The 144,179-nt window shown below is 38.6% G+C and overlaps 3 protein-coding genes across 6 annotated transcripts; 2 read left to right on the plus strand and 1 right to left on the minus strand.

Moving 5' to 3' along the window:
* Positions 1 to 1,591: 1,591 nt before the first annotated feature.
* Positions 1,592 to 5,123, minus strand: LOC108111895. The gene is made up of 2 exons (XM_017221530.2): positions 5,005 to 5,123; positions 1,592 to 3,439 (listed from the first exon to the last, which is right to left on the minus strand). The coding sequence occupies exons 1-2, from the start codon at positions 5,014 to 5,016 to the stop codon at positions 3,134 to 3,136; spliced, it is 318 nt and encodes a 105-aa protein (XP_017077019.1). The 5' UTR covers positions 5,017 to 5,123; the 3' UTR covers positions 1,592 to 3,133.
* An 18,301-nt stretch (positions 5,124 to 23,424) lies between these two features.
* On the plus strand, positions 23,425 to 118,047 carry LOC108111611. 4 transcript variants are annotated; one of them, XM_041819347.1, is made up of 12 exons: positions 23,425 to 23,585; positions 23,754 to 23,944; positions 27,574 to 28,013; positions 38,944 to 39,072; positions 39,143 to 39,414; positions 41,027 to 41,243; positions 112,812 to 112,961; positions 116,124 to 116,267; positions 116,380 to 116,676; positions 116,830 to 117,089; positions 117,144 to 117,399; positions 117,457 to 118,047. In XM_041819347.1, exons 3-12 carry the CDS (start codon positions 27,884 to 27,886, stop codon positions 117,768 to 117,770), a joined length of 2,169 nt encoding a protein of 722 aa, XP_041675281.1. In that variant the 5' UTR covers positions 23,425 to 23,585; positions 23,754 to 23,944; positions 27,574 to 27,883; the 3' UTR covers positions 117,771 to 118,047. The 4 variants fall into 4 exon arrangements, with proteins under 4 accessions (XP_041675281.1, XP_041675280.1, XP_041675279.1 ...); XM_041819346.1 differs by having other exon boundaries at positions 23,425 to 24,857; XM_041819345.1 differs by having other exon boundaries at positions 23,425 to 23,944.
* Positions 118,048 to 143,418: 25,371 nt separating this feature from the next.
* LOC121530368 lies at positions 143,419 to 144,168 on the plus strand. The gene is made up of 3 exons (XM_041819352.1): positions 143,419 to 143,577; positions 143,657 to 143,756; positions 143,870 to 144,168. Exons 1-3 carry the CDS (start codon positions 143,419 to 143,421, stop codon positions 144,166 to 144,168), a joined length of 558 nt encoding a protein of 185 aa, XP_041675286.1.
* The last annotated feature ends 11 nt before the right edge of the window (positions 144,169 to 144,179 follow it).

Below are 144,179 nucleotides of genomic sequence, written 5' to 3' on the forward strand. Positions count from 1 at the left end.
CTGGCATTTTCCACTTTTTGGAAAAACTCGTTTGTAAATAATTGAACGGCGGAAAAGTACGCTTTCGCTCAAATCTATTACGTATTTTAAGTTAAAACTTCAAGTTAAAAACCTAAAACAAGACTTCACATCAATAAGCACCCCGCTAAAACCACGGGAAGTGCGATCTGTTCTATAAATATAAGAAGTGATTGGAAAACCTGTACAGGAATATGGTTTAAGCTAAGTCTCGGCTAAAATGTCATGACCAAATTCAGCAATATAGAATGTGTATAATTTTGATTTGTATATTTCTGCGTATTCGGAAATTACTTTTTAAAATACATACTGCACATATATTTTCGGAAATTAACTGTCGAATTTATCTCGTTGAGAACAATTCAGCTAAAGGAACACACACACAAATGTCATGATCGCACAAGTGGTTTAAGGCACCCCTTCCGAAGACATCGACGCAAGCATAGATCCTGCAACCTTTATTCTTAGTTTTCGTAAACCGATTCAAATAATTCGACCGCCAAAGCATCCAAAAAATGTTGCGTCTTAAAGAATTAGACAAATTCACCCACGTATTCCCCGCGTATACCAGCGCCGATGCCGTCAAGCCGCCAGCAAGACCCACCATATACTGGCCCATTCAAAGTGGTACATCGCTACAATAACCAAGTATTTACTTGTCAATAGCAAAGAAGTGGAAGTGTCTGTGGACATATCGAAATCCGGGCTTATACTTAGAAGTGGCGTTCAACTCGACTCCCTACTTGGAAGCTGTAACAAATCATAAGACTTAGAGGAGCAACGAAATCAATACATTTAATCGAAACGACTTCACTAGGGAGGGAGGCTAATGTAGCCACACAGCGGATTTGATCGGAATTACTAATTTTTAGTAAAGCGCATATCCGCTGTGGCCTAACTAGGAAATTATTTTAAATAATAAAAAATGTAAAATAGCGGCAGAAAGGTGTTACGAAATTTACGGAAGAGCAGATATACAAAAGATTATAGTCTACTCAATGGGTTTCGTCGTGATAGGTGACTACTCTAATAGTCTTTTACCATCAGGCCTACGGCACAACAACCGTGGAAGCTTTTCCTGAAACAACTAGAGTCTCCATTTAGATAAATATTTGTAATTTTGCTTTCAGAAATTTAAATTTAAAATTTACTACATTTACTAAATAGAGCAAGTTTATAAATAACGGTTTCGTCAGTCATTTCGACCCTTAATAAATGGCATTGACTATAAGTATAACAATCTTACATCTATCTTGGCATCCTTTTTAAGGCATTTAATTAATGGATAAGCTACTTGCGAGAAATCCTTTATGAACTTTCTATAATACCCCGTCATCCTAGAAATTGCTTAATATTTCTCGGAATTTTAATCCGAAGAATGCTGTTAACTTTTTATGGGTTAGGCTTAACTCCTTCGGGGGTTAAAACATGACCTAAAAACTGGGTTTCTTTTGAAAAGAATTTGCATTTGTTGATTTGAATCTTAAGATTTGCTTCAGAGAGTTTTTTTAAAATTGTATGAACGTGGCCAACATGTTCTGAAAAACTAGAAGAAATAAGAACGTCGTCAAGATAGACGATAGAATACAACTTCTATTTATTTCTTCTTTTAAGACTGTGTTTATAAGGCGTTGAAATGTGGCAGAAGCTTTTTTAGAGCCCCGGGCATCCCCCGGGCATCCGATTAAATTCGTAATGCCCGTAAGGAGTAGAAAACGCTGTCTTTCCCCTATCTTGTTCCTGAACAAGAATTTGGTGAAAGTCTTTCGTGAGATCTATAGTAGAAAAATATTGCGCTCTTCCTAACTTATCCAATATACCTTTTATATTTGGTACAGGAAACTTATCATCTACTGTGTTTTCATTCAATTTGCGATAATCAATAACTATACGCCACTTTTTTGTTCCACTGTTATCAGTTTTTTTTTTGTACAACACATAGAGGGGCATTATATGGAGAATTGCTATTGCTAAGACACTGACCTTCAAGAAATATTAATGTTTTAGGTTTTCTTAAAATTTTAGTAAGAGCATTGTTTTCCTCTTGATTTAAATCATTGAAAAGAATATTTTGTATTTTATCATCTATTTCAATTGGTTCAATTTGATTTACCTCATCAGAGTATGGTGAACTATTTTGAAATTGGATAATATTATTATTAATTGTAATTGTATTATAATAAAAATCAATAACAGCGTTTATAGCTTGATAATATTTTGACCTATTATAGCATCGTACGATTTGTTATTAAATGTTGTCAATTTCCAACTCATTGTGGCATCTTCTTTAAATTCAAGAGAAAAATCGGTTATTATTTCTTGCGTTATTAGCGATTTTGAACTTAGAGATGAAAATTATATTGGATGACGCAAAGTTCTTCGAGGATATTGTAACAATTTATTTCTATCTAACATGGAAGTTGTTGAACCAGTATCAATCAAGGCTGTGATTATTTCATTGTTTATAGTTAAGTTAATTAAGGGAAGTGATTTTTCGAGGCAACTATTTGAAAATTTGCATGGCAAGAACCGTTCATTGGCTCTGACATTTATTCAGAAGTGAAGCTTTGATCTGGATTATCATATTTACATTGGTTACAATTAGTTTTATCTACCTCGACATGATCGATTACCATTTTTGAAATATGGCTTTGTTGATTTGTACAGTTCTGATTTGAATTTAAATTTTGTGTTCCTGATCGAAAGTTACCTGAATAAAAATTTTGGAAATTGTTATTGCGGTTTGCATTCTTATCTTGATTATTATAATTTAGTTTTTTTTTTGATTTTCCGTTTTGTTCGTTTTTTCTATACTTTGAGGAAATTTTGTTTTAACATTTTGAGTTCTAACAAGACCTTCGGTTTCCAATAAATCAAAAGCTTCTCTTAAATTTTTTACATTTATATTAATTATGACTGAAGGTAAATTTACATCAATATTTTTCAAGAATGTTCTTAGCATAGCTTCTTCAACATTTTTGGGACTGAACTCAGAATGCTTTACGTTATCATATTCATATTTTTCATTAATTTTATACATTATACTTCTTAAAGACTTAAAATATTCTGTAATGTTGTTGTTGTTACTTAGCATAAACGCTCTTGGTAAAGTTGTTTATAGGACTTCTTTCCTCCTCTTGATGTCATCCCATGACGGCTCGGAATTCTCGATGGCTCTCACAACATGTAGAGCCCCGCCTTGGATTTTGTTGAGTATGACACGGCTAAACACGAAAGCTTCTGCAGTAGATGTGGGAGGTAATAGTGAAAATATCATCTGCACTTCACGAATGAATGATGATAGAGCTCTTGAATGGTCTCCTCTGTACTCGTGAATGTGGTGGGCATCCTTATGAATATCTCCAAACGATAAAGTGAAATCGTCAACCATGCCTTCCTTGCCGCCCACATAATAGAACTGCTGTATTTATAAAATTCATATTAATTACACTCTTCATTTTTTTTTATCCACAATTGTAAGAAAATTTATATAATTTAATATTTTTGCATATTATAAAACAGCTTAATTAACGAAAACTTAAAAATAAGTACATAAACTTGTATTAATATAAACGTTCTTCTCCTAAATCAAAATCAAAATATAGTATACTTTTAATCTTGTCTTCAACACTATATACTTGGACTGCATCTTCCGGTTTTGGAGAAACTAAAAGTGCAATAACTTCACTTGGCAACGAGTGTGTTTTTGAACTCTTTTTTGAGCGATGCTTGATAAGTAAGGATCAGAAGAATCCAAAGCTCGCTAAAATACGTCGGTTAAATTGTTCACTCTGCTATTTTTCCTGGCATGAAAAATCCTATCGCGCTTGTAATATTTGTTGCGAGCCTCAGATGCGTTTTCGCCTAAGCAAGCAACAGGAAGTACAGATGATTTAATTATTTCTGGACCATGAACTAAAATGTTGTGGACCGTAGCGGTCATTGGATACCACGGATATTTAATTAAATGCAAACGCAGCGTTTCTTTACAAAATTTCTTAAACTTACTTAAACAAACGTCATATTCGCATGATAAAACTATTAAAATGATATGTAGTTTGTTTAAAAGCTCCTCATCCAGTTGAAATATTGAGGCAAATAATTTAACATCCGAAAATGCTCTTCGTGCCGTATTGCCATCGTTCGAATTTCCAGAACCATTCTGACTTGGTTTGTTAATATGTAACCCCATTTCAGACCAAAGCTTTCGCTCAATGTCCTTCTTGCGTACCATTATTATTTCTTTCTCAGAGTCCGTACTAATTCGCCACTTTTGAATACTAACACGATATGAGATGTTGAGAACGAATTCCAAAAACCTAATCCATGCGTGGAGGGGACTAACTCCGTACTGATATTAATTTGGTATAGGCTTGAACTTTTGACTGTTAACCTCACTTTTCCTTAGCTTCCCACACCTTTCACCTTTCGATACTCTTTAAGCGTATGTTAATATATTGCTGCTTGGAAAACGAGTTTTCTATAATAAATGCTAAGGCCTCAGCTAAGGCTCAGCTAGCATGTTCTTCTTTGAAACGACGAATATTTCGGTATGCTTTGGTCAGCAGTCTCTTAACTTGAACAATAAAGGTTTTTATTTTGTTTTTAATCGCCTCCAAATCGTTTCCCGGAAATTTTGGAATTACTTCGACGCAAGCCCAGTCAAAAGTAGCGTTGACACTGCGATTTTTATCCAGCCAAACTTCTAGCAAGTCACCTCGACGAATAGCAAGCTTGCTTGCATCTATTAAAATATTTAACCCCCCCGAAAATTCCCGCAAATTAATTAAATGCTAACTGAATATACATATAATAACTCATACATAAGTTGTTATTTGAATCCTGTTGTATCTTGCTAGATATGCTCCACGAAACACAAATATTTTAAGGTTAGAATCAACAAAATACTGTTTACGTATTACATTAAAAACATGACAACACAAAAGCACATATAATTAAACACTTATACAAATATTTTCTACATACCATGCGAAACATTTTCCATTTTAAGGTATTTTAATTAGTCAAACTGTTTAAAATACGAGAACGCCAAAATGTAGGAATTTCACTAATCACTAAGCTTGCACGCACCACGTGGCACGAACAGCTGACTTTAAACAGCTGGTGCAAGACGAGGGCTGCGCAATAAAATTCAAATTAAATATTTTCGATGTCTAGGGACATTTCTAAGCTTGAAATAATTGTAACATTATTGATATATTACCGTGTACTTTTTAGGTTTTGGCCAAAATTAAGGCATTTCATCCCAATGTGCATTGTTCGTAGTCACAAATAAATAGCCGTTAAGTTCTTTAGAACTTGCAATATTCCAACAGAATTGGTTTCGTTAGTTCTCGTCGCTTATCGATACCAAACGTTCTTATGAACTTGTCATCGAACCACTTACGAACGGAATAAGTTCGCTCTGAGATTCTGGTGTGTGTAATTGCTGATTTATACACACATTAACACATACATAAAAAATATAAAAAATATGCACTAGATATTTCTAGTTTAAACACAAAGCCGTATGGGATGCAGTAAATATCCAATGCACAAAAACACTCTGTTGGTTTTTGTTTTTTGTTATACACGCTTTTGCGAGTCTTTGAAGCCGATATGTTCTGACAAAACGTGCCTTTTCAGGTTATGCTCAAGGTAAGTATCAGAGAACGTCAAGGGTGTCTTTTTTCGGCACCCGAATCACACTCATACATTTCGAGTGTGTGTCGCACTCATGAACAGCAAGAAAAGAGCACACACCCGGAGTGCACAGATCGCTTTGTGCGTTTTGGGTGTTTGCGTTTTTGACACCCGCTCAATTCTAGGCACATGATCCTAATGCACAGACACACGACACACTCATAGCAAATGAAGCGAGTGTCTGAGACACCCATAATTTGGGAAAAGTGAGTCGGGTGTCTTGAAAATGAGTCGAGTGTCTTGAAATGATTCGAGTGTCTTGAAATGAGTCGGGTGTTTCGGGTGTCTTCAGCTGTATTGCATGAGCAGGTCATTGAGGGTTGACCGAATAATTTTACATGAAAGGAAGGAAGGAAATCCCAATAATTTGATCTTAGAAAAGTATATTTCTAATAATACAAATTATTGCCGTCTTCAGTAACTAATATTAAAAAATAAGAGTTTATAATCATTACAAGTATTCAATGACAAAGTCTTAAAAAACCCAAAAAAAACGTACATTGCATCAATATTTTAGGATTTTCCGTGTTGTTATCAAACCATCTACCTGCAAATGTATTCCCGTTTTTTGCAGATGCGTATAAGAATACAGATCATAAGTCAATTGCACTGCGAATAGCAGGTAGATGGACTGACATGGAAAATCCTAAAATATTTGGTCTTTTTTAAGGGGCCATTATTGGGATTTCCTTCCTTCCTTTCATGTAAAATTATTCGGTCAACCCTCAATGACCTGCTCATGCAATACAGCTGAAGACACCCGAAACACTCAGATCAGTCGAAGACACCCGAAACACCCGACTCATTTCAAGACACTCGAATCATTTCAAGACACCCGACTCATTTCAAGACACTCGACTCATTTTCAAGACACCCGACTCACTTTTCCCAAAAACATGGGTGTCTCAGACACTCGCTTCATTTGCTATGAGTGTGTCGGGTGTCTGTTGAAAAGAGTACTGGGTGCGCAAGTGCACATTCGAAATGAGCTTGTGCAAGGCACACACCCTTATTTTAGGGTGCCGATCACACTCTGAATGCCGAAAAGGCACACATGATTCGAGTGCACTCATTGTCTGGGTGTACCCTTGCCGTTCTCTGGTAAGTATGTATGTATGACACCAATTCACTCAACGCTGCACTTAAGAGTGTATTTTAATGTTTTCGGCTCCTCCGTCGACTGCGCCAGTTTTGTTAACATAGTTCTGTTTTTATTTAACTAAATAACATTTTTTTTTTATTTTTGTAACTTAAGTTTATTTTCTTCACGTTGTGCTATTGTTCGCGTCTGCTCACCAAGTCAGCTCAAAAGCTTTTTGTGTCTTCTTTGTAGTCGAGAGAGCTTGTGATCTCTCTCTCTCTCTTGGTAACTGTAAACGAAGAGAATAAAAGCTTCGACTACATAACTTGCGCGATTTGGCTGCAGTAAGGGGCAGTAAACGGCTACCTTCGCGAAGTAAGCTTTTGAGCGCCTACGGGGCGCCTACGGCATTCTAAATTATCATATGAGCGCCGACATCCGATAATACTCCCAAGCTCTCATCATTTCACTCAGCTGGTAATATGGCACTCGCATGTTTTGACTCTGCACGGAGGTGCGTAGCTGACGTTAGCGCATACACGCCAGCGGTTCTGGGTAGTGACAGGAAGACAGACAGTTCGAAGAGTTTAACGGAAATGTGTCCAGTATATCCGAGCACAGTCCTCCGCCTCGACCCAGCTCATGGGAGACTTGTTTTCATTTGCCTTGCAACAAAGGCAGTGCACTTGTATGCGCTGACAGGGCTCACCACGGAACATTTTTTACTGGCGCTGGACAGATTTACCGGGAGGAGAGGGATGGTGCAGCACCACTACAGTGACAACGTGAATAACTTTGTCGGGGCGGACAATCTAATGCAGAAGTTCTTCGGTAAGCTTCGAGAAGATTTCGATAAGCTTATATCCCCCAAGCTCGCGTCACAACGGACAACGTGGCTCTTCAGTCCTCCTCAGTCGCCCAATTTTGGCGCCGGCTCATTTCTTGATTGGGGACTCGATGCATGCTCGTCCGGAGATTCGCCAACAGTCTAAGCGAAGGTTTCTCATGATAGGCCTAGCTTTGGCGGGCGCATGTTAAGTTTGCTGCTTGTCCCAATGTGCTGGAAGCTGGAAGCAGGGAGCGATCAGCTGATCGCTCTCGCACTTTGGGTCGATGCGTGGGATCGCGATCGCTATCTAACGCGGTACGCTATTTACATATGTGCACTATATATATATATAAGAAAAAACGTGAATTTGTGAATTTATCGGTTAGTGTTTGCATTACCTGGGAACCCCTTCTTTCAATGACCCTTTATTAGCCAAATACAAGGGACACAACTGTACACCGTTCTTAGCTGAAGCTGATATTGGCAATCGATCTATACAAGTAATTCGAGTCGTCGGCCTTCTAGCAAACGCCCGAATCCCTGTCGATGCGAGATTCCCATTGCTTCTTCCTAGCGATCACTTGTTCATCTATAAGTACGTTGAACATCTTCACAATGTTAGTAAGCATTTAGGCCCCAAAGCGCTAATTGGATTACTAAGACTTCACTCGAATCATGTGTGCCTTTTGTGCACTCAGAGTGTGATCGGCACCCTAAAATAAGGGTGAGTGCCTTGCACAAGCTCAATTCCAATGTGCACTTGCGCACCCAGTACTCTTTTGCACAGACACCCGACACACTCATAGAAAATGAAGTGAGTGTCTGAGACACCCATGTTTTTGGGAAAAGTAAGTCGGGTGTCTTGAAAGTGAGTCGGGTGTCTTGAAATGAGACGGGTGTCTTGAAAATGAGTCGGGTGTCTTGAAATGAGTCGGGTGTCTTAAAATGATTCGAGTGCTTCGGGTGTCTTCAACTAATCTGATTGTTTCGGGTGTCTTCAGCTGTATTGTATGAGCAAGTCATTGAGGGTTGACCGAATAATTTTACATGAAAGGAAGGAAGGAAATCCGCATTTTTTGTTAGGTTCGTCTCTAAAGGCGCTTCCGGAACCATGTCTGGAGGATCGAAATCCCAACAGTCGGACTCGCTGGCAGAGCGTCTGGCGACGGGACTTCAAAGCAAATAGTTGACTCCGCAAGCCTCTCGGTCGAATCTTAAGCACTTGTTCTGGAGATGACGGAAAAGTCAAAGTTGTCGACATAAGGTCTCAGTTTAAGCAATCTGTTGAGTCCTTCCAACGGGGGGAGGATGTTAGAGAACGTCATATAATTTATATTGTTAAAGAATACTAAATTCATAAACCGAATTGTATATGTAAATAAGATCCATTTAACTGTAACTTAAACGAGCTTGCACGCTCATCACTTATATGAAACTTTGTACTCAGCAGCGAATTCAGTTCAATACAGATCTTTGTTAAACTCAGAAAAACATTCTGTTTCATTGCACTTTTTTGGACTCTAGTCTGCACACGGGCAGACACACATCAACGGATACTCACACTCGCATAATTAGCGAATTTCGGACCTCCACAAGGGCAGGTTGCTTCCACTATCGGGTTGCACAGGTGCAAGACCATACAGTCAACCTTTGTTCGTCGCTGGCTGAGTGCATATCATCTTTGGGTTGCAAATTTGTGCCTGAGTGTAGCGTTCTGTTGTACTCTACCGTGTCTCTCATGACGGGTCCATTAGGGTGTTGTGAAATCGTTCCACTTGCCCATTGGAGTTACTATGCAAAAGAGGTGCGTTAACGATTTCTATGCCATACTTTTTTTTCAACAATGAATTTATGGTCTTCGAGTTGAGTGATGCCTTATAGTCGCAGTTGCTCTTGGTTTTAGGAAAAAGTTCAGTTCATAATGGTTCAGTTGTATGATGGGTCCACGCATGTCTACTATGGCCCTAGAAGGTAATGGTTGCAGTACAGCGAACTTTAAACATTTGTCAAGACAGGTTAGAAATGACTTTTTATCTGTGGAGTAAATGTCGATATGCAGCATTTTTTGGGGTGTCTGTTGTATTTCACCATGGTGCATGTTTTGCAAATAATGACGACCTCATTAGCGAACTTAGTCATTTTTGGTAAATAGTAATCCTGAGAGGCTTATTTCATATTTTCCTGAGCAGTCCTGTAGGAGCGGTTGTGTTCATAAGTTATAATTTCAGTCTGGTTATTTGCATCTGTGATATCACTCACATATGTCTTGCAATGTCAGAATTTAGTCGCCGGGAATTCCAGCAACAAGGCATCCTCGATAATAGCTAATATATGGAGGTCACAGTGAATGGCGTTCACAATTTGCTTTTAAAATGTATTATGAGGTGGGTCTTGCTTCCGAAAATAGTGCACGGTGCAACGTCGGATTGTTGCTCATTTTGTATTTGGTTAATGTTTTGTCGGGACAAGACATCAGGAACAAAATTTTACTCTCCTGACTCACAGAACACTTTTGGGTTGTGTTATTCGATTATTGCCTTCCATCGTTTAATTTTGGCATTAGTATTTCGCACAGAAACAGCGAAAGTGAGAGGTTTATGGTCTGTGAAAACTCGAATTTCTTTGGAGCCATACAGATAATTACATACAATTATAAAATTATGTATATAATACAGATAATTTTGTAATTTCCCTATAGCCCAAACAATTGCCAACGATTCCCTTTCGTTTGTAGCATAGTTGAGCTCGCAGTATTTTAATGTACGAGATATCATCGTGATAGGCCATTTATTTTGTGATAAAATGGCACCGATCTACTTGCTAAAGATCGGTAGTCAAGTCGAAAGGCTGAAAATCTAGATACCTTAATATAACCTCTATTGATCATAAAATGTTCCGCAGATGCTCAAGCGCGCTGCGTCGGCTTTCATCAAATTCGACCGCAACCTTTTTTAACATATGGTTGCTCACCGAGCCATTCTGTCCCTTGAGTATGGACTTAAGTGGTCCTGCTATAGGAGCGAAGTCTTTGACAAAGCTCCGGTAATAACTGGCCAATCCTATGGAAGATCTAAGGCTGGTTGTATGGTGTATTGGTGTATTCCATTATGGTTTTAAGCTTTTCAGGGTCTGTTTTGGCTCCGTCTGCTGTAAATATAAAGCCTTAAAATTCCAAACTCTCTTAAAGAATTTGGTTTTTTCTTGTGCCACTTCCATGTTGGCTTCACACAGGCATTTAAGAACTCTGTCGATGTGGTTACATGGTCAACAGAATTTTCCGAAAATATTACCACGTCGTCTACATAAACATAACAGATTTTCCCTCGCCTTTTGGAGAATGCTTCCTTTATTTTTTAGGGTAAAGGGCACAACTCATATTTTCCTCCGTTAACGCAGAAAGAGGTTTTTCCTCGGTCACGTTGTTGCCGTCGGCAGCGGAGTCTTTTTTGTCAACAACCCATGTTGAGCTGTTGAATGGCGATCTAGAAGGGCGAATAATACCGTCCTTAAGAAGCTGTTTGATTTCTTTATTAACAAATTCACCAGCTCCCATGGAATACGGGTATAGTTTAGAATAAACGGGCTCGTTACTATCTGTACGAGTCCTAGCAATGACCGAGGTGTTAAACGGAAGCGCCTCGTTAGAGTTCGAAACCACTTTACTTAAGGATTATTTTCTTAAATTCTGCTTCCACTGAGTGTTCGGCCAAACAGCCAACGACAAAGACGGATGAGCAGCGGCGGGCTTATCAGCAATTTCTGTTCGTAAGTGCGACAAACACCCGAAATGTATAAGTGTGATTCGGGTGCCGAAAAAAGACATCCATGACGTTCTCTGGTGTTGATATAGTTTTAAGTGTCTGAATGGTTTATTGGGAGGTATAAAACAGGAAATTATAGTGAATTTGATTTTTGATTGTACGGTTACGGCGATTGTGTCAAAGCTTAAATTCCGGATTTTGTTTTTTTTTGTTGTAAGGAGTTGTGAAGTAGAAGAGCTACTCCGCCGTAATATTGGTAGAAAGAGGTGTGTATTTTGAATGGCTATTATTATAGGGTGGTGCTTTTTTATGAGTACGTGGTTATAATTATTAAGGTATACATTTACGTTTAATTGTAATATTTTCAGCATATTAAGAATAGGAATATAGGTTAAAGCTAACTGAACTAAAATAATTTTTATTAATATATTTTGTATAATTTTGTATTTTATTTTCTTGTTTGTTTTTGCTAGGTGGTACCTAGCTATTCGATTTAGCTGATTTAGCTTCGTCGGAAATGTGTGGAGTACAATGATGTTGACGTGTTGGTGTCCATGTTTCTTTAGAGGAGTCTTCGGTAATATGTCTTTCCATAAGATTTGGTGATGATGAAATTGTTTATAATATTGTATTCATTTTTATTTCTATAGCTAGTGCTTTGTATGTTGGAATTCTTGCTTTTTGGGCGTAGGGAAATGGTGTATGGCGTGGCTGCGGGCTGTCTTTTAGCCTCTTTTTTGGTTGTTTTGATAGCATTCCGTTCTTTTTGTTTGATAAAGGCGGGGCACGATTTGTCCATTACGTTGTGGTGCTTAATTTCGTCATCTTCGTATTTAAAGTTAATACAGGTTTCAGTATTGGTGCATGGTTCATTATTTGCTGTCTGCAGTTTTCGGAGTATTTGGCGCATATTTTAGGACTTTTAGCGAAGGTGTAGGGGTGTCCAAATCTTAGACGCATGAAGCAACTCATTGGGGTTGGAATGTATGGTCGTATATTAGCTACTTCATAACCTATCCACAATTTGTCGGGAAGGGTAATGGTTGAAAAGGTTAATACGATTAGGCCTGTTTCTGTCGTTTTATTTATATCGTTGTCTATTTTACGTCAATAACATTTTCAGGTTTTCGTTCCTCCAAGATTTCTTGTAGGTCGATATTCCGTTGATCGTGGATAATACCTTTGGAGGAGTTCAGAGTATTGTGCTTTTTAGGGCGGACCGGGAAGTTGTAAAAATGCTGCATTTTGAGTAGTTCTTATGCCTGTATATAGTTTTTTGTTAACCAAGTGCCAGGTCTGGTGCCAAATCTGGTTTTCTTACAAGTTTCGACTGCTCCATTACAGGCGAAGTGTAAAAGTAAAAGTTTGATATTTGTCAAACGTTGCATTATCGGCTCTAGTGATAACAATATATTTGGTTCACTTATTAAGATTAAGCTGATAAACTTTCGCTTTGAGCGTAAGATAGTCGAACGTTTTTATTTTTTGAAGCTCGGAGTGAAACTGGCATTTTCCACTTTTTGGAAAAACTCGTTTGTAGATAATTGAACGGTGGAAAAGTACGCTTTCGCTCAAATCTATTACGTATTTTAAGTTAAAAGTTTAAGTTAAAAACATAAAACAAGACTTCACATCAATAAGCACCCCACCAAAACCACGGGAAGTGCGATCTGTTCTATAAATATAAGAAGTGATTGGAAAACCTGTACAGGAATCTGGTTTAAGCTAAGTCTCGGCTAAAATGTCAATGACCAAATTTAGCAATATAGAATGTTTATAGTTTTGATTTGTATATTTCTGCCTATTCAGAAATTACTTTTTAAAATACATACTGTACATATATTTTCGGAAATTAACTGTCGTATTTATCGAATTTATCTCGATGTTGAGAACAATTCAGCTAAAGGGACACACACACAAATGTCATGATCGCACAAGTGGTTTAAGGCACCCCTTCCGAAGACATCGACGCAAGCATAGATCCTGCAACCTTTATTCTTAGTTTTCGTAAACCGATTCAAATAATTCGACCGCCAAAGCATCCAAAAAATGTTGCGTCTTAAAGAATTAGACAAATTCACCCACGTATTCCCCGCGTATACCAGCGCCGATGCCGTCAAGCCACCAGCAAGACCCACCATATACTGGCCCATTCAAAGTGGTACATCGCTACAATGACCAATTATTTACTTGTCAATAGCAAAGAAGTGGAAGTGTCTGTGGACATATCGAAATCCGGGCTTATACTTAGAAGTGGCGTTTAACTCGACTCCCTACTTGAAAGCTGTAACAAATCATAAGACTTAGAGGAGCAACGAAATCAATACATTTAATCGAAACGACTTCACTAGGGAGGGAGGCTAATGTAGCCACACAGCGGATTTGATCGGAATTTCTAATTTTTAGTAAAGCGCATATCCGCTGTGGCCTAACTAGGAAATTATTTTAAATAATAAAAAAATGTATACGATAAAATAGCGGCAGAAAGGTGTTACGAAATTTACGGAAGAGCAGATATACAAAAGATTATAGTCTACTCAATGGGTTTCGTCGTGATAGGTGACTACTCTAATAGTCTTTTGCCATCAGTTAATTTTAGTATGAGAATGTTAAGTTGACAGAGTTGCAGGGAAGGAAAACAGCTAATTGAAGCGTAAAATAATTTCCGTCCTATGGCACAACAACCGTGGAAGCTTTTCCTGAAACAACTAGAGTCTCCATTTAGATAAATATCTGTAATTTTGCTTTCAGAAATTTAAATTTAAAATTTACTACATTTTCTAAATAGAGCAAGTTTATAAATAACGGTTTCGTCAGTCATTTCGACCCTGAATAAATGGCATTGACTATAAGTATAACTACTGTCCCAAAAATTACGCAATAACTGCTCAGCTTCCACAAAAAATCGCATGGCCTCAGGCACGCTCGCTGTATAAGATAATAACGCACTATTCATATTGAACCGCTTAAATTAAAATCCCCTGTCCAAAAGATAAGATTTCCATTACTTATGGAGGACACTTTTTTTAATATTATATATTTTTTTTCCCCTATTAATTTCTTTAAAATATTTTTTGTCTACTACGTAAATTTTGTGTTTTCTTCACTGCGCTTAATGTTTTTCGTTTTACTTTTTTTAACTACTTCGTATAGAAAAATTTATTTATTTAATTGTTTTTTTATTTTTCTATGCATTATAGTAAGAAGCCCCAACATACATAAATACGGATGTAATCTATGTTAACAAGAAGAAACGCTATAGTCGAGTGCCGCGACTATAAGATACACGTAACTGTTTTACACAATTTTAAAATATTCATTTTGCTAGTGGAAATTTACAAAGCGCCACCTATTGTAAGAGAAACCATGTTGAGTAACTGAAAGTGACGTTATTGCCCAAGTGAGGCTGTTGAGCAACTAAGAGTTTTTAGTTGCTTTAGAATAAATACATCGGGCCATTTCAATTTCCAAATGTTTACTACGAGTTCAAACAAATCAAACCAAACTAAGTTCGCAACAAAACCGCGCCAAACGCGAAGAGATACAGCTTAACAGCAACAGCTTCGAGCTGCAGCAGTTCTACAAAGCTCCTGGAAGCGCATGCGCTACAGAGTAGGAATAAAGCGCATGCGAAACTGGATAATCAAAACAAACTAGAAACTGCTGATAAACCCGTCGCTGCTCATCCGTCTTTGCTTTGGCTGCTTGGCCCAACAGAGGCCTTATAACCTATGTAAATTACTTGTAAATAGCGAAAAACTGTTCCAATTCAAAAAATCTTTGGTAAGTCGATAGATATTGACATAAATATGTTATACAAGGTAAAACGAAGGCATTCATTTTAATTTTATGGGCGTTAGAGTGGGCGAAGCCGGATACAAAATTTGCGACAAGTTGCTGTGGTATCTCTTAAATACGCATTTTGAAGCCTAACTTTCTAGCTCATATAGGTCCCAAGATTTTGGTATTTTTGGTTTTCCGGGTTTTGTGGGAGTAAGGGTGGTCATGGCTAGATGAGAAAAAACAATTCGCATTTGGGGTATTATAAAAACCTACATACTTAAACCGATTTTCTGTCACTTATACATATTGCATATGTATTCTACAAAACGCGAAATCTGTCTTTTGAGCTTGGTGGGCGTAAGAGTGGGTGTGGCCGGATAATGGTAATAAGATGCGCTGGCATCCCAAGATTATACATACTAAATGTCAACTTTCTAGCTCTAATAGTTCCTGAGATTTCAACGATTTTGGTTTTTCGCGATTTGTGGGCGTTAGAATGGGCGTGGCAGTGGAATTGGTTAGGAAAAGACCACAAACTGATGTAATTCACAATACAATCTAATAGGAAATTGTTTGTTGTTCGCGTGACACAGTGAATCCCAGGTACTCTACTCTCTTATTTCATATTTGCTAATAGGAAACCCATTTTTCTTAATCCTTTTTAGTTTAAGCGAAGAATTTTCCTTTATATATTCTGTCATCATCACTCATTTTACTTACCCGCCAAATTCGAAATATACTCTAATTTGAAAACAGAAGGTATAAGGAATGAATTCCAGTGCAAGTGTCCGAAGATGTTCCAGGAAGAAACAAGAACAAAATATGTTGCGTTTGGTGACGGAATGAGGCGGAAAGAGGAAAACGAAAAATTGTTAGTGTAATATTGCCGCGAGCGCTCAAAGCTTATGGGAGAGGAAGTCCCTATGCTCCGAGCATTTACAAAAATATATAAGCACTCAGAGAATAGGCGTTGAGCATCCCTTGCTTATAATATTAAAATTTATGTTTTCTATGTATAACATTTTTTAGTTAATATTTATTGGCTTGACAAAAATTTTTCGTAGGTTATGAGACCTTACACGGGCAGTAAAGTCGCCGCTGATAAAATTATTCACTGCCTTAATTCCTGCTATCGAAATTATTATTTTAAAATTAAACAAGACAGTTACAGGTATCCTTAGATAACTTTTCTTTATTTCGTATTTATTGAAAAGTACATTTATATGATTTCCGTTACAAATGTAACTTTGTTTTCTAAGGCAAGGGTTCAGTTTTTTCAAAAATTAAAAATAGCAAGGGCCCTTCCGTAGAGCTTTTGTCCAGAAGGCAGCGCCTTGCAGCAATTCCGCAGGATTGGTTGTTGTGAAATACATTTCTTTTAAGCCGTCCTTTAAGTTTAGTTGTGGGTAATATTCACATAAATTTTAATTGGGTTCATTCTTTTATTTTTATACCTATTCTTCTTGAATTGCAAGGAATTAATATTATAAATAATTTAAATAATTTTTGGTATTAAAAAGGTCATAGAATACATTAATCGATGAAGCAAATTACAAATTTAAATTTATTAATATAATAATAGTTTGACTTACATGGGCGACATTTGTAAGCGATTTCGACTAATTTCCTGCGTTTGTAGCATGGGTCACTGTTCATTGCGCTGGTGCTAGTAGTACTGCTATGATAGCTGCTGGTTCCAGACGAGTCTCCAACACCGCTGGCTCCCTGTCCGTAGAACTGCAAGGATCCGTGAAACTTGCAGTGTTTCTTCTTTTGACAGGCGTGAACAACAGTTTGCAGTAAAGAATACTGAGAATATAAAGACAAAATTGTATTATTAGACATAAGCTCAACGTTTTTTTAGGTTCGAAAGTCTTGCGGTATTTTCGCTAGTTGGTGCTGAAAGCGCGTAGTTCTTGTTTTATTCGTCGCATCAGCTCATACTATACCTTTTTGGAAAGCTCATTTCACGCGCTAACACATGTTTGATCGATTTTCTTTTCTTTTAAGTCGTTCGTGAGTTATAGCGTCGCAATCATGGAGCAATGGATAAAGAGTAAATACGGCATATTTTACAATACTACTACGATAAATGCAAAAATGCATCTCAAGCCACCGCACAACGATGGTATCAAGGCCTGTCGTCGAAAATTGCGATAAAATCGCTGAATTGGTCGGAAGAGACCAGCATATTAGCAGCCGTAGCATCGGGCAAGAGCTGGGCATGAGTCATCAAACCGTTATAAACCATTTGAAGAAGCTTGGAGTCACTAAGAAGCTCGAGTATGGGTGCCACACGAATTGATGAAAAAAAACATCTTTGACCGTATCGACGCATGCAAATCGTGTTTCGAGTTTTGAAGAGTATGGTGACTGGCGATGAAAAGTGGGTCACTTACGATAACGTAAGGCGCAAACCAGGCCAAGCCTGAATTCACGGCCAGGAAGGTTCTTCTGTGTGTTTGGTGGGATTGGCAGGGAATAATCCACTATGAGCTGCTCCCCTATGGCCAAAGGCTCAATTCGGACCTGTACTGCCAACAACTGGACAGCTTGAAGACAGCACTCATGCAGAAGAGGCCATCTTTGATCAACAGTGGCCGAATTGTCTTCCACCAGGACAACGCCAGGCCACACACATCTTAAGTGACGCGTCAGAAGCTCCGGGAGCTCGGATGGGAGGTTCTTTTGCATCCACCGAATAGTCCGGATCTCGCACGAAGTGATTACCACCTGTTTCTGTCCATGGCGAACGCGCTTGGTAGTCTGAAGTTGGCCACAAGAGAGTCCTGTGAAAATTGGCTCTCCGAGTTTTTTGCCAATAGGGAAACGAGCTTCTATGAGACTGGCATTATGAAGTTGGCATCTCGTTGGCAACGCGTCATCGAACAGAACGGCGCATATTTGACTTGAATCGCATAATTGTAACCAATTTTATGAACAATTGAAAATTCAAATAAATAAAGCAAGACTTTTTTGACAATCTAATAAAATAAAAAAGGGCAAGTAAGAGTTTAAATTTGAAAACGTGGTTTCTCGCTCCAATTTTAATGCTCTTGAAAATAATTGCCATAGACTCTATTTCGATCGGTGCAGCAATAAAGGAGATTTATAATTTTGTTAATACCTTAAGATAGTTCTCATTTGTAAATCTAAATTCGACTGAGAAATTTACCGAGTCCGAACTTGCTGATGTGTTTGTTATGTTATTTTAAACTACCTATAGTATGACCTTCTAATGCAAACACAAGTAACCCTTACCAATTAAATAGTTTAAACTGTATGTCTTCACCGTTAATTACGGAACATTCCGTCACAAATAATCAGAAACCACTTAACTTTTGTGTCTCAACCATTTGTGACCCAATCATTAATCTGTTTAATCTGCCAATTTGTAAATCCGACTTTTCTACCTTGAGGACCCTACACAGCGCAAGTTTATTTGAACATATTGCCACGCCCACTCTAACGGCCGCCCACCAAACACGGAAAACCAAAAATGAAAGAATCTCGGGACTTATATGAGCTAGAAAGTTAGGCTTAAAAATGCGTATATAGAGATGCCACTGCAGCTTGCCACGATTTTTTATCAGTCCACGCACACTCTAACGCCCACAAACCGCGGAAAACTGTGTAACACGAATGCCTTCATTTGACCTTGTATAACCTATTTCTGTCAATATCTATCGATTTACCAAAGGTTGGTTTAATCGGAACATTATTTGGCTGTTTATGAAGAAATTTATGTTATAAGGCCTCACATGGCCAATAACGACACTATCAGTTACACTACATGGTAACTTTGACAACAGGTGGCGCTTTATAAATTAAGGTAAATTATGTAAGGGGTATCTTATAGTCGCGGCACTCGACTATGGCGTTTCTTCTTATTAATTTCGTCAGTTGATTGAATTGAAAGCGAATACCAGATTACATACGTATTTATGTTTGTTGGGGCTTCTTATTTTAATGCAGAGAAAAAAAATAATAAATAAATTATTCTATACGAAGTAGTTAAAAAGTAAAACGAAAAACTTTAAGCGCAGTCAAGAAAAGAGAAAATTTAAGATAGTAGACAAAAAATATTTTAAAGAAAGGGAAAAAGGGAAAAAATATATATATTAAAAACAATGCCCCCAAAAGTAATGGAAATCCTATCTTTTGCACAGGGGATTTTATTTTAAGCGGTTCAATATGAATACTGCGTCATTATCTTGTACAGCGAGCGTGCCTAATGCCATGCGATTTTTTGTGGAATCTGAGCAGTTATTGCGTAATTTTTGGGACAGTAGTTATACTTAGAGTCAATACCATTTATTAAGGGTCAAACTGACTGACGAAACCGTTATTTATATACTTGCTCTACTTAGTATATGTAGTAAATTTTAAATTTAAATTTCTGAAAGCAAACTTACAGATATTTATCTAAATGGAGACTCTAGTTGTTTCTGGAAAAGCTTCCACGGTTGTTGTGCCAGAGGCCGGAAATGATTTTACGCTTCAATTAGCTGTTTTCCTTCCCTGCAACTCTTTCAACTTTACATTTTCATACTAAAATTAGATGATTCCGTACAAGTAACGAAATCTCAACTTGTAATGATGGCAAAAGACTATTAGAGTAATCACCTATCACGACGAAACCCATTACTCCGCTAGGTGGTGCTATACCATAAAAAAATGTAGTAACCATAATGGGTTTTATTGTATAAATTTTATTTATTATGAGCGGAACTAAAAATTAGTAATTCCGATCAAATCCGCTGTGTGGCTTCATTGGCATTTTGTGGTTGCTGTGGCGGTCGAATTGTTTGCATCTGCTTACGAAAAAATAAAGGTTGCAGTATCTAAGCTTGCATCGATGTCTTCCAAAGGGCTACCATAAATCACTTGTGCAATCATGACATGTGTGTGATACATAGACATAGGGATGTGGTTCCGTGCAGTAAATTCAAAAAAGCTCGGATTCCGCTAACTGTGCTTCCTAAATTTCCTGTAGAGTGCTGACACTGGCATAGTAATTGCAAAGCCCAAGGAAAGCGTTTTCGGTAGTAAACTGTAAAATGCCTTCCCTTATACAAGTTTTTATTTTTATTTATTTATGTTCTCCTACCTATGTCTTAGTTTCTCTCAGAGCCGCTGTGGGGCGTCTTAGGCTGGACCCCCATAAAAATATTCTTCTATATACGAGTATTTTTATCCGTTATCGTATAAAAACTGCTTCTAAACTAGGGACTGAAAGGCATCCTCCTAATTTTTATATACTTTTCAACGAGTTCAATATAACGCTTTATTCTACGAGTAACAGGTATAACATGAAGAAAAATTGCTGTTTTAACCAATTTTAAAATCATAATCATAATCACTGCTCACTGAAGGCCTTATGGAAAATGACCTCAGGAGTCTTAGGTTTTTTGTCGTTGTAGAGAACGTGCTGAGACACACTTCCTTAATCCCAACTTTCTATGTCTTGCAGTTTCTGAGATCTAATGGTTCATACGGGCACCGAGCGTGTCTAATGCCATGCGATTTTTTGTTGAAGCTGAGCAGTTATAGCGCCATCTTTGGGACAGTAGAGTTACTTAGAGTCAATGCCATTTATTAAGGGTCAAACTGACTGACGAAACCGTTATTTATATACTTGCTCTATTTAGTAAATCTAGTAAATTTTAAATTTAAATTTCTGAAAGCAAACTTACAGATATTTATCTAAATCGAGACTCTAGTTGTTTCTGGAAAAGCTTCCACGGTTGTTGTGCCAGAGGCCGGAAATGATTTTACGCTTCAATTAGCTGTTTCCTTCCCTGCAACTCTTTCAACTTTACATTTTCATACTAAAATTAGATGATTCCGTACAAGTAACGAAATCTCAACTTGTAATGATGGCAAAAGACTATTAGAGTAGTCACCTATCACGACGAAACCCATTACTCCCGCTAGGTGGTGCTATACCATAAAAAAATGTAGTAACCATAATGGTTTTTATTGTATAAATTTTATTTATTATGAGCGGAACTAAAAATTAGTAATTCCGATCAAATCCGCTGTGTGGCTTCATTGGCATTTTGTGGTTGCTGTGGCGGTCGAATTGTTTGCATCTGCTTACGAAAAAATAAAGGTTGCAGTATCTAAGCTTGCATCGATGTCTTCCAAAGGGCTACCATAAATCACTTGTGCAATCATGACATGTGTGTGATACATAGACATAGGGATGTGGTTCCGTGCAGTAAATTCAAAAAAGCTTGGATTCCGCTAACTGTGCTTCCTAAATTTCCTGTAGAGTGCTGACACTGGCATAGTAATTGCAAAGCCCAAGGAAAGCGTTTTCGGTAGTAAACTGTAAAATGCCTTCCCTTATGCAAGTTTTTATTTTTATTTATTTATGTTCTCCTACCTATGTCTTAGTTTCTCTCAGAGCCGCTGTGGGGCGTCTTAGGCTGGACCCCCATAAAAATATTCTTCTATATACGAGTATTTATATCCGTTATCGTATAAAAACTGCTTCTAAACTTGGGACATCTACATAATCAAGAAGGGACTGAAGGGCATCCTCCTAATTTTTATATACTTTTCAACGAGTTCAATATAACGCTTTATTCTACGAGTAACAGGTATAACATGAAGAAAAATTGCTGTTTTGACCAATTTTAAAATCATAATCATAATCACTGCTCACTGGAGACCTTATGGAAAAAGACCTTAGGAGTCTTAGGTTTTTTGTCGTTGTAGAGAACGTGCTGAGACACACTTCCTTAATCCTGCAGTTTCTGAGATCTAATGGTTCATACGGGCACACAGAGCGACAGAGGGGCATGGCAAAATCTATCCCCTATGGACCACATTTTTATGCGGTTACTCATAGAGTAAATGGGTATATTAGGTTTGTTAATAAGTATGTAACAGTTAGAAGTAAGTCGATAAAGCCATGTCCGTCTGTTCGTCCGTCCGTCCGGCTGTCCGTATGAACGCTTAGGTCTCAGGATATAAGAGATACGCAGTTGAGGCTTTTGACAGATTCTGGAGGTCCATACGCAGCTCAAGTTTATTTCAGCATCCTGCCACGCCCACTACAACGCACAGAAAGTGCGAAAAACTGTGTCTTCCATAATATTATAGTGTAGGTCTTTGTTTGACCTTGTGTAACATATTTCTGTCAATATCTATTGATTTACCAAAGATTTTTTAAATCGGAAAATTATTTCGCTCTTTATGAAGAAATGTACGTAATAAGGCCTCACATTGGCAGTGACGTTACTATCAGTTACTCAACATGATTTCTCTGAGAGTAAATGGCGCATTATGAATTTTCAGTGGCAAAATTAATATTTTAAAATTGTGTAAAACAGAATCGGGTATCTTATAGTTGCGGCACTCAACTATAGCGTTTCTTCTAGCCCAAATTCTAGGCCAAAAGTTGTTTATAACCACCCTTAACTTTGAAATAAAAAGTTTTAATTTTCTTTTTTCAAAATTCAGATAAAGCTAATAATTAATATTTTTTCAAAATTTATATTCATTTTTACAAAAAATATTTCCGTAAAAACCTTTTAATTATTTGTTTTCTTAATAAAAAGCCCAGCCAGTCTTTTAGTTTTTTTTTGTCACCTCCATTTGTTCTACCCATCTTTTAAAGTAAAATTTGTTAAACAGTTAAATAGTTTTGAGGGCTACACTTTGTTCTGGCTATCTGCACTAAAATTCATTTTTAGCATTGATTTTAACAAATATTTTATTTCCGATTTTTTGCCATGGCATTCGCAACCATCGTTTGGGTGCAATCCGGGTCTATCTCGTAATATACTATACATATTCCTAGCAATTTTGTGCAAAACTATGCCATTATTTAAAATGTCGTAAAAAGAACGTTATCCAAATTGAGGTGATCAACAAAATACTAAAAATTTTTGAATTAACAGACATCGATTTAATGCGGCGACATAAGCGCACGTGCCTTTTTAAAAACATCTTAAACATTTGATGAATTACAAAATTTTTAATCGGAGCATCGGCTCTAACAAATGATTGAGGGTAATTTTAAAAGACAACACAATAAATAATTTCGTAAAGGCTTTTTTGGCAAAGAGCTTTTACAGTCAGACTGGCCTTAAAAGCGCAGTTCTGCTCTTTCAGTCGGACATGGAATAAGGAAAGTTAGAAGAGTCACACTCTAAACACTAAAATATGTGGTTCTCTTAAAAGCTCCAGCATCTCTTCATGGCTTTAAAAGCTACATCGACGACGTGTGTCCGGATCCAACGCATCCTACGAAAATGTTAGTCTTTCCAGCATCTTACGACCTAGCGGCCAGATCACCGGTGTGTAAGGCGCACAAATATTAATCAGTTAATATACGCTGTCAAACTGGCCGTTTTAAATAATCAGAGTAATTCTACGATTGAAGTGGATTTCGGCGGTAAAACATATATTAGTTAAATCGCATCTGGGATCATTGATATTTTTTTAGCCTATAAAATCGATATAAAATTAAAAAATATGTTTAAAACGATAACAAAAACATTGATACTAAATATAACATATTGAATATTTTAATTAAAAAAAACTAATAATTTAGTATATTCAGCATAACCGATAAACAAACAAATGTTTATAGTATTTAAAAAATAATAGTTATTTGTGCAAAACAAAAAAAAAACAAAAATATATCTATAATATTTGACCAGAAAGAATTAATTATCCATTCTACAATAAAGACATATATGAGGATAGACAAGGCTGCCAATGACCATTAGGAATATAAATCAATCCATAAAGGTATTTATTATACTTCCAATAATTCAAATTTCGTGAATCAAAGCAACAGAAAAAAGCTTAGGAAATAAGAAATAAATACAACAATTTTTTGTCACCTAACTATAAAAAAATATTTTTCAAGGTAAATAAAATGCAGAATGATGTTAAAATATTTTTTTTATTTTAAAAAAAACTTGGTCTATAAGGTATTTATTATACGTCCAATAAATTTCGCCAATAAAACCAACAGTAGTTTTACAAAAGTTTTTTCGTCACGTAAAATCCAGAATGATGAAAAATACTATTTTTATTTAAAAAAAATTGATCTGTCATATTGTGTTTTTACGCTGATCGACAAATTTTATTTAATTTTTAGAAATCGCTAGTGTGGAAAAGAAAATAACTTACTTTACATAATATTAGACCATTTTTTTTATCAATTATCATTTTTTTCTGAAAACTTACAATATTACACATTATTAATAATCGCAATATCTTAATAATATAAGGTAAAAAATATTTTCGATAAAGTACCTTTAGCTTACAGAAGCCATTCGATGGTTTGCCCACAAGATAGAAGGGAACCTATAACTTTATAAAAATAAAAACAAAGAAATGTTTTTAAATTATGAAAATACAAAATAAATTGGGGACGAGTCTTAGCATTTAGTAGTGTAAAAAATAGATTGTGGTCCTCAAACATAATCAATACGCACATCACATTAAAAAAAATTATGGTGTTAAAAGAGAAATTTATACGACCGTATAAGCTAATAAATAAAATTGAAAACTTTTACGGCATTCTTGTGAATATTTGCATACACACTGTTCCACTTTTTCATATCTTATAGTTCCCAAAATCCCAGCCTTCATACGGAACACATAATAAAGAACGAATGTAAAAAGCTCCTACTATGAATGGGCAAAAATAGTCGTAAGTCAACAAAAATCTTGCGTGGTATAAACATTAATAACACACTAACCAATAAAAGACTAACTAACTAAATTATACGTTTTCTATCAATTTCTATCACCTTTTGTCCGAAAAAACATGTTTTCTTGGGGAAAATTTTTTTTACCTTATAGAGTCGTATAGGTATTTTAGGTCTAACAATACATACATGATACTCTTTCAACACACAACTCTTAAAGTGCCATGGCCCTAAGTTAATCCTCAATCCTCAAGAAAAATCCTGCAGAGTAAACACTTTAACCTGCGTTGATTTTCTTGCTTGTGTTGCTTATATATCGTTCGTTAAGGTTACGGGTAACTTATATCTAATACGAACAGAAAGATATAGTAAATGGGATACCGAATACTTCCGTACGATAGGGAAAAAAATTCAAAATTATATGATATAAAATGTTATAGTAATAGTAGATAGCAGATTTATTTACATCTAGGCCAAGTTAAATGGCCGCAAATTAAGTGAAGGCCTAAAAAGTACATACACTAGCCGACCTAATTATTTTGACGAAAAACAAATGCAAGGGAAAATTTGTATATGATATTTTAAAGGTTTATATAGCAATGAAATTTTTTTGTTTTACCAAAAGTCCAAGGGGAACTTATTAAGAACTATTTTGACAAGTACCTTTTAATATGAATAACAAAGTTTAAACTTAAAAAAAGTAAAGGAAAAAAGAAATTTAGTAAAATATATAATTTTCTTTGGTTTCAAGAGGGTTCTGCAAGAGTCACGGTACTAAAACAAATTTTTTTTTTTGGATGACGTCTAGAGATATCCCTTTCCAAAGGGAAGTGATCTTAGAAATTGTCTTCTCTTTGGTTTTATTCATCGATACTGTCCTTTGCGTTGATAACAGAAATTTACTAAATTATACTCAAATCATCAACATTTTTTCAAAAATCTTCTTGGCTTTGTGGCATGTTGCGTTTTCCTATTGCAGGGTAAAGTATTATCCAGACAAATATTGGCGTTGGTTCATCGATCCAGTGAATGGTACGAAGATAGCCAGTCCATTATACGCTACGCATCCCCACAACAACACCATGGCTTATTTTTTGGCAAACGGGCCGCCTTCTACCATTGTACAATGGGCTATCTTACAAACTAATAATTTTTTTTAGGAATTATACTTCAAAACTCCCTTAACTTATGGAGATGTTCCTTTGTCCTTGGCTTATGAAGTCTTTAAATCAAATTCCTTTAATCGTCGATTGTCTGTGCACTCACTAATTGGGATCTTAGCTGTCAAATTAAATTGATCTGCTGCAGATTGAGGCTTCAGAAAAACCATTTTTTTAAATTCCCGACCAATAACTCAGTCTTCGCTGATATCTGTACTGCTCTTAGCACCTAATCTTCTTAAATTACCCATGTTATTATGCTTTTTAAACTTTTTAATTTGGTAGTGCACAGTTTGACGCGGCACAATAAACTTATTGGCAATGGCTTTAACTGCTATTCCAGCGTTACATTTTGCTACCATTGAACTTAGCTCAGCCGATTTACTCATGTTGTTTAATTATTTTTAATAAATTTATATTTTAATAACAATTTGTAATATTGATCAAAGCTAAACACAGAAATGGTTTAATTCTCTCGTGGCTAAAAGTGTGAAAATATTTTTAAAAAGGTGCTGTCATAATATTTTTAGCCACGCAAAAAACCGTTGTATGCATGCATTCCTATCAGCAAAAAAAACTTACATGTAAATTTAGGTGTATCCCTAAAAACAGTTACGTACCTTTTGCCTCTTTGCTGAAACTTGAATGTAAATCTTTATCAGATAAGCATACATACATAAGTAACATGAGTACATAGGTACTTGAGAATATCTGAGAGGTGGGACGAAGAGATCAGCGATTAGTTTCTGCGTTGCCAGCACCTGATAAACTAATTAACTAAAGTTGTCGACCATAAATATTCTCATTAAAAAAAACAACATTTAATACTAATCTATTACTATTACAGAATAGACTCACAGATTTTCGCGACTAGTGGGCGTAGACAGTTGCTAGATGCTGTCTAGGCATCTGCAGAATATGCTTGCAGAAAAAACCACTTCCTATCTATTATATATCCTGAGATCTAAGCGTATGACAGAGAGTAGGACGAGCGAAAAAACGTTCGGGCGGTCGGCAACAAATATAAGATCATATTGCCTTTCGGAGAGTTATAGACAGGTAAACAAAATTTAAAAAGACCATCAGCAAAGACACGATCAGATAAAGGTGTGGAGACAATAAAATCAATTGGACAGGATTAGCTTTGCAAAGAATTTTTAATTTTTCCATTAAAATCCAAATCAATATCCGGTGTGGTTATAAATTTAAATCAAGCAAGAAATAGGTCTTTCTTTTATCGAACCACGAAATATTTCTAGCAATTTTTGTTAGACTGGCGGTCTCAAAGGGTACTCTAGACTGAGCAGTCTCATAAGGGATAAATGACTTAGGTGACCTTTGGTTAATGATGATAAAAAAATTGAATTGATTTTGTTTTTTATTGAGAAAAATACCTCATTTGTTTCTGATTTTTTAAGTGTCCCCGATTTTTTACCAATTTGCGTAAACAACTAGAAGAGTGAGAAATGTGTCGTTACTCTTAAACTGAAGTTTTAAATCATGCTAAATTTGCTTCCCCAAATTTGTGTTAAAAAACTTAATTACTTCTATTTTACAGATTTCTTCATCAGACCGTTTTAAAACCACTTGAATGGATTCTTCAAAAATCACACACTTTTCAAAAGTTTGAAGGTCACTTAACACTTTGAAAGGTCTTCGATAAATAATTCTAACCAATGTAATTTGCTTAAATGTTGGTTTTTAGCCCTTCAGACAACCATAATTGCAGAAAAAAAATTAAATAAAATTTGAAGATAAAATTTTAGTACAAAAAAAATCGTAAATCGTAGTTTTAGAAAAATTGGTCGAAAACCAGTGAATTCACTTCCCCCTTGATCACAACTGAGCCCTTAAGCTGCGACTTTGTGATGGAGTGGCGCCTGGATTGGAATAGAAAACCGTTTTATCCTAGACAATTTCAGCTTCATGTCGTACTTCTTGGCTGGGTCTTAATATGGGCGCAGTTCCTAAGCTGCGTTTTCTGTGGTGAAAAATTAGGTAAGGAGTAAATAACTTTTGAATTTAATTCAGTTTTATTACCATTATTTAAAATGTTTGTGTGTATGTAATTGTTGTTGTATTGTTTAAATTAATGACCAGTTTATAAAAACGTCCCCAGAGAATCATAAGAATACCCAACTAATTTATTCGCAGACAAATTCTGCATCGTGTGTTTAAAAAAATGAGCAAGTCTCCGAGTATCACTAGTAAAATTTTTATTCACTAGCTAATCGGAGATTTAAATGACCAATTCAATACAAAAGATTCATTAATAATAAATTTAATTGCAGTAAAATTAAAAAATCATATAAACTCACTTTTGCAGAGTAGAAAAATGAATACAAATACATATTATGGACGCCACAGTTTTGTGGGCGTTACAGTAGCCGTGGCTTGATCGGAAAAACAATTCGCATAAGGGGTATCTTAAAAACCTTCATGCTTAATCCAAACTTTATATCAGTTATAGTTACCGAGATGTCAGCTTTTCTAGAAAATATGAAAACCGTCTCGATTTACAGTTCGAGTAACGGGTATAAATACTCGATCTCTCACAAGCCAAAACTTCACAACTTACCCTCAATTCGATAAAAAAAAACGAATTCATCAGCCAAAACCTAAAATAGCTTTAAGGATTAGTCGCTGGTCTCTACAGCTGACATTCACATCGTTAATTCCCAGAGTAACCCTTTAATTTTGTTTGGCTACTCGTACCACAAATCATTCATTCATTTAAATAAATATGGGAAAAGTTACGACTTTTGACAGAGAAGATAACTCTATGTTCGTAAGGGTCTACAATGGTGGCATTTCGAGACCGCAGGGGTTGATGTAAGCTTGGAACGCCAAAAGTGACTATTTTAATGTTCGGTTGACACGAGTTTTAAAAGAAGAAGTATAAGATTGTAGCACTTCAGCTTGTCGTGTTGTGTATACGACATTAATTTTCGCCGTTAAAAATTCATTATAATTAATTTAAAATTTTAAAGGAATAGAGTTGATCAAATAAAATGTTCAGCTTGAGTTCATTTATTGATTCTAAATTCTTCATTCTTGATTGCCAACCCCAATCACCAATAACAACTAAACGCGATAACGCAAGTAACTTCAGTAATGGGCAATTACATGACAATCCGGAAAGATTCCTGATGCAACGTTCTAGAAGTGGAGTATCCAGGAATCTGATAATATGAATATTGTTAAAATTATTAAATAAAAGGGATACCATAATAAAAATAAGTATATTTAATTTTGAATACAAACAACATTAAATCGCTTTAGTGTTGTGCCGCGACTTTAAGATACCCGTTACTATCTTGTCCAATTTAAAAAAAAACAAGAGGAAACGCTATAGTCGAGTGCCGCGACTATAAGATACCCGTTACTGTTTTACACAATTTTAAAATATTAATTTTGCTAGTGGAAATTCACAAGGCGCCGCCTATTGTCAGAGGAAGTATGTTGAGTATGCTTTTAGTGACGTCACTGCCCATGTGAGGCCTTATAACTTTAATTTCTCTATAAATAGCGAAATAATGTTCCGATTTTAAAAATCTTTGGTAAATCGATAGGTATTAACAGAAATAAGTTATACAAGGTCAAACGAAGGCATTCATAATAATATTATAGACGCCACAGTTTTCCGCGGTTTGTGGGCGTTAGAGTGGGCGTGGCCGGATGCAACTTCGTAGCAAGTTGTAGAGGCATCTCTTGAATACGTGTTTCTAAGCAAAATTTTGTAGCTCTTATAGCTTTTGAGATTTTTGCATTTTTGGTTTTTCGGGTTTTGTGATCGTTAGGGTGGGCGTGGCTTCATCGGAAAAAAACCAATTCGCATTGCAAAGCATTATTAAAACCTGCATGCTTGATCCGAACTTTCTATCTCTTATAGTTACCGAGATATCAGCTTTTCTAGAAAATCTGAAAACCGTCTCTTGAGCCTTGTGGGCGTATAGTAGTACCACTATAAGATGCGCTGGCATCTAAAGATTATACTTTCTGAATTTCAACTTTCTAACTCCAATAGTTCCTGAGATTTCAGCAATTTTAGTTTTTTGCGATTTGTGGGCGTTAGAGTGGGCGTGGCAGGATGCTGTAATAAACTTGCGCTGTCCCGGGACCTCAAGAATCTTCATGATTAATCTCAACGTTGTATCTGTTGTAGTTCCTGAGATCTCAGCGTTCATACTGACGGACGGACGGACGGACGGACGGACAGACGGACGGACAGACGGACATGGCTCAATCGACTTCGCTATTGATCCTGATCAAGAATATATATACTTTATAGGGTCGCAAACGCTTCTTTCTATCTGTTACATACTTTTTAACGAATCTAGTATACCCTTTGACTGTATGAGTAACAGGTATAAAAACAGAAAAAGCTGTTTAATGATACTTGTGGTGTCGTCAATGCCCATTTGAGGCCTTATAGCCTAAACGTCCTAAAAATATATGTAAATAAATAATGTTCCGATTTGAACGGTTTTTGGTATAACGATAGATGTTTACAAAAAAATGTTATACAAGGTCAAAGGAAAACATGAATCTTAATAGCGTGACCAGTTCCACCATGCCAGGCTATGCCATTTCAAGAATATATATGTTTAATCCTTTTTAGCTCTTTTAGTTTATGAGATCTTATCGATTTTATTTTGATTTGTGATTTGCGGGGGTTATAGTGGCCTTGGCAGGATTCATCAATAAACTTGTGCTGCGTAGGCATCTCAACAAACTGCAATCCTTACTTTATATCTGATATAGTTCCTGAGATCTTATTCGGACAGCAGGACGGTCGGGCAGATAGACGGACATTTTAATTGCAAAGAGGTACAATAATTCAGTAATTTTGATTAGTTTTTAATCTACATGAATAAAATTGATTTTACTCAAGCATAATATAAATTTAATAGAAAACAGGTTAATTAAAAAATAGCTATCTAAAGGGTTTAGTAACTCAGTTCAACATTTTTAAAGTATTCGGTTGAAGTCCGTGCTTTAGCAAAGTTTCATCTTAAAATCTTTTGCTGTTACCCAAAACAATCAAAATCTTGTTATACACAAAACAACAGTCCATTTTAACCAACTTTATTTGTGGAGACCACTCGGAAAATAATTTCTAAACAATTACAACGTTTTTACAAATCATTCCGAAATAGAACATAAGGTTCTGATTTGAAAATTTGTTGTGCAAAAGGTAGTAAAAAGATAAGTTAGTTCTAAGTAAAAAGATCAATCATATTTTAATTGACAGCCATTGTTTTTTTAAAAACTAATAACTCCAAAAGAAATGACCCATTTACAAAAATTTGTATATCTATGAGTTTAAATAATATGAGAATTTTTAAAACTAAATCAAAATTGGAACATCAATATGAATAATTTTATAGGTCGTCCCCGATTGGCACAAAAAACATATTTTAAATTAACTCAAGTTGTTATACCCGTTACTCGTAGAGTAAAAGGGTATACTAGATTCGTTGAAACAGATAGAAGGAAGCGTTTCCGACCATATAAGATGTATATATATTCTTGATCAGGATCAATAGCGAAGTCAATTGAGCCATGTCCGTCTGTCCGTCTGTATGAACGCTGAGATATCAGAAACTATAAAAGATAAAAAGTTGAGATTTTTGTCAGATTCTTGAGGTCCATACGTAGCACAATTTTTATCTTGAGATGACAGCGCATCTTATGTTGGTACCATTGTCCGGCCACACCCACTCTTACGCCCAACCAGCTAGAAAGACGATTTTTTTTGTAGAAGAGCTGATATCTCGGTAACTATAGGTGATAGAAAGTTTGGATTAAGCATGTAGGCTTGATACCCCATTGCCAACGCTTTTTTCCCATCTAGCCACTCCTACTTTAACGGTCACAAAACCAGGAAAACCGAAAATGCGAAAATCTCGGGAACTATCAGAGCTTGAAAGTTGTACTTATGAATAACTATTTTAGAGATGCCACTGCAACTCGATATCCGGACACGCCCACAAACCGCGGAAAACTGTGGCGTCCATAATATTATAATGATTCGTTTGACCTTGTATAACATATTTTATCCATATCAATTAAATTACCAAAGATTGTTTCGCCTCACATGGGCAGTAACGTCACTATCATTTACTCAACATGCTTTCTTTGATAATAGTTGGCGCTTTGTGAATTTCCACTATCGAAATGAATATTTTAAGATTGTGTAAAACAGTAACGGGTATCTTATATTTGCGGTACTCGACTTTAACGTTTCTTCTTGCTTACATTAATATTGGTGCTATAATCAACTTTAAAGCTCTTATAATTATCAAAATCTCAACGCTCATATGGGCATGACTAAATCGAGCGATTATTGAACCTGACAATTATTATTACAATAATAATTTTGTTAATTTAATTTACATGAATAAAATTAATTTCACTCAAAAATAAGATAAATTTGATAATAATTGAATTAAATTTTAGTTTTAGTTTAGTTAGTTATTCGTGTTACATATGCTTCATCGTAACTTTCTAGCTCTTATAGTTTCCGAGATCTTAGCGTTTTTCATTTTTTGCGTTTTATGAAGCGCGGCCAGATGTGAAAATGTATGTATGCGCTCTCGTGGCAGTATTGGAAATTACATGCTTAATTTAAACTTTCTTATAGTTACCGATGGGCGTAAGATTCCATGCAATTGCACAACATTTTATAGGGTCATATCACTCACCTTAAGCGCTAATAACGTTAGTTAAGATGAGCCAAAAAATATCCGAAACGCAGATCGATACAAAAATTTTTTGGAGAAGGTATTTTCTCATTAATGTTTGGAGAGCACGTCATCAAGAAGGAAAAGAAATCATTTGAAAAGACAGCCAACAATAGCTTTAAATTTTTATTGATTGAATGAGAGCTTATTTCCTAGTTTTCAATCTTTTGACAAATGCGGAGTGGTACAATTTTAGGTTATCAGCCCGACCATTACACGCTTATTTTAAAAACATTAATTTATTTAAAAAATTTTCTAAAATTTGTTTTAATTAACCATTAACCATACTATTGGAACAATCAAAAAATAATACATCCTTTAAAAATGGAGTAAAAGGGTAAATAACTTATTCATTTCAACGAATTGAATAGAGTGGAATTATTCAAATCATATATCAATCAGTTTGTAGTTTAAAGCTTTAGTTTAAATTGATCAGTCTATTTTTATATGGGCACAATGGTTGACAATGGTTTTTCAATTAACGAGTATGAACGTTAGAACTATAACTGCAAAAAGGACCGTCGTTCACACTGACCTAATTTCACAGTTCGTCATCCGTAGGAAATGCTGGTTGGTGGTGGGTTTCTAATCGTCCAGCCTGGCGCTCTAGCATTCTTAGCCAAGAGAGGCATGAACTCTCAGAGAGGCTTCACGGCCCACAGCTCTCATCGAGAGAATTTCCCCATTGAAAGCTAAGGCCCCATTGCACAGTGCCGTTTAAAAGCGTCATGGCCGGTGCTGTAGCAGTAATACGGAGATTTCACAGGGTCGCGGACGTGCCTAGCTTTGATTTAAAATATTAAAAGCAGTTGAGAATTCACCATTGCATCAAAGGAGCTGTACTTATCGAAATGATTCAGGAGTTCAAGTTCCTTCTTTAAGTGCGTGCCTCCACATTTCGGAAAAAAAACTAAACTTTTAAACTAAAATTTTTGTATTTACCCAAATTTAAAATTATATCCATATGCGTTAAAAACTAAACCTTGTAGTTCACTGCTCTACCTTCAGTCCCTTAGTTTTCATTTTGCCGTCGGTTTGCTGGCAGAAACGAAGAAATAAATCCAGAAAGTGCCGGTCTCTTATAATATGACATACATATATAAAAACAGTTACTACCCAGACACTCATGCGAAGTTTGGTAATCGTCATTCAATGATAGTGGAAGGAAAGAACTTCCAGCGACCAAAAAAGCCTTTGGCACATCGTTCAACATAAATAACCTAGTACTTGGTTGTCAAACTCAGTATCATTGCAATCCAGATATGCTAAATGAAATTGAACTTTGAATGTATTAGATTTCCAATATAACAATAACCAGCAATGATAAGCTTCCATTGGACTTCCTCTTTTATAAGGTATTCGATTTGTTTCGTATTTTCGGCGTGATGATTTATTTAAATTCCACTTCATTCCATTTTTAAGTCCCAACTTCAGCGGATTTGGTGATTTAAATATCTACAAAGCTAGTGAGAAGCCTCCCAGGAGGAGACAGTCATTTGCTAATGCAAGCAAGGGAGAAAATTATCTCTTTTCATTTTTGTTTGTTTGTTTTAATGATCCCCTTGCAACAATTTTTTATTTGAGATCCGAAATTTGCGTCCCATATGAGAGAGATTTACTAGAATAAATTCCTTTGGCCTTTCCGTATTAAACATCTGGCGGTTCCGTTAAAATAAAAAATAAATAAATAAATTATGACAGATTCTATTTGACCTAAGGGACCAAATTATTTGAAACCTAAAGAAACGTTGTTATCGTTGTTTGCTACAAAAGTGTTGCGGCTGCTGTAGAATGGATTTCTCGAATTTCATAAGTATAGTGCTGTCCTTTCTGTGCATATCTGGCGCGGAAAATGCAAATGGGGAAATTATTCTTCGAATCGATCCGCTAGGTAAGCTAAATCACAGATAACTTACCATACTGTTAAACATCGTTGTTACTGAAAAAACACTTTTGCTTATATAACAATCTAGAAATTTTAATGTATATTTGAGGAGGGCACTGAACTGTTTTCTATTTTGGAAAGGGCTTAGACGAAATTAAAAGTTTTCGAGAAAAATCTGTAACTGTAAAAATTGTATAAAAATGTCTTATAGAAAATAAAAAAGTGTTTCAGTGATTTTTAAAATATATTCTTATTATTCGCTTGGGCAACATACTCCCCTTAGATGCAAGTATCCTTAAGCAAGAGCTTAAACAGCAATTCCTAAGGAAAGTTGAAAAGTATGTAACAGGTAGAAGAAAGCGTTTCCGACCTTATAAAGTATATATAATCTTGAACAGGATCAATAGCGAAATCGATTGAGCTATGTCCGCCCGTTTTTCCGACAGTATGAATGCTGAAATCTCAGGAACTATAAGAAATGCAAGGTTGAGATTAAGCATGAAGATTCATAGGTAGCATGAGGTCCATACGCAGCGCAAGTTTAATTCAGCATCCTGCCACACCCACTCTAAAGGCCACTAATCACGAAAAACTAAAATCTTTGAAATCAAGAACTATTAGAGCTAGAAAGTTGTGCTTAAGAAGACGTATTTAAGAAATTCCACTGCAACTCTACGCGGTTTTCATTTTTTCTAACGCCCAAAAATCGCGAAAAATTAAAATCGTTGAAATCTCAGGAACTATTAGAGTTAGAAAGTTGAAATTCAGTATGTATAATCCTGGGATGCCAGCGCATCTTAAGGTAATACCATTATCCGGCCAAACCCATTACGCCCACCAAGCTCGAAAGACGGTTGCATTTAATTATAACTATAATTGATATAATTAAGCATGTAGGTTTTTATGATGCCCCAAATGCGAGTTGTTTTTTTCCCATCTAGCCACGCCCACCCTAACTCCCACAAAACCGGGAAAACCTAAGAGCTAGAAAAATAGGCTTAAGAATACATATTTTCCACTAGCAAAATGAATATTTTAAAATTGTGTAAAACAGTAACGGGTTTCTTATAGTCGTGGTACTCGACTATAGCGTTTCTTCTTATTTATTATTATTATTATTATTATTATTATTATTATTATTATTATTATTATTATTAAAATAATTATTATTATTATTAAAATAATTATTATTCTTCTTCTTATCATTATTATTATTATTATTATTATTATTTATATTATTATTATTATTATTATCATAAATATAATTATTCTTCTTCTTCTAGTGCGCCCGATCTCTTCATGAGGGCACTATACCAAAATTCCAATACTAAATACTAATCTATCGATAATCGACCCGCGACATCCCCACCTCCGTGAAGAACCTCTTCGAGGGCTCGTCTGATCTCACCATCCATTCTAGCAAAGGTCCCCTCCACGACCCCCTTCCGCCAGTCTAGACGCGGCACGGCTGGACCGCAAACGAAGAAGACCCACTTCTTCCAGAAACGGTTCCTTAACATTCTTGCTATACGGCACTGCTTCCGCGAAGCTCCTTCCTTAAGAAGGTCTCAATCCACGCCGGGGATATCCGGCGGGCAAGCTGCTCCCTAGAGCAGATCATTTGGCATAAGAGAGGCTTCCTGGTTCACACTCACTGGCAAAAGGGTGAGCGGACGCGAATAAACAATATTCTCCGCCTCTATTAGGAAACGCTCTAAGACGTGCTCCTTCGGCGCCACCTCCTTCACTGCGTAATGAAGCACCTTTTCTACGCACTGCACCATTCGCTCCCAGACTCCGCGCTCTGACGGGTTCGGTGGGCAATTAAAAATCAGTTCAATGCCCTTACTTGACAGTTCCGACTGGAACGTCTCGGGTTCGAAGGATTACTGGCCTCTTGGCGCTGTACGGTATACATATCGCCGCATCAATCCTGCCGTACACTCGCAGGACTAAATTGCCATCTAGGTATGGCGCCAGTCCACATATGTCGCTTCCTTTAGCAACCATCCGTTCTCTGCGGCCTGCATCTCGTCGGGGAACGCCTCCCGTTGTGCTTTGAGGATCAACAAATTCTCAGCTGCCTCACACTCACCTACAGTGGGGCCATAGTTCTCAAGCTCATCTCGTTGTCCACGGCTTCGACAAGTGAACCTTAGGACCCAGGCCGTAAGCCTCAACAATCGCCTGTAGCTTGAGAATCTCTGTAACGATATAAACGTGCCACTTGCCCCAACGAGCACAAACTCACTCGGCATCTCCTCTTCATCTTCTCCATCCGCATCGTCGGCAGGTGCAGCTCCTGTCCAGCTGCCCGCTGATCTCCTCAGTGGCATTCTTGAGGCATTCCTCTCAACCAGCGCGACTCCTCACATAGTCTCATCATCCATCACGTTGTCGGCGGATGGCAGCCATCTCCATTGGGACACCTTCGTCGACTCCAGAATCTCGGCTACTCTTTTCCCTACGAACTGCTTGTAGCGCCTGTGCGTGCAACGCAGCACTGACTTCAAGTTTGTCCATAGCACAATCTGTGCAATGGGCAGGTCCATAATAAAGGGCTGAATAGCTGTAGCATACCTGGCCCACTCCACTAGTTCACTTGTCGGGAACTTGGGCACAAGGTCTTCCATGACTGTAGGATTACCCAGATGCTGCTCTGCGGTCGCCGACTGCAAGAAGACTTTGGGGTTACACACATGCGTGGCGAATGCAACGAGCTTTACCAAATTGTGTTCCATAACTGCGGGCACATCTCGGATACTGTTGAGCTGACTGCGTATTAGTTGCTCCGGTCGGCCATATCTAAAACGCAGCTGCTAATTCGCTGAATTCACATGGCTGAGGTGAATCAACAACAACTTCACCGTCTCACGATCGTCATTCTATAACGCCTTCAGTAACCTCTGGTTGTTCTCCAAGTCCGTACAACCATACGCTTGCGTCGTTTCCGTAAACACGCAAGAAAAGATGGGCCAATCCTCTGGCTTTCCTCCGAACGTAGGCAGCTTAATAAGCTTCTGTAAGTGCGTACGAGAAGACGGGCTTCCCTCCGAACGTATTAAGTTCAGAAAGCTTTCGTGGCGCCCAGCTTGTAGTTCCTCCAATAGTCCTCGCCCAAGCACAGTCTCCAGGAGACGGCGCTTGTACAGATGTACCGCCGGCCACTTTATTATGTAGCCCGAAACCATGCTCTGGAACCCTAGTGACGGTGGAGCAAAATGGCGATGCGTTACTGTTCCTCGTGGTACAGCTCTGCGAAACTTTGCACGGTACCGTTTGAGATCCACTCAAAAATGGCGGTCTCCCAGACGCCGCATGACAAACACTTGTTGGGTTAGGTACGGTCAAGCCGGTTGATTAAATTCCGCCTTCAATACACAAGCAACTAGTGTATATTCCACTCAAAACGCATAAATGTATGAGCGTGCGTATGTATGTTTTATTCTCGTGGGGAATACAAGTTCAAAGAAGTAATCCTAATACAAAAGATCGCTTACCGTTGTATAACCTCCCACACGCCATGGCTTTTGATGACAAGCTCACCACGAGCGCGAGACATTTATCTATCTAGTGTGTCCGATCTCTTCATGAGATCAATACTAATTTCAATACTAAATACTAAACTATCGTTAATCGACCCGCAACAGTTATAATTATAATATATAATATATATATATAATATTATTATTATTTGTATTATTATTATTATTATTATTATTATTATTATTATTATTATTATTATTATTATTATTATTATTATTATTATTATTATTATTATTATTATTATTATTATTATTATTATTATTATTATTATTATTATTATTATTATTATTATTATTGTTGGGTTAGGTACGGTCAAGCCGGTTGATTAAATTCCGCCTTCAATACACAAGCAACTAGTGTATATTCCACTCAAAACGCATAAATGTATGAGCGTGCGTATGTATGTTTTATTCTCGTGGGGAATACAAGTTCAAAGAAGTAATCCTAATACAAAAGATCGCTTACCGTTGTATAACCTCCCACACGCCATGGCTTTTGATGACAAGCTCACCACGAGCGCGAGACATTTATTATTATTATTATTATTATTATTATTATTATTATTATTATTATTATTATTATTATTATTATTATAATTATTATTATTATTATTTTGCATTATTGAAGCCTTACTCATCATTCCTGTATTACGTGGATTAGAGCAAAATTAAAATAAAATAAAACCGAAAAACCAGATCTTCTTTAAGACCATATAATTTTGCTTTCTATTTTTATTTCTTTTTCAACTTAGCTTTGTTGTCGGCTACTTTACGTACATATCAGAAAGCAGCTTGTGATTCGGATCAGGTTACAATAGCCTGTCCCCGTGGTACCAGCATTTCGATTGAGTTTGCCCAATACAACAAATTCGTTGCAAAAGGTTAGTGCACACCCGCATTTTTCAGCTGTCTTTTTGCATTTTTCTCAAAGCTTCCACTTATTCTTTACAGATGGATACAGTATCGAAGATTTATGTCATGTAACTGGAGAAGCAAGACCGGAAATCCAGGGTAGGTCGCAGCACTTGCTCCGTGGTTCCATCTTTGGATTACCTTCGCTGAATGGCAAATATATGAAGGACGTATATGGCCATGCAGAGTCTTTAGAATCCGTCAGTGAACCTACTAGCTCCAGTACAACTGGGTTTGTTGATGAAGAGCTCAATATCGATTACAACAGTGAAAATGCTCCTGAGAACTGTATGTGGCCAAATGCATTACAGGTAATAAACAAAAAATACCTTTTATAATAATGAAAACAAGAAAAAATACTATAGCTTTGACTGTGAGATACCCGTTGCTGTCTTATCCAATTTTAAAATAAATATCTTGTTAGCAGAAAAGGCATGTATAATAACTAACGGTGACGTCACTGCCAATATGATGCATTATAACTTACATTTCTTAATAAATCGCAAAATACTGTTCCGATTTTAAAAGTTTTTCGTAACTTGATAGAAAGTGTCAATAAAATGTTATATAAACTTAAATAAAATAACTTATTTGAATATTATGGGCACCACAGTTTTCCGCGGGCTTGTGGGCGTTAATGTAATACGATTCGGTGGAATCATTTAAAACTGAATGAATACAATATAATTTTTACTTTGTCTGCCTGGCTGTCTACCAGTCTGTCTACGGCAGCTCATGGCGATCTAGCTCTCACAAACTGCGAAAAAATGTAGTGACCATAATATTAAGATGTATACTTTGGCTACACATCTAAATTTTTTTGTCAGTACTTATGCACTTACAAACAAATTTTTGAATTGGAAAATTTTTTCACGATATAAAAAAATGTTGGCGTTACACGGGCAGTGTCACCTTACGGTTTCAGTAATAGGTAACGGTAGTAATTGTCAATTTCGCGGCACTGTATAGTAGTTTTTTTTTTTAAATGTTTCCTAGGTTTGTTAAAAAAGTCTTGCGGTATTTTTATTGAATTTTTCAATTGTTCATAAAATTGGTTACAATAATGCGATTCAAGTAAAATATGCGCCGTTTTGTTCGATGACGCGTTCCCAACGAGATGCCAACTTCATAATGCCCCTCTCATAGAAGCTCACTTCCCTATTGGCAAAAAACTCGGATAGCCAATTTTCACAGGACTCTTTTGTGGCCAACTTCAGACTACCAAGCGCGTTTGCCATGGACAGAAACAGGTGGTAATCACTTGGTGCGAAATCCGGACTATGCGGTGGATGCAAAAGAACCTCCCATCCGAGCTCCCGGAGCTTCTGACGCGTGACTAAAGTGTGTGGCAATTAGGCCTCTGTTGATCAAAGAGTGCTGTCTTTAAGCTGTCCAGTTGTTGGCAGTACAGGTCCGAATTAAGCGTTTGGCCCTAGGGGAGTAGCTCATAGTGGATTATTCCCTGACAAACCCACCAAACACAAAGAAGAACCTTCCTGGCCGTCAATCCAGGCTTGGCCACCGTCTGGGCCGCTTCACCACTTTTCGACCACGACCGTTTGTGCCTTACGTTATCGTAAAGATGTTTTTTTGCATCAATTCGTGTGGCACCCATACATCGAGCTTCTTAGTGGCTCCAAGCTTTTTCAAATAGTTTATAACGGTTTGATGACTCAAGCCCAGCTCTTTACCGATGCTACGGCTGTTACTATGCCGGTCTCTTTCGACCAATTCAGCGATTTTATCGCAATTGAGCTGATGCGACCAATAAAACCAGAACTACGCGCTTTCAGCACCAACTGGCTAAAATACCGCAAGACTTTTTTGACAACCTAATATAATATTTACGTCGGAGAGTTTAAGTATTCGAACCTAAAAAAACGTTGAGCTACTAATGATACAATTTTGTCTTTATATTCTCAGTATTCTTTACTGCAAACTGTTGTTGACGCCTGTCAAAAGAAGAAACACTGCAAGTTTCACGGATCATTGCAGTTCTATGGACAGGGAGCCAGCGGTGTTGGTGACTCGTCTGGAACCAGCAGCTATCATAGCAGTACTGCTAGCACCAGCGCAATGAACAGTGACCCATGCTACAAACGCAGGAAATTAGTCGAAATCGCTTACAAATGTCGCCCATGTAAGTCAAACTATTATTATATTAATAAATTTAAATTTGTAATTTGCTTCATCGATTAATGTATTCTATGACATTTTTAATACCAAAAATTATTTAAATTATTTATAATATTAATTCCTTGCACTTAAAGAAGAATAGGTATAGAAATAAAAGAATGAACCCAATTAAAATTTATGTGAATATTACCTACAACTAAACTTAAAGGACTGTTTAAAAGAAATGTATGTCACAACAACCAATCCTGCGGAATTGCTGCAAGGCGCTGCCTTCTGGACAAAAGCTCTACGAAAGGGCCCTTGCTATTTTTAATTTTTGAGAAAACTGAACTGAACAAAGTTACATTTGTAACGGTAATCAAATAAATGTACTTTTCAATAAATTCGAAACAAAGAAAAGTTATATCTAAGTAACTGTCTTGTTTAATTTTAAAATAATGATTTTGATAGCAGGAGTTAAGGCAGTGAATAATTTTATCAGCGGCGACTTTACTGCCCGTGTAAGGTCTCATAACCTACGAAAAATTTTTGTCAAGCCAATAAATATTAACTAAAAAATGTTATACACAGAAAACATAAATTTTAATATTATAAGCAAGGGATGCTCAACGCCTATGCTCTGAGTGCTTATATATTTTTGTAAATGCTCGGAGCATAGGGACTTCCTCGCCCATAAGCTTTGAGCGCTCGCGGCAATATTACACTAACAATTTTTCGTTTTCCTCTTTCCGCCTCATTTCGTCACCAAACGCAATATATTTTTTTCTTGTTTCTTACTGGAACATCTTCGGACACTTGCACTGGAATTCATTCCTTATACCTTCTGTTTTCAATTTAGAGTATATTTCGAATTTGGCGGGTAAGTAAAATGAGTGATGATGACAGAATATATAAAGGAAAATTCTTCGCTTAAACTAAAAAGGATTAAGAAAAATGGGTTTCCTATTAGCAAATATGAAATAAGAGAGTAGAGTACCTGGGATTCACTGTGTCACGCGAACAACAAACAATTTCCTATTAGATTGTATTGTTAATTACATCAGTTTGTGGTCTTTTGCTAACCAATTCCATTGCGAAATAAACTTAAAAACTCAATACTGAAAATTGCAAGCCGAAGTTACATATAAAGAAAGAATTTCTGAGACGAGTTCGAGGATGTTCCAAGAAAAACCAAGAACATATACTTCATGTAACGACGGAATGACGTGGAAAGGAGAAAACGAAAAATTGTTAGTAGAAAATTGCGGCGAGCTCCCAAATCTTATGGGATAGCGAGCTTTTACAAAAACAAAGGGACACTTAGGCGTTGAGCACCCCTAGCTACCTACAAAAAGTCAAATCTCGTTTGTGTTCGAATATGATCAAATTCTTGCAGCAAAGTCGTCGCGTTGTTGTGTGTAAAACCAGGGTTTATACTAGGGTGGTCTGAAAAGTTATTCGTTATTTCTGGCGTTATTCGTCAATGAGAGCTAGTGAATGTAGTTGTGCTTCAACAGTTACTCACCAACGTTTCGGCCATTTTGGACGCGCATGTTTTGTATTTGACTGATATGCCAAAGGTTCCGAATAATGAACGAGAACTAATTAATGAATAGTAAAAGGAATTTTCTTATTATAATAAGAGAAAACTCAGTTGAAGTTATTTAATTTTTCAACTGAAAAACAAGAGGAAACGCTGTAGTCGAGTGCCGCGAGTATAAGATACCCGTTACTGTTTTACACAATTTTAAAATATTCATTTTGCTAGTGGAAATTACCCAAGCGCCACCTATTGTCGGAGAAAGCATGTCGAGGAACTGATAGTGACGACACTGCCCATGTGAGGCAAACCAAAATCTCTTCATAAGTAGCGAAATAATGTTCCGATTTGAAGAATCTTTGGTAAATGGATAGATATTAACAGAACTAAGTAATACAAGGTCAAACAAAGGCATTTATAATAATATTATAGACTCTTCAGTTTTCCGCGGTTGGTGGGCGTGGCCATATGAAATCTCGTGACAAGTTGCAGCGTCGTCTTTTTAATATGTGTTTTTAAGCCTAATTTTTTAGCTCTTATAGGTCCCAAGATTTTTTCATTTTTGGTTTTCCGGGTTTTGTGGGCGTTAGGGTGGGCGTGGCTAGATGGAAAAAAACAATTCGCATTTGGGGCACCATAAAAATCCACATGCTTAATCCGAACTTTCTATCACTTATAGTTTTCTTATGGTTTTCTTGAAAATGCGAGCTCTTTTGAGCTTGGTGGGCGTATGAGTGGGTGCGCTGGCATCCAAAGTTTATACATACTGAATTTCAACTTTCTAGCTCTAATAGTTCCCGAGATTTCAGCGATTTTAGTTTTTCGCGATTTGTGCGCGTGGCAGGATGGTGAAATAAACTTGCTCTGTCCCTGGACCTCAAGAATTCATGCTTAATCTGAACTTTGTATCTGCTATAGTTCCTGAGATCTTAGCGTTCATACGGACGGTCGGACGGACGGACGGACGGACGGACAGACGGACATGGCTCAATCGATTTCGGTATTGATCCTGTTCAAGAATATATATACTTTATAGGGTCGAAAACGCTTATTTCTATCTGTTACATACTTTTCAACGAATCTAGTATAATGATTTAAGTATCAATTTCTTAGTATGTTTATAGCTGTCCGTCTTTCCGCATGAACGCTGATATCTTGGGAACTATAAAATATAAGCATGGGATAAAAAATGCCGATTATTAAGATGACTATGCAGCGCAAGTTTATTCCACGCCACCAAACCACCAGTTTAAAAAAAATTTTGTTTATTTATAAATTATGAGGCCCCACATGGACAGTGACATCAAAAGCTTTTTTCTGACAAAAGAAGGCTGTGGTGAAATTATTCATTGCCGTTTAATCTTGTTTTTAAGTTTGGTTAATTTGAGATTTATTCGCTAAATGCCAATGTATAGAATTAGGTTGGGGATAGGAGAGAGTGATCATAAAGTTAGAGTCTTGATGCTCATATTATTAAAATTGCTTCTCACTTCTTTTCAATCAGTTTGATTCGATATTGTCGTTGTTAAATAAATCAATGTCTTTTGCCCTTGGCTCTGAGTTCATGTTCATTATTTAAAGGATATCGTCGGGAGCAGTCATCTAGCTAATACCAGAATTATGGTTTACAATTTGTTCAGCACCACTGTATGCTGAATTATCTCTTTTATGTATAAGAAAAGCCGAGATAAGCGCTCGCGAGTCGCCGATTGCTCGGCTGGCGATGCTTAAAAAAATCATAGAAAATATATCTCTTGCAAAACACATATAGAAACTGGTGGCATAAATTAATGCCCTTCTCAAAACAGATATAGTGTTTGAATAAAAGTGATTCTGGTCAATAATGTATTATAGTTGTTTTGGGGAAGACAACGAATTTGTAACCATAATTAACAAAATTGATCTTAACACATGATAGGTTTAATTGCTAAAATTATGTCGTTTATGCTTATATAACCAGAACTTCACTGCCTTGACCAAAAAAGGGCAAGCAAAAACCGACGGGATTTCGATCGCTCTGCTTACAAGAACTCGTCGAATATAAGAGATAAGAAAGAGAGAGGTGATCGTATGAGTGGGTGCGCTGGGATCCAAAATTTATACATACTGAATTTCAACTTTCTAGCTCTAATAGTTTCTGAGATTTCAGCGATTTTAGATTTTCGCGATTTGTGGCCGTTCGAGTGGTCGTGGCAGGATGCTGTAATAAACTTCCGCTGCGTAGGGACATCAAGAATCTTCATGGTTAATCTCAACTTTTCATCTCGTATAGTTCCTGAGATCTCAGCGTTCATACGGACAGACGGACAGAAGGACAGACGGGCAGACAGACGGACATCAATCGTCTTCGCTATTCATCCTGATCAAGAATATATATACTTTATAGGGTCGGAAACGCTTCCTTCTACCTGTTACATACTTTTCAACGAATCTAGTATACCCTTTTACTCTACGAGTTATGGGTATAAACATACCACACACGATTATGAATGCACTGTTAAGCGCTACTAGCGGAAAGTTTAACCAGACTTTGACAAAAGTTGATTTTGAGAACAAATGATTCAAAAATAGCTTTAATACATTGCATAAAAAAAATGTAATGTGAAAGTCAATGATAACAGACGTGTTTTTATATCGCTTTTCCGTGTAAGACACACCAAAAAAGTCGAATTCCATTTTTAGTTCATGTGCATGGGAAATGTCCAATATAAAGTGTTCTAATTTCTTATATAAGCGATAATACAGCTTGTTATAAATCTCTCTCTCGAAAACCATAATTAGCAAGTCTCGGGAGCAATAATAAGACGAACGTCGGCTCTCGTCAATCAGAAATACCGCTTACTTCTCCATAACAGCGGTAGAATTAATAGAACCAACAACAACTGCAACACTGCAAGCGAATACAGAGAGAGTACGCTCGATCTCTTCCGGCTTATTATGTACAAGCGGCACATCACAAAAACAGCAGTGGAGTGCTCAATGCCCGTCCCCTGCTTATTACAACAACAACCAGCACAATGCCCTCGCTTAAAACGGTGAATTCGACACTAACGACGACAACAACCACCACAACAAGTACATCAACATCAACAAGCTAGCCCCTACGCAACCTTGAAATACAAAAAATAACGGACCATTAATACAAACAGGAATCGATCGGTATGTGCAAATAAAAAGAAAATAAGGCTCACAATCAGCTCAAAAAAACAAATGCATCAAAAGTTAACATGCATCGAAAGTTACAACTACCAACTTAAAAGTTGTGGTGGAAATCACACTGCAAATTGCAGAGGTTGTCCTATCTATAAAGAGTCGACTAGGCCAACATATAATTGTAGATCGAAATCATGGATTTCAGGAACAATTATTCACACATACCGTCGACCACGACCCCGGGAGTTTCTTTTGCACAGGCGTTAAGATATAACAACGAACCTACGCCTCAGCATCTAAGCTGACAGGTCAGCAAACCACTGCTGAATCAGTGCAGCCATCAACATTGAACTAGATTCCAGAAACTACTGGCCATCATATAATTACAAACACACAATTGCCTAACGGTTTAGAAGCAATGCTAGTAACTACAACCATCACTTATGCGCTCCCAAAATCTCATTTTGGAGCCATTAATCAAGCAAAAATCTGCTTAGATATGTGAAATATATTTCTGGAAAGCGAATGGCATCTCACAGCACAAACACGAGCTCTCGCAATTCCTAGATCAACATGACATTGACGCCATGCTTATTTTCGAGACTCACCTAACAAACCAGATGCGGTATCTTAAACCTTTCAGCTGTATAGTGCCCACCACGCTTCTCCATTTCCGAAGATGAATTTGTACAGTTCTTTGACCTATTAGGTGACCGATTTCTAGCGGCTGGTGATTACATTGCAAAATACACCCACTGCGGCTCTCGTCACACCAACCGCAAAATATGGGGTCTACGCCAACAGATCCTAATAAGAAACCTGACTTGATTGATTTTGCCGTCAGAAGAAGTATGGCTGTAGAGCATGTCCACGTGGAACACTTAACAGATCTGTCATCGGATCACTCGCCTATTTCACTTCATCTCTACGACCATATACTGCTGTCAGAATGCATACATGCTCTAACCTCCCGTAAAACAGATTGGCTTAAATACAGAAAGTATGTATTGATGGCTTCCCAAACATGTACCAAAAAGAAGAGATTGACAGCTCAGTTGATGAACTAGTGTCTGTTATGTCACTAGCTCCACAACACTCCACCCCTATTATACCGGCTTGTAATCCTGATAACAACTGGCGGGCTTCTGCGCATATTAACGAACTGCAACGCAATAAGAGAAGACTTCGGAGGGAGTGGCAAGCGCATAGATCGCCTGCTGCAAAGGAAAGGCTTAAAACAGCAATCTATCTTCTACGCAAAGGCTAGGAAGATTAACATAATCGATCTCAATTATCCTATTTGCAGAATCTCTTCCCAGACAGGAAACGATATCATCTGTAGAAAGCTAAATCATGTCCACCAACCGAAAGTGAGTAGCCACTACACACACAAACAGGAGAATGGGCTCCCAGCAACGAAGAGAGGGCAAATGTATTCGCCGCACATCTAGAAAACGTTTTCAAACCACTCCCATCAATAAATAGCTTTGTGCTCCCAACAAACATTTTTTTAGATGCTACCGTGCCTATCATATTCCAATCGAGAGAAGTGATAAGGGCTCAAGAAAGAAATAAAGCACCAGAAAACGATTTAATCTCCCTAAAATGATTATAGAATTGCTGAACTGTGCAGTAAATCTTCTCACCACGATATTCAACAGCATGATGAAAGTGAGCTATTATCCGCAACAATGGAAAAAGTCTGTCATCACTATGATTCACAAAGCTGAAAAGGACAAGTCTCATATAGGCTAATCAATCTCCTGCCGTGCCTGTCAAAGATATTTGAAAAGCTGCTCCTGAGTCGTATAAAGCAACACCTACAGTCCCATAAAGCAATTTCAAGCCACTAATTTGGTTTTCGCGAGAAACACGGAACCATTTTAAAATTGAATAGAATAACCCCCGAGATACGAAGTACATTTGAAAGTCGAGAGTATTGTTCCGCACACTTTCTGGATGCCGCCCAGGCCTTCGACCTCGTTTGGCTGGACGGCTTAATTTATAAAATTAAAACACCCATATAATACTGGAGTCATATATTGTGCATAGAAGCTTCGCAGTACGATGTAAAGACTTCCTCTCAGAATACCATCCAATTGAAGCAAGAGTAGCTCAAGGTAGTGTGCTTGGATATATCATTTACGCACCAGACCTTCCGAAAACCAGTCTCACAACAACGTCATCATTTTCTGATGATATTGCCATTCTAAGTCGATCAAAGTGCCCCATAAGAGCAATGCAACAGTTATCAGAGAATCAGCAAAAGAGCAAACACGTCACCTTTACCCTTAACAGACCAACTTGCCCCCCACTATCACTGAACCATATTCATATACCACAAACAACTTAAGTAACATATCTTGGAGTCCACCTTGACAGACGGCTTACTTTGCGAAAGCATATCGAAGCAAAGAGAATACAACTTAAATTAAAAGCAAGAAGGCTTCATTGGTTAATAAATGTCCGTTCACCGCTAAAATTGGATATATATATATATATATCATACAACGCAGTTCTCAAGCCAATTTGGAAATATGACCCCGAGCTATAGGGAAACACATGCGTTATTAACCTAGAAGTAATACAGCGATCTCAATCAAAGATACTAAGAACTATAACTGGTGCACCGTGGTATATACACATGTGGGAAAACTTATGTTTTTGTTTTTTATCCCCTGCCCTTTTAAATGTGGGATCTGTTTAAGACAAAATCGAAAATGTAAAAGCAAAATATACGATCAAGCTACAAGCTCATCCAAATAGGCTTGCGCAGTCTCTAACATGGACCACTAGCCACTCACGACTCCGGCGAAGAGATTTGCATACAATACAATACAATACCAGAATTATGGTTTACAATTTGTTCAGCACCACTGTATGCTGAATTATCTCTTTTATGTATAAGAAAAGCCGAGATAAGCGCTCGCGAGTCGCCGATCGCTCGGCTGGCGATGCTTAAAAAAATCATAGAAAATATATCTCTTGCAAAACACATATAGAAACTGGTGGCATAAATTAATGCCCTTCTCAAAACAGATATAGTGTTTGAATAAATGTGATTCTGGTCAATAATGTATTATAGTTGTTTTGGGGAAGACAACGAACCATAATTAACAAAATTGATCTTAATACATGATAAGCTTAATTGCTAAAATTATGTCGTTTATGCTTAGATAACCAGAACTTCACTGCCTTGACCAAAAAAGGGCAAGCAAAAACCGACGGGATTTCGATCGCTCTGCTTTCAAGAACTCGTCGAATATAAGAGATAAGAAAGAGAGAGCAGATCGAAAACTCCGGCAGGTAAAGCATCAAATCTCGGTGGTCAACTTTTTTGGTATCTTTGTTTAAAAAAATTGGTCAATGCAAATAATAGCCGATAGCATTTATAATTTAAGATTTTGGTTATTGCTACTCCGAACTGTAGTATTTAAGAAATACAATTCACAAAACCTTTTAACGAATATAAAAATGTGTAGTAATTCTGCACAGTTATGATCTAATGCTTATATTCCAATGCCAACTTAAATTAACATCAATTTAACAATAATATCCAGACATATGGCAACTATACTGATTTTAGTAGTTTTCTTTAACTCTTTGAAACCTCTTCGTGAATTTGAATTCAATTTGTTTCTTCATAAGTGTTCCCGGGTTCCCCCCTATAAACATGGGAAACAACATATAATGAATTTAGAATGAATACAACTAAGCCGGTCTAAATTTTACTTAGCATGTCTGACCTAGTATAGAGAACAAATGGTCTTAGATCAAAAGTATATAAGTTAACCCGACAACGGTCATCAACCTGGAGCCAACATCGGATGCAAGCGTTAGCGGGAATCCGACCGGCGAAATCCAATCCGGCCCATGCAAGCGCTGAGTGGTCACGAGGCGCACCGTCAACAAAGTAGCCGAACGATAGAGTGGTGAGCCGCAGTTTAACTTTAAATTGTTTCTAAACAGAGCTTAAGTTGACCTATCGGGCTACCAAAAAATAATTTTAAAATAAAGAAAAAACCTTTGTAATACCTTTTCCCTAACGGGCTACCAATAAATAAATTTAAATATAACGAAATAACATTTGTTGTAATTGGCGCCCAAACCGTATAAATTTTTGCGACCCCGAATTCAAAAAAAGAATTCATGAAATATAACCCGTTAAAAGTCGTTTAAAAGTATTATAAACGCGATCGTCTTGAAAAAGATTGGCAAAATATTAATTCAATAAAAACGGAATAAAAGTTCTTAAAAAAGAAAGGAAACAACAAATAAGAACTCCCAAATAAAAGTGAAAGACACTAATAAATACATGAAATTATTAAGTGCAAAAATTATAAACGGAGTTTCTAGTGCCCTGTAACATGAGGATAAACTATCTGCTAGTAACCTGCAATAACACTTATCACAACGATTCACCCCCTCAGGAAGGCAATACAAAATTTTTTCTACAAAAAATATTATATTGTGTTCCGCTCGACAAAATGTAAGTAGGGTGATTGTTTATTATCTCTGTAATAGTAGAAAAATGCAAAAAACAAGAAAAAACTTCCCAGTTCAGAGGCTACTTGTAATTAATTAAATGAGCTATAGAGCACGGAAAGGCACAGACAGTAGCAACGAGGAACTCCTAGAAAGTTATAGGAACCTCCAAATACAGAAATCACAGATTAACGAAGCCTGAAGGTATATTGGGAAGAATAACAGTATGTCGAATACCAATATTTCTGAAATTCCACGCAGTTCACGCAGCGTTGAACACACAGGCTCAGGCCCTTGAACAGAAAAGATTATGAAGATACCTCCATGAGAATTTAGGAACTGAACTTAAGCCTCAGCGAGACTTCGGACCTAAAATATTGTAATTTTTAGGGAGAAGTTCCTCCTTCCATACAGAACTCGTATTATGGTAGGGCGTACCATAAGGCTCTTGATAGATACCGGTGCCTCAAAAAACTATATTCAGGCCCTAACAGAGCTAAAACATATATTACCGGTTGAATAGGCCTTTAAAGTAAATTCCATTCACGGTGGAACATATGCAAAACAAAAATGTTTTATTCATCTTTTTAATAAAAAACAAGAGGAAACGAAATAGTCGAGTGCCGCGACTATAAGATACCCTTTACTGTTTTACACAATTTTAAAAAATTAATTTTGCCAGTGGAAATTCACAAGGCGCCACCTATTGTCAGAGAAAGCATGGTGAAGCCTTATAACCTTAATTTTTTTATAAATAGCAAAATATGTTCCGATTTAAAAAATCTTTGGCAAATCGATAGATATTGAAAGAAATAAGTTATTCAAGGTCAAAAAATATTATAGACGCCACAGTTTTCCGCGGTTTGTGGGCGTTAGAGTGGGCATGGCTGAATAAAAACTTGTGACAAGTTGCAGTGGCATGACTTCAATTCGTGTGGGCCCTTGTGGGCGTATGGGTTGGTGTGGCCAGATGGTATTACTACTATAAGATGCGCTGGCATCTAAAGGTTATACATTTTGAATTTTAATTTTCTATGGGTATAAACATACCATACACCATTATGAATGCACTGTTAAGCGCTACTAGCGGAAAGCTTAACCAGACTTTGACAAAAGTTGATTTTGAGAACAAATGATTCAAAAATAGCTTTAATACTTTGCATAAAAAAAATTTAATGTGAAAGTCAATGATAACAGACGTGTTTTTATATCGCTTTTCCGTGTAAGACACACCAAAAAAGTCGAATTCCATTTTTAGTTCATGTGCATGGGAAATGTCCAATATAAAGTGTTCTAATTTCTTATATAAGCGATAATACAGCTTGTTATAAATCTCTCTCTCGAAAACCATAATTAGCAAGTCTCGGGAGCAACAATAAGACGAACGTCGGCTCTCGTCAATCAGAAATACAGCTTACTTCTCCATAAGAGCGGTAGAATTAATAGAACCAACAACAACTGCAACACTGCAAGCGAATACAGAGAGAGTACGCTCGATCTCTTCCGGCTTATTATGTACAAGCGGCACATCACAAAAACAGCAGTGGAGTGCTCAATGCCCGTCCCCTGTTTATTACAACAACAACCAGCACAATGCCCTCGCTTAAAACGGTGAATTCGACACTAACGACAACAACAACCACCACAACAAGTACATCAACATCAACAAGCTAGCCCCTACGCAACCTTGAAATACAAAAAATAACGGACCATTAATACAAACAGGAATCGAACGGTATGTGCAAATAAAAAGAAAATAAGGCTCACAATCAGCTCAAAAAAACAAATCCATCAAAAGTTAACATGCATCGAAAGTTACACCTACCAGCTTAAAAGTTGTGGTGGAAACCACACTGCAAATTGCAGAGGTTGTCCTATCTATAAAGAGTCGACTAGGCCAACATATAATTGTAGATCGAAATCATGGATTTCAGGAACAATTATTCACACATACCGTCGACCACGACCGTGCACCGTGGTATATACACATGTGGGAAAACTTATGTTTTTGTTTTTTATCCCCTGCCCTTTTAAATGTGGGATCTGTTTAAGACAAAATCGAAAATGTAAAAGCAAAATATACGATCAAGCTACAAGCTCATCCAAATAGGCTTGCGCAGTCTCTAACATGGACCACTAGCCACTCACGACTCCGGCGAAGAGATTTGCATACAATACAATACAATAACAAATTTGAAGGAAAAGATTACATAAGCTACTTTAAAATTTAAAATGTTTTCGCTTCCGCTTTCTGTAGTGCATTAGTATTATTCGGTAGCTTTAAATATTTTGTAAGGTTGTGTGTCCTTGTATACAGACTAGCAAAGGGTCATTGTAGGAGGGGTTCCCAGGCAAAGCAAACACACAGATAAATTCACAAAAGTATAATTATTAGCTCGGCTTAAGATGCAATGTGTAAATAGCGCCCGCGTTAGATTCGCGACGTGCGTTCTGTTTCGTTTACCGAAGCCGACTGCCTCTGCCTTCTTCTCCGCTCGAGCTCCCGTGATCCCACGCATCGTCCCAAAATACGAGAGCGAGAGAGCGTCAGCTCCCAGCACACTGAGTCAAGCAGTAAACTTAACATATTTATCTTTCATATTTTACTTTGCTTATGCTATTAGTAACGGAACCACCGGCTTGTAGCTCTCGAAATTACACTCTCTCTCTCTTCCTCTCTGTACTTCGCTTATACTGTTTTAATTCAACTCATACTCTCTTATACCATCTTCTAGTTCTCGCTAACACTCTCTCTCTCACTCTTACTGTTACTCTCAAACTTTCCTTGCTCTCCCCAGCAATCTTTTTTTTGGCACAGTGGCTTATATATAAATAAATAATTGGCTAAATGGTTGAGTGGATTTCATTGCGCACTACAAGTGTGCAGGGTTTAAGTCAGCCACCATACCGGAAGCTTTGGGTCGTTCCGACTCTACTACTATTGTTGTGATAGATATCGTGAGGCCCTCAGTGATGCGCAGACTAAAAATGGGTTGCGTATTAGTAGCTTTTCGTAAAGCTAACGACCTGCTTTCTGATTTCCGGATTACTGCCACCCAATGGTAGGGCAAGCCAAAGCCCTTGATTGGGATTCCACCAGAGAAACACACTTTTGTTTCCCAGCTTGCCCCTGATACGTTCGAATCGGACATCTTAGCTTACATTGAAGTTAGATACAAAGGCGATATTAAGGTGGACAATATAACTAAATACAAATATTCTTACGACAGGAACGTGATATCTTTAAAGTTTCGCGTGCCTCCGATGACTTTTGATGATATCTCTTCGACTAATTTCTGGCCGCAACATATATAAGTTCAAGAATATCAGACTAGGAATAGAAAGAAGAAAAAGCTTCCCGTTGGGAGTAAAGCTTCGACAAGTAAAAGTCTCTTCTGAGAGTCTTTCTTTTGCATTTACTTAAACATATCTAGTAGTTTCGGAAATTCTTACTTTTAAATTTTTCTGAGCAGGTATATAACATTTAGGGTGCATCGATCACTCGGATCCGGGCGTGGAGTTTTAAATTCTTTAGACCCTAAACTCATATCCGAGGAGATTAATCTTCAATTCGGTGATATCAAATTTATTTGCGTTAGACTTTCACTTCCTGGCTGATTTTTATTTTTTACGTGTTCTGACATCCATCCTAAGTAGCGGCCATACAGTCCGTTTTTACGCTATTATCAGATATGGATCAGCTTGTAGTTTTTGATGATTTAAACACACCACACCGCAAACCAACTAGTTCACAAACGAAAATAGTTTAGCTTTAACATCCTCTTTACATCACGATTTTATTGCAGACTTGTTAGACCTGACCCTGGAACGAATTAACGATGTCAAAAACACTTTCGATCTACGCTTTATCTCAGATTCGGAAGCTTTTTTATTAATATCTCCATATCAGCATGTTTTTTTTTTGGAATTAATATACGTAAACACTGGTTTCCGGAAAAGTTTTCAGTCATTTTGGTCCTCTGCAAATTTATTAAATCTTAACGGCTCTTAGTGTAAAGTAATGGCCTTCAGTAGCTCTAAACTCATAATAACCACATACATACTTTCACATTTTTTCAATAGTTAATAAATTATATTCCCTTATCGCTGTTCGAACTTTGCCCTTCATGAACCATTTAGGGTACGATGTGCGAGTTACTATGCCCTCTACCACATTACAACTAACACTTCTCCTACTAACTTACTACTATCCCCCGTTAGCCGTGTTAGACGGCTGCACCCCTCGGTCGGTTGGGCGGGTGGTGGATTGCACGTCAAGCAACAAGAGTCGCGCGAATAAAAAAATTAAAAACACCAATAACCATCGTCAAAAAGAAATAAACTCCTTTTTTTCAAGCCACAATCCGTTGATATCCCAAAGATAATACATGATAAATTACTTCATGAACGTACAACGAATTCAAAACCGGGCGTTGTGCATGATTGAAAATGCGCCTTGGTCTTTACCACATTCCCTCTAATAGGGAACAGATAAACAGGCTATTGAGTCTGTACAACGATCGTCTCAACCTCAATCTCAGTTCACATCAACCATTTAGCTTCTTACCTGGCTTCTTCTTCAGATTTAGTAATATTGATCGCCAGTTACCTAATTATATACATTTGTTAATTTCTTTGTTCCTTCCTGTTATACATTTATGGTTTTTGTTCAATATTATAATAAGCATATTATAGCAATTAAGTTGGCTGATTGACGTATAATAAATGTATTTATTTGTTATACCAAAAAAAAAGCTTAAAATAAACAAAACTGGCGACACAGGAAGAAAGGGAGGATGCACACCAAGTCACGTTAAAAAATGGATGCAGAGGAGTGTTCCACTTCTGGCTGACACAGATACTAAGCGGCCCTGGCTGCCTTAGAAGTGGAAGACGACGAAAGGAAATTTGACGAGGAGTTTCGGGATAAGCACAACGTCGATTTTTTTCTATTTTTTTATATATTTGCTTAGTTTATGTTTTCATTGTTTCTAAATTAAGTGATCAAACATGCAATTTTAATTGTGATTGCAAATCACCAAAACTAGCAAATTAATCTTTGTACAACTGTGTGTATTTTAGCTTACTATCTCGTATACCGGGTAAACGATCAACCATAAAAATGCCACTCAAGTGCTTAAAATGATTTTACTAATAATAATTTAACCAATATCAGTAAGTGGTTGTTTGGGTAACATATCTAATGGTTTTTTCAATTTTGCTTTTATATAGACCGTATTATTTCGTATAAGATTTCAAGAAAAGTACTTTTCTCATAGCAATAAATACCGTTATATGTATGGTTATGTCTCGTCGCTTCACAAAATTGGTACCAACGATAAAAATCCACAAATTTTTTTATTGGTATCACTTTCGGAATGATTGATGTTTTACTCACTCACTTTAATCACTTGCTAGGATTGATTGTTGTGATTTCTGAATTGATTCGCCTATATTTACTGAATTTCTTTGGATCCGAATTTGTCTGGTTCGACTCCCAAGGTTTGAAAAATTATTGTTTTATTATTAATTAATTGACGATGGGAATGACTAAAACGACTTCTATCAGTTCTTTACTGTTAATTCGATTAACCATCGAACGTTTTTGCACCACGGTTACTCTTATTGATAACTTGCATCCCCAGAGACGCGGTACGGTGCTTACAGAAGAAGCTATTGCTGCTAGAGCGTAGCAACGAGGAGTCCATCCGCCATCGACCACAGGAATTGAATCTGAGTCCATCCACTTTATAGAAGATTTTGCGGAAGTATATTGGATTGCGTACTTAGAAAATCATTCCTGAATTAAACAGCCATGATTTCCAGGAGATGCATTTCCAACAAGACGGCTCAACATGTCACACAGCTCGTGCCACAATCGATTTATTAAAAGACACGTTTGGTGACCGTCTAATTTCACGTTTTGGACCCTGTGAATTGGCCTTCAAGATCTTGTGATTTAATAAATTGCACATAAATATTGGAAAATCGAAAATTGGTCGTCCAGATTGGACTTCATCCGAGCCAGCCGGAGCGGTCATACGCTAGAAATCGTATTTAAAATGCAATGCCACAAGATTCTCTTTCGAATAAAAAACAATTAATGTCAATCGAATAATCCATCGTTGTTTAATTGAAATTAAAAGCTCTATAGCTGTAAAAAGAACACCTTTTATTAATAATCAGGATTAATACCGAAGTCGATTGTGCTTCCGTATGTACTCTGAACGCCGGAATTCACATACACTGCCAGAAAACCTTCTGCAGGTCCATACTAATATTTCACATTAATATCGTAATTAACTAACACTCATTAATTAACAGCTTGGTAAAAATATATTACATTATAAATTAATAAAAACACCGTCCCATTGCATCGTTCCCGCACACCCCTCACCATGTCACTGCTTGACAAGGCAACAGCTCCTTTCGACACGAGCTCTCATCGACCGTTGCTGAAGCGGCGACTCAGCCCCCGCGACCACCTCGCTAGCTCAATCGCCTCCATGGATATCCAGCTTAAGTATGCATTAATTCTTTAGGGCGGTTTTATAGTCAAAACTCCACATAAACGATCCCTTCCGACAGTATAGAAATTAAAAACGATTCTCCAGCGACTTTGAGTCATGCCCACGTCTACAAACATGGCATTTAGCATAGAACAAATGACGGCCTCTATACAGGAGCCTGTTAACCATGCCGATCAAAAAGCAACCCTTGAAAATCAGAACTGTGTTTAGCTATACAGCAGCTGTCGTCCTAAGTCAAAAATAGCTCCCGCCCAAACAGAAGATCCTCAGGTTAAAGTCTATGAGCATATAGAAATCAAAGCCAATGTCAAATGCGACGAGCCTCTGTTGCTGAATTTCGATGCGATCATAAATTGACTCGATTTCACGTACATTGACAAGCGTCAGATGTCATCGAGCAGGAGATGGTCACCCTCAGGCAGGAGAGCCTCACACTTTTGCAATACTATGACGAAGTTGAGAAAAAGCTCACCTTGCTCACTAATAATATCACTATGTCGTACGAAGCGTCGGCAGTGAAGGTTTTATGTGACAAATTTTAGTATTCATCTCAGGACTTATGCGCAGCCTCACAGACTTCCTATTCTCGGCAAAGCCGAAAGACATGCCGTCAGCGCTCGCTTTGGCACAAGAGGTGGAATATAACCACGAGAGGTTCACCTTTTGTGAGGAGCTAAGAGGATAGAGAGAGCAAGCAATTCCCAAAAACGCAGGAACGGCAACAGGTCCAACCACAAACAAATTCTCAAATAGGTCCGGGAAGAACCTATGGACGTAGATCCGTCACTGTCTAAAATGTTACAGCCATCCCGTGCACAGCTTACCAGAACATGAAGACGGCTGCGTCTGGACGCTCGGGCCCTCAGAAGAGGCAAATACATAATCACATTGTTCAGGGCGCAGATACTTCTGACAAGACATAGACGATGTCGCCATCTGCGAGCACGACTCGAAAGCGATTAATTTTTTAGGGGAAAATCCCTGCTACCATTCATCAGACGAAGAGTAGCGGGGATCGACATAAGACTTCTCATCGATAGGAACTTCATTTCATTCATAGCGTCACCGCTTTCACAAAGAAATGCTTCGTGTCAATTTTTAATTTAATGGCCACAATCTTCATTTTACCTGACTTGTCTTCTTTGATGCGTCCTCCTTAAAACATGCGGTGGCGAGTAGTAAAATGCGGGTTCTGAGTGACATTAATGGTTTTTATCAATTAACTGTGACTTTAATGACTTCAATTAAATTTTCCCCACCCCAAAACCCATTATCTGTCTGTCGGTCCCTTCCATCAGAATAGATTCTGATGGAAGTTGTTTATCCTAAAAAAAGGTTACTTCAAACTCATGCATCTGATTTGTAAACATCTTTTAGGAGCATGTTACGGCATCCGTTGCGCACGCGCCATGGATTAAACATTTTGTTTATTCCTGACTGTGGGAATGTCTTAGGAGGATTGGGAACGTCTTGAGGAAAGTTTTTTTCAAGACAAAGGGACACAGACAAAATAAGAACCGCTATGAGTCCTTCTCCGCAATCCTGCGGCGACTCACGAACCTTTAAAAAGGTAATAAAAAAGCATCAGTGGTGAGGTCAGACACACAACGACGAGGGATGGGATTTAATCCAATGCAGAGTGATCTCGGAGTCAGCCCATAGGTAAACTGTACTGATTGGGCAATTAATTAGTGGTCCTAGACGATTAAGAAGATTTGCTAAAAGGTGAGCTGCACACAGCTCAAGTCGAGGCAAAGTTTTCATCTTGAGGGGAGCTACTTTTGATTTGGCTGTCAATAACTTTTAAACCTTCAGCAGTTTCAGTGCAAACGTAGATGCACGTAGATATCATAGCATGGAAGCGTCAGCGAAACCGGGTATCTCAATCGGAACCTGGGGATCTGTGTGAACGAATCGGGGTACCATAAGCTTGGGCAGTTGAAGAAAAGTTGCCTTAATGGCTTTCCAGGACGATAGTAACTGCATTGGTAGCGACTCGTCCCAATCTATGTTTCGAAGGCACAGCTCCTTTAAAAGCATCTTTGCCTTTGTGACCAAGGAACACAACAGGCCCAATGGATCGAAAAGCCGCACAGTCACCGAGATAATGTTCCGCTATACCGCACGAAGATCCAGGAAAGAATCATCCAACCGAAATTGAAAGTAATCTTTGCCAGGTAACCAAACCACTCCAAGCGTTTTGGTTACGTCTGAGTCCGCCAATAAGGGCATAACAGCTCTCTCAGATGCGGAGATATCTGGGCCGTTTGAAAACCACTTTGCCAATTCAAACCCTGCCTTTTGCGAAACCAAAGAAACTTCATTACGAAGGCTTTGCAGGTTCTCAACGCTTCCGGCGCCTATCAACATATCGTCAACATAAAAATCGTTCTGAATGACCTGCGCAGCATTTGGATACTTAGCTTGCGCCATCCCTCTAAGCTGCTTTAAACACCGGATCGCCATAAACGGAGCTGGCGAAGTTCCATATGTTACGGTATTCAACTTGTAGATCTTCAGAGACTCAGAAGGATCTCGTCTCCACACTATGAGCTGGAAGTTTCGGTCAGATCCGTCGACCATCACATGGGGGTACATCTTTTTAATGTCCGCTGCAAGGGCAAACTTGTGCAATCTGAACCGAAGCAACCTGCGTCGATGTGCGGCTTGAGGCATCGACTACCACTCCCAACTTGGTTGAGGTGCTTCGAAGCCGCAGCACGCATTGAAATGAAATAGTGTGTGAATGAAATAGTGTGGGCCATCTGGAATTTTGTCATTAGTAGAGGACATGTTGCCCAGTGCAACATATTTCTCCATAGAAATCTACGTTTCGCAACTTCATATGACGAACCATGAGTCAGATTTGAACGGCAGACGAACCGAAAATCTCCCAAAGTTGCTGCTCAGGAAAATGGACTTTAGCCTTAGGCGGCAAGTCCTCCACAGACCAAATTTTCTACAGGGTGGTGTCGATTGACTCCAACGCTTCTTCCTGACAGCTGACATGTACCGCCTTTATTTTGTTTTCCGAGGCACATCGCACTTACACTATCCAGCCGAGAACAATTTTTTGTAAAATGGAAAGTTCAGGCCCCTGCTTTATCTGGCCAACTGACAGAATTTCAAAGAATGAATCTGCGCCGATAAGCATGTCAATTTTTTGGGGCTTGAAGAAGAATGCATCTGCGAATTGAATATTATCAGGTACCCTCCACCCGCTGGTGTTCACCCCTTGATCCGAATGATAACCAGAAATATTTTTTAAACATAAAAATCGGACGACAACTGACTGCTTCCTATTCGCGACTTCACTATTGCGTGTATTTTTTTGTTGCTTGAGCACTAGTTCCACCAATACCCCGCAAACTCATACCCACGTCCTCTCTTTTAATTTGTAGTCTCTGAGCGAGCTCATCGGTCACAAATTTACTTGTGAACCAGAATCACAATTTCGCCACCTTTCGTTAACACGCTCACGATAGCTGTGACACGAATAACTCTATCCGATACAGTCGCAGGCAAGACATGCGAAGTTGATGGAGACTCTTGGAGGAGGCGGCGACGCGAGATTTGTATTAGCAGAGTATCTGTGCAACAATGTGTGGTGAGAAGATTTGCACACACTGCACCTGTTCGACTTGCATTTTTTAACAGTGTGACCCTTGCTAAGGCAGGAAATGCATATGGCCACTTTTTTCGCAAAATCGAATCTCTGCTCTGAAGCGAAAGAAGTGCAATTTCCTAGGTCATTCTCTACCGAGGTGCAAAAAACACATAAGTCAGGGTCGACCCAGCGACCAACGAAAAACTTTTATTTCTTCCTCTTCTTCGGGAACTTATTGCTAGGCTGAACATTTTTGGGCTTGGAAGCCTCTTCGGCGACCATATGCTGGTATCGCTTATTCAGAGCCGCATCACATTCGCTCCAAAGGGGAAGCGAAGTATAATCCAACTGTTCTTCCCACTTTCTCTTTGTTCCTGCATCGACTTTCCGCATTATTAAATGGATGAGGATGGCATTCGTTATCCGTTTGTCATCCCCAATAGACAGCAGAGAAACATAAAGAGTTCGGACAGCCATACACGATATCAAATGATTACATTTTTCAATATCGTGCAGAGTGTCATCTTTGTCGACAAATGTTTCGAAAAGGCTTATAAAATTTTTAAATTCGGAGTGCTTTCCGCAGAAGGTTGGAAGAGCAATGCTCTGTAAACGGCATTTGGAAGTGCGCTTCACCGGCGGAGCAGCATCATCGGCGCTCATACGCCTGCCTTTGCTTATTAGCGAAATATGTAATGATTTTGCCATAAAAGCAGTCTCTTTCAGTTCGTCGCGGAACAAATCCTTTGCGTCTTTTGCTTCGTTTTGATTCTGAATCAAAAAAGCATTTTCGATGTGCGAATTCAAAATTTCTAATCGACATTCTAAATCGACTGGATTTAGAGAGAGTTGACCCTCTTGTTACTACTGATATGTTCGGGATATACTAAGCATTATTCCATCTCGTTTATTTTTAAGCTCTTCGATATCTTTGCTCGCCATGTTATTAAATGAATATTTTATATGTTCATTTCTTCTGCACTAATACGCCGCACTCAGAAAATTTAAAGGGTAGCACAAGCTCAGCCAGAATACCGAAAATTCTGTGAAAAACAACAACAACGCTTGCACTTGTCCAACGACCGAAACGAAAATGCAAAGAGAGAGAGAGCCGAAAGAACTGGCAGCGATATCAGTGCGAGAGTGTGTATGTGTGGTATTCGGCCGGTGGCTCTCTCCTTTATAATATTTGTAACGACACTAAGCGGAAAATGATGCACTGGCCGATAAATAAAAGAGAACGAATATACTCGTATAAGCGGGATGGAAGTCCCAAAAAAATAGCGTTGAGGGTTGGAAAATGGCGGACACGCGGAAATTTAGGACTGAAAATGCGCGCGAAAATGTCTCGCAATTTTCTTCGCAACAAGTTACAGTAAGAAAAGAAAAGACATTGAACCCTAAATTGGTGCTCACTACGAGATGCTGGGGAAATAAATTACAATTTAATAGCGATTCACTTGTTTATCTTAATTTATTTTGCAGGTATAATAAATATAAAAGTGCATGCGAATTTTTATTTGTGTTAAATTTTGTGTTAAGTTGTCACTATCTACCGATTTTACACGAATGCAAAAAGTTGAAAGATGGGCCGAAATTATTTTGAAAAAATGGCACAGATTAACTTTCAACTTTAAACATTCTATACCTGTATATCCGATTCGGTCCGCTCAGCAACTTCCCTCTTTGGCTCCATGTATCGTCTTTCCTAGTGGAAAGTGCATCTGGCTGCTGCGTAAGTTAGAACGACGTTTATATTGAACACTTGTTTATTGTTTTTTAAAATAAATACCGAAAACAAACGCCTTAAATCACGTCGGGGTCACCATGAAAGTTAATAATAGTTTTTATTAACGTTTATTTTGTGATGTGCAGGGTTTACTTTAATTACGATTTTGAAACTTACTTTGCGAGAACGAGAAGGCACGGCGTGTGCGTCCGAAAAGAATTTTCGATTTGAACTAATTTATTTGACTAACATTATTTTATGCTATGGACAGAAGACACAACGAGAGAGGGAGATTGGAGAGCGGCGGCCGAATTCGCCTGAGCGAAAAAGCTTTAATGGGCCTCGCTCCCCGTCTTTCCACTGAACGAAGGGAATGACCAAACATGACTCTTGACGGATGTCGAAATCCATGACCAAGACTCCGATGTGGTGGTCATTGAAGACTCGGAGCCAAACTGTATAATGGCTCTAGACGAAGAAGACACCATAGTCAGGAATCTGAAGGAAGCATTCGCACCCTCCTCAACATCTGCTCAAACGATTCCACAAGAGTTTTTTTATTTATTTATTTATCTAAGGCTAACAATTAGTTAAAACTAAGAGCTAACAAATGGCTAGGAGCAATAGCAGCTAGGGCCTTCAGCTCGGCTTAAGTTAGAATATGGCTGGTGAATTTTTGGCTTATGAGTATATACATGCTATGGATTACTATTTACATTTTATTTACAAAAACTTTGATTTAGTTAGATTTGGGAGGTGATATGGGAGTAGTTTAGGAATTTGAGGATGTTTAAAGAGTTTGTATCTGTGGGGTTAGCTATGGTGCTGATTGGATCTGGATTATTAAGGAATAAGGATCTGTGCGTGGAGAGGGAGGGGCAGGAGCAAATAATATGGTGGATGTCAATCTGGGAGATGTTGCATAATGGGCACACGTTGTTCCTAGTTCTGTCGAGGTAGTGGGCGTTTGTTAAGAATGAGTGTCCTAGTCTGAGGCTAGGAGGATGATGAGGATGATGATTTGTTCTTTTCTGTTTAGGAGGGAGTTTTTGAGGGGCTGGGTACACGTTGATAACTTGAGTATTTCTTGATACCAGACGGAGGTACGCAGTTGTGTTTGTTTTGCATGTAGGAGAGATTTTAAGAAATGGGATGTGTCACTGGGGCTTAGGTTAGGGGTGTAGGTTAAGGGGAATTTGGCAGCGTGTTTTGCTGCAAAGTCAGCTTTTTCGTTACCTGCAATGCCCATGTGACTGGGGATCCAGATTAGTTTGATTTTTGGGAAGTGTTGGGTGATCATATTGCGAGCTAGGGTTGGATAGTGAGAATGGTTATCGTGGTTAAGAATCGCGGTAACTGAGGAAAGGGGAGTCTGTACAGATGGCATGCTTGCCTGGCAGCTTGGCGCAGATGACTAAGGCTTCCTGGATGGCTATAATCTCGCTCGATAGTACTGAGGGAGAAGATAGGTAGGAGGCCTGTTTTTATGGTTTCGTGCTCGGTTGTAATGCTGTAGGTGGTTATACCATTGGCTTTGGAGCCATCTGTGTAGATGAAGTTGTGATTAGGATAGGATGATTTGAGGGAGTGGAAGAGTTGTTGGAAAACGATTGGGGGAGTACTGTTTTTATTATATTTGGAGAGGGAGGTGTCTGTGGCTTTGATGATGTTGAGCATGTTGAATTTTTTGGAGGGTAACTTTTTTATTGGGAGGGTTGGGTTAGAATGGGAGTTACAGATTTTTAGGATAAGGTCTATGGTACTGGGATATCTATAGTTTCGTTTTTGGGGTTTTGTGGAAGTTTTTAGGGGGGTATCCTTAGACAGGGAGAGGGTTTTGGAGAGCTTGCCGGTAAGGAAGTCTCTTTTGTGTTCGATGGAACTGATGCCCGACTCAGCCAGTAAGTTGTTAGATGGCGTAGAGCGGAATGCACCCAGTGCTGATCTAATTGCGGAGTTAAGGGAGGATTTTAGGCGATTAAGCTGGGATTTGGGCGCGCGGCCATAAATGGGGAGGCAGAAGTCAATTTTGGTCACTATCAGAGATTTGACTATTTGGACAAGGGTTGCTGTATTAGTGTTGTACTTGAGGGAGGAAAGGTGCTTGACAATGCCAAGTGGTTTTGTGAGGTCAGATTTCAGCTTGCTGATGTGCGAGGTCCAATTGTATCTCTGGTTAATAGTGAGGCCTAATATTTTGAGGGTGTTGGTGCTCGGAATAATGGTGCCGCCTGAGATTATCTTGGCCTTGCAGTTATGTTTGCGGCAGATGTGGATGAGTTGACATTTTTCTACAGAGAGAATGGGGCCCGATTGGAGGCACCATTCGTCAATGCGATTAAAAGGGATGAGAGGTTGGATGTAGGATTTTTACGCTTGTTGTGTTGAATAAGGAGGTGGAAGTCGTCAGCGTATGCGCAGAACTTAATTTGTTTAGGGATAGATAGGATGTTGGAGAGGGAATTGTAGGCAATTAGGAATAGGATTACGGAGATGGGTGAGCCTTGTGGGATGCCATTGTCAAGTGGGAGTTCGGACAGCCATACACGATATCAAATGATTACATTTTTCAATATCGTGCAGAGTGTCATCTTTGTCGACAAATGTTTCGAAAAGGCTTATAAAATTTTTAAATTCGGAGTGCTTTCCGCAGAAGGTTGGAAGAGCAATGCTCTGTAAACGGCATTTGGAAGTGCGCTTCACCGGCGGAGCAGCATCATCGGCGCTCATACGCCTGCCTTTGCTTATTAGCGAAATATGTAATGATTTTGCCATAAAAGCAGTCTCTTTCAGTTCGTCGCGGAACAAATCCTTTGCGTCTTTTGCTTCGTTTTGATTCTGAATCAAAAAAGCATTTTCGATGTGCGAATTCAAAATTTCTAATCGACATTCTAAATCGACTGGATTTAGAGAGAGTTGACCCTCTTGTAACTACTGATATGTTCGGGATATACTAAGCATTATTCCATCTCGTTTATTTTTAAGCTCTTCGATATCTTTGCTCGCCATGTTATTAAATGAATATTTTATATGTTCATTTCTTCTGCACTAATACGCCGCACTCAGAAAATTTAAAGGGTAGCACAAGCTCAGCCAGAATACCGAAAATGCTGTGAAAAACAACAACAACGCTTGCACTTGTCCAACGACCGAAACGAAAATGCAAAGAGAGAGAGAGAGCCGAAAGAACTGGCAGCGATATCAGTGCGAGAGTGTGTATGTGTGGTATTCGGCCGGTGGCTCTCTCCTTTATAATATTTGTAACGACACTAAGCGGAAAATGATGCACTGGCCGATAAATAAAAGAGAACGAATATATAAGCGGGATGGAAGTCCCAAAAAAATAGCGTTGAGGGTTGAAAAATGGCGGACACGCGGAAATTTAGGACTGAAAATGCGCGCGAAAATGTCCCGCAATTTTCTTCGCAACAAGTTACAGTAAGAAAAGAAAAGACATTGAACCCTAAATTGGTGCTCACTACGAGATGCTGGGGAAATAAATTACAATTTAATAGCGATTCACTTGTTTATCTTAATTTATTTTGCAGGTATAATAAATATAAAAGTGCATGCGAATTTTTATTTGTGTTAAATTTTGTGTTAAGTTGTCACTATCTACCGATTTTACACGAATGCAAAAAGTTGAAAGATGGGCCGAAATTATTTTGAAAAAATGGCACAGATTAACTTTCAACTTTAAACATTCTATACCTGTATATCCGATTCGGTCCGCTCAGCAACTTCCCTCTTTGGCTCCATGTATCGTCTTTCCTAGTGGAAAGTGCATCTGGCTGCTGCGTAAGTTAGAACGACGTTTATATTGAACACTTGTTTATTGTTTTTTAAAATAAATACCGAAAACAAACGCCTTAAATCACGTCGGGGTCACCATGAAAGTTAATAATAGTTTTTATTAACGTTTATTTTGTGATGTGCAGGGTTTACTTTAATTACGATTTTGAAACTTACTTTGCGAGAACGAGAAGGCACGGCGTGTGCGTCCGAAAAGAATTTTCGATTTGAACTAATTTATTTGACTAACATTATTTTATGCTATGGACAGAAGACACAACGAGAGAGGGAGATTGGAGAGCGGCGGCCGAATTCGCCTGAGCGAAAAAGCTTTAATGGGCCTCGCTCCCCGTCTTTCCACTGAACGAAGGGAATGACCAAACATGACTCTTGACGGATGTCGAAATCCATGACCAAGACTCCGATGTGGTGGTCATTGAAGACTCGGAGCCAAACTGTATAATGGCTCTAGACGAAGAAGACACCATAGTCAGGAATCTGAAGGAAGCATTCGCACCCTCCTCAACATCTGCTCAAACGATTCCACAATTAGTTAAAACTAAGAGCTAACAAATGGCTAGGAGCAATAGCAGCTAGGGCCTTCAGCTCGGCTTAAGTTAGAATATGGCTGGTGAATTTTTGGCTTATGAGTATATACATGCTATGGATTACTATTTACATTTTATTTACAAAAACTTTGATTTAGTTAGATTTGGGAGGTGATATGGGAGTAGTTTAGGAATTTGAGGATGTTTAAAGAGTTTGTATCTGTGGGGTTAGCTATGGTGCTGATTGGATCTGGATTACTAAGGAATAAGGATCTGTGCGTGGAGAGGGAGGGGCAGGAGCAAATAATATGGTGGATGTCAATCTGGGAGATGTTGCATAATGGGCACACGTTGTTCCTAGTTCTGTCGAGGTAGTGGGCGTTTGTTAAGAATGAGTGTCCTAGTCTGAGGCTAGGAGGATGATGAGGATGATGATTTGTTCTTTTCTGTTTAGGAGGGAGTTTTTGAGGGGCTGGGTACACGTTGATAACTTGAGTATTTCTTGATACCAGACGGAGGTACGCAGTTGTGTTTGTTTTGCATGTAGGAGAGATTTTAAGAAATGGGATGTGTCACTGGGGCTTAGGTTAGGGGTGTAGGTTAAGGGGGAATTTGGCAGCGTGTTTTGCTGCAAAGTCAGCTTTTTCGTTACCTGCAATGCCCATGTGACTGGGGATCCAGATTAGTTTGATTTTTGGGAAGTGTTGGGTGATCATATTGCGAGCTAGGGTTGGATAGTGAGAATGGTTATCGTGGTTAAGAATCGCGGTAACTGAGGAAAGGGAGTCTGTACAGATGGCATGCTTGCCTGGCAGCTTGGCGCAGATGACTAAGGCTTCCTGGATGGCTATAATCTCGCTCGATAGTACTGAGGAGAAGATAGGTAGGAGGCCTGTTTTTATGGTTTCGTGCTCGGTTGTAATGCTGTAGGTGGTTATACCATTGGCTTTGGAGCCATCTGTGTAGATGAAGTTGTGATTAGGATAGGATGATTTGAGGGAGTGGAAGAGTTGTTGGAAAACGATTGGGGGAGTACTGTTTTTATTATATTTGGAGAGGGAGGTGTCTGTGGCTTTGATGATGTTGAGCATGTTGAATTTTTTGGAGGGTAACTTTTTTATTGGGAGGGTTGGGATAGAATGGGAGTTACAGATTTTTAGGATAAGGTCTATGGTACTGGGATATCTATAGTTTCGTTTTTGGGGTTTTGTGAAAGTTTTTAGGGGGGTATCCTTAGACAGGGAGAGGGTTTTGGAGAGCTTGCCGGTAAGGAAGTCTCTTTTGTGTTCGATGGAACTGATGCCCGACTCAGCCAGTAAGTTGTTAGATGGCGTAATTGCGGAGTTAAGGGAGGATTTTAGGCGATTAAGCTGGGATTTGGGCGCGCGGCCATAAATGGGGAGGCAGAAGTCAATTTTGGTCACTATCAGAGATTTGACTATTTGGACAAGGGTTGCTGTATTAGTGTTGTACTTGAGGGAGGAAAGGTGCTTGACAATGCCAAGTGGTTTTGTGAGGTCAGATTTCAGCTTGCTGATGTGCGAGGTCCAATTGTATCTCTGGTTAATAGTGAGGCCTAATATTTTGAGGGTGTTGGTGCTCGGAATAATGGTGCCGCCTGAGATTATCTTGGCCTTGCAGTTATGTTTGCGGCAGATGTGGATGAGTTGACATTTTTCTACAGAGAGAATGGAGCCCGATTGGAGGCACCATTCGTCAATGCGATTAAAAAGGGATGAGAGGTTGGATGTAGGATTTTTACGCTTGTTGTGTTGAATAAGGAGGTGGAAGTCGTCAGCGTATGCGCAGAACTTAATTTGTTTAGGGATAGATAGGATGTTGGAGAGGGAATTGTAGGCAATTAGGAATAGGATTACGGAGATGGGTGAGCCTTGTGGGATGCCATTGTCAAGTGGGAATATGCTTGATAGGCATTTCCCAGACTTGACGATGATTTTCCTGGTAGTCATAAAATTCTTGACGAAGTTGGTGATTTTTGGGCCTAAGTGCCAATCGTGCAGCTGGTGTAAGATCGTGTGTACACCAATTCTATCGAAGGCTTTAGTAAAGTCTAGCGATAGAATTGACAGATGCTTTTTGAGAGCAATGGATCTGGACGCTAGGTGGTCTACGTAGAGTAGACTGTCTAGTACAGATTTGCCTCTTTTGAATCCGAATTGGCTGTTGTGTATGAGATCGTTATTTAAAACGAACCACCACAACCTCTTGGCCACAATTTTGTCAAGAACTTTAGATAAGCACGGGTTCAGGGAAATGGGTCTATACGAGGAGAGTTCAGTTTTGGGTTTGGTAGGTTTAACTATGGGAAGGACGAGGCTAAGTTTAAGTGATTGGGGGATGTGTGAGGAGAGGATGTTGTTGAAGTGGTTGACAATTCTGAGTTTTACAGGGATAGGAAGGTTTTTGATCATGGAGTAGGAAATTCGGTCGAGGCCTGGGGTGTTGCCTCTTAGGGAGTTCAGTGCGGATGAGAATTCTATATAGGAAATGTTCGTTTCGATTTCTAGGGCTGGGTATGAAGGTTGGTATGTAGGGACAGTATTCAGAAGTTGTTTATAGAGGCGGAATCGGGGTGAAAAGTTGTTGTCGTCTGCTTGCTCTGACCAGGTTTTACCGAATGTGTTTGCGATTTCAGTTTGGTCGGTAATTTCCATGGGGTTGCAAATGCAGTGGATGTGTTTTTGTGGGTGCATTCCGCAAAGTCGTTTGATGTTTGCCCACGTTTTCGTGGGGTCAGAAAATTGATTGATATCCGTAGTAAAACTACGGATAGAAGCTCTTTTTGCTAACCTGACGGCCCTTTTGAGTGTTGCGTTTGCTTTTTTGTATTCGATGGTGTTGAAGGTACTAATTTCTCTTTTCAGGATTCTCCATTTGATGGATTTATCCCGTTTAAGAAGAGTCAGTTCCTTGTTCCACCAAGGAACTGTGCGATGGAGGGGGAAAGTCGTGTTTTGGGGGTTTGAAAAGTGGGCGCTTTGAATGATGATCTTTTTTATAAGCGCTGATTCGCGGTTGACGTTGCGGCTGGGATGGGTTAACATGCTGAGGAGGAGGGATTTTTCCTTAAAGAGGTCCCAGTCTGCGGACCTAAGTTTGAAGGAAGGTTTTGATAAGAAGGCGGGAGAGGATGGGTTGTTAAACAAGGATAAAAGAATAGGGAAGTGGTCACTGCCATATAGGTCGTCCAACACTTCCCAATGGATTTCGGGTGCTAATGGTGCTGATGCGAAGGATAGGTCGATGTGAGTGAAGGTGTTGTGGGTGGAGAAGTGGGTAGGGGATTTGTCGTTGAGGAGCATGAAGTCTGATTTGTCTAGGTAGTCCGCTATTATTTTCCCTCTGGCATTATGTTTAGGTGAACCCCAGTAGGGTTGCCAGCTATTAAAGTCGCCTAGGACAAGTGTGTGCAGATTGTGCGAAGCAAAGGTGTTTTCGAGGTTATTGGTGTTAAATGTTTTTGAAGGTGAGATGTATGCAGAAATTATGTTGAATTTGTATTTAGAGTGGATGTTAACTCCGACGGCATCGAAGTCGGAGTTTAGAGACATGGGGTTTTGGGAGATGGAGTTGTGGATGAGAAGGGCAGCGCCTCCAAAGCCGTTGTGGTTTCTATTCATATTTCAAAGTGCTTGGGATATCTGACTTTCAATATAGTTGAAAAACTGAATTGATTGTTGGGAGTCCTAGACCTAGACTATAACATAACTGTATGCCCTTTAAGTATAAAAAGGAGAGCAGTCAAATTGCTCAGCATCAGTTCGTCAGGAGCACCAAAATCACCATGAACGTAATATCTGTGGAATTCGTCGATTTAATTCAGGCTTTCGAATTGTTGACGGACATTGAAATCGTTGACCAATACTCCGATGTGATGGTCATCGAAGACTCGGAGCCAAACTATGTAATGGCTCTAGACGAGGAAGAAACCATAGACAGGAATCTGAGGGAAGTATTTGCACCTTACTCGTCATCTACTCAAACGATTCCACAAGAGTTGGAATCACTCAAATGGGAAGATTTCCCATTTGGAGATGAAACGATGGATGTATTTGAAATTTAGTTTTTGTGTGAGCACTTTCAATGTGATCAAAGGATTGATATAGATTACCCGGAAGAAATTGTTTTTCCAGACGACGACTACATCTTTGACGATGTAAAAGTGGATGACTTAAAAAATCAGTATCTTAATTTACTGAAAGATGAAGACGATGAGTTTTTAATAAATGTTGCCAAAAGCTTAGATATTTAAAAAAAAAAGTATACAAATAAAATAAAATAAAATAGTTGTATTTAGAATTCATATATAAAAATCTTTTATTTTTTCGCTCCCATATTACCTGAAATAAATAAAACAGATATATACTTTGACAAAAAAAAGTGTATTTTATTATTTCGTTATTTTAGTGTTTTTGTGTCTTTTTCATAGTTGATGAAATCATTAATTATTTGCCTGAAAACTGTTATAAGGTTATAAAAGGTTGTATAGTATACTACTTTTTGTATTTTTTATTTTCGTACTCAAATTTTTTATGACATCCACAAATGTCGATTCCTTCCGTAGTTAAATCATTACTCCAGATACATGTTTCTAGGTGTACGCCATGGGTAGAAGTTATCATTTTAGCTTCTTCACACTGAAGTAGTTTTAAATTTATAAGGAGAAGTCGCAGATAGTGAAAATTTTGTATAACTCCATCAAACTGTTTGAGAAACAATTTAATTTGATTCGACTACATAGTGTACATCCAAGACTTTAAGTTTTAAAAATGGCTCTCTTTACCGCCTGACTGCCGAATTTATTTTAAAATTTGCAAGTTTTCTTCTTCTTTTCTACAAGTGCAAGTGAGTTTATAAATATCCCTTCCCTTATTCAGAAAAAAAAATTTTTTTTTTATTTCACATAATACGTTTATTTATTAATTATTGATACAATGAAATTATTTTTTTTAGCTTCGTTCCTTTGATTTACATAGGAGAGGCATGCGCATGTTTCCAGTCTCGAATAGGTGTTACAGAAAGTAAAGTGTTCACCACATTTCATTGTTTTCAGATCTTGTGCACCTTGATTCATGAACATCATTTTTGTTTTAAGAAGGCATTGGAAATTATTTTCAAATAACTTCCCATTAAATTGTAGGTAAAAATTATGAATTTCTTCAAGAAATTTCATTATTTATTGAAATGGTTTTCGAGAAACAGGTCTTGTCACAAGTGGTCTCAGCTTAAAAATGGTGTGAATGCAAGTAGATGTGTTATGTTTCTTTTGAATTACTTTAAAAAATCTAGAATGTTGTATGTTGTAAACACCTCCTTTAACATCATTTTTACAATAAGGAAATCTGTTTCCTCTAAACCGGTTTGTTGATGGACACTGTATGCCCTCAACATTAATCAAATGGTGGTTTCCAAAAAATGACTGTAGAAAACGTTTCTTTTTCATTCCCTTACGGATAATTTGTTTTCCAATAGTTATTGCCCTCAGATATCGTCGCGATTGTACAAAACTATTTTCTCCGTCGTCCCAAGCAATTTTATGATGCTTATTTGTTAACCAGTTTGCAGTGGTTCGAGATTTTGTATTTAAAAATGTGAAATCATATGGTGGTTCTATAACAAAACTATTATTCAAGTTTGTTTCTTTTTCGAATACTATTCCAATTTCTTTAAGAATAAATTTATTGTTATCGTCAAAGAAACCTTGAATATCTATTGATACAATATCTTTAATCATTTTTAAAAATATCAAACAACTCGTTGTACTAATCCGTTTAAGGGGTTATATTCGTCTAATCGATCGTGTATGAGTAGAATATAAGATTGGATATTTTCGTTACTTGGTGTCTTCAGTTCAGTTGAAATTCTCACGTCAATAGGACCAGATTTTACTGTTTCATTTTGATATGATAGATCAATTACGATAATTGGAGCTTTCATTTTGAATTCCGATGGTGTTAAAAATAAATGGCTGTGACTCACGATTGTAGTAACTAGATTAAAATCTTGAATACATTTCATATAGGTGAGGAAACTGATTCTTATTAAAATTAACACTTAAATTATCATCTGGGTATGATTCAGAATTTAAATGTACCTACAAGTTTAATAAATTAGTTGTGATAAGTTTTCCGTTTAGTGTATATCCGATTAATGCAAACTTTGGTCTTTCCGATTTGCTGTTAGTTTAACATTCCAACAGTGGTGGGTTCCTTGTCCTTATTTTGGGTTAGCGTAGGGGTCCCAACTACGAATTGCAATAGCTAGGCTTACACCACTTTTAATAATATCATACATCTTAAGTTTTGCAATGTCACTAAGTATCACATGAGGAATTTTTCAGCTCATATTGGTCATTTCCAATTTAAAAGTTTCTTCCAATCCATTTTTTTCAAAATCATCATCTAGGTTTTCGGTTAGCATTAGCACAAGTTCATGTTTAGAATTTTTTTTTTTAACTTTGCTATTTATTTATTGAATATTCTCCCTTTGGAGATTAACAATAAGTGTATCAAATCTTAAAACTAATTAATCTAACTAACAGTCATATGACTGATAGTGTGCTATAGGGGGCCCGAAACTTATTGCTGGCTTGGCAGGTCGTTGCGGTGTCGTCAGCGAACGTATTGTTAGCTGCTCATTCGTGGGAATATCCGATGTGTATTGGAGGAACAGAGTAGGCCCTATCGCGCTTCCTTGCGGGACTCCAGCTTTGATAATGCGAAGGTTCCGTTGTATAGATACGTCTCAAGAAGCTTATGAGTGTATCCAGGCAAGTGTGTTTTAATTTTGTGCATGAGACCATCTAGCCATACTCGATCAAAGACTTGACAAACCTCCTAATGAGCCCTCATTTAACACATTTTTATACCCGTTACTCGTAGAGTAAAAGGGTATACTAGATTCGTTGAAAAGTATGTAACAGATAGAAGGAAGCTTTTGCGACCCTATAAAGTATATATATTCTTGATCAGGATCAATAGCGAAGTCGATTGAGCCATGTCCGTCTGTCCGTCCGTCCGTCCGTATGAACGCTGAGATCTCAGGAACTATAGCAGATACAAAGTTGAGATAAGGCATGAAGATTTTTGAGGTCCCGGGACAGCGCAAGTTTATTACAGCATCCTGCCACGCCCACTCTAACGCCCACAAATCGCAAAAAACTAAAATTGCTGAAATCTCAGGAACTATTGCAGTTAGAAAGTTGAAATTCAGAAAGTATAATCTTTAGATGACAGCGCATCTTATAGTAGGAATACTATCCGGCCTCACCCACCCATACGCCCACAAGGCTCAAAAGACGGTTTTCGGATTTTCTAGAAAAGCTGATATCTCGGTAACTATTCGTAATAGAAAGTTCGGATTAAGCATGTAGGTTTCTATGATGCTCCCAATGCGAATTGTTTTTCCGATCAAGCCACGCCCACTCTAACGCCCACAAAACCCGAAAAACAAAAATGCAAAAATCTCAAAAACTATAAGAGCTACATAATTTTGCTTAGAAACACTTATTTAGTAGATGCCTCTGCAACTTGCCACGAAGTTGCATTTGGCCACGCCCACTCTAACGCCTACAAACCGCGGAAAACTGCGGCGTCTATAATATTATTATGAATGCCTTTGTTTGACCTTGTATAACTTATTTCTGTTAATATCTATCGATTTACCAAAGGTTTTTCAAATCGGAACATTATTTCGCTATTTATGAAGAAATTAAGGTTATAAGGCCTCACATGGGAAGTGACGTCACTATAAGCATACTCAACATACTTCCTCTGACAATAGGTGGCGCTTTGTGAATTTCCACTAGCAAAATAATATTTTAAAATATTCTAAAACAGTAACGGGTATCTTATAGTCGCGGCACTCGACTATAGCGTTTCCTCTTGATTCTTTTTGCGGTCTTCTTTTTTGGCAGGGCTTTTGGCCGAATTGTGGAAGTCTCCACAGGATACACAGACTGTTCGAAGTGAACAGTATGCCCTGATGTGACCATACTCCTGACAATTTGTGCATTGCACTGGGCCGTTTCTTTTATGTGGCTCTTCCATGGTAATTCTTCGGTGCAATAAGTATTGCAGATTATAAATGGGATGCACTTCATTTTTCCTCAGGACTTTGCTGTCTGGCTCAAGCTCGACCCTGAAGAGTGGTTGCGGCTCCTTTTTCTTGTTCACAATATTACTAACGTTTTTTGCAGAGAATCCTTTTTCCTTGAGAGCATCGCTAACTTCCTTGGCGGTTACATCGGGATCGATTCCCTTTATTACCACTTGCAGGCCCTTACTGCTTTTAAGTTGGTACGTGTAGCTTTTCCTAGCTTCCTCCAGGAATTTGGATTCAGCTCGGAACTGTTCTTCAGATTTGGTCTGGATATCCCCTTTTGTGACCGAAGCAACATGAAAGTTTCCGTCCCCAGTCAGCGCAACAATTTTTCTGCTAGGAGCGCAAATCCCGGGTAATTTATTTTCAGTTTGGACAAGGTTTATTTTCTTGTTACATACGGCGTTATTCTGCGTGCTGAGCTTACGCTTGATATGAATGTACCGATCAAGTCCGGTCTGTATGGCCGAACCTGCTTGCTGAGTTGTGTTTTGGTTTTAATTAGTTGTCATAGTTTTTGTTGCCCTTGTAACTGAAGTAATAGCAGCAGCTGTGGTTGTTGTTGGTTCAGCTTGCGAGAAGAGAATTGGCTGGAGAGCCGACGACAACGTAGACGCAGTCGTTGTTGTATTTGCAGAAACGGTAGTTACCGATGACACCGTAAAAGAGATTGCCCAAGCTGACGTCAGTGCATCGATTATGGAGAGGGGTAAAGGGCATTGTGAGCTCCATGACTGAGTAACGGCAACACTGCTTGGGGTTATGAGTCGGGGCGACAGAGAGCGGACGTCTTCGGTCACGGTCAAAGTCTTTTTGACTTTTTTGGCTCCGGAGAGACATACGAAAAGTACGCTTTGTTTTAAGCAACAGAGAGTCGCCGCTCGTCTCGTTGCTGTTGTTGTCTTTCGCGGCTTTAAGTCGATTGTTTACTAATTGCACTATTACTGGCTTGGTTGCCGGAAATTGTTCAGTTTTCCTAATGTTTTTTTTTTGGTTTAGATGTTATATTTGCAGGGAATAAATACCCTTGCTATTTGGCATTGCTGCCAGCGTCCTTTCGCTTTTATTTTAATAGTTTTTTATTGTTTGTGATTACGCTTACGAACACACTGTAGGAGCGCTAAGAAAAACACGTCTGCACGGCGCAAAGTCTGCACTAGTAATCGTTTACAATTCAACAAAACCTTTTTATAGTCTTCAGCAAACCCAATAAATTTTTTAACGGGACAGAAAAGTTAAGGCTCCAGCTGAAAAATCTTCTCCACCACTCTATCCAGAATTTAATAGATTTTTACTTTAAAGGTTATCATAAAAAAAATTTTTTTTAGTTTAGTTGCCAACCGACAAATCGAGTTCAATCAATCTCGCATCCATTTATTTCGTACTTGATTCCATCCAAAAAGTAAGCCATACAATTATTTTTAAAAAACGTGGTAACATTATCAGTTGTAGGGCCGCCTGCTGTATCTATGCTAATAATTCCTTGAAAGTTTAGGTAACTTTTTTGATGGAGCAAATTCATTTTTGACTTTGGATAGTAATTGAATTTCATCGTGTAGTTTAAATGTTGGATTATACGATGAATAGGTATGAAACCCTTTTTTCGAAATTCTCTCATCCATATAAACTTTTTCTCGAACATTTAAAATTTCGTTCATTGTTTTTTTTCAGTATATTTTTATTCATTTTGAAGTTTGAAGCCGAGAGACTTTGAAAATAATTTATTTTTTGAAGTAAGTGAACTTCTTTTTAGAGTTGATCCTCTTCCTATTGCTTTACAATTAGTAATGCTTGGTTGAGTGTATGAAGAGTTGATCCTCTTTCTATTGCTTTACAATTAGTAATGCTTGGTTGAGTGTATAAACCAGGTCTTTGATTATAAATAATCATTCTATCATGCGAATATGCATCCGAATTGATACGTTTTCGCCACGTAAATTTACTAAATCTCTGTTTTGATCTACGATGCGTATAGAGAGTGTGCTTATTTCATCACAGCTGATTGGCAAGTAAATAACATTATGTGGTGTCACATTCATTTTATAGCCAGGAGGAACATTAATACTTAATTCGTGTAACGTATGATTGGGTGTATTGTATACATATGAACCACTAATTATGTTTCATTACAAACAAATAGTATTAATTTTTAAAATATTGACAGTCTAATTCGATAGATGTATTTTTGTTGGGTGTGGCTCTAAAACTCTTTTATCAAAACCAAAAAGTTGACCAATTGTTCCTCCTTATTAAAGTAAACCGGCTCTCGAGTGTTGGTTATTTCTACTTGAAGAGTATTATTATTGCTTTCAATTTTAAAAGATTTTTCAATACCGTAATCTTTAAGTATTTTATAAATATAATCAGTTATATCATTCAGTTTATAGGATCCGGTAGAAATTGTGATTACATTAGTTCCAATATGGAAGAGATAGTTTTTTCGTCTATATATGGGATTGAATTGTACATATTAAAATCAATTAATGCGCACTCAAAACGTCCATCCAATTCGATTGGTGGAAAGTAGTTTGTATTTATAACAGAACTATTTCTATTCAAAGACAAGGTCACTGATCTAGACATAATGAAATCTTTTGTTAAACTATGGAAATGTTTTTTAGTTTTATACCAAATCCAATAACTTTTTAAATCAAAATAAACTGATCAAATCCTTTTCTATATCTTCCATTATCCATATCGTTATCTTTACTTATAAGCAAGAATCCAAATTTATCCTCCCAACATTTTTACAAATATCGACGAATGGGTCGTACTACATATCTGTATTAATATGATCTATATATATATATGTCGCATATTTAAATCATCTTGTTTAAACATTATAATAAAGTTTGCATTATCACGAATCAAGCGTTTGGGTATATGTTTGACATAAATAAAAGGAATCAATATTCTTATGACGACCCATACAAAAATAAGATCTTATATTGTCTTGTTTTTACAAGCTACATCATTAAATATCATAAAATAATTATTTTTGGCTTCACTGGGGTCTAATACACCATCGTTATGAGAGAAAAATTTGATATCCCATTCCTTTAATAGGTTTTATTAATTTTTCCAAGTACTCGAATTTGGGTTGATATAAACTTTTAAAAAACACGTATATATTTTCGAATTTCAATCCGCTTGGACTCTCTATCAAACTGAGCATAATGTTGGTTCTACCACAATTTGAAGGTCCAACAATAAGAGCTCTTATTGTATTAGGTAAGAGAGAACTATGTCTTGGGGGTTGTTTTTTGCTCTTTTTTATCGTTGATATTTCTAAGGATAATTTGTTGTTTTTGACTTATTAAACGCATTCTTAAAGCTTATTTACCTCATTCGAAGAGAAAGCATTGATGATTAAACATCAATATAATGGGGAAGCGTTTTTATAATCGATTAGTGTTTTTAATTGTACACGAGGTGGTGGTCTTGTCAACAACTTAAAAAATGCATTACCGTTTGAAGCCCATATACCAGGATATACATTTTGTGGTCCAGGTACACAGCTAGAAAAACGTTTGAAACAAGGTGATAAAGAAATAAAAAAAACTGGATGCGGCTTGTAAAGAACACGATAAAGCATATTCCCATAAAACATGAACGTACTTTTGGTTTAAAAGCAGCAGCATTATTGGTGACCAATATTATGAAAGCAAAGAAAAAATTTGGAATGGGAAGATTATGAGGAAAAAAGTAAAGATGACGAATCTGTCGACTATTATTAACGCTGCTACTGGAACATTAAAAAAACCAAAGCCATTGGACATTATGAGTGCAATTAAAATTGCACGAAAATCAGGTTATGGATTCTACCTAAAACCATATAGTAAGGGATAAAAAACAAAAAACATCTGATTAACAACGAAAAACAACTGATTAACAACAAAAAAAACTTAATAATAAAATGAACATGCAGAACAACAACAACAAACAGCAACTATAAGAACGATGAGACTACAGAAGTAGAATTTGATCCTACTGACGAGGATAATAGGAAGACATCTGTTAATCCGACATGTTTGGTTTATGATTTCAACGACAAGAACGAGGATAAAGATTATGCCGCAGAAACAGTGTTCATACTAATTGATGATGATGACAATAATGCAAAACGATTAAAGCTTGAGACGGTAACTCAAGAATTCAATAGATGTATTAAGAAATCTATTTTATCAAAGGCCAGTACGCCTGAAAATGTAGAATTCCCCATCCACAAGGCAGAGTGTAAAAGGACGAAGATTAGAAAGTCCCTTGTTCTGGTTGGAAGAGTACATCCTATACACCCCGGAGAGGAATGCCCATCTTAGGGAGGAATTTAGTGAGGAAATGGTTGATGGGAAATTTAATATTCCTAAAAAGAATGATAATTTATATTTAGAAATAAGTAAATAAAATATAAAAAATAAATAAAAAACCAACATTTTATATTACGTTGAATAAATACAATATTAAAATCTACATATACACAATATTTTTTTTTATTTCATGGGATGGGTGAATGGAGGTGAAGGGTAATATAAACATTATATGCTGTAGTTTTCAGTAAACAGTATAGATTGAGTAACTAAAGAGTGATTACACAAAATTACGTATTTTTAAAATATACTTTATCAAAATTTATACAGGTTACAATAATGAATGTGTTAGCTCAGTTGCAAAAGTGGGATCTGCCTTTGAAGAAAAAGTTTGATGACCTCAAACATGTTAAAAATCAAAGCGTTATAGAGTTGGAGGAAACATTTAAACCTATTACAGAACCTTTACATGAACGAAAATAAAAAGCAAACATTTTTAATTAAATTATACCAAAATAAAAAGTATGAGATTGACATGACAGATGTCGATGACCTGTTCAATACAACCAATGGGAGGAAACATCAGACAAACAGAAATGTATCTCAGTACCGATCTATGAATGATAGTGATTCGTATAATGATTATTTTTCACAAGCAAATGTTTATGAATTATTGTTTAATTCGAGTATATATATTAAACACAAAAAAGATTTTTATTTATAATCATCATGTCTGTTGACAAGTTTGGACATTTTTCTAATTATAGGGAGCGATCAAATCATTTAAAAAGAGGTGTTAAATCATTTGAAACTTCTTTAATTAATACTGATGGTAATCTAAACGCTCAAAATAAAAGAGTCAAAAACGACATTAAGCCCTTAGATGACAACGACTTGACCACAAAACAATATACAGATGAGAGTGTCAGAAAATTGGGCGAAGAACTAAGAAAACTTGTAAATGAAAGTATTAATCGTTGACTGTCCAAAATAGAGGTCTATAACAAGAGAGCAGATAGTACTGATTAAATATTTGAGAAAGTTCTTGAAAACATAAAAGTTATTGAGGACTATATTTTTAAGTATGTAACAAAACCGACAGCGATACCAAAAAAGACAACAATTGAAATAGAAGGTGTAGCCTTTACACCAATTCGAAGAATATGATTTAACGAGCAATTGTAAATGAGTTGCACGGACCGTCTCGAAAACATTTTCAACGAAGACGAGTCTTTACGAAGGGAATAAACGATCTGTGGCAAGCAGATTTGGTTGAAATGGGGGGTTATTCAACATCTAACTAACGTTTTCTAAATTTGCTTGGGGTGACGCACTACAATCAAAAAATGCCAATGATGTTTCCCAAGCAATGGAGAAAATCTTAAAATCAGGTCATGGAACACCAAAAAATTTACAAACAGATAATGGAAAAGAGTTTTTCAATACGTTACGATATAAATTATTATTCGACGTTCAGCACTCTTAAGGCATCAATTGTAGAGTGTTTTGATTGAACACTCAAAGGGTCAATGTGGTGTGAGTTTAGTTGCAATGGGAAATATAAGTGGATAGATATTTACAATAATGTAATATTTGATTAAAATAATAGGGTACATAGAACCATAACAATGAGTCCCATCAGTGTCAACACAACTAATGAAAAACAAATATTACAAGACTCATATAATCACATAAAGATATATGTTGAGAGTAAACTACGAAATGGCGATCACGTTCGTATCAGCAAGTATAAACATGTGTTTGAAAAAGGATATATACCGAATTATACAACAGAAATCTTTAAAATTAGAAAAGTCAACAATACATTCCCCAAAACATACTTACTTGAAGATTATAAAGGTAATCCGAATCAGGGTGGGTTTTATAAAGAAGAACTCAAAAAGACTGAATTCCCGAACACATTTCTAGTTGAGAAAATTGTAAAGCGAAGAGGTGATAAAGTTTTGGTAAAATGGCTTGGCTTTCCAATGGACGAAGCCAGGTGGGTAAATAAACATGAAATTTTATAGTACAAATACCAAATTAAAAGACAATGTAATATTTAATTTTTATTTTTGTTTTATAATTTTTTTTCTTATTATAATATATAATTAAATTTAAAATATAAATTTACATACGTATAAATGTACAATTTTAAAATGTGTATATTAACAATTTTAATAAAGTATTATATGTTTTTTACCATTTATTTTTGTTTTACTTATATTTACCACAATCTCGATCAAAATAAAACATTTCCAATTCAATTGACTTATAAAATAATTCTTGTTCTATGTTTATTTGCTTATCTTTAAGTTCATTTAATGTATTGACATCTGTATTTCTTCCATTCATTATATCTCTTAAAAATATATTTTTAAGTTCTAAGAAATTGATACTATTCACAATGTCCTTTTCCATTAACCTTTTATGTTTTATTGATAGAGTACCATGATCATCGTGATTTAACATTGCAAACTCTGTTTCATTACGTTTACATTTTCTTTTACTATTATTAGCACAAAGCACATTATTATATACCCTATTTGTTGATATGTTGTGTGCCCTTGATCTAAACATTGTCCCACTACCATATAGTGGAGTTCCAGTGAGTAATACATTTTTATAATGATCCATAGTTAAATTTCTGGAACTCACACCTTTTGCTTTATTATAAGGGTTTTTAACTTCATCTATTTTATAACGATAAACTTTGGAGAATAGACCTATAAATTCACTCATTAGTTTTCCATTCAACTCATATTTAAAATATCCTAACCTCTTTTTATTAACTTTTTTAAAATTATATAAATCGCTTCTTCTATCTGAATAATCGGATGTATCAAATTTTGATTCAATATCACCACGAATATCCTTATAAAAAACATCAGTTTTTATAGTATAGATAAATGAGTCTGTATCCATGTAATTTAAAACTAAATTTTCTTGAAATTGGGTTTTCATGTATTGGTAATAAAAATCATACATTTTCCACTTTGATAAGTCCAATACATCAAAATCCAAATACATTGGCTTATCAAATACCACAGAAAGTTTTTTCATTTAGATTGTATAGAACTCGTCATTTACTTTAGTTTTACTATTAAAATTGAATTTTAAAATTAAGTTTTTAGCACAATGTTTTTTTCGACCGAGTTTATGAACATCTGTAGACTCCCATGTAGTTACCAATTTAACCTCTACACGTTTTTCACGATTTTCCATAGTTTTCCCATAGACCGAGTTGTTCATTAATAAAAAAAAATCTTTTTCAAATTTATTCATGGCATTCTATCTATATAAAGTATTTAAATCAATATAAGTCTTTAGACTGGGTTTTTGTAAAGAGCGAACCAATCTATGAATCTTTTTTAATATTAACCCATTTTGTATACATCGCTGCCAATTTCAATAATGAATTACATCATATTTTTTGTTCCCGAGGTTAGCTGTTAATTTTTTTACTTTATCCTCTTCAAACGCAAAACTGAATTATGTGTTGTTTGATATTTGCTTTTGTATATCTATGGCAACATTATACTAAGCCCCATCGAATGCTACTTTGAATAAATCTATACATATCGGTATCTACTTATAACTCTAGTTAAATATTTGTGACCTTTAGCATGTCTGCCCAAGATAGACCTGATGTGGTGAAATACTGATCAGGGTACAATGAATAAATTTGTAAACATACCTCTGCCACATTCAGCGCGTGAGTTACCGCTGATGTCTTGCAGATGACATCACCTCCACCAAAACCCCCTCGGGCAATGTCCCACTAACGGCGGTGCCGTTCAACCCGGACATCGGACCGCCGACTCAGCCGACTCCCAGAGCTGAGTCTTATAAACAACTGGGCCACAGGCATCCGGCCGAAAACGCTGACCTAGGCTATTTCGCAAACTCAGCATATGTACCCCACTCTAAAGTTAGCTTACATTTTGTACTCAGAGCGAGAATAAAAATCAGTCTTATAACGACACCTAAAAGAGGCAGATCGCATTTATTAAAACTCAAATCTTAAACCAAGAATTACTGAAGTAGAAGACAGCCTATTCCCGGACCACTGACATAATTGGCGCAGCCGGTTTTTAAAAGAACCAAAGGATGGAAATCACCAGGATCATCATTATTGTTACTATGTAAATAATTCGGTGAGCTAAGGGACAAAGTGGTAATGGGAAAAAGAAGGAAGTGAACAGAGAAACGCCAATGTGGCGGCAGAATAAAAGTGCAAATAATTAAATACAATCCAAGTCAGCGAGTTAGTGAGGTCTAATAAAAAAAGAGAATATGTGCTTGTTTACCAAAAAAATATATATATATCTGTTGTGACCGTCAAATCACTAGTCGGTGCAAAATGCATCGCGCATTATTATGGATATATAAAACCAAATATTCTAATCAAAGGCCCACACAAAAGAAATTTTTTAGAAACATCTATATTCACTGTGACCATCATCGTCGATTGGCGCAGAATGCATCGCGCATTAAATATGGATATCTAAATCTGAAAAATATATATCTATACCAAATTGTGACCACCAATCACTGGTCGGCGCAAAATGCATCGCGCATTATTATGGATATATAAAACCAAATATTCTGATCAAAGGCCCACACGAAAGAAATTTTTCAGAAACATCTATATTCACTGTGACCATCATCGTCGATTGGCGCTGAATGCATCGCGCATTAAATATGGATATCTAAACCTAAAAAAAAATATATCTATACCAATTGTGACCACCAATCACTGGTCGGCGCAAAATGCATCGCGCATTATTATGGATATATAAAACCAAATATTTTTAATCAGAGCCCTACACAAAAATTTTTTTACAAAAATCTATATTTACTGTGACCATCATCGTCGATTGGCGCAGAATGCATCGCGCATTATTATAGATTATCAAATTAAAATATTCCAAACAAAAATCATACAACGAAAATTTTATCTTGCACCCATATCAATTGCGACCAAAAAGCTGACCCAAATTAATAACAGATGCACATCTTCAATTTTTTGGAGCCCCCACAAATCCCAAGTTAAAATTCGCAACATACACTCACACAAATAAATTGGTTATGCTTTCGTGGCCGAGTACTCCATCTACATGGAGGAGGGGGAGAGGAGTTACCACTGACGTCGGCACTGCTCCGGGCTTTTCGTTCTTTTACGTATGTATGTATATATATACATATATGTGTGGGGGAGCGTGGATCCGGGAGCCGACGACGACTCGATGAATTATTTTTGTTTTCCTTTCTCCTCTCCTCTTTGCTCTATGCTCTTGCCACGAAACCTGATACGTTGGGTCTCAGACTCGACAAGAGCACATACATTGTTGCGGGAAAGAAAAACACAAACTCAGAACTCGCTGACCAAGGAAAAAAAAAACAAGTCGACAACATGATTGAAAAGAACTCCTAATAAAATTGCATTGTTGCCATTGACAGTACACTCAAAAAAAATATAAACCGAATTAAACAAAATTTTTTTTCAAAGTTTAAAATTTTTACATACAACTTTTTTTTAGTATAAAGAACTCCTTGTTACCCAGCAACTGACCAGGCACTTTGTCCCATGGTTACCCCATCACAAAAAAAAAGAAACACACACACACTAATATTATCTGTCTTACAGATTCTCAACATAATACTATACAAACATCAGTAAATATTATACACAACAAATATATACTTATAAATATACATATACATATATCTTTATATACAAAATACACTTATTCCCTACACACTAAGAAAACAATTTTCAAATATACGCATAAGAACACTAATTTCTTCTTACACAAAAAATAATAATTCTTATTAAAGCACATAATATAGTCCCGAAGATTACTATACTAAACTGACTAAATTTTTAATCACGCAAATAAGTATCCTTTCACCTGATGTCAAAGAGAACTATTGTACAAAAGACTAAATCCACACTAGGTCTCAGAAGTAGTACTAGCTTACCCGAAATTAGAGAGGAGGAAATTTTGATCATGGATTCCGGTCACGCTACAGGGGGTTCTAGGACTACTAGCCCCACCATTAGTGCCGCTAACAATTTAGAGAATGCTAGCACTATCCTAAATACATCGACCACCACCACCATAAATACCACCTTAAACGCCACCGACATCCTAGCTTTCGTTAAACAGCTGCCTACCTTCGAAGGCACCCCAGGTACCCTCCAGAAGTTTATTATGAGCGTTGAGGAAGTAATCATGTTAATAAGAGGTACAGACCAAACCCCGTACGGACAACTAATACTAAGAACTATGAGGAACAAAATTGTAGGCAGGGCGGACGTAGCTTTGAATAACTTGGACACTAAACTCGAATGGGACAGTATTAAGGAAAACCTCCAACGCATGTATGCATGCAAAAAGACGGCACCTATAATTATCGCCGAAATTCAAAACCTCCCCCGCGGGTTGTCGCTGGGTAAATTATTTTTCGAAATTATCAGGCTCCGGAGCGAACTGTTAGAGCTCCCCGCAGACCCGGACTATGATGTTGGCACTACATCGAAAAAAGCCCTTTACGATGGAATCTGCCTTAACGCCTTCTTGGTTGGGTTGCGGGATCCGCTCAGGACGGTCATCCGAGCCCGTAACCCGACGACGATCGAGACGGCTTATGAGTGGTGCCAGGCCGAACAAAACTTTATGTATCAGAAACAAGACAAACCACAAAACAATAGGTCCAACTCAGATCGTAATAGGCCGTATCAGAGGAATTCGTATCAAAACATTTCTGGCAACAGGGGTAATTACTCCTCTAACACCTATGGACAGGATTACCGCGGAAATAATTATTCCTCGGCAAATCCGTTCCGTCAAGGCTTAAATCAAAGCCAGTACCGTCCCAATAATAACAATATGAATAACAACAGACAGAATAATGACAACAGGACAGGGGGAAACAACTCTGACCGTAATCGTAGCAGTACTTCCCAAAGATCTGCATCCAATTTTAACAACATTGATGACAGCTCAAATTTTCAACAAGAAGCCTCGACCGACAAGTCGGTTACATAAATAAAAAAACTCATGGCCTGTCTCTCCCTTAAGTAGTTATCACCTTGTCTAATTCCCCACAACCGTTAAAATTCCTCGTGGATACTGGTTCCACTTATTCCTTTATTGACCCAAACCTTGTTCCGCAAAACACTATACAAGAATTAGAACACAATGTCCGAATCACAACAGTCCTGGAAAGCTATTCGCTGAACTTGGGGGCTATTCTACCCATACCGGCGGAATTTAAAGAACATGGTAATTGGCAGTTATTACTTTTTAAATTTCACTCATACTTTGATGGTCTTCTTGGTATGGATTTCTTGACCGACCGAAAGGCCAAAATAAATATTGAAGAGCTTAAACTCGAAACCCCTTTCACCGCAATTAAAATAATAACCGAAATTAATAGAGCAACGGACGAACTTTTCATCCAACCCCAAAGTAAAAATATTATAAAACTACCAGTTAGCCTAAACAAAGGCGACTTCCTTTGCAATTCTCTAGAAATAGACAATAATCTCCGCGTTTCCGGAGGACTTTACTCTGCCGAAGACGGCCAAAGCTTTCTAGAGGTAACTAACGACTCCGAGACTGGGCAAGTCTTTGTCTCGACCAGCCACTAAACGTGGAACCATATAACAAGGAGTGTTACGACCAAATAAACGGAGTAACACTCAATCCAAGCTATCAACAGATCAAAGGGAAGCTTAGTGACCACATTCTTACCGAACATTTAAATGATGAGGAAAAACAAGAGTTACTTAAAATATGTGGGAAATTTCAAGACTTATTCTACGACGACGCGACACCTCTCACGTTCTCCAATGCTGTAAAGCACCCCATCCCGACCACCGACAATATTCCTATTCACGTAAAAACGTATAGATATCCATACATACATAAAGCCGGAAGCAAATAGCTAAAATGCGCCCCTGTTTGGGTAGTCCCCAAAAAGTCATACTCACCCGAACAAAAGAAATGGAGGTTAGTAATAGATTTCACGAAACTAAACGACAAGACCATTTCGGACAGGTACCCAATCCCTAATATTAACGACATCCTCGACAACATTGGCAGGACAAAATATTTTTCCACCCTAGATTTGGCCAGCGGGTTCCACCAGATCCAGATGGACCCCAGATACATGGCCAAAACAGTTTTTTCAGTAGAGAACGGTCATTACGAATTCACAAGAATGCCGTTTGGACTAAAAAACGCCCCAGCCACATTCCAAAGGGTTATGGATAACGTACTAGGGGAACTAGTAGGAGACATCTGCTTAGTCTACCTTGACGACATAATAATATTTTCTGACTCTCTCCAGAAACATTTGACGGACATAAGCTCTGTGTTTCAGAGATTACGTCAAGCCAATTTGAAAATCCAAATCACTAAGTCGAATTTCTTGAGAAAGGAAATAGATTTCTTGAGACACGTGATAACTCAAGATAATATTAAACCTAACCCCGACAAAATAACAGCAGTCAAAAATTTCCCATGCCCCAAAACGACTAAACAGATAAAATCTTTTTTAGGCCTTTTGGGGTACTATAGGAAATTTATAAAAGACTTCGCTAAAATAACAAAACCTATTTCCCGACAACTTAAGGGTAATAAATCCGTCATTGTAGATACAGAATTTATAGAGGCGTTCGAAATTTGCAAAACCCTTCTAACAAACAACCCGATTTTACAACACCCAAATTTCCAAAAGCCATTTACCCTTACCACAGACGCAAGTAACTTTGCCATAGGAGCCGTTCTATCGCAAGGCCCAGACGGGTCCGACAGACCAATCTGTTTCGAGAGTAGAACCTTGAATAAGGCCGAAACCCGGTATTCAACAATAGAAAAGGAAATGTTAGCAATAATCTGGGCGGTTAAGTACTTCCGTCCATATTTGTATGGCAACAAATTCAAAATCGTTACTGATCATAAACCGTTAACTTGGTTACAAAATTTCAAAGGACAAAACCCGAAACTCTTGCGTTGGAAATTAACCCTTTCCGAGTATGACTACGACATTGTCTACAAAAAGGGCTATCAAAATGTAATAGCAGATGCCTTAAGTAGAATCGAACCGAACACACTTGTGAATGATTCCATAAGCAAAAAAACCGCTTAACACGTTCAATACACAAGTTATATTCGAAATCAGCCAGACCCCCTCACTTACAGTAAGCACCCAATTTCGAAATAAAAAACGGACACGTATTACAGAGCCATCCTATACCATAGAAAAAACGACTGATATTTTGAAATCCATTTTAAGACCAAACAAGCCTTTGGCCGTTTATTCGACTGACGAAATTTTCGAAGTAATACAAGAAGCTTACTTGAAATATTTCGCAGACTCCCAGCTGTATAGGATTTACAGATGCCTTATTTTTCTACACGAACCTGTTGACCCTGACGAAACCGACAATTTGATAAAAACCCACCACTCTAACAATAATCATAGAGGTGTGGAAGAGACCAACATCTGAAAAGGAATATCTATGTACCCAACCTAAAAGCTCTAATTTCCCAAGTAATCCGAGATTGCGAAATCTGCCTCACACTAAAGTATGATAAGTGCCCCAATAAACCTCCGTTTGTACTACCAGAAATTCCGAACAGACCCCTCGATATATTACACACAGATATATATACTATAAACAACAACTATAACTTAACAATCATAGATAAATTCTCTAAATTCGCTCAGGCCTACCCACTAGCCAACAGAAACTCCATTCTCGTTGTTAAAGCCTTCAAAACCTTCTTTTGTCAATTTGGAATCCCAAAAAAAATAATACTCGATCAGGGGGCCGAGTTCTCGGGAGCCATTTTTAAAGACTTTCTGACACAATATGAAATAGAATTACACGTTACTTCTTTCCAACAATCGAGTAGCAACTCAACGGTGAAACGTTTGCATTCAACTCTAACGGAAATCTATAGAATAATTTTGAGTAAAAGAAAGGAATTAAAACTAACCTTAGAACACGACGAGATACTTTCCGAAACTTTAATAACGTACAACAATGCGATTCACTCTAGTACAAACTTAACACCGTTTGAACTCTTTAGTGGTCGCACCCACATTTTTGAGAAAACAGTTAAATTTGATAACGGACACGATTACTTACTAAAGCTGAACGAATTTCAAACAACACTATATCCGACTTTGAAACAACACATGGAGACGGCAACACAAAAACGAACTGATCGCCTAAACGAGAACCGGACAGATCCCCCCGACTTAACGGGGTAACTTTACGCACTACAAGACAACAAAAACTACACAAACAAAAAATAAGGAGGGCTATACTACACACAAACGACACATAAACATACCTACAAGACCTGACATTCACACTTGCGATGTAATCTTACAGATTAACCTTGGGAACAACTCAACGGCTCGTTACCGAAATCTTGGATAGAGATCAACCCCTTATAAAAATCAACCTGGGAACAGCGAGAGTGGTAAAATCCTTTAAAATTTTTAAACACGCTATTCACCTGAGCGACTATGAAGACTCGACCGCTAAAATTCACGAGGTGATAGGGAACATACCTAACGAACATGGGTTCGAGGAGCTCAAGCTTACTCTACAGCGGAAACTATTCCAAGTCCAACAAAGGTTAAGCTCTTTACTCCCCAACAATGAGAAAAGTAGGTTCAGAAGGGGACTCATTAACGGATTAGGCCACATAGTAAAAATAGTTTCAGGAAACATGGACGCCAATGACGAAGCAAGGATATATAGGGACCTAGAAAACTTACATGAAAATTCCGAAATGAACAATATTTTTAAAATGAGACCCTCATAAGATTCGAAGAAATAACCGAACATATAAACAAGGAACAGGAACTCATAGACAACTTCATGAATTCATACCAAAATAAAATTTTTAAACAGATGGACGAGGAACACAGGAACATTCAGCTTATTCAATATACAGACAGGATCAATTTTAACATAGACCTACTTTATAATCACGCTAAATTAAAAAATGTCCCAAAATACTTGCTAAATCCAGTCGAGATGGAAAAAATAAGAACATTTCTAACAGACCAAAAGGTAGAAGTTCAACTAGAACATGAGGTATATAATGTGCTTTCATTAGAGTCCACTACTGCCAACAAAACACTCACATTCAATATAAAAGTACCAATTTTGTCACAACAATCTTACAATTTGTACCGCCTAATTGCATTACCACTTAACAAAACTCTTTATGTAAATGTACCAAATGTTATTATTAAGAATGGTTTAGAAATTAAGATTATAGATACACCTTGCATAAAAGTGGGTGGTACACATGTTTGCGAAACTCCTTTAACATCGAATATCACGGAATGCCTCCACAACCTTCTGGACGACAAGGAAGCAACCTGCAGCACAACACAAAGAGGACACCAACCGCAGATCTTCATTCCTATAAAGGGAATGATGGTGATCCTCAACGTGGAAAACTTGAACATCACCTCCAATTGCATCTCGAGCAAGGTCTTCAGTGGATCTATGCTCATAAAATATGATTACTGCTCTATATCCGCCAATGGGACCAAGTACGTCGAGGCCGCCACTTCAATGATTGACGACTTCGAAATAGACCTGCCACGAATCCAGAATTTGACAACAATTCCCATGGACGAACCCATAAGCCTCCAGGTACTACATCTCAGCAACCTGGAAAATGGATTGGCGGTTACCAATATGAAAGTTCATGCCACCACCCACCTGTCCATCTTGTACATTCTCGTCGCCTTATCGATCCTGATTGCAATCGTTGCCTGGACCATTGGCAGAAGGAGGATCGTTTTTTCACCCCCACCTACAGACCCTATCGTCACTCCTGCCATACCTTCCTTATGGCCATCGTTCCGAGTTGAGGGGGGAGGAGTTACCGCTGATGTCTTGCAGATGACATCACCTCCACCCAAACCCCCTCGGGCAATGTCCCACTAACGGCGGTGCCGTTCAACCCGGACATCGGACCGCCGACTCAGCCGACTCCCAGAGCTGAGTCTTATAAACAACTGGGCCACAGGCATCCGGCCGAAAACGCTGACCTAGGCTATTTCGCAAACTCAGCATATGTACCCCACTCTAAAGTTAGCTTACATTTTGTACTCAGAGCGAGAATAAAAATCAGTCTTATAACGACACCTAAAAGAGGCGATCGCATTTATTAAAACTCAAATCTTAAACCAAGAATTACTGAAGTAGAAGACAGCCTATTCCCGGACCACTGACATAATTCGTGCGCAACGGATGCCGTAACATGCTCCTAAAAGATGCTTACAAATCAGATGCATGAGTGTGAAGTAACCCTTTATAAGGATAAACAACTTCCATCAGAATCCATTCTGATTACAGGGAACTGCGGGTGGTTATCGGAAATCGTAATGACAGACAGCCAGACGAAAGGAATCGACACTTGTGGATGTCATAAATTTAAGTAAGAAAGGAAGGTGTTGGGGAATTACCTGTTTATTTATTTCTTGTTAATATCCAGCTCGAATGACCAAATACATAGTTCCCGATGCCCTGTCGCAGGAATGAATTCTTAAAAATGTCTTCCACTTAGTTTAACTTAGTTTTTATTGCGCATATCAAAAATCAAGAGCGCTTCTCTTCTTTTTTACTTTTCTTCATCAGAACTCACACAGAATGTTCTTTCCGTATATCGATAATAATAGCTTAACAAAAAAACGAAGTAATTCTCACAATTCTGAGACGGTGAAAAAGAAACGATCGATACTTATAACAAAGTTTTTGGAACATCCTCCTCCCAAGTATTGCATAGTAAGACAATTCGTTTAGCAATACTTAAGCTTTACATTGTTTCCTTAATTTCTAATTTGATTTGATTAACTTTATAAATGTTACCTCTGATCTTAACGTCTACAATCCGAAAAGCATTATCCTTGGCAGGATATGTTTTTACTATTATGCCTTTTGGCCAAACATTTCTTGGGAGATCTGCATCCATTACCAGTACTATATCACCTTCCTTTAAATTATCAAATTTTTAGACCATTTACGGCTATACAAAAGATATTGCCTATATTCTTTTCTCCATTTGAGCCAAAATATATCAGCAAGTCTCTGAGAAGCCTTCCACATGTTCAACAATTTTAAATCTCCATCTGATACATTGCAGTGGAAAGTCTCCCTATAGTTTGGGCCAATTAATAAATCATTTGGCGTAATGGGTTCTGCTTCGGGTAAATCAGATGGTACAAACAAAAGTGGTCGACTATTCATCATAAATTCAATTTCGCAAAATAATGTCTTAAGGGTATACTCTTTTGGGAACCTTTCTTTCAGCAAGAAACATAAATATTTTTTTATTGACTGAATTAACCTCTCCCAAGCTCCTCCCATATGCGGCGACAATGGCGGATTAAACGACCATGTGCAATTTTTTTGTGTTAAGAATAGGGTCATTTCGTCTTTTGACCAATCATCCATAATCTGTTTGAGATCCTTACTTGCTCGTATAAAATTTGTCCCATTGTCCGAGAAAATTTCTATGGGAAAACCACGCCGGCAACCAAACTGACGGAATACATCCATAAATGAATTGCATGACAAGTCCTCTGCTATTTCTAGATGGACTGCACGACTCGTCATACAAGTAAAAATAACTCCATAGCGTTTTACATGACTCCTATTTATCACTATCTCTATGGGCCCGAAGTAATCTATACCAACCTTTAAAAAAGCTCTTTCTGTGGGTTCAATTCTACATTTAGGAAGCTGTCCCATCACAGCTGCCTGTGGCTTAGCATGTCTGTTCTTACAATATTGACAGTTACGAATTATTTTCTTGATCGTATTCCTACACTTAAATATCCAATATTTCATTCTTAGGTTGGAAATTACTGTTTCCATAAATAAATGGCAATTGCTTTGATGATAAAAATATATCAAAAGTATTGTTATTGGATGGTCATTACTTAGCACGATCGGATTTTTGGCATTCATGTCATATTCGTCATCTTTTAAATTGTCTTATCTACCTTTTAGTCTTATCAAGCCATCTTCTGTAGGGATTAATGGTAAAGTTTTTAAACGACTTGAGTTACCAATTAATTCTCCCTTTCGTAGATTTTGCATTTCAGTTTGAAATGAGTCCGATTGTATCTTTTTGTATATTAAATGCTCAGCGTCAAATAATTCTGTAGCTGTAAGTTCGCCATACGCACGAAGTTCTTTGCTACTTTTAAGATTTCTCACAAATCGTAACATCCAACCTGTCGTCCTTTTGAACCTTATCCAACTGGAGAATCTTTTAATGTCAGGTAAAATAAGTATAATAAGTAATAAGTAAGATTTTTAGATTTAAAGTTTCTAATAAGGACTTGCTCATTCTAGCTCCTAATAAGGCACCCTGCAATTCCAATCTTGGGATTGACATAGGTTTAAGAGGAGCAACTCGTGTTTTTGCCGTTATTAATGTGCAATCAACAACGTTATTATTTTCAAACCGAATGTACGCACATGCGGCGTATGCATATTTTGATGCATCAGTAAATATATGTAACTGGATGTTGCATTCTTTAATTGGCAATTTTTTTATAAGTCTGGGAATCGAAAATTTTTTTATTTTAAGAAATGAGTCGCATAGGTTTTTCCAAATCGTAAAATGTTCGTCAATTATGGGGTCGTCCCAACCAATACCACTGTCCCATATGGATTGTAAAAGTATCTTATTAGTTATAAGAATATGAGACAGAAAACCCAATGGATCAAAAATTGACATTGTAATCTTTAAAATCTCTCGCTTGGTCGGCCGTCGTGAAAGACTAATTATCTCATTATGTGACTTAGTAAATTTAAGATTATATGTAAAAGTGTCACTTTCATAGTTCCACATCAACCCGTTCTTCCGTTAGTGTTTTTGTCTTAGTAGATATTTGAGCGGTGTTTTGATTGTCAGAACCTATTCGCTTCAAAACGTCTGCTGAATTTGATATCCAGTTACACATTTGGAATCCACCTCTTTGATGTATATATGATACGTCCTTTATAAGTTGCACGGCACTGTCAATGTCATCTGCTCCGCCCAAGTAGTCATCCATATAGTGTTTTGTTATAATGTCCTGACATGCTTTTGGATACTTTTCTTTGAATTCATTTGCGTTGTGATTCCTAACTTCTTGCGCAATACTCGGACTGCATTTGGCTCCAAAAAATATGACTTGAATTTCGTATACATCTGGAGGGCCCTGTCTTCTATCTCCTCTCCATAAAATTCGTTGAGCGTGTCTGTCTGTTTGAGGTACTTGAATTTGCAAAAACATTTCTTTCACTTTCTCTAAAATTCATGAGCACGGAAGATAATTGATTATAAAGATCAGGTCCGGGTAATAAGAAATCGTTTAAGCAATAATTATGGCTTTTGGAAGCGGCATCGAAGACTATTCGTAATTTGTCTGGTTTGTTAATATTTTGTACACCGAAATGCGGAAGATAGTAGGTCAGGGGTGTTTTTATGTTTGCTTCTGTCCGACTTAATTTTTTCAAATATCCTTTCGAAATATACGACTGCATCATTTCAGAATATTATCGACCATAATCAGCATTTTTGTCAATCTTGCGTTCACATGATACAAGTCTGGAAAAAGCATTTTTATAGCTCTCAGGAAGCTGAATGTTTTCTTTTTGCAGCGGTAAATTAAGATTGAAGACAGTTCTAACTCTCCTCATCATGTGTATCTTAGTATTCACACCACTACCTTTAATGCGTACGCTGACTACTTTCGAATTATCTTGTTCGTAAATTTCATTGTTAGTTCATTGCATTTTCAATGGCGCTGTTGGACCCTCAAGACCTAATTCGTTTGCTAAGCTTTCGTCAACCAAGGATATAGTTGATGCCTCGTCAAGAAGAGCATATGTTTGAATACTATTTTTTGGTCCCATAAGAGTGACATGTACTATTTTCAACAAAACTTTGTTTGTATTGGCGTTTACGTTACAGTTGTTTTCTGCGTTTCTTGTTACTGTGTGATCACTATTTTCAGGCCTACCAGTTTGTATGTTTGAAGATTTGTCTTTATGCAGAAGGCTATTATGACTGTAACTACAGTTGGGTCTGTTACATTACGTTTACAGTCTTTAAGTAAATGGTTTCTACCCAGACAGGAGATAAACAGGTTATTTTTAGTAACGTGCTCCCAGCGTTTATCAACATCCAAATCTTTAAATTTAAAACAAGTCGAAACATAGTGATCGTTCAGTTTGCAAATATTACAAAAACCTTTCGCTTGACCTTTGACTGCAACATCCCTGATACCCGAAACTGTTAGTGTGCTGTCTTTTGACTTGCCTAAAGCTGTGGAAGCTTTAATGGTTTCACCTAACCACGCTTGAAAAATAGTTATTTTGGGATCAGTTTTCAAATTTGACTTTTGATAATATTTAACGAAGGCAATACGTTGAGGCACAGGCAGTTTATCTAAAATCTCATCAAATATTAAGGGGGGTTTCTTATTTGGTCTATATCTCCTATATCTCCTCTATATCTCAAAGAGTTTGTCGTATTTGTCATCTTTAACAACCGGAAAGTGTTTGATTTTATCAAGAAGAAGCCTTACTACGTGGCATTGATCGCCAAACCGTTCTTTTAGAATTTCCATAATAGTGTCGACATTTTCTGGTAATATTAAGAAGCTATGAACACATTCTTTTGCACGACCTGATAATGCTTTTCTAAGTCTACTTAGATTTTCATAATTACTGAAATTGTACTATTTTCGAATTCGGCATGGAATAAGGGCCACTCTAATGGATCCCCAGAAAATAATGGAAGATCTTGCCTAATAGTCTGCCTGGCCATGAATGTTTCAATATCATTTCGATTGTTCGATACTATATCGTTTTCAATCTTAAGTCTACCTTGAGCGCCAGTCACCCACTCACGCGTACGGTCATCTTTGTTGTCGTCCTCATCTGGCAGGTTTTCGATGTCTCCTAATTGACTACCTGCATTAGATTCCAATTGGGCCATATGCAACTGCTGCTCGAGTTCCAGTTGTTGCTGCTCAAATACCAGACGTGCTCGCTCTTGCTCCTGTCGTGCCAGTTGATCTCGTATGCTGCTTGCTGCTTCTTTGCATACTACAGCTGTATTTGTAGTCGTTGTACCTTGGATGAGGATTGGCTTCCTCCAGTGATATGCGACCTTGCGCCGTCTTCATAGTAGTGTCCGGATCCATTCGATGGAATCGCCGGTGTAGATGCAACCAGTGCCTTCTTGCGAGTTTCTACAATTGTCACCTCTGGGTTCAAGGGACCAGGTCTAGGTGTGTCGTCAAATTCACCATTATGTGGCTTGTCTATAGCCTTTTGCTGTTGTTTTGCTTGTGATTTATTTTTCGATCCTGCTGGTGCCATGTTGCTGTCTGCGTCTTGTTGTACCGTCACAGAGATCGTTGTGAAATCATTTATTGCGTCGTCGATTTGCAATTTCACAATATTACGTCACATTTTTGCATGCACACACACACGTTCAATCGTCGGCTGCGTCAGTTTGTATGTGATGTCTTCGGGGCTGTTTATTTTATTACAAGAACTATTTGTAATCCATTGCTGTTCAATTGACTTCGAAGGACCATTTGTTGGGGAATTACCTGTTTATTTATTTCTTGTTAATATCCAGCTCGAATGACCAAATACATAGTTCCCGATGCCCTGTCGCAGGAATGAATTCTTAAAAATGTCTTCCACTTAGTTTAACTTAGTTTTTATTGCGCATATCAAAAATCAAGAGCGCTTCTCTTCTTTTTTACTTTTCTTCATCAGAACTCACACAGAATGTTCTTTCCGTATATCGATAATAATAGCTTAACAAAAAAACGAAGTAATTCTCACAATTCTGAGACGGTGAAAAAGAAACGATCGATACTTATAACAAAGTTTTTGGAACAGAAGGCAGCAAACATTATGAACATATATTATAATCTAGAAAAAAGAATGAGAAGAAAATAAAAAAATACAAAAACTACTTCAGACTATATAACTTTATAACAGATTGATGAGTCAGGAAAGAAGACCTCAGATAACTGCTAGGATAAACAACTTCCATCAGAATCCATTCTGATGAAAGGGACTGACAGACAGATAATGGGTTTTTAGGTGGGTGAAATTATATTGAAATGATTAATGTCACTGTTAATTGAAAAAAAACAATAATGTCACATTTAATTGCCCAAAAATCTGGCCCAGAACCCGCATTTTAAAATTATGGGGCATCACTTTGTCTAGCTCCTGGTCGCCTCAAATGGGGAACCGAAGAAGAGAAGATTGATTTTCACTCATGCCCCAATGTCAATTTTACTGAAGTTAACTGCCCGAATGCACCACCATTGGTCAGAAAAACATTTTTGGAAATGCTCAGCGACACGAAAAAAGCGTTCCCAGACCCAAATGAGGCCCTACCTTACAACACGTCGGTGGTAGCCACCATCAGATGAGGAGCCCATCCATGCCAAACTTTACCCATATCCCATGGGAGCAGCCGATTTCGTTAAGGGATCAATTTCAAGATATCAAGATCTGTTAAAAAATGGCATAATTCAAAAGTAGAAATCCCCCTACAATAACCAAATATGGGTAGTAGATAAAAAGTTCACCGACGAAATTTGGCTATCTTTATGTTGATGACGTTATCGTTTTGTCAGAGGACGAAAACTCCCACATCCGGCACGTAGATTGGGTTTTTAAGACCCTGCACGATTCCAATATGAGGGTATCAGTGCAAAAATCAATTTTTTTTTTCATAAAGCTGTTAGGCGTTCATAGTCACCAATAACGGTGCAACGACAGACCCAGAAAAAATGTGTTTAAGGTAAGGTCATTTCTAGGTCTAGGCAGCTATTATAGATGCTTTATCAAAGATTTTGCATCAATAGCGGACTCGTTTTAAACATATGCGACACAACGACAGATGCTTCAGTCTACGGCATTGGCGCAGTGCTGTCCCAAGAAGGACGCCGCATAACTATGATCTCTAGGCCATTAAGTGACAGGGAGTAACCACCAATGAAAGGGAGCTGTTAGCCTTAGTATTGGCACTAGCTTAGTTGCGACACTATCTGTACGCGGTCAAAGGTCTAAACATGTTAACCGACCATCAGCCTTTGACATTTGCAGTATCGGAATCCAATCCGAACGCGAAAATCAAAAGGTGGAAAGCTCGCATCGACCCCGTCGCTAAAATTTCTTACAAGCCCGGCAAAGAAAACCTCGTTGCGGATAACCTTTCAACAACAATTTAACGTTTCAAGCGCGGCCACAAAGTGAGCAGTCACTGATGCACACGATTCAGACTACGGACAAACTTTTGAATTGCTTTCAAAACCAGATAACTCTGGAGGAAGCACGCTTTCCGTCAAAACGCAGATTCGTACTCTTCGGAAACAAGAGACGGCATAGCATTGACTTTGACATGGAAGGAGTCATTGCTTGAGGAGCTCGCGAACATTATTGTTCCTAAAGGCGTAAACGCCATTCATTGTGATTTGCTCGCGCTAGCGATAATACAGGATGAATTGGTTCGTCAATTCCGTGACACCAAATTTTGGCATTGCAAAAACGGCGAATATTTTTGCAGTCACTAAAAGGCGCAAAGTTCTCATTGTCGAACACAACAAGACTGGCAGATCGGTCCAAGAAAATGTGAAGAAGGTACTTTCAGAATATTTATTTATTTATTTAATTAACAAAACTAAATCTAGTATACAATACTAAATCTAATACATTTCGTAAAAAGTGCTAGCTGCTAGGGCCTACGACTCGAGGTTAAAAATTAGTAAATTAAAGATACTTAAATATTTAGGTTGGTTCTAATGACAAAATGGTAAAAGTTCATAATGGTTTCTTGTGAAATTATATTTAAACCATCGGATGGTTTTTTCTGGCCGAAAATCAGGGCCCTGACGCTCTCCAGAAGACGGCATGAGTTGAGTAGATGGTCAATTTTAAGGTGTTCGCCGCAACGGCAGACGGGACGTGGTGTTCCAGTAAGGATATGTTCGTGTGTTGCACGGGTGTGCCCGATACGAAGGCGGAAGAATGTTGAACATGCCCGCTTTCCAAGGTGCCCAGGCAGAGAAATTTTTGTGAAGGTATTGTTGATCGAAAAATATCGGTGGTCATATAGGTCCCATTCTCTGAATTGTTTGTCCTTAAGGTGGAGACGGATACGATTTCTTAAGTCCTTGTTGTTGAAAGGAGTAAAAAGAAAGGATGGTTTTAGCCGCATGTCCTTTGCGGCCTGGTCTGCTAGTTCGTTACCATATATACCTTGGTGGCTGGGCCTCCATACAAGGGTTATATTATTAAAAGAAAAAAGCCGTCTTATCTCCACGATTGTGGGATCGGTTTGACCCCAATTCCGTAAAGAAGATAAGGTGGAAAGGCTATCGGTACAGATTACAAAGTGTTCCGAGTGTTTGGTGGCAAAGAGACAGGCTTGTAATATGGCGAAGGCTTCCGCAGTAAAGATGGAGTTGTAAGGGGGTAGCATTCCACCCGAGATTATTTTGTCATTGCTGTCAACAACAGCAAAGGTAGTGTCGTCCTCTGTTTTTGATTCATCGGTGTAGAGCCAATCTTTTGTGCCTTTTCTTGTAGGCATCGAAAGCGGGTCTGGAATTCATCTCTGGTGGTATTATTTTTTGAGCCGTTGTACATATCAAGGATCACATTAGCTTTTGTGCTGTTCCAATAGGCTGGTAGCTTAGCAGTATTCCTATGATTGGGCGGGGGAAGGCCAAGCTTGCGTTGTGAAGCTGGCACACCGCATAAGCGTTGATATGACTTTGTAATTCCGTTTTTGCTTAAACATGGCTGAGAAATCCTTCCTTAGTAGAGCATTTTTTGTTGAATGCATTTTGCAAATTAGCTGCATGGTCATTTCTTTTCTGCGAGCCTGAATACTCGGTAGGCCCGACTCAGCCAAAATGCATGCGGTAGGTGAGGTAGGAAAAGCATTTATAGCACGTCGGATTGCACCATGGTATGGAGCCTGCATCTTGTTTAAGTGTGATTTTGCACACCATCCGTAAATTGGTAGACCGTTATCTATTTTGGAGAGCATCAGGGCACGATGTGTATTAATATGGATGTTAGTGTATTTGGATGACAAAAATTTTATAATGTTAAATCTGGACTCGAGTTGTTTTCTTAGTTTAATACAATGCTGATCAAATAGGAGTTTGGTATCGAAGGTTAAGCCCAAAATTGTTAAACTTTTAACATTTTCTATTCTTTTATTTTTAAAGTTAATATGGGAGAGAGTGCATCTGTGTTTGCGGCAAATATGGAGTAATTTACATTTTTCAATGGCTAGGGACGCACCCGAAATGGCTCCCCAGGAATATATTTCACTTAATACATCTACAAATTTATCTTTAACAATATTTACATTTTTAAATTTGGAAAAAAAATAGCGTCATCTGCGTACATTGAGAGTTGAATGTCCTTATGTCTACTTAAAATACTATTAAGTTTATCAAAAGCGATAATAAAAAGAACTACTGAAAGGGGGAGCCTTGCGGTATGCCGTTATAGAGACTGTGGGTGTTGGAGGTGTTGTTGATTACGCGAACTCTGAAGGAACGATTGGTCATGAAGGCCTCTATAAGATTATAAAGTCTTGGACCAACACCCCAGCGCTCAAGCCGACTAAGTACGGCATGAATCCCCACGCGATCGAAGGCTCTTTCAAAATCAGTCGCTAATATAGAGACGTGATTTTTCGTGGAAAGAGCGTTTGACCGGAAGTGTTGAATACGCAACAAGGCGTCCATAGTGCTATGCTTTTGTTTAAATGCAACTTGGTTCTGCGAGATCAGGTTATTTCGGGTGATGCCACATAAGTCGGCGGGCAATCATTTTTTCTATAGTTTTTCCTAAAGAGGATAGGAGGCGGTAGCTGTTGATTTCTGCCAGAGGTTTATTTGGTTTGGGAATTGGGATGACAGTGGCTGATCTCCAACTGTGTGGGTATTAGCCGGAGTTAAAAATTTGATTGTATACTCCTAAAAGCCTGGTTTTAAGGGAGAGTGGCATTTCCTTAAGCATTGGGTACGATATCCAGTCAGCCCCAGGGGTTTTACCCTTTGACCAGGCTAATTCATATTCGATTTCGGCTAATGTGAAGTTTTTTTCTAAGCATTTGGCAGGTGATGACAGAGCTGTCAGAAGATAGGACTTCGATAAATAGGCGTCTTTTTGGTGTACGTATTCGGCTGAAAAGTTAGTGTCAGCTGAATAGTTTGACCAAAGATGCCCGAACTCTTCTGCGATATCCTCAGAACCTGTTACGACACCTTAATCGCACTTCAGGGGTAGGGGAGCTACTAAAATGTATAAAAAATCAATAGATTATGGGGAAGTGATCACTACCGTGAAGGTTGGATAAGATTGACCAACTGCATCTGTGTGCTATCTGCGGGGTAATCAAGGAAAGGTCAACGTGGGTAAGGGAATTGTGGGTGGATAGATGTGTGGGAGATCCATTGTTGAGGACAATCAGATCTTGTTCCGATATTAATTTCTTGATTTTTTTACCTTTGGTGTTTGACTGACTAGACCCCCATAGAGGGCTCCACGAGTTAAAGTCCCCTAGAACTATGTAGGGGTGTCTAATTCTATCAAGAATGGCGGATAAGTCAGATGTTGTAAAACTTTGATTTGGAGGAATGTAAACATTGACAATCTGTATGCCAATGCTTACATTAAGCTCCAAAACAGAGCAGAGAATATTAGAGTCGATATTTTGGTGTGAGTGGGGGAGGTTTTGTTTGATAAGAATACCAACGCCTTGCTTAGCACTGATGTTCTGCGGTAAATTGTGTAAATAACCAATGTAGCACTGGGTCTTGTGTGTCGGGTGCAGTGGAGAGAGAAGATTTGTATGAATTTGAAAGAGATGAGATTGGCATGTTCGTGGGGGAGGTCGTGTTGGTTACACTATCGGGCTTCGGAGTTAATGTGTTTCTTGTTGTTTTCGTTGTTTTCGTAGGTATCGTATTTTGGGTTCGGTCGGTTGTGGACGGAGGGCTTGCTGCGCTGGCGACAGAAGCGAAGGTAGTCGATGCGTTGTTATTGTTTTTTTGTTGTAAAATATTGCGGGCTTCACGGAAGCTGCATTTCTTGCTTGTTTTTATGCAGAGAAGTTCTCTCTGGAATTGATATTTTGGGCATGTTGGAGAGGAGGCTGGATGATCGCCGCTACAGTTTGCACAAAAAATACGAGTGCAGGGAACTGGAAGATGAGGGGAGAGGTTACAAGAAACGCAAGTTGCAGTGTTCTTGCAGTGTATCATTTTGTGTCCCAATAGTTGACAAGACTTCCACCTCATAGGATTGGGAAAATATTCCCGAACCTTTACGGTGTGCCAAGAGACGTCAAGCTTGCTTGGTATTTTGTAGGAGTCAAAAGTAACTAATATTTTTCCAGAAGGTTTATGTTTGCCGTCAACAATTTTCGTGAATTTGTAGACGCTGTGCACATTTTGTGACTTAGGCTCTTCTACAATTTCTGATTCGGGAACATTTATTAAGCAAGGGGCATAAATGGTGCCCTTGAAAAAAATTGAGGGATTGGTGGAGCTTGATCTCAACCTCAGCTATGCCAGGCAAAGATTGAATCTTAATGAACTTATCGGCGACTTCACGGGAGTTAACCAGAAGAAGCAGATTGCCATCACGTAGAGTAGAGATCGTAGAGATTTCTTTGCTGATATGCTTAATAGCCCGGTGGACTGCGAAGCAAGAGTATTCTGATAGCGGTTTGGTGGACTTGGAAGCAACGACAATAAATCGATTGTTCTTTTGAGGGGTGAGGGTAAGTTCAGAGAAATCGATCCTTTGATAGGGTCTTCTTTTTTTTTGTTTTGGGGCTAACACTATGGCTGGCAAAGCGGTTATCCCCAAGATTGGGTGGCCAAGGGACCATAATAAAGATTATTGCTGTGCACTTGAGAAAAAAAATATGCAAAAGCTCACGTGCGCGATGGAAAGAGGGGAAGCGAAATAATAAGCGAAATGGGAAGAAGCGAAATTGCAAAAACCACTGACAATAAGGAAGACAACGACGTCCGCACTCAAAGAAGTACGAGTATAGTCGATGACTGTCAGAATATTACTTCCCGAAAATTACCAAGCTAACCTCCTATGCAGGGGAGATGTTACACATTGATATCTTCATATCTTCTCAACAGACACAAAATATTAGGCTGTCAAAAAAGTCTTGCGGTATTTTCGCTAGTTGGCGCTGAATCAGTATCAACGTTTTCGTTCTGGTGTAGAGGTGGTCGAAGATGCGCCACACCCCGGAAGGCCGCAAATCGCTGAATTAGTCGAAAGAGACCGGCATAGTAGCAGCCGTAGCATCGGTCAAGAGCTGGGCATGAGTCATCAAACCGTTATAAACCATTTGAAGAAGCTTGGAGTCACTAAGAAGCTCGAAGTATGGGTGCCACACGAATTGACGCAAAAAAACATCTTTACGATAACGTAAGGCGCAAACGGTCGTGGTCGAAAAGTGGTGAAGCGGCCCAGACGGTGGCCAAGCCTGGATTGACGGCCAGGAAGGTTCTTCTTTGTGTTTGGTGGGTTTGGCAGGGAATAATCCACTATGAGCTACTCCCCTAGGGCCAAACGCTTAATTCGGACCTGTACTGCCAACAACTGGACAGCTTAAAGACAGCACTCTTTGATCAACAGAGGCCTAATTGCCACACACACTTTAGTCACGCGTCAGAAGCTCCGGGAGCTCGGATGGGAGGTTCTTTTGCATCCACCGCATAGTCCGGATTTCGCACCAAGTGATTACCACCTGTTTCTGTCCATGGCAAACGCGCTTGGTAGTCTGAAGTTGGCCACAAAAGAGTCCTGTGAAAATTGGCTATCCGAGTTTTTTGCCAATAGGGAAGTGAGCTTCTATGAGAGGGGCATTATGAAGTTGGCATCTCGTTGGGAACGCGTCATCGAACAAAACGGCGCATATTTTACTTGAATCGCATTATTGTAACCAATTTTATGAACAATTGAAAAATTCAATAAAAACATCGCAGGACTTTTTTGACAAAAAAAGGGCAAGTAAGAGTTTCTCGGTAACTATAAAAGATAGAATGTTCGGATTAAGCATGTTTTATGATGCTTCAAATGCAAATTAATTTTTTCCCATCTAGCTACGCCTACCCTAACGCCCACAAAACCCGGGAAACCAAAAATTCAAATATCTCGGAAACTATAAGAGCTAGAAAGTTTTGCTTAAGAATACGTATTTAAGAGATGCCACTGCAAATTGTCAAAAGTTCAGCAACGCCCACAAACCGCGAAAAACTGTGCCATCTATAATATTATTATTAATGCCTTCGTTTGATCTAGTAAAACTTATTTCTGTTAATATCTATCGATTTCGCAATTTATGAAGAAATTAATGTTGTAAGGCCTCACATTGGCAGTGACGTCACTATCAATTACTGAACATGCTTCCTCTGACAATAGGTGGCACCTTGTGAAATTCCCCTAGTAGAATTAATATTTTAAAATTGTGTAAAACAGTAACGGGTATCTTATAGTCGCGGCGTTTCCTCTAGTTTTGTATTACTTTTATTTTTAATCGTGCTTTGTTTTCCATGATTTGGTGGTACGCTACCCCGTTTCGATCAAATATTACAGACTGCTATTCCTTTTCACCATAACATCGGCACGCGTCACCGACTACTCAAAAGGTTAATACATTCCCATTGATAGTCGAATTTTGGTATGAGAGGAATTCGCATTTCAAATACTCAGCGAATCTCTCAGAGTATAGGCGCGTGGTAGAAGAGACTGACATGACCAACATGTTGAGTTTATGTCGCTCACCTGCGCGACCTGCTTGACTCGTTGAGCGTCCATCATGGAGTAGCCGTCCTAGGGACGGCGTTGAAGGTAGTGGCGGGAACGCCATACGCTGAAGATTTTGAAAAAATTAAATTTAAAGAATTCCAACTAGTAAATATCAATAACCAAATTAATAGAGTTTCCACAACTGTCAATCAATCCCAAATTGATACGGGACACCTATTCGAGATGTTACTAACTCGAAACTAGCTCTTGCCAAAGTTAATGTCGTTAACCCTAGCATACTAGACCATGCAGACCTGGAAACTGTGTGGATGGAAGAGCCCACCGAAAATTTCCTTAAATTATGTCAGCTTGCAATAAGATTACTATTTTTCCCGCATCACGACACCACGCTCAGACTGGAAGAGAACGTTATAGCGGTGAAGAATTGCTCCATTACACCGAGGTCTACGTTTGGCCAGCTGGCGCTAAGAAGATCGTGCGCCGAAGAACTCCACGGTGGAGGCACGCGAGTTGCGAGATCCAGCAAAGTGACCTGCATCCTGTTACTTACGTCGACGATGCCATTTTCATTGTAAACGACCGCCCGGCTCGCGTGAGTGTGGACAACGGCACTTATGTCCATATAAGGACATTTACCGAGAGTGCCACGGTTAAAAGGGCTCCAGGAGTAGCCAGCCCACCTTCCCTATAAGCGATAGAAATGTATGATTATGCATGTAGTTTTTCATGATGCCCCACGTCCTCTCTAACGCCCACTAAAACCGGAAAACCAAAAATGAATCTTGGAAACTAGAACAGCTAGAAGCTTGGGCTTAACAATACGCATTTTAGAGATGCCACTTTAGCTCGACGTGAGTTTTCATCCGACCACGCCCACTTTAACGTCAACGCCCACAAGCCGCGGAAGACTGTGCCGTCCATAATATTAAAATGTATGCCTTCGTTTGACCTTGTTTAAATTTTTCTTTTCGATATCTATGATTTACCAACGATTTTTTAAAACATTATTACTGTATTTATGAAGAAATGTAGGTAAAAAAAAGCTCAAATGGACAGTGACGTCACCATCAGTTAGTAAAGATGCTTTTTTTGATAAAAATTTCCACTAGTAAAATGCAAATTTTTTAATTGTTTAAAACAGTAACGGGTATCTTTTAGTCGCGCCACTCGGCTGTAGCACTTCTCCTTGTTTGATAATGTTATCATTACAATCACTCTTTAAGTTCGTCAAAAATACATACTCCAAATATGTCAAACTTACACAAAAATATCAAAATGCTTAATAAGTGAAAATGCTCTTTTAATTATAATTTTTAAACAAAATATTAAACATACATATATATTTATAATGCTTTTGTTATATGTGAATTTATGTGCAATTTATAAACATTTTTGAAGAATGCTGGCAACAAAATCGATATATATAAAGATGAAGGTAACCATATATATAATACATGTACGTTATAGACTCGTAAATGACAACAATGATGATTGTGACGAAATTTTTTCTATGTGTTCAAGGGGGCTCCGGGCTTGTTTAGAAATCATAAACGAGGAAAAATCGTGACAATTAAAGAGAGAGCTGAGGAAGTATGTGGCAACTCTCTAGAAATGAAGCTGGAAGGCCTGTTTTAAACAGTTAAATTTGAAATTTTTTTAACGCACGTATTAACTATTTATACTCTGGAGATGCCAGCGCATCTTATGGTGGTACCAATATCCTGTCAATACCAATATATTATGGACAGTCACGTCACAATCATTTACTAAACGTGCTATTTTGACAAAAGGTGGCGCTTTGTCAATTTCAACTAGCAAAATGAATATTTAACAATTGTGTAAAGCAGTAACGGGTATCTTATAGTCGCGGCACTCGACTATAACGTGTCTTATTGCTTTAACTTGCATTCCCAATACGCCATTTTTCGCTGAAATCAAAATTTTTGTTTTTACCTTATTTATATTTATTGAATATTCCCTTGTCTCCATCTTCTTTAGTCTCATTGCTAAATATAAGGTGTCAAATTACAAATTCGCTTGGCCTGCAAAGATGGGAGGTACTAGATAGCCTTGAAAGTTGTCGGGCGAAATGGTTGGGGTTGCAAGAGAGCTTGATGAGATATTCTTCTTAAATTCAACATTACTTCGACTAGTGGAATAATTAGGGATTTATGTTTGTTTTTGTTGAGAAAATTCCACGCTGCCCTGTAATTGTTTCCGGTATTTGCAGCTATGCTCGTTGGCGCCATGTGAGTCTTTTATTATTTAGTGTTAGTGGTCATTACACTGTTGCTTTTTGAGGCATCTGTAGAGGCTGAGAATAACTTTGTTGTCTGCTAAGGTTAATGTTGTTAGTTGACTGTATGTTGGGATGTAACCTTTGAAGAGAATAAATATTGTTGGTCCGAAAATGGTCGTCGTAACGAATAGACTCTAGGAACTTTTTCATATTCTTTGGGAGTACTTTTTTTTCTAGTACATTAGACCATGTAGCCGAACACCATTAAATACCTGAGAAACGTCCAGGAATTTCTAGAAGAATTTTCATATGCATGATACAAGACGAGGGAGCTATGTGGTTCTTGGTATCCAACCTGAGTAATGGAGTTACGGAAAAGGGCGATACTGCAAATTAGATTCTTCGGACTTAGTTGGTTTTTGATAGTATGTGCAACTTATTTTTTACTGAACTCAATGTGTTAGTTTTAGTATGGAGATTCAGCAGTTAGCCCCAATAGAGCACACAAGTTTATGGTTAGATTTGGACGGAACTCATTTTGTAGATATTCAGCCAATAACTATAGGTCTATCATTGTCGATGCGGGTCCAGCTCCCCATGTGATTTCTATTAGGCATAACCATTTCTGTTGGTGGGTAGGCCCACCACAAAGAGTCACATTGATCTTTTTTTTTGATTTTCCAAAATGAGTGATGTTAATAGTTGGTCTGTATAATGTCATGGACGTGATATTTTCCTAATGTATTGATTTGAGGGTTGGTCAGTGTGTGAGCTTATATATTTTGTATACCTGATTTGTCTGTGTCGTATTCTGGGTAACGAACTTGATAAATAAGGACAGGCGAGTGGTTTTTTGTTGGGGTGTGCCGGCCAATACGGTTCCATTTTTGTCGTGCAGATCACTAAGAACGGCGAACAGATTATTTGGCAGTGTTTTGTTTTACCCAGTTTTTTTCCGAAGTCTAAATAATCTTGATAGTGTTAGCCTTGTTTGATTATTGTGGGATTGGTTTCCTTTTTATGTGGATAAATAGAGACAAGTCTCTATCAGTCGTCCAGTATTTTTGATTATATTGGCTTGGTTTATTTTTGTCTTGCAAACGAAGTGCTCGGAGCTACCGTTTTGATTAAGGTAAGTGGGCTGTTTGTTGTTGCCTTGTTTAACCTTGCTGCGCCAGTTTTTTTAGACCTCGATTGGAGTGTTACATTTTGGTTGCGCCTATTGATTAAACATGATATGATCAGCGGATTGCCGCACTCAGTTGTAATTGGGGATAGTATGCCCACCAAATTAAACGAGTGGAATACTTCCCCTTCTCCAGTGGTCACTCCATTCTATGCACAAGAATCTATTGCACAGACACCCGAAATACTTCAAGCAAAAAAAGTGAGTGTTCGAAACACCCATTTTTCGGGTGTCTTCAACTTTTTTGCATGAGTAGGTCATTGAGGATTGACCGAATTTACGGAAAATTTTACATGAATATAGCCCCTTAAGAAAGTCCAAATAATTTGTTTTCCGCTTGGATTAATTTTAATCTTAGACTACTATGTTTCTAAAACCTGTAACTTCAACAGGCTTCTACATGAATATACCCCCATCAGAAAGTCCCAATATTTTATGATTTTCCGTGTCGTCATCAAGCCACCAACTTTATGACAGTATTATGAAAGTAACATTGATTACAGTCTTCATCCAGGAAACACCAGGGCATACTGTTCACTTCGAACATTCTGAGTGGATTGTAAGTCCACAATGAGCCCAACTGCCCTGCCAACCAAGAAGATCTCAAAAAGAAAAAATGCTTTAACTGCCAAGGTAACACGGCAAACTACAGGGGCTGTCTGCCCCCATAAGGAGAGGAAGGACCGAATGCGTAGAGAGAAAATACCCAAAATTCGTACAATTACTCACGTACGACGCCGGAAGTATTTTTCGACACGTAAATACCCAGAAGGGATGCTCATATGCCGCTGCCCTTCGATCAGGGGCGGAAAACCCACTCCAGCCTAATTTAGGAAACTCCCAGCAGATCCAAGTTCAGTCGCAAGGCACTCTGAAATCTATGATAGACACAATGCTATAAAGTATGATGGAATTCATGTCATTCATGAAAACGACCATGCAAACAATGGTTCATAACCAGAACTTGGTGCTACAGCTGCTTGTAGCTAAGCAGTCCAAATAACAAGTGGCAAATCTACGAATAACAATGTGGAATGCCAATGGCGTTTCACGGCACAACCTCGAAGTAAAACAGTTTCTGAATGACAATCATATCGTCAGCTCACGGCGGAACCGGCACCCTAATCAGGGAACGCATCAAGCACCATTTTCACCGAAGTTTTGCAACAAATTACTTGCAAGCCACGTCTATCTAAGTGCAGTCAGGCAATGGAAACCTCACCATAGCCGCTGTCTACTGCCCACCTCGCTTTACAGTTTCTGAATCTGGGCTTCTACAACTTGCTTGGAGATCGCTTTATAGCCGCAGGGGACTATAATGCCAAACACACGCACTGGGGATCGCGTATTGTGTGGGAAGGCAATTATACAATGCAATGTTAAAACCGAACAACAAATTAGACTTCGTTACCCCTGGCAGCCTCACATACTGTCCAACATATCCCAGGAAAGTTCCAGACCTAATAGACTTTGCGGTGACAAAAAACATTCCTTGCAATATAATAAGCGCCAAAGCGCTTTTGTACCTGTCGTCAGACCATTCGCTCTGCTTCATAGCACAAAAACTACAGATCACCCCCACAGGTTAACATCGCACAGAACCAACTGGTTTAAATACAAAAAGTATGTAAGCTCACACATCAAATTTAACCTTCAATTTAACCTAGCAGCGCACATCGACTCTACCGATGCTCTTGAAGAAGTGGAGGCAGCCACTATCTCAACATCACAAGGCAGGTTGATGCAAACCAACCACATCAAAACTAATCTGCACATTGAATGGCTAGACCTAAAAAAGAGGAGTCATCGACGTGCCTGGCAAACCAACAGATCGTCGTCAGCAAAACAACGTCATTATAAAGCAACTCGCACACTAAATCGAGCTCTAAAGCAAGAAACAGAAAAGGCACATCACAAAACATCCTCTGTGGAGGGCTCACCCAAATCTGAGCTCCCCAATCGAAGTAGTCACTCCGATAAGAAATTCATCTGGCAGCTGGGTCCGCAGCGACGTGGATAGAGTCAAAACTTTTGCTTTACATCTCAGAAACGTCTTCCAGCCGAACCATGACACTGGTTCATTTGTACTACCAGAAATCGAATCTGAATCTATTTCCCTACCACCATTGTTATAGCCGAAGTAGATCGCGAAAGTCATTGGGGAACTGAAACAGAAAAAGACCCCTGGTGGTGACCAAATAACCCCAAAAATTTTAATCGAACTTTCAAACTCTGCCATTGTGGTTATTTCTAAGCTCTTCAATGGGTATATGGAAAAAATTGATTGTCATTATGATACCAAAGCCCGGAAATGACCATACAATTTCGTCATCCTACAGACCAATCAGTTTATTATCGTGCCTTCTAAGTCGCATAATAACACATCTAGAAGCACACAATGTTATCCCTGCTCATCAATTTGGCTTTCGTCAAAACCATGGAACAATTGAAAAAGTTAACAGAATAACATCAGAAATTCGCACAGCCTTTGAGCATCGGGAATACTGCAGCGCATTATTCCTCAATGTGTGTCAAGCCTTTGATCGAGTATGACTAAATGGTCTCATGCGCAATATTAAAACACACTTGTCTGGTTACACTCACAAGCTTCTTGAGTCGTATCTATACAACAGAACCTTCGCAGAACATGGTTCAACAAAACAACATCCGGCGACTTCATTATCAAAGCTGGAGTCCCGCAAGGAAGCGCGATAGGGCCTACACTGTTCCTCCTATACACATCGGATATTCCCACGAATAGGCAACTAACAACATCGACGTTCGCTGACGACACCGCAATTTTAAGTCGCTCGGGGTTCCCAGGCCGAGCCACAACACAGCTAGCAAATTACCTCCTCGTAGTAGAGAGGTGGCTATCTGATTGGCGGATTAAAATAAATGAACAAAAATGTGAACACATAACGTTTACTCTCAACCGGCAAACATGCCCTCCAGTATCATTGAATAATACGCAGATTCCCCACGCTAACGATATTACGTATCTCGGCGTCCACCTTGACAGATGACTAACCTGGAGAAGACACATCCAATGCAAAAAGAACATCTAAAACTAAAAGCCAACAGCCTCCACTGGATTCCTAATGCCCGTACGCCCCTGCGTCTGGACTACAAGGTTTTGCTCTACAACTACACCCTCAAGCCTATCTGGACATATGGCTCCCAGCTATGGGAGAACGCCAGCAGAACGAGCATACACATTATAAATCAAGTTCAATTGAAAACTCTCCGAATTATCCTTAGGGGACCATGGTATATTCGCAATAGTCTCCAAAGGGAGAAGATTTAATAAATATATAGCAAAGCAAAAAAAAATCATCAGACATACATAAGGAGTATAAGGAGTATAGGTATATAACGGAATAAAATAAATTTAAAAAAAATTAATAATAAAAATCCTATAGTTTGGGCAATTTTATTTAGACCTACTAATGAATTAAAAATTAATTTGAATTAAATTTTTTAATTTAATATTTCTTAAATCTGAATATTCAGTATTAATGATGATAAATTCTGTATATTTAACGTTTACATACCAGCATATAAGATGGGGCACATATACAAATCGATAAAAATAGATTAAAATAAGAAGAGTCGAATGCCGCGACTATAAGATAGTCATGTTTGGTAATTAATGGTGTCGTTACTGTCCATATAACCCTAACCCTAAATTTTTTCATAATTACCGAAATAATATTCCGATTTGAAAAATGTTTGGTAAATCGATATTGATAAAATGTTGTGCAAGGTCAAACGAGACATACGTATTAATATTGTAGACGGCCCAAACGTCCGCGGTTTGTGGGCGTGGGCGTTAAAGTGGGCGTAGCCGGATGAAAACTCGCGTCGAGATACTGTGGCATCTCTTAAATACGTATTCTTAATCGCAACTTTCTAGCTCTTACAGTTTCCGAGATTTTCGCACTCTTGATTTTCGTTTTTTGGCGTTAGAGTGCACGTGGCCAGATAGTGTAAAAAATAATACGCAATTGGGGCGTTAGTAGAAACTACATGCTTCGGTTATTTGGTAATCTGAGTTTTGTGGGCGTGGCTAGACGGAAAAAATCAATTCGGGGACATTGGGGGCATCATAAAAACTACATGCGTAATCCCCCATTTCTATTGCGTATAGTTACCGAGATATCAGCCTTTCTACAAAAAGCGAAAACCGTCTTTCGAGTTTGGTTAGGGGGGCCTCTCTGCAATAAAAATCTTGCTTTACTCTTGAAAAAATGTAATTTATAAAATATAAAAAACAGGAAGAATATGCTTAAAATCAAATTCCTAAATTCATAAAGATTAGGATTAACAGTTTTCTTCTTATTATTATTTTTAACCGAAATATAAAACTAAAATTAGAGGTTACGCATTCCCCTATTAATACTTTAAAATATATATTAAATTAAATATTTTTAAATTTTTTCAGATGAGTTCCGAAGTAAAGTAGCTTGCCACAATGACGTAGCTCAGCTAGAGTGCAATCCTTACTCCCGGATAGCCATATATAGTGCTAGCTTTGGAAGAACCGAGTATGAGAGCATTCAGTGTCCCCAGCCGCAAGGTGTTCCAGAAGAAAGTAAGTTCGTGGTGTGAAATTCGCTTGGTATAGACTGCAGAAAAACTAAATAACGATAATAAAGATAAAGATAAAATATAATTTTTATTTATAAATAATTTTTATAAATTTTGTCTTATATTTGTTACTCGTTGATTAAAATTTTTCTGAAAAAAATCTAAAAGGTGGGAAGAAGCCGTCACGACTATAAAAAGAATATGTATATGTGTATATCAACAGCTCGGCCTGGATCTTATTTGACTCAAAAACCTCGTTTAATCTTCGGGCTTCTCTATAGGCTCCAAGGAAGTTTGTCCCATTATCACTTCTTATCTTAACCTCCGAACTTCGCAGGCTTAAAAAGGATTTTGTGACGAAGCAAGAATCATGGATAAAATAAATCATGCGGCATCTCAAAATGGATGGCCCTTGAAGCTGAATAAGTAAAAAATGCCACCCACATTTTTTATGTGTACTTGAATAGTTAACCGTTGGCTTTCAGTTGGTCCCCCGGCAAGGAAACCATTTTTGGCTGCATTGGTTGTTCCCTTCTCAACTTGCAAATATTGTAGTCATCCACCACCTTTCGTAGCAACCTCTGTAAGACCCTTATTCAGCACTTCTTTCGTATCTCGGCGATGGTCGCATCCTGTGACGTACTTCCATCTCCGACAGCGTGTGTCTGTGGAACACTATAAAAGCTCGCCTGGCACTGAGTGGCACACATGCAGCGGCGTCGATCCTTCCCTTTACACGCATGTCTCTTACATCGTCAAAGTACGGGGACAGCCCTCGCGGTTGGCTGCCTTCATTCAGGATCTTTCTCGTCTTATTTTAGCCTTCCGCAAAAAACGCTTCACTCTGCGCCTGCTGTATCAGTACGCGCTCTTTTTTGGCACATTCGTTTGCCTTGAGTCCCTTCTCCTTACAGTTGTTATACTGTTCGTGCCGTCGTCGGAGAAATGTAAGGATCTAGGCCGTGGTTTTTACCAGCCGCTTATATACTATCTCCGAGGCAAACTATATATGCCCAATATTTTTTGCTCGGATTCGGTCCACTCGTTGGATCCTTCCAAATTTAAGGCTTTAACCACTCTCGCCGAGGGAGAATCTGGCACAAATCAAAACCGACACACCGACAACGACAATAGCTTCATCCTCATCTGCGAATCTGTCTACGTAGTCGTCCAGGTAGTGCTACTCATCTATGCCGTGGACTGCCTGGGGATCAGTCTGCACGTACATTGATGTGTTTACAGTCTTCACGCAGGATTCGGACGTGCTCGCTTATAAGCGTTACGGACGATCCTTTGTGTAGAAGTTTGTTTTTCATGGTCAGAATCTGGGCCGTCCGAGTATATACAACTAAGGTTCCGGTGCGGCATATCCTGACCGCTCTGGCTCTCTTGCGAATCATATCCGTAATTGAACTCCTTGCAGATTTTGATAACGTGTTGTCCTTCACACATGAGGCAACCTCTAGGGTGCCTTCTGTTCTTCCCGACGTTCGCTTTGCATCAGTAGATTGAGATTCGCGTTAGCATTTAACACCCTTCGCTTTGGGTCTTTACTGTCCAACTGCATAGTCTGTCGTTGACAGATTTTTACACAAGAGCTTCCCCGTCTTTCTAGCGGTCGTCGCTGCTACTTTATTTGTCCTTACCTGAAGGAGCTCCTTCCCCAGACTTGCGTTCCTTTCCATGAGCGTCTTAGGCTGCGTAACCGTGGGGTCCACAGCCTGTCCTAGCCTGAGCAGTATTCATGTTGCGTCATACCCCACTTTCCTTTACGGTCCACAATCTGCATTCTCCAACCTGGCCGGAGTGCCAGATGCTGCAGAAGTGGTTTATTTAGGTTTATTAAGTGTGGGGCTCCGTTTGGGCGAATGTGTCGCCGGCATGTCGCACTTTTGGCCACGTATGTGCTCTTTCAAAATGCCGATAGCATTCCAAACTCAAAGCATGTGAATAAAAAAAATGACGGCGATACGATTTCCGGGATTTGTCGTTAACACTCTGCGTTTCTTCGAAATAAGAAGTACCACCTTGTTGCGTAAACAACACTGAGATTATCGATATCTACCAGACTACCTTATTCGCCCCGTGACAACGTGTTTAAATGCTTATTGAGTCTAATAAATGATCACTCAATTTGCCTAAGATCCACAATGTTATTTCTTTTTTAATGAACGAAGAAAATAGTTATATTATATATTATAAATACTTATTATTGACCTATTATTGGCCTTACAGCCTAAATTTCTTCGTATATACCGAAATATTGTTCCGATTCCGATCTTCGGTAAATCTATAGATATTGAAAAAAATATGTTAAACAAGGTCAAACGAAGACATACATTATAATAATATGAATGCCACTGTTTTTCGCGGTTTGTGGGCGTTATAATAAACTTGCGCTGCATATGGACCTCCAGAATCTTCCTGCTTAATCCCAAATCTGTATCTCTTGTAGTTCATACAGACTGACGGACGGACGGAAATGGCTTTATCGACTTCGCTATAGATACTGACATGCTGGCTCTCAGGCAGCGATTTTCCAGCACATAATGTGTTGCCAGCTGATCAAGTCCGGCCAAAAACCAATTTTTTACACCACAGAAATTGTCATTTGTTGAACTTTTTTTTAACACAAAGCGGAGGCTTCAAACAAATCACCTAATGTTATATTTCTATTTTCATCTGCTTCTCAACCCAGGGCACTGATCTAGAAATCTTTAAGTACTTATCGATAGATAAGACTGGAAGACTGGAATTTTTACCACCCCATTCACAAAACATCGCCAGAAATATCGTGCACTGTGTCCAGTCCAGTCGGAACACCCGGATAATTTGAAAATGCTCACACCGGCATTTCTGAAACGCTTAAAATTCAATTCGTTTCCAGAGTCAGACCAAGTAACTCATCTCAAATCTTCTCTGCTCAGTCAGTCACAACAAAAATTCAAGATGCAGCAAATGAAAAAAATAGAGCACAGCTTTTCAATAGATCTTTTGTGTATGCAGGACAGCTTCAACCTTGAGCAATAAAATAAGTTCCTAAGAAATTAATTTCAATCTTGCAGGTCGATAGTAGTCAGCAAATTCATCGAAAAGACAATAGAGAAATGTACTTATTAAGTTATTCCCATTGATACCACTGAATTTCTTATTTATTTTCCACTAGCATGTCTCGTCTCCTATGCCACGGAGACCGTGATGAAAATTTGTCACGGAAGGCGTCGATGCTACCTGGCGGCAGACGCGAATACGTTTGGAAGCCCTTGCCAACCCAATTCTCGAATGTATTTGAAGGTTGTTTATACATGCGGTAAGTTGAAAATAAAAGTCGAGTGTCAGATCTGAATAGCGGAGTTTCTAACTAACAGTTGACTTTTAAGAGTTAATTTATCGGCGACTTGTGCGTTTGTTTCCCTTTTTAGTGCCAATGCAAGTTCTCAAGGAGAGCAAAGAATCAGAAGTTGAGCCGGACGAAGCAGAGGAGTTTAAAGTTAATATGAATGAGCTCTACGACGACGAACCTATCTACAAGGAGTCTGAGGCGATTCCCAAGCTTTATAGCAATACAACAATAACAGGCCGCCGCAACAGCACCAGTACGCTATGGTCGGTAACCAGCATCAGTCCGGTGACCAATCAGACTAACTCCTTTGGCGGAAATGGAGATGGAAGAGGCATGAAACCTGTTATGACACACAGCGCCGACTTGAGTATAGAGGGTATGTCATTTAAGACCAACACGTTTTTCGTTTTTTCCAAAAAGATTTATTTGCTAACATTGTTGCTATATATGCATTATATGTTGCTTTTAGACCAAATATCGATCATTTTATTTAATTTTAAAATTACGTTTTACATTTTTTTTATAACAGAGCACCAAGAACGTTTGTATATATATTTACTAGTCTTGTGCTCGCTTGGAGTGTTCTTCTCCATACTTATTATTGCAACACGGCTAGTTCTTCAAAAGCGTCGTGGTTTAACCACTGACACGCACACAACCTCGGAGATCAAAGGCTGTGCAATAGATGGAACAACCATCCAAAACGGACTTGACGATACGGTTTCTCAAATAGATGTTGACATTGACCTAAAAACTCCAATGCCGTTACCCAGCGTATCCAAAAATAAAGTAAGTACAGTATAATAAGCTTTTTCGTCGCCCAGCTTTCTAATTCCCGTTCAGAATTGTTTGACATACGTGCCAGCCAGCAGCGTGTACGCCAGTCTCTCCTTAAATCATCTATCTTCGGTAAGTGGACAGGACTTATTGGCAAATCAACTTTTGGTGGAAACTCGTCAATCACCTGACCTCATAGGCAGAGCAGCGGGATCTTTTGGGGCCACAGGTGTTGCCAATTCAGGTGGCCAGGGTATACTGGCAGGCATTTTGCCGTCGGCAGTCGTGATTGGAACTAGTGCTTCCAGTAGTAGTGCCGTAGGTAAGTAAAATCGGCGGAACATTTTGAAGTTTTTTAACATCGTTTTTGTTCCTCAAGGCACAATGATTCCCAATACAACGATTGCTCAGTATACGACGGCCCCAACAATCAGGGGAGAGTATCTTATTAACGCCGAAGGCATGGGTGCATTTCAGCGTCCTAATAACACACAGACACCGCCGACATTGTTGGCAATGAGCTCGTTAGCGGAGCCCACAATGCTCGGATCACTGGCCATGAATGTACCCTCTCAAAACCATGTACCTGCTTCTGCCGAGGGCACATCGGCGCTGCACCCTTCATATGATGGCACCGCCCCACGAACTCTCTCAACTGGCGTAGCCATTGGTTCCCAGTTCTACTACGGATGACACAGCAATTTAGATTGCGACCCGCATATGTACAGAACATCTTTAGGTGCTGAAGTTCGGGTGATACCATTAATTTCCAGCACACGGCATTCGGGAAAAGGAACAGATCAAGCTAGCGAAGTACACGGCTTCTTCGCATCCTAATCGCAATCCTCCAGGTTTTTGGACAATTAAGGCTGGCCTTCCCCATTCTAGCTTCACACAGAAAGGAAGGATTTTATCCCACGTAGTGCCTATGAATTCTTGAAAGAACATAAACAATTTTTATGGTTAATAATTGATGTACATGTATTATTTATACAGGCTACTTCTGAAAGTGGTTATTCTACCCCTTACTGGTTACGTAAAAGTGGACATGTATGTACATAAATATGTAAAAACAGTAACTAGATTTTTATACCCGTTACTCGTAGAGTAAAAGGGTATATTTGATTCGTTGAAAAGTATGTAACAGGCAGAAGAAAGCGTTTCCGACCCTATAAAATATATACATTCTTAATCAGTATCAATAGCGAAGTCGATTAAGCGTCCGTCCGTCTGTCCGTATGAACGCTGACATTCCAGGAACAATAACAGATACAGAGATGAGTTTGCTACGCAGTGCAAGTTTATTTTACCTCCCTGCCACATTCACCCAAAAGCCCATAAATCACGAAAAACTGAAACCGCTGAAATCTCAGGAACTTTTAGAAAAGTTCGTATTAACTATGTATACTCTGGAGATGCCAACGCATCTTATGGGGGTACCAATATCGGGTCAATACCAATATATTATGGACAGTCACGTCACAATCATTTACTAAACGTGCTATTTTGACAAAAGGTGGCGCTTTGTCAATTTCAACTAGCAAAATGAATATATAACAATTGTGTAAAACAGTAACGGGTATCTTATAGTCGCGGCACTCGACTATAACGTGTCTTATTGCTTTAACTTGCATTCCCAATACGCCATTTTTCGCTCAAATCAAAATTTTGTTTTTACCTTATTTATATTTATTGAATATTCCCTTGTTTCACTCTTCTTTAGTCCCATTGCTAAATATAAGGTGTCAAATTACAAATTCGCTTGGCCTGCAAAGATGGGAGGTACTAGATAGCCTTGAAAGTTGTCGGGCGAAATGGTTGGGGTTGCAAGAGAGCTTTATGAGATATTCTTCTTTAATCTTTAACATTACTTCGAATAGTGGAATAATTAGGGCTTTATGTTTGTTTTTACTGAGAAAATTCCTCGCTGCTCTGTAATTGTTTCCGGTATTTGCAGCTATGCTCGTTGGCTATTGGGTTTTAAATTTAGCTATGTTATTTTGGCCTCGATATCCCTGCGCCATGTGAGTCTTTTATTATTTAGTGTTAGTGGTCATTACACTGTTGCTTTTTTGAGGCATCTGTAGAGGCTGAGAATAACTATGTTGTCTGCTAAGGTTAATGATGTTAGTTAACAGTATGTTGGGATGTCACCTTTGATGAGAATAAATATTGTTGGTCCGAAAATGGTCGTCGTAACGAATAGACTCTAGGAACTTTTTCATATTCTTTGGGAGTACTTTTTTTTCTAGTACATTAGACCATGTAGCCGAACACCATTAAATACCTGAGAAACGTCCAGGAATTTCTAGAAGAATTTTCATATGCATGATACAAGACGAGGGAGCTATGTGGTTCTTGGTATCCAACCTGAGTAATGGAGTTAAGGAAAAGGGCGATACTGCAAATTAGATTCTTCGGACTTAGTTGGTTTTTGATAGTATGTGCAACTTATTTTTTACTGAACTCAATGTGTTAGTTTTAGTATGGAGATTCAGCAGTTAGCCCCAATAGAGCACACAAGTTTATGGTTAGATTTGGACGGAACTCATTTTGTAGATATTCAGCCAATAACTATAGGTCTATCATTGTCGATGCGGGTCCAGCTCCCCATGTGATTTCTATTAGGCATAACCATTTCTGTTGGTGGGTAGGCCCACCACAAAGAGTCACATTGATCTTTTTTTTTGATTTTCGGTTTTTTGATTTGAAGGTTGGTCAGTGTGTGAGCTTATATATTTTGTATACCTAACTTGTCTGTGTCGTGTACTGGGTAACGAACTAGATTAATAAGGACAGGCAAGTGGTCCGACAAAAGAAGATCAAATCTGTCTTTTTGTTGGGGTGTGCCGGCCAATATGGTGGTCTACCTGGAGAAAGATGGTCGTCAGTGAGCTGCGGATATATTGATTTGGTTTTAACTGTTCAATTTGATACTTAGATATATAATTGATTATTGCATTTTTTAGATTAATTTCATGACCAATATAGTGCAGATTCATTGCCGTAAGTTGATGGGTAGGGGCTTTACTGGTTTGTCCGTTGAGGGTCCCTTTTTTGTCGTGCAGATCACTACCCAGATCACTTTACCCAGTTTTTCCGAAGTCTAAATAATCTTGATAGTGTTAGCCTTGTTTGATTATTGTGGGATTAGTTCCTTTTTATGTGGATGAATCGAGACAAGTCTTTATCAGTCGTCCAGTATTTTTGATTATGTTGGCTTGGAAAACTACCGTTCTGATTCAGGTAAGTGGGCTGTTTGTTGTTGATATCAGCACATTAATTCTGAATCATGTGAAAGGGACGCTTGCTGCGCCAGGGGCAGGGCATTTTGGCGTTTGAGCAAAGCTTTTTCAGAGCTCGATTTGAGTGTTACATTTTGGTTGCGCCAATTGTTTTAATATGACATGATCAGCGGATTGCCAGACTCAGTTGTACTTGGGGATAGTATGCCCACCAGATAAAAACGATTGGTATACTCCCCCTTCTCCAGTTCAATTCTCCAATCAATAGAATAAAGTCTACTAGCGAATTAATTGAGACATCCCTTAATAAATATGTTTAGAAACATAAACACACAATAGGAGGAGATGAATTAATAAATAAGTTTAAAAACATGAACACAACAATACAAAGAGATGAAATAAATAAAATCTAGACGACCGTTGTTATATCTTTAAAATGTTTGTTCGACAAGCTGCACTAATTACTCCAAGATACTCTTATTATAAAAACAAGGAATGCATTGACGAATGCAAAAGTATTGCTAAAGGTGAAATACAATGTTTCTTAAGAGTTTTTATTACATCCCATTCACTTGTTTTGTTTATGTTTTAAACTGATCAATTAAGAACATTCTATTTAATACGCACATTATTGAAAGAATTTTAAGATGAGCAAAAAAGTTTTTGATTACAACTTCAATTAATTGGCCTATTGATGGGCGTTTTTATAAAGCTGAATATTAATTTAATATGTAGGTCTATCGTATTTTTGAAAATCAGACCATAATAAAAAACTGTAAGTTATGAATAAATTATGGTTTTTTAACTAACATACAGTAAGTAAACGGTGACGTACATATGTAGATGGCGATTGCAGAATTTTTATACCCGTTACTCGTAGAGTAAAAGGGTATACTAGATTCGTTGAAAAGTATGTAACAGATAGAAGGAAGCGTTTGCGACCCTATAAAGTTTATATATTCTTGATCAGGATCTATAGCGAAGTCGATTGAGACATGTCCTTCTGTCCGGCCGTCCGTCAGATACAAAGTTGAGACTAAGCATGAAGATTCTTGAGGTCCCAGGACAGCGCAAGTTTATTACAGCATCCTGCCCACTCTAACGCCCACAAATCGCAAAAAACTAAAATTGCTGAAATCTCAGGAACTATTGCAGTTAGAAAGTTGAAATTCAGAAAGTATAATCTTAAGATGGCAGCGCATCTCATAGTGGTACTACCCACCCATACGCCCAAAAGGCTCAAAAGAAGGTTTTCGGATTTTCTAAAAAAGCTGATATCTCGGTAACTATAAGAGGTAGAAAGTTCGAATTAAGCATGTAGGTTTCTATGATGCTCCCAATGCGAATTGATTTTCCGATCAAGCCACGCCCACTCTAACGCCCACAAAACCCGAAAAACGAAAATTGCAAAAATTTCGAAAACTTTAAGAGCTACACAATTTTGCTTAGGAACACGTATTTAAGAGATGCCTCTGCAACTTGCCACGAAGTTGCATCCAGCCACGCGCACTCTAACGCCCACAAACCGCGGAAAACTGTGGCGTCTATAATATTATTATGAATGCCTTCGTTTGACCTTGTATAACTTATTTCTGTTAATATCTATCGATTTACCAAAGATTTTTCAAATCGGAGCATTATTTCGCTATTTATAAAGAAATTAAGGTTATAAGGCCTCACATGGTCAGTGACGTCACTATAAGCATACTCAACATACTTCCTCTGACAATAGGTGGCGCATTGTGAATTTCCACTAGCAAAATAATATTTTAAAATTTTGTAAAACAGTAACGGGTATCTTATAGTCGCGGCACTCGACTATAGCGTTTCCTCTTGTTTAATTTACTATTACACAAAGTCATCTATTTGAAGCACTGCATAGCACGGGAATTTTAAAGTCGTTATAAATATGTAAATACATACATACATACGTACGTATTTGCAAATGAGATTAAATAAATAAGTAAGTAATGTTTTATAAAACTTTAACATATTCGTCAAAAGTGCGGTCCATAAAGGCAATGTGGGCTTGGTAAACCCGTAGAGTAAAGTGTTGCTTAGTGCACATTGAAAATTTTCGTTGTCTACCCGGCAGGAATGGTACCTACGCAATCATATGTAGTTACACATTGATTCAGTTTAGTGTCATGTACATACATATCAGAGAACGGCAAACAATAAGTGTACCCAAATCATTTGTGTGTTTTCGGCACTTAAAGTGTGATCGGCACCATAAAGTAAGGGTGGTTCCCTTGTACTGATCATTTCGAATGTGCTCATACTCACAAACTATTCTGTTGCACCAGACACCTGAAACACTTCTATATTCTATATTCATGTAAAATTATTGGGACTTCCTTCCTTCCTTACTTTCATGTAAAATTATTCGTTCAATTTGCAATGACCTGCTCATGCAAAACAGTTAAAGACACCCGAAACATGGGTGTTTTAAACACACCCTTCGTTTGCTTCGGGTGTTTCGGGTGTCTGTGCAATAGAATCTAGTGCATAGAATTGACGAAAAGCAAAATCAGAAAGCCGCCAAAGCGATTTGCGGGTGTGTTACTCTTTTGTAGCTGTATGTATACGCACAATATGTAATTTTTATTTTATAATCATACTGGTTTATTTTGTTTTTTTTTTAAACTGTAAAGTGCCTTTCTAGTTAGCATTTCGATGTAAAGTTTTCGCTTACTTAACACTACGAGCTATTAGACAGGTCTCTTATATATAAATTGAACAGAAAAGGAGCCCAACATTTTCATAAAAAATGTACATACATACCCGAAATATATATAAATGTTGAGAAAAATACATATACATATGTATAATATAAAGAAAACAAAAGTAGAGATATGCCAATGCTATTAAACTAATTTATGTATGTATGACTATTGCATAACTGAACATGACAAACTTGTGGGAAGCGTACAAATGAAGCTGTTAAAAACTCAATATTGTCCATTTCCATCTTATTTATATACATAGGTATTTACATTTTAAACGTTTAGTTATAAAAATCAATCAAATATACATATATGAATCTATAAGAACAAATCAATTAATTTAATTCCTACTTATCCTAATTTCTCGGGAGGAAGTTTTTCAAAGTATCTTACATGTACATAAATATATTTTAAATATAAATTTAAATACAGTGACCTATGCTGTGCCATACGCAGGCTTCCCAGTAAACCAATATATTTTTATGGCGTTAATAATTGAAGGCTTTCATTAACACTGTCTACACCAAAAATATAGGGCAATAGGGCGGAGGAAGTTTTTTTTTATGTTAGCGCCCTCAAGATTCTTGAGTCAAGACCTTTAGATCTTAAGCACAGTTCTGTCTGAATAAGAGCGATTCTTCAATAAATTATATATGTATATAAGATAATGATAAAGAAGGAAGGAGGCTCGCAACAACCAGCACAGGGGCGGGTCCAAAGGCTTAAAAACCATTAATATTGGGAAGTCTACATCTATTTTGTGTGATTTTTAACTTTTTCTTTTTCACAGTAGTGGAACTTTAGCTTCTCTTAGTTAATAAGTTTGGGAAACAAATAGAATCTGTTCTGATTGTTAATTTAACTAAAATGTTCGTTCGGCAATCTCTGCAAGATTTGCCTTTTATTAAATAAAAGGAATGCATTGACGAATGCAAAAGCATTGATAATGGTAATATACAGTTTTCTCAAACAATAAAAGAGTGTTCAACTTATGCAAACTTAAGTTTTGTTTTTTAATACTTCCCTTTACATTGCTCTGTTTATATAATATTTTTCCAAGCACGTTTTAAAGAAGTTTAAAATGCTGCTTATTTTATTTTAAATTGGTTGTTTCTTTATTTTTTTTTTGATAGCTTTGCTTTTATTTATTGAATCTACTCTTTATTTTGAGACTAACTATAAGTTGATGAATCTAAACATTAAAATTTAACTAACAGTATACTATGACTGCATTCTGGTTGCGCGTCCCTCAGGTCGGTCGCTCGGTGGGTAAGCTATTGCGACGAAGGCGTGATTGGTTGCTCAACCTTGTTAGACCTCTCGCCAAGTGGTTAGGGTGCACCTATAGCTTGGTGAAGTACTTTACCTTCTGTTCTGCGATCACTTCTTCGACTGGTAGAATGTTTAAGTCGCGGTGTATGTTTTCGTTGCGAACGACCACGGTGTCCCGGTGATTGTTTTCAAGATCTTCGACTGAACACTCTGAACAATGTCAATGTTGCTATTGCTGGCGTTCCCCCATAACTGGGAGCCGTACATCCGTTCGGAGTTGTACAACAGGACTTTATATTCAAGGCTAAGAGGTGACCGAGTGTTGATAAGCCAATGAAGGCTGCTAGCTTTTAGCTTGAGGTGTGTTCTTTTGGCTTCAATGTGCCGGCGCCATGTGAGTCTTCTGTCAAGATGTACTCCTAGGTATGTTACTTCGTTTGCTTGTGGGAGTAGAGTGTTGTTTAACGGAATCGGCAGGCAGTTTTGCCTGTTCAGAGTGAACGTAACGTGCTTGCATTTTAGTTCGTTCACTTTAATTTGCCAATCTGATAGCCATTTTTCAACATCGACCATATGAAGAGCTAGCTGCGCAGTTGCTTGAATCGGGCATTTTGAGCGGTTAAGAATAGCTGTGTCATCGGCAAACGTAAATGTTGTTAGTCGTGTGCTTGTCGGGATGTCTGCTGTGTAGAGGACGTATAATGTTGGCCCTAGCACGCTGCCTTGAGGAACTCCAGATCGAACAATGTAATCATCAAATATAGCAGTGTTGCACCTCACAGCAAATTTTCTGTCGTTAAGGTAAGACTCTAAAATCTTGTGAGTGCTGTAGGGGAGGATTGTCTTGATCTTGTACATTAGACCTTCTAGCCAGACTCTTTCAAATGCTTGAGAGACATCTAAAAATATGGCAGTACAGTATGCTTGAGAGACATCTAAAAATATGGCAGTATAGTACTCTCGTTTTTCGAACGCGTTCCGAATTTTTGATGTTATCCTGTTGACCTGCTCAATTGGTGTGACGGGATTCCTTCCTGGATTCTCAGGTATGTGTTTATCCGAGTCATTAGGCATTTTTCAAACAGTTTAGATAGCCAAGAGAGTAGGCTTATAGCTATATACGACGTGCGGATAGTGTGGTCTTTCCCCGACTTTGCTATCATTATTGTAATTGACTTTTTCCATCTCACTGGAAAGTAGCCAAGGTTTGCGATGGCATTAAAGAACTGGGTGAGAGTGCAAACGTCGCAGTATGGGAGCTCAATGATCATTTTGGGAGTTATGAGGTCGCAGCCCGAAACTCAGTTGGCTCATGTTGAGGCTGGGGCTCATATGATAGAGTCGGCAAAGTAAACGCATTGGTGGCAGGATTTGGTTGGAAGACATTTTTAAGGTGGTTGGCAAGCGTCGCTGCGCGCCTAGCCGCCTGTGGAATTTCTAATAGGCATCACGGTTTCTTTCGGTGAGTTCAGAGTTGGGTGAGCTCTCCATAGTGAGTGTTTTGTACTATTAGTTGACAATTGCTCTATGCAGCGGCGGTAGACATATGTTTCTTCTTGCTATTGAGTTTGAGCAAATTTACGTGAGGCATGTTTTAAACTTTGCTTGGCAGATGGCGCTCTGTAAAATTGCCATTCTCGACGTAAGCGTCGCTTTTCGAGGACGAGCTGTTGGATTTGTTGATTTGTCTTCTTTGATTGCATTGTTTGTTTACAGTTTAAGGTGTTGAAACTCGAGCTGCAGAGACGAGTACAAACTCCAGTGAATTAACGAAACTGTCTACGTTGGCTTCATCGCTGAGGTGAGGACTAAGCTCAATGTGTGAGCTAATATACTTCCTGTACTTAACCCAATTGGTTTTATGTGAGGTCAGTTTTAATGGTTGATCCCATGTTCCTGGATGTCGGAGTAGAGTAAAAAGGACAGGCGAGTTATCAGATGAAAGATCCGAAAGGCATTCGGCGCTAACCAGATTTTGAGAAATGTTTTTGGTAATCGCAAAGTCTATTAAGTCGGGAAGTTTCTTTGGGTCTGCCGCCCAGTATGTTGGTGTGCCAGAAGAAACATAGTCGAGCTTGTTCTTAGCTTTGATAATTGCATTATAGAGCTGCTTTCTTTTTGGAGTCACGAGACGAGATCCCCAGGGTGTGTGCTTGGCATTCTCCTGCTGCTATGAAGTGGTCTCCGAGTGAGTTATAAACTGCATAAACTCATCTTCGGCTATGGTGAAGCGTGGGGGCAGTATACGGCGGCTAGCGTTAATTGCTTGCCAGTATTTAGGTGTTTATTTATGGATGTGGCCTGTAGGTAGTTTTTAGCAAATTTCGTATGATAATGGTGCTTAATACGGCTTTACCATCTGGAATATTTGTTCCTTAGAATGAATATCCTCGTAGTTGGAAATTGTATCTATTTGTAAGATGTGTTTCTGAAAGCAGCATTACGTCAATTTCATTGTCTAGTAGGAATTGCGCTAACTCGAGTTTATGCTGCGAAACGCCGTTAGCGTTTCACGTTGATATTCGTAGGGAAGTCATTATTTAGATTGTTGTGAAACCAGCATTTGTATAAATAGATTTTGGTTTCGCATCAGATCTTGCATTGTTGTACGCATAGACGACATAAACTCCGTAAGGTTTTATTGTATACTGCATATCATAGCTTCAAAGTTACTATTTGGCTGCTCCGGCGGTCATGCTGCTGAGCCGTGTTCGGTTCTTGGTATGCTGATTGCGGCAATGAGCTTTTTGAGGCTTATGGGTCATAGTGAGGATCTGGCTGGAGACGAGGAGAAGACTTCAGGGTTTGACCTGGAGGCTATCAACTATTTATTTTGGGTGGGGGCAGTAATTCCCCTCTGTTGGATTCGACTTTTCAGCTCCTTATAAACTGGGCAACCTCAATAGTTAGCAGTGTGATTTCCACCGCAATTGCCGCACTTTTTTTTGAGTTGTGGTCATCTTTGCTCGCTGGGCAGTAGGCGGAGTCATGAAGCTCGCCACAAACTACACACACCGGGCGCAGTTTACAGTAAGACCTTGTATGGCCAAATTCTTGGCAGTTCGCACATTGTACCGGGCCATTGCGTTTGTGCGGCTCCTCAACCGTAATTCTGCGGTGCAGCAGGAACTGAAAATTGTATATAGGGTGCACTTCGTATTTCTTTAGGTGCTTAATTTCTGGTTCGAGCTCAACCTTAAAGAGTGGCTGTGGCTTTCTATCCCTGTTAAGGATATTGAAGACTGTCTTAGCGCTAAATCCCTTCTCTTGTAGCGCCTTTGTTATCTCTGCAGGCGATACTTCGGGCTCTATGCCCTTAAGTACGACTTGCAGGCCCTTGCTGCTTCTTAGCTGATACGTGTAAAAGTTTTTTTTTTGTCGGTGAGATATTTCGATAATACTCTGTAATTATCTTCAGACTTCGTTTGAACTATTGTTTCCTGGATGTTGCCCTTTACGAGTGGTATTATGTGAAAATTGTCCTTGCCAATAAGCTCTATAATTTTGTTGACAAGTCTTCCTTTTTTCGACTTCAGTAGATTCGGCATCATCCTTATAGTCTGCCAAGATTTTAAAACGGTTTGAGTTAGTGGGCGTTTCTATTGCAGCTATGTTAGCATTGCCACGGGTTATTTTGCGTTAAGAGTTTAGGGGGCTTAGCTTCCTTTTGATTTGGATGTAGCGATCCATACTAGTCTGCACAGCCGGCTTAATATTTTCTTTGTTTTTGTTTTCTTTTTCGGGCAGCGCAGCGACAGAAGTATTATTGTTTGCGCTGCAAGCTGATGACGTCGTTAAAGGCGCTGTCATTACAGTTGCGGTTGTTGTTGTTGTTGTTACGGTTGACGTTGTCAAAGAAATTGCGGTGCTAGTTACTGCGCTCTTTTGCTGCAGAGGCATCGATGGTATCTAGGGGGAGCAAGAACGCGCTCTCTCGTACTCTAGTTTGGGGTATTTGACAGTGTTTGGGAAGAGCTTGCATTACTTTCGGTTGCTTTGAAAGAGAAGTAAGCGTTGTTTCTTTGTACTGAGAGCCGTCTCTCATCTTGCCCACGTTGATGTTGTGTGCGAACGCCATTTTGACTCATTACAATCGAGGTTGAGTTTTTTAGAGATTTTAAGTGTTATGTTTTATAATAATTAATAAATTAATCAATATAAACATTAGCGATTTCATCGCTGAAATCGTCTTTTTGTGTTGTTGTTGATTTACGAAACCAGTCACTGCACTTTTATGATATTATAGAATACTTTTTCCCTGAGCACAATAAATACACGTCTGCATGCGACGAACTAACTTGGTGGTGTTCCACTCGATAACTCTACATTAATGTCGGCTTTTATTTATATTATATTTTAAGTTTATATTATATTTCTTAATTAACGTCGCGTCGTATTTGCTCCTCATGAGCACGTCTTTTCCTCCTTAACTCTTGTATGTTAAGCCTGGCACCCTAGGACGGTCTGTTATGGACCGTACAGAAGACTTCGAACAATAAGAAGAAAAACTTTCATAGAATCAGGAAAGTGAAACCGTTTTTATGAATTGCAAGAACAAACTAAAAGAAACGATAATAAGGGCGACATCTATGTTCTGAGTAGGTTGAAGCTCTGCGATGTGACACGCCACAACTGCCTCAATCTATACCGAACACATGGATAGGCGGGACTTCAGGCAAACACTCACCGATGCTCCATACAAAGTGAATTCAGTGTCTCCAAGGCCAGTCACCGTTACAGAGCATTCGGACCGATAAAGCTGAAGTTGGTTGGCCAGTCGCGATGAGATGAGTCGAACCTGTGAGCCAGAATCAGCCTATTGGGCACGATAAACGCCGGAAGCGGGAACGGAAGCAGTGCTGGGTAATCGCTCGCAGGGATGTAACATGGCATGATGTCGGCGATTACACGTTGGGAAGCGGGAGGATGAGCATCCGCGGGCGGGGGACTTAAGGCAAATGAAGCAGAGGGCAAGACGTCGGACTTCATCGTATCGTTCCTCAACTGGCTAAAAACCGTGCCATAGATCCTTAAGATGGCAGGCTGAAATTTTTCCGCCGTCCCGGAACTCACAAGGGCCCGCATAAGACCAAAGAGTTCCAACGGATCCCGGCTCTACGCTAAGCTGCAAGATTTCGTTGATGTGAGCCTGGAATATTAACAGTCGATTACTAATACTGTTGCGCAAAAAATCAAGGACAGTGGCTTCAGCTCCAGGCTCCATTATGTAATTTAAGTGCACGGTTATTACAACATAAACAACACGTTTCCGTGGCACTTTTAAATTGATCACAATAAATCAAACGGGGTGCGATCACGTCAGGGTCACCAAAATGTTGAGCAACTAAGAGTTTTTAATTGCTGTAGAATAAATAAACCGGGGCAGTTAAATTTTCAAATTTTATTCCGAGTTCATATCGAACCAAATCATCTCTGCAACAAAACCACGCCGAATGCAAGAAGTACAGCTAAACAACAAAAGCTTCGAGCCAAAAGCGCATGTACTACAAAATAACAATAAGGCGCATGGAAGAACCAAAACAAAATAGAAACTGCTCATATACCCGCCACTGCTTATCCGCCTTCGTCTCTTGCTGCTTGGCCTAACACTCAATTTATTGTCTAGTCGCTTCATGGGTTTGAAAAAGTGGAACACCAATGGCAGTTTTATCTTTTTGGTGATAAATGCCCTTTCTTCTTATTATATTGACATAAAACTTTTGACGGCATAATTGGCCTTCACCGGTTGGCGCAAGTAGGTGCGACCATTGATCTTAAAAGCAATTCTATTAGATTTAATACGGGACGTGAGGATCGGCGCTCTCAAAAATGCGATCAGGTTAACTTTATGAAGATTGAGGATATAGTCGTGCCCCAAAACGTGGGAGCCTGTGCTGACCCAAATAAGAAATTACCGTTCAACACAATTGTTGTTTCGACTGTTCGGATAGAGAATAATGAGCCAGTATATTCACAGCTGTGCCCGTTTCCAATGCCGATTTTGTGAATCAGAAGACCTACAAAAATTGCGTTATTCGACCATCTCGGTCTCCTTACAATAACTCCTAATGGGTTGTAGGTAAAAATGACACTGACGCTTTGGGATCGCCTAATAAACGATTTCAGAAAATTTAATTTTGAAACTATTTCAGATAGATATCCAATGCCGAGAATAAATATGATACTGTCGAATCTGTGCAGGGTCAAATATTTTAATACCCTTGACCTTAAGTCTGGACATCCCCAGATAGAACTTGCGGAATTGGACAGGAAGAAAACTTCTTTTTCGGCCAACGGAGGCGAATTCGAGTTCTGCCGCTTACCTTTCGGACTAAAGAATGCCTCAAGCATTTTTCAAAGGGCAATAGGCGATGTTCTACAGAGAAAATCGAAAGGATCGGTTACGTCTATGTGGTTGACGCTTTTGTCTATTACGAAAATAAAGAGTTTCACGTGGACCATATTGATGAGGTTTAAAAGAGCCTGCAGACGCCAACATACGAAAGCCCAGGAAAAAGTCACATTTTTCACAAGAAAGTGTCGATATTCTTGGTTGTTACAAAGGAGTGTAGTGAAACAAGCCAGGACAAAATAAAAGCCATTAAGGAGTTTAAGCAGCCAAGTAATTTGTTCGAGCTGAGATCGTCCTTGGGCTTAGCAAGTTACTATCGATGCTTCATCAAATGTTTCGCATCAATAGCGAGACCTTTGACAGAGTTACTGTAGGGTGAAGATGGGAAAGTCAGGAATCGTTGGAAGGCAAAGGTTATGTTTAAGCCGGGGAAAGAAAATTGTGTGGCGGACACTAAAGAGTCATCAACACTTGTCATTGAGGCCTCGGAAAAGCCACTTAAATGTTTTCAAAACCAGATCATATTGGAGGAGTCGTCCATGTCGAATAAGCGTTTACAGTGTTTGCTACTATGACTCGCCATCAAATTCATTTTTCTGATTGGGAGACATTAGTGGTGTTATATCGTATATTTTATTCTTATTGAAAACTCAATTACATTTTTATGGTGAAAAAAAAAGAAGTAATAATCAGGGATGTATTTTCAAAATGATAACTATCGCAAACTAAAAACTATCGATTATTCATTAATGTGATTCCTTTAACTTAATACATAACAATACTTCCCCCTCTTAGGGTGATGATGAAAATATAATTCTTGGTTGTCGTATGCGGGATGATCGTCGTAGGGTTGGTTTTGTGTCCACCTGCACCTGTGGTGTAGACGAATCCATTTGTGGTGCTTGTTGAGTTTGCTCCAGTGCATCCCTATGATCCAGTGATGGCGAAGTTATTGGAGTGCTGAAAATGTCATCATTATCTTCTTCATTGGTGGTACTCTCAATATCTCGGTGGACTGTATCACTTGAAGATCCCGAAACTGCGTCTTTGTCTTCGGAAGAGTATTCCAGTAATTTGCTCTCCCTCTCGCGGATGAATCCTTTTGCACCTTGTGAGATGCAACCTCGCATTTGGTTGATATGTCTTTTGAAGAGTTTTCCATTGTATAATATTTCATAATGAAGATCTCCGAGACGCTTTGTAATTTTTCCTTGCACCCATTTGTCCATTCGAGGGTTTCCGGATAAAAAGTAAACTTCATCGTGCGAATGGAACTGTCTATATGAAGGGTTGAAGTTCATGACTCGTTTTGCGGAAACTTTCTCTGTTACATTTTCTGGACGGATTAAATCAAGTCGGGTACGCAATTTTCTGCCCAAAAACAATTTTGCCGGAGGCTCTCCGGTAGTGCAGTGTGGAGCATTTCGGTATTGTTGTAAGAATTCGTTCAGGTCTCTTCTCATTGTGTCCGAAGATGTTCTCATTGCTTTTAATGCCTGTTTTACTGTTTGCACATTTCGTTCGGCTTGCCCGTTTGTGGCAGGATGATATGGCGCCGTTAATTTGTGATATCTGATTCCCGCAGATGTAAGGTAGTTTTTAAATTCTTTTGACGTGAAGTTTGTTCCATTATCCGTAACCAGCATCAGTGGGACTCCGTAAGTTGCAAATAATTCGTCTAAGATGGCGATCGTTGCACCTGCCGTAATTGTTTTCGTTACCTTCACCTCTAACCATTTTGAGTAGGCATCAGTTATAATTAATAACATCATACCATGAATTGGCCCCGCGTAGTCTATATGAATGCGCTCCCATGGGGTTTTAGGGTATTCCCAGTAGTGGTCGGAGCATTTCGGCGGTAGTTTAGCATTTTTGGCACAGGACTCGCATGCTTTTCCTGTATTTTCGATGTCTTTATCTATTCCGGGCCAATACACAAAGGATCGAGCGATTCCTTTCATTTTTACTACACCTAGGTGTGCTCTGTGTAACTCATCAAGAATTGTTTGTCGTAATTTCGTGGGAATAACAATTCGGTGTTCAAACGTAAGGCAGCCATAAGAAAGGCCGTATATACATTCTGGGCTTTTATATCCATTCTTGGCCAAACACTGACCATTCTCGAGTAGTTGCAGAATCTTTCCTAAGTGTTGGTCCTTCCTTGTTTCTTGCGATATTCCCTTGGCTGTCACTGGAAGTTGCTTAATTTGTCGTATCATGAAATTGTCGAATTCATCAAGCGAAGAACTGTCTTCCACTTCCTTTATAACGCCCGCTTTGATTGGTAGTCGAGAAAGGTAGTCTGCATTACTGTTTTCTTTAGATTTTTTCGTTATTGAATCAAAATCAAAATTACTCATGAAGTCTGCATAATTAGCCATTCGAGAGATGCACAATGTTGGAAGTGATTTACCTGGGTGCAAAATTTGTGCGAGGGGTTTATTGTCCGTTATTAATGTCCAGTGCCTAGCGTATAAATATTTGAAGAATCTTTGGGTCGCCCATACGATGGCAAGTGCTTCTTTGTCGATTGGTGAGTATTTGAGTTCTGCTTGGCTTAACGTGCGGCTCGCATATGCAATTGGTCGTTCATTGCCGTTGGTTAGTCGATGAGATAGGACTGCGCCTATTCCTGTGCTGCTTGCATCTGTTGCTAGTAGTAGAGGTAGAGACGGATCATATGGCATCAGTACTTGTGGGGATATCAGAATTTGTTTAATTTGTTTGTATGCAGATTCTATTTCCTGAGACCAGTAGAATTTTCCTGTCTTCAAAACGTTGCGAAGCGGTCTTTCTAGTGTCGATAAGTTTGGAATGAAATTCGAATAGTATGTTGCTTTTCCCAAAAACAACTGTAACTGCTCTATTGTTGCTGGTCTGGGTGCATGTATTATGGCCTCAATGTGTTTGGTTGATTTGTGTATTCCTTGTGCGTCGATCTTGTGGCCCAGAAATTCTATAGATGATGCCGCAAATATACATTTTGATTTATTTAGTTTTAATCCGAAATTCTGCAGCTTTTCCAAAGTCTTCTCTAACGTTTTTAGCAATTCTTCCATATTTCCGGCGTATATCAATATGTCATCGAAAAAGTACATTTGGGATGTCCTGTAATACTGTTTCCACTCGTCGTCAATTCGTAAATGTGAATATGCATCAGTAATATCCAAGTGTGCGAATATTGTAGCTCCTTTCATCTGGTTGAATAAATCTTCAGCTCGTGGTATAGGATGTTCATCGATAATCATTTGGGGGTTTAATGTAGGTTTATAGTTGCCAGTTATTCGAATGCCCCCGGTCTTTTTGGTAACTACGTGTGTTGTTGAAGCCCATTCGGAATAATCTACCTTCTTATAGAATCCTGCAGAAATTTTCTTGTCGATCTCTTTTGCGTAGGCGTCACGCAATGCAAATGGTACATCTCTCGCTCGTGCAAAAATCGGTTTTGCCCCTGGTTTCAAGTGTACCTTAACTTCTGGCCCTTTGAATGTTCCTGCTGTAGTATTAAAAACCAAATTGTATTTAGTGAGAATTTGTTGAAGCTGACCTTTTTTGTCTTCTGGTAGTCCAGTTGCTTGTACTTTAATTGCCTTGATCGCGCTGCCGTTGGATGTAAACATATCTAGATCAATGGCGTCCTCAGTTCTATCTTCATCGAATAATTTCTCGAAGTTGATTTCCTTTGCAAATTGTGTGATCCACTCGCGTCCACACAGTGTATCCAGATTCCCCTCCACCACGTACAAATTAAGTTTCCGTGTGGTGTTTCCATATGTTACGTTAAGGGGCGCTCGTCCTATGCATGTAATTTTATGCCCTGTATAGCTGGAGAATTTGCGGTCGGTTTTCTGAAGACGCATTGAAGGTTTAATTGCTCGAAACGATTGCTTGTTTTAAGCGAAGTACGAACGTTGCCAGTGGTTCCTCTGGCTCTTGTCGAAGTTGACGAAATTTGAAACTTTCTGCATACATGTTTCGTTTGCCATCAAAGTGATTAATTAGCACTTCTTTGATCTCCCTGTACTGTAATTCTTCGGGACACTTTGGACTGATCAGTATACGTAAGGCTGTATTCAATTCTGAGCCCATATGCACACGCGCGTAGTTGTGGTGCTCCTCCTCTGGCACCTTGCTGAGTTGTAGTGCCCACTCGAATCGACTGAAGTAATCTTTAACTGTAGAATCTTCCCCGCTCTTGTAGCTTGGCATTGCAAACTGCGGCGTCTTTGCAGTTCCTGGAATCCCTGCATTTTGGCTACCTTGTGCCACTGCTATGCGAATTGCATCAGCCAGCGACTCAATGATCCCGCTTAGATCATTATTTGAAGTCGATGTAGCCCTCTCTGAATTGGTAGAAGCCATTCCTTTTGACTTCTGACACCACTGTTATATCGTATATTTTATTCTTATTGAAAACTCAATTACATTTTTATGGTGAAAAAAGAAGAAGTAATAATCAGGGATGTATTTTCAAAATGATAACTATCGCAAACTAAAAACTATCGATTATTCATTAATGTGATTCCTTTAACTTAATACATAACAAGTGGACTTAGTGAAATGCCATGGATTGTAAGCTTCCAGTCTTGGCCCGTATTCAAAATAGTCTGGTTCGGCTCATCCCCGCCCTTCATTTTGGTATTGCAAGTCTTGGGTGGCATTATCAAACCGGGCGAGCAAAAAGAAATACAGTTCTCACATCTCCCATTTTCCAAAAGTGGGTAAAATAGCGGCCGAAATATTTCTAAGCTGGTGGCAAAATATAATAGGCACCCATTAAAGCAGAAATTAGGATTTACCCCAATACCATCACTGGTGTGAGAGATGTTACACATGGGCATTTTCTCAATCGGCGGAAAGTACTTTCTCACTGCAGTTCAGCAAGTTTGCGGTGATCCAGCCAATAGCATCGCGTGCTATATTAGATGTGAAAATCCCAATCCTTTAACTGGTGTATCTTTTCCCTAATGTTAGATCGATTTATTGTTAAAATGAGGCATCTTTTAATTCCGAAACTCTACGATCCATGCTTAAAAATCAGTAGCAAATGCCTTACCTTTACACAGTACACAGTACTCTAGCTACAGTAATTGCCATGTGTCTAAAATTGGAAAGGAAAATAAACAATTTCACGCAATTATTCCTTTAGGAGACCATATGTAATTTCACTGTGCCATTAATAGGAAACGTGTTGAGATCACGCTAGTGCTAACTTTGCCCCGGATACAATTATGAACCTTAAAAAGGCACAACAGGATCAGTTAAATCGGAACAATCAACCTCGGCAGAATAGGGTATTTGACGTAGGTGAGAAAGTTTTAGTAAAAAGCAACAAGAGATTGGGAGAGAAGAAGGTCGATGCTGATACTGGGACAACGGTCCTAATTAATGGGAGGGTGACCAACAAGGACAATATTCGAAAAGGGTGAAAAAGAGGTAACCATGAGATAAGCAGTGTATTCGCGATCGGGCTTAAATACCTTACTATCACCAGTGAGGAAGCGAAAGCTTTTGATGATATAGAACATAAGCTCAAATTCTTCTGTCGGCATAGCATTTACTTACACAAATACAAGAAATCCTGCAAGTAAAATACTTACTTCTCTACTTTTAGTGACGTTTTTGTTTTGGTTTACGGCTGTGCACTGAGGGAAAAGCGGAAGAAAAGAGAGTCAACTTCATAATAGTTTTCATTAATAGTTTTAAGTAAACAAGAGGAAACAAGAAGAAATGTGTTCTTTATACCTTCGGTTGGCAACTTAAAGTATATTTCGCATTTGCCGGGTCTGTGATATGCGTGATGATTTTTTTCTCTCAGTGCACAGCTGCAAGCCAACACATAAACGTCACTAAATGAGTGCACGCTTTCTTGTATTTCTTTGAGTAAATGCTCAGCCGTCAGAAGTATTTGATCTTATCTTTCTATAGAAATCAAAAGCTTCTGTTTCTCACTTGTGATAGCAAGATATTTTAGCCCGATCGCGAATACACTCCCTATCCTCTCCTCTTTTATATCCACCAGCTTTAGCACGCGTTCTCTTCGAAGGAATATACATATTTTTAAGTGATAATGTTATTAAGGTCTTATCCTTATTTTACCAACGAAGTTCTTTGAAAATAGAAATAAGGCTTTGACTCATACAGTTGATAACATTAATATTAATAATACTTTATCTACTTTTTTGAATTGAATTGGCTAACGTTGACAACGATGTGTATGGACCAGACAGTGACCAACTGCTATCAATTATTACGGGAGTACTCAAATTCGTTCATTAATGGTATTACACAAAGTCGAGATTAATTATAATTAGAGCTAGTTCTTCCCCCTTCCTGGGTCCGATGTTAATTGTTCGTAAGAAAAATAGTACGCCTCTGTGTCGATTACAGAGAACTTAATGCCGATACCGTTTTTGAAAGTATCCGCTGCCGCTTATTTTAGTCCAAATATATATATAATATATCCCAATTCACCGCATCACTATCAAACGAACGGCTTTCGTGACAGAAGGACAATTTAAATATGTGGCCATCAGAGAACGATATGTAAAATTATTCGGTCAACCCTCAATGACCTGAAACCCGAAACACTCGAATCATTTCAAGACACCCGACACATTTGAAGTCACCCGACTCACTTTTCCCAAAAGCATGGGTGTGTCAGACTCTCCCTTCATTTGCTATGAGTGTGTCGGGTGTCTGTGCAAAAGAGTACTGGGTGCGCAAGTGCACATTCGAAATGAGCTTGTGCAAGAATCACACCCTTATTTTAGGGTGCCGATCACACTCTGAGTGCCGAAAAGGCATACATGATTCGAGTGCACTCATTGTCTGGGTGTACCCTTGCCGTTCTCTGATGGCCATGTCTTACCAGCTGAAAAAGTCTCTTCTTTATTTCAAAGAGCCATAAATCGTTCCTAAGGTGATCTTGTGTATTCATTCGCCATTGTTTATATGGACGACTAATGATAGTAGGACTTATAAAAGAAGAAGTTTTTGACAACGAGTAGCCTTTACCTAATCAGGTTTCTCTTTTAATATTATCAAATGTGCCTATCTAAAGTCTTGTATTGAATATTTGAGCTTCAATAGTTAAGCAGGAGAAATTAGACCAAATCAAGAAAAATGAATACTTTTTTGGGACTAATCACTATTTTTACTAATAAACCAACGTCACACAGATGCTAGTGTTAACAGCTATGGTGCTATATTATTGAATAGAGTTTAATATAAGCATAAAGTTATCGAATGTTTTTACCAAAATTACTGTATCAGAAGAATCCCGGTTTCGCTCATATGAGTTGGAAACACTAGCTGAAAAACACTAGCAAATCTATAAAATCCAATATATAAGTTATACTGGCTCGTTAAAATGCCTAAGTATGTCGCAAATTTGTAGAGATCTGCATTATTTGCAAGGTGTTTCTTGTTCCGAAACACTTTTATAGTTTCGTTAACACGAAGCTTAAACCTACAACAGTTCCGTCTTTGCTATCGGTGGCGAATGTACTGCAAGTATGGATCAGGACATTGCCAATCTTTTGCACAGTTTAGTCAAACATCTTACTCACTTTTAATAACAACAACAAACACTAACGCTTGTAATATCCTCCGTTCCAATCTCATTTGGACCTTGTTGCAATGTGGAATCATAAAGGATCTCTAGAATCTCCTGAAAAATTTTTAGAGCTGGTGCACTGCAATCTTATTAAATCTTAACGGCTCTAAGTGCACAGCAATACTTTTTTCGCCTAAGCCATCAGCTTGCCACTTGTACCCTGCACGGTGTAGATCTGGAAAGAAATAAGGCAGTCGAAGATCTTGGCATTTTACTCGATGCAAAACTTAAGTTTTTTATCAGGAATCGACAAACACTCGCTAGCCACCGGAAAATCTCGAGTTGACGGACCCTTCTACAAAAGTCAGCGCATTGACTTGCTTATTGGAGCAAGTGTATTTTTTGAGCTTATTTGTATTGGACAAATTCGTTTAAGAAATCATTTACCACCCTGCAGAAAACCAGGCATGGCTGAATCATCTCAGGGTGACTAAATTGGGAGACTAATTTAGGAACCCAGCACTCAGTCGGAATCAGAGTCGATTTCTGATACACTAAAGAGATTTTGAAAAATCGACAGTGGCCCAGATTCTACTCCCTGCCAAAACCAGTTTCGATGTTTTAGGAAATTTATATGATCGTACGGTCCTTTGATTTACAGCACTCGAGGCTAAATTAGGTAGAAATATAGATCTAAAGTCCCAGTACACAGTTCACAATTGTGTAGCCATTGGTTCTCCAACGACCCTGCAGCGCTAGAAGGAGTATATGTCTCGGATCCGGAAAAGACATTGAAGTTTCACTACGGAACAGATGTTGCAAAGGCGTTGGGCCTAGCTTGGAAAACACTGTCTGATAATTTTCTCTTCAGTTTCTCCAGCGGGTGGACAGACCAGTCCGCAACCAAGAGCAGCATTATTTCGACAACCGCTAGATTCTACGATCGACTTGGATTAATATCCCCGATCATCACCAAACTAAATATTTTTATACAGGTCCTCTGGAAAAATAAGCTTGACTGGTCACAGATCGCAAGCGTTGCTTGTTTAAAACATCCCCGCTTTGTTTTACAGCATAACTCATCTTTCGAAATTCATGGAAATCAAATCTTTCGGCCTGTTTAGTCATTTCATTTCATTGCAACTCCTACTGTTTAGATATATTCAATAACAACTTAAATAATTGCTCATATAGTTGCATACATTTTTATAAATACGCTTAAGCTTAAGTTTACTTTGTTTACTCTTGAATTACTACTCTTAAGGAACATATGTACATATGTAAATTTACTTGTTTACTCTTGAATTGCTACTCTTAAGGTACATATGTATGTACAAATTGCGCTCTTTAATTGTTAAGCTCACTTTGTCACACATACTGGAATTTGCATGCTTACACATACACGCGCAATTATGCGAGCGCATTAGTTCTAAAGCCAAATGAATTGGAAATTAAAGATCACTTAAGAAGAACAACTGAACCATAGCGCATTAACTTTATTGTCTGTCCCGTCCGTCTAAGCGAGTTGGCCTACCGTTAGAATTCAACTTGGACCTTTAGTAGCTTGTGGCACAGGACCACTTTAGAAGGACGTTCCCGTTTTGGACATCCATTTTTTGGCGCCCCCGGGTCGACTGTTCGGCTGTTAACCGAAAGGTTGGTGGACTCTTTCCAGACGACTCTTTGGGACATCAGCAAGTTGGCCACAACTTCGGCATTTGTTGGATTTTCAATTTCCAATCTCATCTTGCGAGTTGGAACATATGGATTTTACCCTGACCAGGAGTGCACAGGTAACGAGTGAAAGTGAATTACGAGTTCTAAAGTGCTTGTTATTTAACAAACTTAATAAAATTTGTGGAAAACATTGTGCGGCAAAAATAAGAATTTTCAGGCCTACGCACATATTCATATGTATGCACTAAAGCATTAAGGTGGACCGTAATTCATTTATCACTCGGTGTAAAAATAAAACCTATAAAATTTGAAAACCAAAAATTTACGGCCTATTGAATAAAATAAATAAATTTGGCAATATATAAAAAAAAAATAATAATAATAATCGAATATAAATTGTGTGTGGTAACCTTTTGGGACCACCCTAATTGATTTGCACTTGAAGAAGCCGTTCGAGCTCATAATTTTGGTGTTCTTTGTGCCTGATTCCGTGCAAAAAAGTGCCGTTGGACTTGCGCCAATAGAGAAGTGCGCATCATTGTCGGTACAGTCGAAAATTACCGTACATTTTTTCAGTTCTCTCTTTTGTCATTTGCAATGCAAAGCAAATTACCCACCCTCGTTTGCATTAGTTTGCTTGCGCCTTGGTGCTGATGCTGCGTCGGCAGCGAATTTCTTTGTTGTTGCTTTGACTTTGTTGGCTGCGTGGACAGTGAATTTTATTCCTTTTTTGTCTTTGCATATTCGCTGCTTGGGCAGTGAACTCGGTTCTTTGATTTTGCGTTATTTGTATTGCTGCTTGGGCAGTGAAATTTAACGCTCATCTAACACACACATACACACATATATACAGTGCGTATATCGGATAGAGCGAAGAGAGAGTTTTGAGTGCGGTCGCGTTTTCAAATCGCTCCGCTTATTTGTCCAAGTTCTCACCGTAAATAAAAAGTACAGCCGGCGATCCGGCGTGGAGCATCCGGACACGCATCTGGACATCAGCTGGTGGCCAGAAGACCGTGGACGACACCTGGGAACAGCCCGGGAACTAATCCCCAACAGATTTGACGATTTTGTCCTGGGTAGAAATGTCGACGTCAGAGCGCTGACTGAGACAATGTTGATCGAGGTGAAGGACATAGACAAGATCACCGACAAGACAGACGTCCTATGCGCGGTTAAATCCCAGTTTGATGTGGAACTGCCAGAATCCGCGGTGGTAGGATTAAGGGCGGCATACGGAGGCACCCAAACCGCCACACTAAGAGTAATGCCTGACATAGGAAGACGGCTCCTGGAGAAGGGCAAGATCAGGCTAGGATGGACCTGGTGCAGAGTCCGCCCAAAGATAACACCCAAAAGGTGCTTCAAGTGTATGGAGTTTAACCATATAGCAGGGAACTGCAGGAACCAGGAGGACTGTTCGAAATGCTGCTACAATTGCGGCGCAAAGGAGCACCAAGCCAGAGGCTGCAAAGCAAAGGCCTGTTGCATGCTCTGCAAGCGCAAAAAGGAGAAAGACTGCGAACACCCAACAATGAGTGGGAAATGCCCGTACTTCAAGAAGGCCATGCAAGGACTTAGGGGCAAATGAAGTTCCTGCAGATAAACCTAAACCACTGCGAGGTTGCCCAGTCGTTGCTAGAGCAAAGTGTCACCGAACAAAACGTAGACATGGCACTCATAAGCGAGCAATACAGGAATAAAAACTCCGGAGAATGGCTAGCGAATAATAGCAAAAAATCGGCAATATGGAGCTGCGGAAACCCAATGCGCCAGATTAGCAGGAAGAAAAGCGGAAACTGCTTCGCGAGGGCTCATGTGAATGGTATAGCTTTCTACAGCTGCTACCTGCCCCCAAGCCTTACCCTTCCACAGGCAATAACTGCGCTCGAAGAGATTGCAGAAGACGCCCGGGAAAACCATCCCACCGTAATTGCCGGAGACTTCAATGCATGGGCCTCGGAGTGGGGATCACCCCGGACCAATGCGAGGGGAAAAGCGCTACTTGAGAGCTTCGCCGCATTCGACCTAGTACTGCTTAACTCTAGAACGAAACCAACCTTCTCCAGAGCCGGCACCAATTCCATCATCGACCTCACATTTGTGAGCGCTGGATTGGCACCGGGCTGCAGCTGGGAGGTTAGTGACATCTACATGGGGAGTGACCATGCAGCAATCATCTGCACGATAAAGTCTAGAAATAGCCCAACACGATTTCCAAAAACCGTGTCAGGGTACAAAGTAGAAACGCTAGACGCGGAGATGATACAGATGTTGTTCGAGGACCTCTCTACAAGCGGCTCGGCTGAAGAAAGGGCAAACCACATAGCGGACTATACCAGGCTAGCCTGCGACACATCTATGCAGGAAAAGAGGAAAAACCCTTCAAAAAGAAGACCCGCATACTGGTGGAATCGTGACATTGCGGAAGTCAGAAAAGAATGCCACAGGGCAAGACGTGCGTATCAACGATCAAGAGGAAGGCCCGAATTTGAGACCCTACAGATTGATTACAGGGAAAGGAGACGAGCTCTGGATAACGCAATAAAAGAGAGCAAACGTAGGTGCTTTAACATGATATGTGATGAAATAGACTCCAACCCATGGGGCTTCGCATATAAACTCGCCACTAAACGGCTTCGGGTATACAGCAGGCCACCGCCGACATGCCCAGCCAGTCTAAGAAGGATAGTCGAAACACTATTCCCCGTGCAAGTGAGCACGGCGCGAACGCCACCTACCGGGAATACAGCGAGCATAAAGCCCACAAGTGCCGAAGAAGTCCTCGGAATACTAGAGAAAATATTGGATGACAAGGCACCGGGACCAGATGGAGTTCCGAATAAAGTCCTCAAAATTGCAATTAGGGCAAATACAAAAGAGTACGTTGATATGTATAACGCTTGCCTAACGGAAGAAGTGTTCCCCAGACGCAGCGGTTGGTACTCATACCAAAGGGGGACAAACCGGTGGAGGAACCTTCCTCGTACAGGCCGCTATGTATGCTGGATACGGTGGGCAAAATTCTGGAAAGAATAATCCACTCCCGGCTGGAGGGTGCCCTTGCCGAAACCAACGGCCTCTCCGAGATGCAGTACGGCTTTCGGAAGGGGCTATCAACCATCTACGCCGTCGGCAAACTGTGCGAAATCGCTGATAAGGCCATTGAGGGAAAAAGGTGGTTGTACGGAAATAAGCAGTATTGCTTAGCGGCAACTCTGGATGTTAAAAATGCATTCAACTCGGCTAGCTGGCATCATACACTAAATGCACTGAGGAACCTAAGCACCCCAGCGTATGTACAGAATATAATATCGAGACCGAGGCAGTCCTAATAAGTAGCAGGCAGAAAGTGGAGACGGCTACGATACGAATCGGAGAAGCAATAATCAAGTCAAGCCCTAGTCTAAAGTACCTAGGAGTCATGATCGACCACCGGATTTCCTTTAAAGACCATTTAGCCTACGCCAGTGGGAAGGCAGGTAGAACGGCGGCCGCTATTTCGCGAGTCATGGCGAACACTCGGGGACCGAGACAACCAGGACGCAGACTACTTGTTAGCGTTGTCACATCGACGCTGATGTATGCTGCTCCCATATGGGCCCGAGCCACAAAGAATGAAAGCTACAGGCAGGATGGCGACTCTGTACAGAGATTGTGTGCCCTGCGGGTATGCTGTGCCTTCCGCACGGTATCCTATATCGCGGCAATGGTAATAGCGGGAATCATACCGATTGATCTGTTAGCAGAGGAATCTGCTAATATCCGCGCAGGTAGCACAGGGGTCGCCACCGCTGAATCCCTACGCAAAAGATGCAGAGAACTCACCATCTCTAAGTGGCAAGAGAGGTGGGTAAATAGTAGCAAAGGACGATGGACGTATAAGCTCATCCCAGATCTGCAGAGATGGCTGGGACGTAAGCATGGACATGTGGACTAATACTTAACGCAACTTCTGACAGGACACGGATGCTTTAAACACTATCTGAATAGGTTTAAGCATGAACGCTATCCGCACTGCCCACTCTGCGAGTCGGATAACGAAGACGCAGAACATGTGTTTTTTGTCTGTCCGAGATTTGAAAACGAACATCTAGATCTGAGCATAAGGGTTGGGAGGACGCCAGCCGCTTGTAACCTGGTGCAAATTATGCTTGAATCTGAAGTAAATTGGTCCGCTGTAAGCAACATGGCCACAATAGTACTCAAAAAACTGCGCATCGCAGAAAGACTGCGAAATTCCAATAGGATAGAATCCTAGAGAGCCCTAAG

The sequence above is a fragment of the Drosophila eugracilis genome, unplaced genomic scaffold (genome assembly GCF_018153835.1).
Source record: "Drosophila eugracilis isolate 14026-0451.02 unplaced genomic scaffold, ASM1815383v1 contig_1381, whole genome shotgun sequence".
NCBI classification, from domain to species: domain Eukaryota; kingdom Metazoa; phylum Arthropoda; class Insecta; order Diptera; family Drosophilidae; genus Drosophila; species Drosophila eugracilis.

Bases quoted from the DNA above. Each gene is read 5' to 3' on its own strand.
- LOC108111611 (XM_041819346.1), top strand. From the start codon at position 27,884: ATGGAGTGGCGCCTGGATTGGAATAGAAAACCGTTTTATCCTAGACAA. The intron at 112,962-116,123 runs GTAAGTTCGTGG...ATTTTCCACTAG, and splicing joins GCAAGGTGTTCCAGAAGAAA to CATGTCTCGTCTCCTATGCC. The intron at 117,090-117,143 runs GTAAGTACAGTA...ATTCCCGTTCAG, and splicing joins CCAGCGTATCCAAAAATAAA to AATTGTTTGACATACGTGCC.
- LOC121530368 (XM_041819352.1), top strand. From the start codon at position 143,419: ATGGCGAACACTCGGGGACCGAGACAACCAGGACGCAGACTACTTGTT. The intron at 143,578-143,656 runs GTATGCTGTGCC...ATCTGTTAGCAG, and splicing joins AGAGATTGTGTGCCCTGCGG to AGGAATCTGCTAATATCCGC. The intron at 143,757-143,869 runs GTGGGTAAATAG...AACTTCTGACAG, and splicing joins ATCTCTAAGTGGCAAGAGAG to GACACGGATGCTTTAAACAC.